Source organism: Canis lupus, chromosome 28 (genome assembly GCF_011100685.1).
Source record: "Canis lupus familiaris isolate Mischka breed German Shepherd chromosome 28, alternate assembly UU_Cfam_GSD_1.0, whole genome shotgun sequence".
In the NCBI taxonomy this organism is placed as follows: Eukaryota; Metazoa; Chordata; class Mammalia; order Carnivora; family Canidae; genus Canis; species Canis lupus.
Window position 1 is genome coordinate 19,495,350 of NC_049249.1, and position 144,179 is coordinate 19,639,528.

A 144,179-nucleotide genomic window follows, 5' to 3' on the forward strand; every position below is an offset into this window, starting at 1 on the left:
AGGCCCAACAGCCATGTAGTATCGTTTGTCTGAAACTGAGAAAGAGGTTGGAACAAAATCTATACTATAGGATGTATCATAACATAGACTATAATTCAAGCAAAGAGTATAGATAAAATTATTCAAGATGAGGACATGGGGAAAGAAGGAAAATAGCTGAATATTAAACCTTGAGTATACAGTATTTAAGGATATGGGGTGGAAGAGTATCCCTTGAAGGATTCTTAGAAGAAAAAAAAAAAAAACTATGAATCATGGGAGCCAGCCGTACAAAGAGGTTAACAAGGGAAGAGAAAAGAAAAACAAAACATTTTTCAAAGAAATCGATGGAGAATATTCAAAAGGTTATATATCACATAAAGAGGTAAAAGATACAAAATAGCAAATTTTAAAAAGAGAAGAAAAATTTGAAGAACTGAGACTACCTGATGTTAAAACTTACATGAGGCTATAATGTCATGTTGATGACACACAAATGAAACATTTCAACAGACTTGAGAGTCCAGAATAGACACAAATACAGTAAACTGATCTTTGATAAAGGAGCAAAGGCAAAATCATAGAGCAAATGAAGTCTTCAACAAAATGGTTCTGGAAAGAGGTGGATATACGACATGCAAAAGGATAAGAATCTGGACACAGACCTTATACTCCTCACAAAAATTAAAATGAATCAAAAAATATAAAATGCAATATTATTAAACTCCTAGGATATAATACAAACAAGAAAATCTAGATGATCTTGGGTACAGTGAGAACTTTTACATACAGCACTGAGAGCATGATTCAGGAAAAAAATAATTGATAAGCCGGACTTCATTAAAATTAAAAACTTCTGCTCCATAAAAGAGATTAAAGAGAATGAGAAGACAAGCCATGGCATAGGAAAAAATATTTTCAAAAAGACATATGACAAAGACTGATATCCTATGCAAAGAACCTTTAAAACTGAACAATAAGAAAACAAACAACTGGATTATGAAATAGCCAAAGATCTGAACTGACACTTAATCAAAGAAGATATAAGAAAAAAGCCAAAAAAGTCTATGAAAAGATGGTCCTCTGGACATATGTCATCGGGGAAATAAAACTAAAGCAAGGATATCTCTCATGGCATACCTATTAGAATGTTCAAAATCCAGAACAGTGACAACATCAAATGTTGGACAAGGGTGTACATCAATAGGAACTCTCATTCCATGGTTGGTGGGAATTCAAACTGGTCCAGCCATTTTGGAAGACAGTTTGGCAATTTCTTACAAAACTAAACATACTTTTATATGATTCAGCAATTATACTCATTGGTATTTTACTCAAAGGAGTGGAAAACTTGTGTCAGCACAAAAGCCTGCACTTGGATATTTATAGCAGCTTTATTCATAATTGCCCAAGTTTGGAAGCAACTGAGATGTCCTTCAGTAGGTGAATGGATACTGTGACACATTCAACAATAAAATATTTTTCAGCACCTCAAAGAAATGAGCTATCAAGCCACAAAAAGACATGGAGCAAACTTAAATGCATGTCAATAAGTAAAAGAAGCCAATCTAAAATGACTAAATACCTTATGATTCCAATCAAGTGGCATTCTGGAAAAGGTAAAACTATGGAGACAGTAAAAAGATCAGTGGATGCCAGGGGTTGGGGGTGAGGGAAGAGATGAATAAGCAGAGCACAGAGGATTTTTAGGGCAATGAAAATACTCTGTATGATATTGTAATGATGGTTATAGGCATTATACATTCATCTAAACCCACAGAATATGTAACACTAAGAGTGAGCTATAAACTATGGACTTTGGGTTATCATGTGTCAATGTAGGTTCATCAATCTCTGGGAAATTTCTATACTTTTTGCTGTGAACCTAAAACTGCCGTAAAAAAACAGTCTTCAAGAAAAGTTATCTAGGTAGGTAGATGGTGAAAATTCAGTAATACTCTGACAGCTGGAAATGGGATAAGATAGGGAGGAGGATAAAGATAATTTAAACTGGTTGAGCAAAAGTGAAGGGGAAGTAGACAGTCTTTCTTCACAGCTTCTCAAGCAACTAACGGCTAGTCCCATTAAATGAATGATCCATTGGCAAATTAACTGATTGTAAACTAAACTGGAATCTTCCCACTGTAAATACTATGTTCAGTCCACCACCATGTGCAAGAATATCTCAAACTACAAATTTGGCCCAATTATCTACCATTAAAAAGTTCCAAAATCATATGCTACTGAAAAATGATAACCCACAATCAACATTTTCCAAAACTTTTCAGAGGTCCCCTAGTGAACAGCAGTTGCTTTGTACAAAGAACTGCTAATGTCATTCACGGGTCTGGAACTTGCTATTACTATTTTGAGGTTTCTATTTTGGATAGAAATGTCAATTATATCCAAGTGATTTTAAAAGGTAATTTAGAGGATTTTCTTTCCAAGCTAGCCTCTATTCCTCAAAACCTTTCAACATCACCTTTTTTCCTAAGTTGTTTCAGTAATATAGAGCACTTACCTCTTAATAGGACTTTTAAAAATCATGATTATGTGATCAAAGTCTTCCATTAATAACTGGGCTTTTCTTCTTGGCTGCAGGGTGTATGTTCTCTTTCTGCTGCAAAGTAATGTTCCAAAAGTATGAGTATATGCATGGAAATTTGGCTTATAGAACCAGTGTTGGTTGCTGTAAAGCAACTTTGACAACTACTGGACCAGCTCTGACCCACTGATGGCTATTGTTTGTGCCACACAATGTTAGCCAGCACAATATTTCATGTTCTTTTTCAGAAGTTATGAGCATTTACATTCAGGACCCACAACTCTGGATTTCTCTCATCTCACAAAATTGGGGATCTAGTGATACTGAGTTCACACCCTTCCCTTGTAACAATCAGCAGGAGTCATAGATTCTCACCTTCACTATGTCCTCTCCACTTTGTCACTCTCCTCATCTCTCCCTATTTCCCCTCAATAATGAGTTTCAGCGCAAGTTGTCTTTTTGTTGCAATTGTACTCAATTTTCCAACAATGTTAATGGAAAAGTGAAATATTCATTGGTCACACACGTTTAGCAGACTCGGGTAAATTAAACGAGTGCAAGAGAATTACATGCTTCAATAAAAAAAGGAAGAAAGAGAGCAAAGAGAAAGAAAAAGCACATTAATCTGTGGAAGTGGAGACTATTATATATTTACTATGCAAATTGAGAGTAAATGTGTAAAGGAAAACAATTATGCCCAGCCTGCTTCATTTCTGTTTCTGTTTTAATCAGAAGCCAGTGAGGCGATGGAACCCACACAACTGCAGGAAGCCATTGTTGCCACCTCTGGGGTCCAGTGAAAAACAGGTAAGTGGTTGTACCTGTTAAAATGCGGAGGGCTTGGGAGGGCCTGGGAGGGCCACTCAAGAGCTGCAATTAGCCTTTGAGAAGGAACACTCTGAGGGGCACACTGGGCTTTTGCAGAAAAGAACACTGTTTGGGGTGCCTGTCTTTGAAAAGGCATAATGAGGCTTAACCTGCAAAGGCTGGACAATTGGCACACCGGGATGAACTGCTAGTGCTGGAATGTACCGCTTTTACGGGGGTGGTGAAATGTGATGCAGTGATAGAAAAAGAAAGGCAAAGTAGGAACAGAAGGAAAACAGGAACTGAAGTCAAAGAGGAAAAAGCAGCAAGACAGCAAGGAGCAGCTTCTCAGTCCCTGCTCCAGCCCCCGGTCTCCCTCCAGCGCTCTCTGGAGGCGGTTTCCAGTAGTTAGCTAAGCCAAAATGGGGTTTTCAGACACTAACATACAAAATAATATAAAGGAAGGTGTGTTAGACATTGAGAGTCAATAGCTTCATAGCTGATAGAACTACCGAACTGGTCGTTTAAAGACTAGAGCTTGTGACCTCTGCCTTAAGGAGAGTATGGAAGTTTTAGAAACCTTTAGATTTTATGTATTGTATTATGTTTTACAATGTTCTCTCACTTTTTTTTTTTTTTTTAAATCAGTTGAGTATAGTTCAGCTACACAGTTACAGAAGGCAGGAATGGCAGACATGATCACCTCAATTTCCCATATGAGGAAATGGGACTAGAAGGCCATTCATATGCCAACGTCATATATGTCACAAAGGCAGAATTGGAGCCAGGACATCCTGTCTACCAGCTCATTGGCTAATCACTGTTGCAGTGACTCCTACAAATCCACAGGTAACTGAATCCCTGTAACTAATGAAGTCCACAAAATCTACTGCCTTGGGACAAAGAACTCTGTTGTTTCACATGGCTCATTGTCTCAGGTCAGAGATGAAATCCATTTGTTTGCTGACTGATTTTATTAAGTTCTGAACAAGGAAAAAAAATTGCATCTCCAGTTGAAGGTATTGGATATTTGAGGGAAATTGAACTAAATGTTTCTTGAAACACCAATTTTATGTTTTTAAAACATAAAAACTCTGTTTGTTTGTTTTTTTTAACCCTGAAGGAACACAACTCAGCTTACCACCTTAAAGGAACCATGTCTTGGATCACACAATTTCTTCCAGTGCCAGTGAAAAGCATAGCTCTGAGATGCATGGGGATATTCTCCTAGCTTCAGTAAAGGGTGAATTCAGGTGAATTAGAAAAAAGAAAGAAAGAAAAAAAAAGACATTCTTTCCCTAAGAAACTTTATTGCCATCTGCCGGGAAATTGAAATAATAGCTACACAATCCAAGAGAACAACAAGGTGAAAGTCATCGTCTGGACTTGTGCAGTGTACAACTTGAACAACAGTAAGTGGTGACCTCTGTTTTCTCAGACACTAGTTTTATAGACCAATAAAAATGTTATACGGGGAAATGAGTGACTGATAGTTATATCTAACTAGTGTTTGCTTTGTTTTGATTGTTGTACTCGCCATATCCTTCAATAGACTAAAAGGTTTTATAGATTTCCAAACTGGAGGATGACTGCATTCCCCAGAGTCCTAGGCACAACAGAGGAGGAGGAGAATAAATCCTTTTCTTAAGAGACAAACTACAGGGAAAATGTTCTGTGAAACAGATCTGGAACAAAATTTATCTAAAGAAATAACATTCCTCATTTTTCCTATATTCACCATCATTTACTTCAGCTTTGCTAAAAAAGAGGAATCCAATTACATCCCACAGGATGATGTGTTAGTATCTGTTGGGGTGGGCAGGGTCCTTGCCTCTCACTTATTTCTCCACGATTCCCTGAGATTTTTCAGATTCCTTGATCCACACACACATGTGCATATACACATGTTCACAGACAAACATGCATATGGCAAATTTAGCATTTCTGAGTGAGTCTTTTTGTTTTATTTGCCAATTCCCTCCCTCTCTGTCTCTTCTGAAACAGCAATTTCCTAATCAGAGAAGAGATACTGAGGGGAATGTGACATCATTTGGATTATCTCCCTTAGGAAGGCATGGCTACTGAACTGAAATACTGGGAGTGGGGGCTCATCTGACTATTTCTTTTTCTCTTGAATGTTGAGTATTTGCCCCATATTACAGAGCTTACAGGACCAGATCCTTTTGCTCTTCTTTCCTCCTCCCAATGAAGTAAATCTCCCATTCCCAGTCTCCTCATTTCTGATCTGGCAGGTCAATTTAAATCAAGGTCTGAAGTAGGAAGCCATAAACAATTCTCCAATCCAGCTTTGCCAGTAATAAAATGAGGGCACTGTCAACCTAATCTTCGTGAGGTTCTTGTGTTTGATTGCTATCAATTTACTGGCAATGAGATGGTTGATTATAATATTAGCACACTAAAAATTCAAGATAATCTGTTGAGTTCTAACTTCATTATGATTATGAAATCCATTTTGTATCCTAGAAATGTTATGGACTTTCCAATAAAGCCATTAGCTGCCTTATTACCAGAGGGATTACAAAAACAACCAGGTGAGTGCTTGCTAAGTATATTGGAGGGAAGTTTCAAACTTTGGGTGTTGACCTAGGTGACATTTAAAATTGTGTATAACCCTAGGGTCTATTTTTGTAGATAAATTCCACTAAATTTTTATCTCAAAAAAAGCTAAACAAATATTGATGAAAGCCAGGATGGTGTATTGCTCAAGATAATGAACTTGGAATCAGATAGTCTTGTGTTTGAGTTCCATTTCTACCATATTTTTTGATAGCTTGAAATTGCTTAATTTTTGAGTGTCGGGATCCTAGCCTATGAAATGGGAATAAAAATATTACTATATAAAAATATTTTGAGAATTAAATGTAATAATTAAAGATGTATAGCATAGTGCCTGCCACATTCTAAGCACTCAACAAATATTAGCTGTTATTATCATTAGTCATATTATTGAATGTAATTGAAAACAGAAGGAACAATAAACAATTTCCCCAGCAGAAAACTAACAAGCTAGCCAAACAGAAGAGATTTTTGAAAGAGCAACAACAAAAATACAAATATTTTCTTGGCTTGGAACATGGAGATGAGGAGAACGATTGGCACCTCAGCATAATCTGTAGTATTCACCCATGTTTGTAACCTACATCCCTGCTCTGGGTCTTTCCTTCTGCCAATCTATAGCCACTATGCTCTAGGGCCATTCTCAACACATCAAATGGGAGTTATATAACATGGACCTAAAAAAACTATCAACCATTAGTCATTCATTCCCTTAATACAATATTTATTGATATCTATGTTACAGTAGGCTTGGTTCTAGAGACCAGTTGGAAAGTAGTAGGCTTGTTCCCTGTCATGATGTAATTCAACTTGTAGTTGCAGTGGTGTTAGATGGGGAGATGATATCTGGGCAAATTTCTCTCTCACTCTCTTTCTCTTCTTTCTGAATTTAGCAATGGCAGGGACATCCTTTTGAAATGACCATGACTTTGCTGCTCCTCTCAACAATAAGAGTAGTCTCTTGCTCTATTCTTAGTCTAATTTGCCCATGTTACCTAATTTGACCAATGAGATATTTAAAAAGGTTTCTCACACTGAGACATATAAACTGCTTGTCAGCGGGTCTTGCTATCTCTTGCTGCTACTGGGAGGCCCATCATGTATGTGTATAGAAGTCAGAATTTCACTGAATTCTTTGAACAGGAGTGTGTTGACTGAGAGGTGAAATGACGGAAACTTCTGAAAATATTTTATGTCCTTATTGGGATGGTAGTTACACATATATGTGCATATGTGAAAATTCATATACCTTAAGTATTATATCCACTTGTGCATATTGTCCCTACTCCATATACACAAGTATGTTCATAAACACACACGTGTGTGTGTGTGTGTGTAACTAGAGGATTTGCCACAAGTTATAAGAAAAATTGGGTGAGTCCAGCATCAACAGAAGTTCGAGATAGGAGTGGTCAACTCTGTCAATGTGGTCAAAAGACTGAGAGAAATTAAAACTGTTCAGGACCGACCAACTTGAAGGTTGTTGATATACTTGAGGGAAGCAGTATTCATGGAAACAGTTGGAGAGAAATCTCATTGTATAGTAGGTGTGTAGTAAATAGGAGGTTAAAAATTTGAGATGATATCATATTTATCATAATGGGGATATTAATATGTGCTTGTGTACAGATACTATTCAGGAGACAGGAAGAATTTGAGATAAAGAGAGTGGATAAATGAAGGAGGGGTGTTTTTCTTGAAACATGAGATTTAAGAGAACCTGCCTTTATTGTGTATTATTATTGATCTGCTCTATTAATTGGGGTTTAATACATGTCAGGTGTTAATCCTGTATTAGTCCCATCTATACCTTAATGTAGCACCTAGACCCACCCAACCCCTCTGTAACCCCTGAATGTAAACAAAGAGGCTTGTCATCAAGATCTCTTAGTTCTATGACACAGTTTCAAACTTGAGTTTTTCTTTTCATCTTTGTTACTGCGGGTAACATGCATTGCCAGTTTTCTCATAAACACCATGAAAGATTACAGACAGAAAATATGCTAAAAAGCACACCCTGCCCCTGGCCGGGAATCCAGATTTATCAGTAGAGTGGTTTTAGGGTAGATGTGTCTTTAAAATTCCCCAAAAAGGCCCTCATGGCTCTTCAGGTTTCAATTTCTCTCTTTCATTCCCACAAACCAAGTACATTTCCTCATTCCCCTACAAAATTGTTTTGTCACTTTTAACATTAATGTAGAGAAGAAATCTGTGAAAGGCTGTTTGCTTCTCTTGATCTTACGGCCTGCCTCAGCTCAGGCATCCTTCAAGAGATAGAGGGGAGACATGGGCTTTACTTTCTGGATTTGAAGGAAGATGAGGTGAGGGAATGGGGACGGGCATTGGGCAAGATGCTTGGATCTTCCCATTTCAACTGTTTTCTCTAACCTAGATCAAAGAATATTAGACCTGAAGGGGCTTTGGGGATCATTTAAATCCATTCCCATTCATTTACAGATAAAGAAACAGAGTGGTGAGGTGATTTGCCTAAAATATCAGTTAATTATTGACAGAGAGGGTCTCCAACCTCCTCTTCTATGCCTGACTGTGTGTTTACTGGGAAAGTAGCTTTATGTAGCTGAGCTTTGATGACCTATAAGTGATGGTTCTCAAACCTGGGTGATCATCGGACTTAGCTATAAATCTTTTAAAAACCTAAATCTCACACCATAGCTTGTGATATTTGATTGTATGTTAGTGTCCCTGTCCTGAAATCTGTAATTAGACAGGAAAGAATTAATATAGCATGCCTGATCTTTGGATAGATTTGCTGGCACGCAGGCCCTTGTCTGGTGTCTGGGTACTCGGACCTTGTCAAGTGCTCTAAGTGATAAGAATACTTTGCCTGGCTGGCATGCCAATCACAATCACGTGATTTCCTTCTAGGAGTCTGAAGCTTGATAGTTATGGCCAGATGTGCCTATGTAATCAATTCCTAATAAAATTCTGGATTCTGAGTTTCCAATGGATATTCCTGGGCATAAGAACAGTGCATGCATTTCTTTCTGCATTTCAAGGGTGGAGGGAGAATGTGCTCTGTGTGGGCTCTTGAGGGAGAGCAAAAGAAGTCCACACATGAATTTAGACCCTGGATACCGCTTGATATATCTTTTCCCCTTACTGACACAGTTGCATATTCTTGCTGTGATGTTGCAATGTATCTTGGCCATGAAAATTTTATGCTGAGTCTCTGGAATCCTTCTAGAGAAGTTCCATGCTTGTGGTGGTTATAGGGCTGCTGAAACAAATTTTTGTCTAAAGTGGTTCCATAAGTAATGACACATTGTTGACAAAGAAAGAGAAACATGTCTTCTTCTGTGTCTTATGAGCAGCCAGGTTTGGAAATTCCTAGAGAAGATGGGTTTGAAGGTCATGAGGAGATACCCTTTACTCCAGCTTTGTCTTTACATAACTTTCCTCAATAGTAAAAGCAACCAAGAACATATTCTCCGTTTGATACAGGCATTTCAGACTTAATAGCTTCAAAAGTAAAATCTGGATTTTTCATTCAAGGTCATCTATGATGTTCTTTCTCTTTCAGTATTTCTGATTACTAATTCTTAATTTTTTCAGACCCAAAACTCTAAAGTCACTCTTAATTCTCTTCTTTTTTTCATCCCACATTAAACTTTAATTCCTAGGGAGACTAATTTCACAATGTATCACAAAATGTGACCACTTCCTCATAACTCCAGCTCTGCCAGTCTGGATCCTGTTGTCCTCTCTCACCTGGACTATCATGGTGAGGTACTGTCATGTGGATTTTCCACCTACCATTGTCACTTCCTGAGGACCGAGATCACACACACTCCATGGTTAATCTATTTGCTCCATGGTGTCTCCTTAAATCAAAGGTCACAGAATATCACATCTCACCTCAACAGTCATCACTGGCTTCCTGTCTCAGAATAAAATCCCAAACTTGTATCACAGCCTGCAGGCCTCTATAATCTAGCCTCAACTATTGCTCTGATAAATCAATCGCATACCTCCCTTTACCATGCCCTCCCTTCCAACCGCATTCTCTTTCTTACAGTTTTCATGTCCTCTTACCCAAGTGTCTTTGTAATTGCTGTTCTCTTTGCCTAGAATGCTTTTTTTTTCCCCCAAATATTGGCCTGGATCAGCCTCACATCTTGCAGATCTCAGCTCTTGTGATCATAACAGATAAACCTTTCCTGAGCATCCGAAGCAACACAGCTCCCTCCTATCTTGCTCTTACTAATTGCCTCACCTTATTTCCTTTTTCTTCACAGCACTTCTGGACCCCGGAAGTTGTATGTATACAATTGCTTATTTGAATACTGATTTCTTTTTCCTCTTGTTTCTGCTCCCGGCTCTATGTATCTAGGATAGTAACTGACTCAGAGGAGGTGGTGAACAATAGGATAAAGAAGAGAATGAGCTAAGATATAGAAGGTGAGGGGTGACTATCCAGTGAAAGGAGGTGGTCTAGGGAAGGCTTACTGAAGCCAACTCCAGTGTGAATGGGACCCTGGGGAAAGACACAGGAAACTGATTGTTTCAGACACCAGGGGACAAAGCAGTTAAGGCAGTAACATACTACAGGGACTGGACCGAAGTCAATCTCCCTTTGGTCCTTCCCTCTATCTCACTGGGTCATTCTTTACAGTCAAAGATTTTCTCAGTCCTCAATTTCAAGACTAACTGACACAGGGGATTGACACTGAGGACATGGGAACAGCTCTTCCTAGTTTTTGTTCATGCTATGGAGCCTTTGTTAAGTCAGCAAACCTTTCCTTTCCAGGGCTGTATCCCCTGACAGAGCTGGGTTTCAAGGCTGTTCCTCTGGGGTCCTGCAGAGCTACATGAATTGATGAGAAGAATGGCCTTGGACCTTCCAGAGAAAAACAGGAGAAGAAAGCCCATTTCTCTTTCTTTTCCTTTATTTTTTTAAAAATAGGACTCTGAATTCCAAATAAGCCAAGACTATAGAGAAACTTGAAAGTGATTAAAAAAAAAAATCTTGGGCGCAGGACCCAAAAACTCCTCAAAGATTGAAACATTTGTTTGAAAGGGACAAAGTGCCATGCATTTTAAAAGCAGAATCACACAAAATAGATCTCTCACTCTCCTTCTCCCCCTCCTGCTGCTTAAGGGGATACTAGGACAAGTGACATTTCTATTACAGATAAAAATATATTTTTAACTATGTTTTGGAGATATTTGCCAGCTGGCCTATTATGGCTAGAAGGGAACTGCCATGAAGAATGAAACTCCACTCAGGTTATTTGGGCATTTGCAAGTTTTGCAAGAAAGACATATGTATAATTATGGAAAGGATATTTCGGACTAAGCTGGTGGGAGCAGGTACAAAAGTAGATGCGCTCAACATCACTTTTTTTTTTTTCCACTGTTGATTTGACAGAATTTAAACCAGATTGGAAATGTATTGAGATGCAGTTACATTCCAGGAATCTGAGGTGACAATAGCTTTCTTTTTTGGAGTTTTGTAAGTCAACACTCTGACCAATAACAAAACTCATTTACTACTTTATGTAAAGAAATCCCAGGCGGCTCAGTCAAGTCCTGAAAACCAATGTAACGTAGTTTAAAATGTGGGCTGAAATCAGACCACCTGAGATCGAAGTTCAACTGCACTGTCTTACCAGATGTGTACCTTTGAACCACTTACTTAGCCTCTCTTCTTTTGTTTTGTCGTATTTTGTGTTATTGCAATGATGAGATCAGACAATCCCTCTGGAGCTTGTAGAGTAGTTCTTGTCAAATAATGAAGCCCAATAAATGGGAACTATCATTATTATTTATCTAGGACACTAATTCAGTGCTAAGTTAATCACAATCCCAATAAATATTATTCTCCTTTTAAATTTATTACTCAACAAATATTTATCAAATTTTTAATATGTGCTGGGTACCAGCCTATATAACATAGCTGACACAAAATAAAAATGACCATTCCTTCTCTTAAAGGAACAGGCAACAGGGCAATACAGTAAGGTATGAATACATGTTAATGGCATCACAAGCCACTGTATTTATGAAAAGTGCCAAATAGGCTGTATAAACAATATATGCTTCAAATTGAATGGAGATAAAGATTGGTGTGAGCTATGGAGGTACCACTTATGGGAAACGATGTAACTTAGACCTTAAAGGAGAAATACATCTGGTCTGGATAAAAGGGAAAGAAAGTACATTGCACACCTAGGAGGGAACTGAGCAGGATATGGTGCTTGGAAAGGCAGGCTCTTGTCTCTGTACTAAGTTGTCATGGTCAGCGTCAATGCAAAACTGAGGAAAGTAGAATGAATTTGATATTTTAAACTCACAATCAGTACTGGGAACAAGGGTAGAAGACAGAGCTAGACTTCAACCTCTTGCATACTTCCTTTCCACACTAGCCTCTACATATCATCGCCTCCATTTGTAAATGAATCTTGACTTCATTCTCTCTCTTTGGTGGCACATGTTGTGTAAGTCAATGCCATGCACATTTATCTATTCCCTCCTCTGACTTCTCCATGAAGTAGGCATTGTTTCTTTATTCACCAGATGGATAAAGTGGTACTGAAATAGGCAAGTCAACAGCACAAGGTCATAATCTATAGCTAACAGAATCAGGGCTTGAATCTAGAACAGCTCTGTTAGATGCCACGTATGATAAGTTTTTGCTACAGGACTTTCTGGCTATACCACAGAGGCCTTGTTGCCAGGGGCCTGCTACCCACATGCTGTCCCCTTGAGCCTTGGACTTCAGGGTACCCAGGGCATCCCAGTTTGGCATCTTCCTTTGGCTTTATCCCTGGGCCCCTAAATATCCTTTTCCCTTTTTTCTTAGTCAACCATGTGTTCCTTTGAAAACATATACAACCCTGTCTGCTTGCCATTGGCAGAAAAGATGGTTATAGGATGGACCCTTCTAGAATGAATAGCCATATAACACTCACTGGGAAGGGCAATGATGGAACTTTACCGAGAAGAGCTTTAGGATCTGACTCAGTGCATCCCCTCACTTGCTGAGTTCCCTCAAATATCTTCTTAAACACTTTGGACCTCAGTATCTTCATCTATGAAAAAGAGAACACTGCCTGCTGCAATGAGGATGCAATCAGATCATTCATATGGAAGAAATTTTAAATTATAAGCCATTAAACAAATGAAGAGCATTATTATTTGGCAGGCAGACTTGCTGTACAGAAGCAATCAGATTAACAGGAGCTGAGTTCACAAGAAAGGGAAATAGAATAGGCATCCCAAAATATGCCACTTTGGGACCCACTCTGGCATATTGATTATCTTGAATTAAAGTTGCTTAAGAAATAGCAAGCATAAGAAGGACACGGACCTTCCTTTGCCTTCCTAAAAGCAGAAAATAAATCTCTCAAGTGAAGATACCCTTCTTGTATTAGAAGGCAGGGAAACATTCTTATCATCAGAGATAGGGAATTTGGGATCGAGAAGACTATATAAACAAACGTTGTATTTCTTCACTAATTAGCTCCCACAAGCCAAACCCCTTTGTTTTGTCAGTTCCTCTCGAATTTATTATTTATTTGTCTATGAAGAATAAAAACTGACTACTTCGCTCACTTCTTTGAGTCTCATACTTTTGGGGCTTCCATACATATGAAATTAATTTTGTTTTTCTCTTGCTAATCTGTCTTCTGTCGAAGAACCTAGAAGGGAATAGGAGGAAAGTTTTCTCCTCTGTAATACCCTAGTGATGCCACTTACTGTTGAGTGGCTTTGTGAATGCCACGTAATCCCTGAGCTTCAGTATCTGAATCAGAAAAATGGGGATTTCAGATTCCTAACAGGGTTCCTGTGAAGATTAATTAGGGTGTTTGCTTAGAATTTAGTTGTTTATTAATCATTCTAATCTTTACCATAATTGATTATTGGTAGGAAATAAGGTATTTATAAAATACAAGTAAATATACACAGAAATTAGAGATGAGAGTGATTTGTTGAAAGGACTTCTGGTCCCTAAAGGACCTTATGAAGGCTCTAGAATAAAGGATTATGCTGTACTGGATGGTTATGCTCCATAGTCTGAGTTGGCTGAAAAAGGGTCAACTGCCTAGGATTTAAATTTCTCTTTAGTGATGGGGTTTTAAGAGACTTGGTAGGTGAAAGTTTATTCACTACTACCATTACTAATATTACTCTTCCCCCTCCTCCTCATTCTATTCCTACTCTTGTCTTGATAAGAACAGGAGTTAGGCAAGTCCATGCTCTTCCTCTTTCAGGAGAAGAGAGTAAGGTGGGTCTGTCTTCATCAACCTCAGCCCGTTGGTCCTTGGGAGAGCAGAGGCAGGAGTGTCTTGTGTGTAGGATGAGCTGGTCAGAGCAGTCATGTGGAACAAGGCCAACAACTTCCCTAATAACTGTGGCACCCACTTCCATATCTGTTGGCTGTACCCCAGACTTACTCAGTGGTTGTGGCCTGGAAGCCTGCTGGCCTGCAAAGGGATAGTCTTGTTGAAACTGAGATTCTAGAAATGATGATGGCAAGAACTAAGTCTTTCTAAGAGAAAGTAGCAGCATAATCAAGGTAAACAGGATACATTTATGGTTACACCAAGGGCTTGGGAACCCGTATACAAGGGTACAAACCCCAGCTCTGCTATTCAGGATCCTTACAGTTCTCTGCACATTATACATGCTCTCCCAGTCTCAGCGTCCTCATCTATTTGATGGGAATAATAATTCCAGCCTTCTGAGCTGCTGTGATTTAATGTGATTAAATAAGATAATGAATGCAATCAGAGGAGTGTTGTGATGGACACACACTAAATGTTCAAATATGAAAGCTATTTATTCAATGTTTTCCTCTTTGGGGAACATAGGCACAAATGCAAACTATATGTTAAGTTTCTGCCTGCTTGTGTCAAAATGAAGGCCTGATTTAGGGCTAATCTTGGACAGGGAAATTTGCTAGAAGCTTTGAGGAATAAAAAGGTGTTTACTCAGTAGCCTTGTCTTTAAACAGCTTCTAAGCCAGTAAAATGTAAGTAGGAAAAGAATGAGTTGCAAAAGGTCATATACATATGGGACCTAAGGAATAGTCAAAATAGCAAGTATTATAGGAATGGGGATGAGTAAATGGAATGAGCTGGGAAAACATTTCCCACAAAAGAATCATTTTTTAAAAAAATTTATTCTTTTGTTTTACAGTTAGTCTGTTGATTACTAATATTAGTGACACCCATATTGTCTTAAGAACTGTGCTAGAGGTCATGTTTGGTTGGGACTTGAAGGGTAAATAGGAAATACATGAAGAGAAAGGGGCAACTGGGATTATTTCTCCCTGGATTTAGTTGACTAAGAGGAAAAAAAAGAATGCTATTCAATTTTTTTTTTTTTTTTTTGCTTTGGCTTTAACAACTTACTGATAAATACTTTAAGTGATTATTCTCTCACTAGTTCTTGGAAAGTAGTTCTCTATCCTAACAATATCTCAGATTCAGGACATTCTTACATGTATTGGGAGTATTATATTTACTTTAAAAATGAGCACTACATATAGTTCCTATCTTGACTGAAGTCATTACTATGCCTATTAGGAAAGGCTATCCGTCCCTGCCCATTATAACTGGGTGTGCCAAACCTCAAGAACTATCCCCTGGCACTGAGCCATTTCTGTTGTTAGTCATGTAAGCAATTAAGTAGGACAAGACATCTGCAGCATGACTACAGTACAACTACTCACCCCCTGAAGCCGGGGGACTCTTCTATTTACTGCTTGCTATAAAATATACTGGGCCATTGGCCATGGTTTCTTCAACTGCAGTCCATAGAGTGTGTAACTGCCATATGGGCTTATCACATCGCTCAGTGGGCCTTGGGGACACACATTGGTAATTCCATGCTCACATTTCCTTCTCTATTCTGTTCAGTGACTAATACCTTGTCTTATTCTGATCCACTGAGTCTCAAGGTTTACTTTTTGCACCTGTGGAGTTATTGCAAACCAACCTGCTTGGTGGCCTAGCCATGTTCTTAAGGGTCTTGTTACTCCTTGCTCTATGAGATTAGGTTCCTCTGATATGATCCCTTCTATAGTTCAAGTTTTAAATTTAACATTTTTCCAATTCTTTCCTCTCTCTGGATCTTATGACATTATTGTGTGATCAGAATATCAAAATCTTACCACTCCAGTTTTATCCTATACTTTGCTTCTTCACATTTCTCCTAAGGTTATTCTCCCTAGCTGAGACCTTCTTCAGGTGATTACATGAGGGATTTAAAAAAAAAAAAAAAAAAGAAAGTCTTGATTTAAATCCCAACAACTCTACTTGCAGTTTCTTAATATATTAGTGCCTTTTTTTTTTCCTCCCCAGTCAAATGGGTTTAGTAAGAGTACCTAACTTATAGGGTTTTATGAAGCTTATATGAATTAAAGCATGTAAAGCAGCAGTGTCCAGAAAATAGTAGGAGCTCTGTTAATGTTACCATTATTTTTTTTTAAAATTATTTTCATCATGGACTCCAACTTTGTGAGTCTAGCTACCACACAGTTTTTATAACCTTATCACTCACGTACTTTAAAGCATATCTATGGTCTTGTCAGTAAAAAGGAAGGCAAACTCTTATATCTTTGGCCCTCCCAGACCTAAAGCCATCCTAATTCTGTCCTTTGAATACCCTCTAACTTCATGGAATATTTAGGTCCTAATACACATGTCCTTCTTCAAACAATGCATCTTTTCCTTCATGAATTCTTCTGTTCTTTTTTTTAATAAAATTATTTTAGGTGTATTGCCACATAAAATAACACCGTGTTCATCCGTCAATGCCCATCAGTGCTGTCATTACCCTCACCCCACACCTTCCTCCACACCATGTTCGTACCCAGATTAGGAGTGTCTGTCTGTCTACCTTTCTGACTACCATTCTCTCTCTTCCCCTCTATTCCCTTTAAGTATTATTTATCTTCCCCAAATGAGTGAGCTTTCTTTTCTTTTTCTTTTTTTAAAATCTTCATCCATTTATTATTTTTTATTTTTTTTATTTTTTATAATAAATTTATTTTTTATTGGTGTTCAACTTGCTAACATACAGAATAACACCCAGTGCTCATCCCGTCAAGTGCCCCCCTCAGTGCCCGTCACCCAGTCACCCCCACCCCCCGCCCTCCTCCCCTTCCACCACCCCTAGTTCGTTTCCCAGAGTTAGCAGTCTTTACGTTCTGTCTCCCTGTCTGATATTTCCTACGCATTTCTTCTCCCTTCCCTTCCATTCTCTTTCACTATTATTTACATTCCCCAAATGAATGAGAACATATAATGTTTGTCCTTCTCCGATTGACTTACTTCACTCAGCATAATACCTTCCAGTTCCATCCACCTTGAAGCAAATGATGGGTATTGGTCATTTCTAATGGCTGAGTAATATTCCATTGTATACATAAACCACATCTTCTTTATCCATTCATCTTTCAATGGACACTGAGGCTCCTTCCACAGTTTGGCTATTGTGGACATTGCTGCTAGAAACATCCAGGTGCAGGTGTCCCGGCATTTCACTGCATCTATATCTTTGGGGTAAATCCCCAACAGTGCAATTGCTGGGTCGTAGGGCAGGTCTATTTTTAACTCTTTGAGGAACCTCCACACAGTTTTCCAGAGTGGCTGCACCAGTTCACATTCCCACCAACAGTGTAAGAGGGTTCCCTTTTCTCCGCATCCTCTCCAACATTTGCGGTTTCCTGCCTTGTTAATTTTCCCCATTCTCACTGGTGTGAGGTGGTATCTCATTGTGGTTTTGATTTGTATTTCCCTGATGGCCAGTGATGCAGAGCATTTTCTCATGTGCATGTTGGCCATGTCTATGTCTTCCTCTGTGAGATTTCTGTTCATGTCTTTTGCCCATTTCATGATTGGATTGTTTATTTCTTTGGTGTTGAGTTTAAGAAGTTCTTTATAGATCTTGGAAACTAGCCCTTTATCTGACACGTCATTTGCAAATATCTTCTCCCATTCTGTAGGTTGTCTTTTAGTTTTGTTGACTGTATCCTTTGCTGTGCAAAAGCTTCTTATCTTGATGAAGTCCCAATAGTTCATTTTTGCTTTTGATTCTTTTGCCTTTGTGGATGTATCTTGCAAGAAGTTACTGTGGCTGAGTTCAAAAAGGGTGTTGCCTGTGTTCTCCTCTAGGATTTTGATGGAATCTTGTCTCACATTTAGATCTTTCATCCATTTTGAGTTTATCTTTGTGTATGGTGTAAGAGGGTGGTCTATTTTATTCTTCTGCATGTGGATGTCCAATTTTCCCAGCACCATTTATTGAAGAGACTGTCTTTCTTCCAATGGATTGTCTTTCCTCCTTTATCGAATATTAGTTGACCATAAAGTTGAGGGTCCACTTCTGGGTTCTCTATTCTGTTCCATTGATCTATGTGTCTGTTTTTGTGCCAGTACCACACTGTCTTGATGACCACAGATTTGTAGTACAACCTGAAATCTGGCATTGTGATGCCCCCAGCTATGGTTTTCTTTTTAAATTTTTTTCTTAATTTTTATTTATTTATGATAGAGAGAGAGAGAGAGAGAGAGAGAGAGGCAGAGACACAGGCAGAGGGAGAAGCAGGCTCCATGCACTGGGAGCCCGATGTGGGATTCGATCCGGGGTCTCCAGGATCGCGCCCTGGGCCAAAGGCAGGCACCAAACCGCTGTGCCACCCAAGGATCCCCTGGTTTTCTTTTTTAAAATTCCCTGGCTATTCGGGGTCTTTTCTGATTCCACACAAATCATAAAATAATTTGTTCTAACTCCTTGAAGAAAGTCCATGGTATTTTGATAGGGACTGCATTAAACGTGTAAATTGCCCTGGGTAACATTGACATTTTCACAATATTAATTCTGCCAATCCATGAGCATGGAATATTTTTCCATCTCTTTGTGTCTTCTCAATTTCTTTCAGAAGTGTTCTGTAGTTTTTAGGGTATAGATCCTTTACCTCTTTGGTTAGGTTTATTCCTAAGTATCTTATGCTTTTGGGTGCAATTGTAAATGGGATTGACTCCTTAATTTCTCTTTCTTCAATCTCATGGTTAGTGTATAGAAAAGCCACTGATTTCTGGGCATTGATTTTGTATCCTGCCACACTACCGAAGTGCTGTATGAGTTCTAGTAATCTTGGGGTGGAGGCTTTTGGGTTTTCTATGTAGAGTATCATGTCATCGGCGAAGAGCAGTCATAAGAAACCTCCCAAGACACAAAAGTCCAGGGACAGATGGCTTCCCAGAGGAATTCTATCAAACGTTTAAAGAAGAAACCATACCTATTCTACTAAGGCTGTTTGGAAAGATAGAAAGAGATGGAGTACTTCCAAATTCATTCTATGAGGCCAGCATCACCTTAATTCCAAAACCAGACAAAGACCCCACCAAAAAGGAGAATTACAGACCAATATCCCTGATGAACATGGATGCAAAAATTCTCAACAGGATACTAGGCAATAGGAATCAACAGTACATTAAGAAAATTATTCACCATGACCAAGTAGGATTTATCCCCGGGACACAAGGCTGGTTCAACATTCATAAAACAATCAATGTGATTCATCGTATCAGCAAGAGAAAAACCAAGAACCATATGATCCTCTCATTAGATGCAGAGAAAGCATTTGACAAAATACAGCATCCATTCTTGATCAAAACTTTTCAGAGTGTAGGGATAGAGGGAACATTCCTCAACATCTTAAAAGTCATCTACGAAAAGTCCACAGCAAATATAATTCTCAATGGGAAAGTACTGAGAGCCTTTCCCCTAAGATCAGGAACAAGACAGGGATGTCCATTCTCACCACTGCTATTCAAATAGTACTGGAAGTCCTAGCCTCAGCAATCAGACAACAAAAAGACATTAAAGGCATTCGAATTGGCAAGGAAGAAGTCAAACTCTTTTTCTTTTTTTTTAAACCCCTTAAATGCCTAAGACTAATCTATGTCTTAGCACAGTGAATGGAACATTAAAGATTCAGTCAATATTTCCTTAATATATAGATGAATGAAAAAATAAAGAAAGAAAGAAGGGAAAGAAAGAAGTAATCAAGCATTAGATCTGCCAGGTAAGAATTCGTGCATTGAGCATGAATTAATTTTCTAGAAGAAGATCACAATGACTATAGAGTTTCTTATGGCCCTCATGAAAATTCAATGTTTTATGTATGTATATATATTCACAATTTTTTTTATCTTAGGAGAAACAAAAAAAATCTCACTGGATAATTCTTATTTATGATTTCTTGCTTTTTTTTAAAACAAACTCAGACTTCTCTTTATTCTTTATTTTCTAGAGAGAATAAATCAGAATTGGGTATCATTCCTGGGATTTGAATAAATACGTTTATATATGTGTTTATATCAAAAATCCCTATTTACATATAAGAAAAATATATGCCCAGCTTTGCCAGGGAAGTCCCAGTTTATGCATGTTATTTTGGTGTAATTATTAAGAGCTCCTTCTTTTACTCTCAGAAGTATCTCAGTTTTGAGGAAAAATCATATTTTCATACTAGTCATAAGGAAGTTTTATGATTAAGATTGCATAAGAAATCAAAGAGTCAAATATTATTAACATGGTACAGAATATTTAGCTGATCCATCAAAAATGTTTATTGAGTGTTCTCTGTGTACTAAGCTCAGTATTAGTTGTTTCTTTGAATGATGACCATACAGGAAGATATTGCATCTCACACATCTTCTCTTCCCATTTTTACCTTTTTTTGGAGCTGCTTTACCTAGCCTACAGGTGCAGGGTGTTAGGAGGTCAGATAAAAGGATTCAAAACAACTATTTTAGTCCTGATTCTCAGAAATATTACTTGGATTTTCTTAAAGGAAAAGTGAATTTATTGCCTACATAGATAAAAAGTTCAAAGCTATCTCATTTCAGGAATAGTTGGCTTTGGATGTTCAACCAATGTTTTTTTTTTTATTTATTTTTTTATTGGTGTTCAATTTACTAACATACAGAATAACCCCCAGTGCCCGTCACCCATTCACTCCCACCCCCCGCCCTCCTCCCCTTCCAACACCCCTAGTTCATTTCCCAGAGTTAGCAGTCTTTACGTTCTGTCTCCCTTTCTGATATTTCCCACACATTGTTATTGAGAAACTGTGTCTATCTCAGCTTTTTGCTTTGTACCATGCTGGCTTCATTCTTAAGAAAGCTTTCCCTCATGGACAACTCCAGGAGATCCAAACTGACTTTCTTGTAGCAACAAATCTATTAGAGAGTTTTCTTTCCAGTTGGCTCTAGCATGTCTCAAGATTCATTTTCATTGGACCATTTTTGTTTATTAATCCATATATATATATATATATGTATATATACACACACACACAAATATATATATATATATATATATATCATATATAACTGAGAGTCTAAAAGATTGAATATGCTGATTATCCAGACGTGAGTCTCATGCCACCTCTGAATATGGAGGACATTGGGGCCAACCAAACCACATGAACTGAGATTGGGACTTGTTTTCTAGGAATGAGGAGCTTTAAAAAAATTAGGACTGGCAAAGCTAGAAGATCATAACCAGCTTATGTTCATTCTGATCAATCTTGCTGCCAACTATTCGATGATCCTGTATTTGTCACAGTAGACTAATTTCTGTCCATTGTTTATTTTCTTCATAAAATGAAGACTGGAGATCCTGGGGGGTGCAGTCAGGTAAGTATCCAACTCTTGGTTTCGGCTCAGGTCCTGATCTCAGGGTCATGAGATAGAGTCCCACATCAGGGTCTGTGCTCATTTCAGAGTCTGCTTAAGTTTCTCTCTCCCTCAACCCTCTATCCCACCTACTGCACACTCTCTAAATAAATCTTTAAAAAATAAAATGAACACTTATTTCATATTCTATAGCCTGACCAAAACTTTTTTGGCATTTTTAATTGGGCGGGTGTCTGTGCATGTCTCCTCCTCCTCCTCCTCCTCCTCCTCCTCCTCCTCCTCCTCCTCCTCCTCCTCCTTCTTCTTCTTCTTCTTCTTCTTCTTCTTCTTCTTCTTCTTCTTCTTCTTTCTTCTTCTTTTTCTGAATGACTTCTTCAGGTATCACTCAGGCTTTCAGGCTTTTTCTACCTTGAGACTTACCATTTGAAAATTTTCTTCAACCAATCACAACTAGGGAAAGATATGGAGATTGGGAGGATGCATGGAATAGTTATATAGTTATATGTATAAGACTTACATCTACATTTTATTTGTCATAATTTAAGAACTTAGCTAAACCTAACTGTAGAGGTATTGATGATTCAGTCCATCTCTGAACACAGAAAGAACTTGCACCTTATTCACGGAATCAAATATATGACTTCTGGTTCTTAGGGAGAAAAAAAGAAATCCATACTCCAGTCCAAAAGAGGAACTTCTTTCTTTTTTCTCTATGCCTGAACCCCAGCCATTACTATAGTTCTAGTACTTTGAGACAGGAGACTGATATATTTAGAAAGAGCCACTACTTGTCCAAAGGCTAGATCTCAGATATTGCAAATTGTCAGCCTCAATTACGAAGTAATTTTTGTCTTATCCTGGAGGGGATGTCTCCAGGCCAGGTGAGAGTCTGTTCTGACAAGCCTAACCTTGCATCACAACTCTATCTTCAAACTGACCACATTAATTATCTTTGTGTTGGTTGTTATTTGCCTATTTATTTATTTATTTATTTATTTTTTATTTTAATGCAAGAGCCATTAAGTATGAACTCTCCCACATTCAACAATTCTTATGGCAATATTTCCAGGCTTGCTTAGTTAACAAGTCACCAATCCCTTGACAGCAATCCCTATTTATCACTCAGCTGTAAATATTGTCTCCAGGCAAAGCTTGGCCTACATGGTCTGAGCCCTCAAGCAATTTTATTTGGACTCCTTCTAAATAAAACTTGAATTACTCAGAGTGTGTGGGTGGGTGAACAGGAAAGAGGAGGCCCACATGAGAAGTAGAAAAAGGAGAAGGCAGAAGAGGAGGAGGGCGGAAGAGGAGGAGGGCAGAAGAGAAGCAGAGGTAAAGAGAGACACAGAGAAAGTGGCAGGCTGTCTGCACGGTGGTCTCAGGAATCTTTCAAAGAAGGAGTAGGAGAAAAAGTATATAACCACCTGTTAAAGAATCAGAGAAAGTGAGAAAGTAGAACAGGTAGGAAAATGAAACAGAGGCCAAGAAAGGATGAGGGGAACTCATAACAGAAAGTATACAGAGAAAAGATTATAGAAAAATAGAGGGGTCAGTAAGAAGCCTGTTTAAGTACAGCTCTCTGTTTTCTCATTTCCTCTTTCTCACCAGCAAGAGAATTGATCAGTGAACATCAAATGAGCATATAGTATCGTCTGGGTATATAAGTCTCCTCAAATGCATCTTTTGAGGTGCATCTATCATTGGTGTAATGGTGGGTAAGTGGCAAGTGGGTAGGACAGACTCTCAGAGGGACAGGCTTTCAGAAGTGGAAGAGGTCTGTGTCAGCTGGAGAACTGAGGAAAGGATTCATGGCAGAAATGAAGGTTCAGTGAATCATAGGAGCCAAAGAAATAGAATCAAGGACTGACTGAGGGTACTCTTGGCAGAGAGAGGCAGAGACACACAAAAAGGACTGAACTGGGAAATCTGCAGTACATGATCTTAAACTATAGAAGTATTTGATGGAGGCAGGGATAGAGAAAAAAGAGAAGCCAATGACAGATTTTAAGGAAAAATTGAAGTGAAGAAAAGAAAATAATAGAAATTGAAGGGAAAATAAATTTTAAAAAAGGCACGGGGAGAGAAAAGAACAAATGAGCTTTCAGATGCTTTCACATTTTCTGGGCCTGAATCCCCTTGTTGGGCTAACACAGCACTCCTAGAATAGTTAGCCCTGCCTTTGGCTGATCTAGATCTGTGCCCTTGGTAAGATGCAGAAAGAAAAACTTCAGGCCAAACCATGTCCTGAATTGCAGGCCTGTGGGCAATGGAACAATGTTATACACCTGATCGTGCCCAGCTGAAATGCTGGTGTTAAGACAGAAACAATGATAGGCAAGGAAGTCCACAGTCAGGTTGTATTTCTTTTGGATAATTTTTCTAGAGAAATTTTTTTTAATGTGGCACACTTGACATTTAAATCCTAAAATATAAAATACGTTTTCCTCAATCTAAATAGGATTAAAATACATTTGGGAGTGTGTTATGGCCTAATGGTTTCTAGTCCACTTCATAATTTAAAGTGATTCCTAGTTATAATAATTGTTTGTTGGTTATCAACTTTCATACGAGACAAATGTCATATCCATCAAATTCCTCATCAAAAGCCCACATACCCTAATACCATCTATAGTCTTGGTTTTTCATAACTGGACAAAACAAAAGCCTAACTATTCTTGCCTCATCCTTCACTACTCAATGATTCATACTCAGAAATTATGCTAGTTGAACCACTTTTGGTAACATGAATAATTTCCTGCATCTCCTTGGTTTGTATTCAGGCTGCTTGCTCCTCTAAGAGTATTTGGTCCCTACCCTTTATTCCCCTTCCTTCAAACTCTCTTGCTAGGCTATCTTTTTTCAACCATTCTTTTAAAATTTTTTTTATAATAATAAATTTATTTTTTATTGGTGTTCAATTTACCAACATACAGAATAACACCCAGTGCTCATCCCGTCAAGGGCCCCCCTCAGTGCCCGTCATCCATTCACCCCCACCCCCCGCCCTCCTCCCCTTCCACCACCCCTAGTTCTTTTTCCAGAGTTAGGAGTCTTTATGTTCTGTCTCTCTTTCTGATATTTCCTACCCATTTCTTCTCCCTTCTCTTCTATTCTCTTTCACTATTATTTATATTCCCCAAATGAATGAGAACATATAATGTTTGTCCTTCTCCGATTGACTCATTTCACTCAGCATAATACCCTCCAGTTCCATCCACGTTGAAGCAAATGGTGGGTATTTGTCATTTCTAATGGCTGAGGAATATTCCATTGTATACATAAACCACATCTTCTTTATCCATTCATCTTTCGATGGACACCGAGGCTCCTTTCACAGTTTGACTATTGTGGACATTGCTGCTATAAACATTGGGGTGCAGGTGTCCCATTCTACTAGCCAGTGATTAAGTTAAAATCAGGTTGTGAGGGTAGATCCTAATCCAGTCTAACTGCTGTCTTTATAAGAAGGGGAAATGTGGACAAAATGGTCTCATTCTCTCCAGTCCCTATAGCCATTGCCCTCTCCCCAAGAAAAGTAACTGATACATGGACTTCTACTTCTAACACTATAGATTATTGCTGTCTGTGTTCAAACCTGATAGAAATGCATATATATATATATATATATATATCATATACTTCTTGTGTCTGGCTTCTCTTCCTCAGAGTTAGACTGTGATATTCATCTACACTGCTGTATGCAGCTCATAGTTCACTCATTCTCACTGTTGCCTAGTGTTTTTAGATGAGAATATATCACAGTTTATTTAACTATTGTTGAAAATTCTTTTGTAGAGCTTTTGGAGATTTAGAATTTCTATTAAGTAGATACCTGGGAGTAGAATCATTGCACCATAAGAGATGCATGTATTCAGCTTTAGCTGATGCAAAGAGTTTTATTTTTAAAAAAGATTTTATTTATTTATTCATGAGAGACACAGAGACATAGGTGGAGGGAGAAGCAGGCTCCCTGCAGGAGAGCCTGATGCAGAACTCGATTCCAGAACCCCAGGATCACGACCTGAACCAAAAGTAGATGCTCAACCACTGAGTCACTCAGGTGCCCCAATGCAAAGAGTTTTAAATCGTGTTATAGCACATTTATACTCACAGCTGCAGTGAGTGTACCACTTCTTCATTACCTACACTTAATATCATCTGTCTTTATCATTTTAATAATTTGAGTTTGTAGGGGTTTCTCACAGTAGTTTTTTTTAAAAGATTTTTTAATGTATTTAAGAGAGAGAGAGAGAGAGAGCACAAGAGAGGGTCAGAGAGAGAGAGGGAGAAGCAAACTCTCCATGAGCAGGGTTTCTGACATGGGGCTTGATTCCAGGACCCTGGGATCATGACCTGAGCTGAAGGCAGACACTTAACCATCTGAGCCACCCAGGTGTTCCCACAATAGTTTTAATTTACATGTCATAATGACATGCCTTTGACCATATTTTCACATAGTTATTTGACATATCTCATTCTGTGGAGGTGGTTCAATTATATTATCCATTTTCTATTGGGTTTTAGCTTCTCAATCATTAATCTGAAGGGGTTATTTGTATATTCTGGTGATGAGTCATTTATTACATAAATGCATTGCAATTTTTCTCCATTTAGTGGTTTTCTTTTTCATTCTCTTAATGCTGTTGAATGGAAAGTTTTCAATTTTAATGTCTGTATTATTAGTATTTTATTTTGTGGCTTTTATTTTGTGGCTTGTCCCTCTTGTTTTACATTTAGGCAATTTTGCCTTCTCCAAAATCCTATTTCTCTAATTTTTAGAAGGATATCTTTTAAGACAATTTATGATTCATTTCAAATTAATATTTTAAATGCATGGTATAAAGAGGGCTTGTTTTTTGACCTACCTATATATCTATGTTTAATGATACAGGTAGATATAGAAGTATGGGAAATGGACTTTTCTTTGCTTTCTTGATACCTCTTTTGGTTTAAGAAAATATGAATTTAGTCCAGTTTAGCAATAGTCATTTTTTGAAAAAAATATTTGCCTGCCTTAAGATAACAAAGATATTTTCCTATGCTTTTTAAAGGCAGAGTTATTTTTCTAGTTAAATTTGTAATTTGCCTGAAATTAAAAAAAAAATATTCTGGGTGGTAGAATACTATATATATATTTTTCAATATGGGTAGCCAATATAGTAGCCTAAATTATTTAAATATCCATCCTTTTCCATTTATACCATATCATTTATGTATAGAAAGATGACAATATAATTTTGGGTCTGTTGATGATTTTTCTATTGTGTTCCTATGGTAATTTGTCAATCCTTCTGTCAATACCACACTAACTCTATTACTGTAGCTTGGTAACAAGTATTATTATTTGGTAGTATAGTTTCTCTGGCTTTTTTTCTTCCAAAAGATTATCTTGGCTTTTTTTTCCTCTTAGAATTCCCAAATATACTTTAGAATCAGTTTACAATTTCAGAGTATCCTAATGGGACTTACAGTCTGTGTTCACTTTATAAAACATTTCCAGGAAAATTAAATTTTTCACATTATTGATTTTTCTAGTTCATGCAGCAAATATGTACACTTCTATAACCTTAAACATTTTATATCAATAACATTTGTGGTCTTCTGTATAGAGTTTTGGACATTTTAAAAAATATTTATTCCCAAATATTTGATGATATTTGTTGCCATGTAAAAGCAGACTGACTTTAAAATTTGTTACATTTCTTTATTGGTGATATGTAGAAATAAAATTAACTTTTACATATGGACCTTACTGCTTTGTCAAATTTATTTATTAATTTAATCTTCTGTACTTTAATACTTTAATCTTAGTACTTAGATATACTAAGGGCATATTCGACATTCAAGAAAACTAGCAGATATTTAAACAAAATAAAACAAAACAAAGCTTTTCCAAACTGATGCCTTTTATTTGCCTGTCTTATTGAAATAGTTAAGATATCCAATAAAATGTTAAGTAAAGGATTATAAAGGGCACATATATATTCCTTTTTCCATCTTTCTGTGGGTAATTTATATTCCACCACTGATAATGATGTTTGTTCAGATTATTTTCTATTTTAATATCTATATAAATCTGAAATGATCTACCATTCTATAATGTTCACATTGATGACTTTTTTCTATTTTTCTTTGGTTCATTTTCATAAGTCTTAATGAGGAATGTTATGTTACTGTTGTTATCAAAGAACTGAGACTTCTACAAAGTCTTATTACATGAAAATATTTTTATGCCAAGAGGGTGTCAGGATTTCTTTGTTAACATTCTTCAAGTGTGGCTTGCTGTTCTTTTATTCTAACTCCTTAAAATAAAAGCTTTACTAAGGGCCGTGGCTCAGAAGTAGATTTCCACCATGACAAATGCCTGAGGCCCTTCACTTCTGAATAGTTCCAGCTTTGGATTCTTCTTTGTTGTCTGAATGTCCTAAGTACACATCTTGCCTGGACTTTCTCTACCCTTTAGAAATGTATATACTGACTTCCTGACCCCTTTAATCTGAGTTTGTACTCAGAGTATGGGTCTATGTTTAGAGTAGCTTAGTGCTTCTTGCAGGAAACTGAATTTCTCACCATGTCATCTGCACATATTTAGTATTATCATAGTAGGAAAGCAGAATATAAATGCTCTTTTCACTTAAATATAAGCATAACACCTACTTCTTCTACCCTCTCTAAACAATGAACTCTTCGATGAGTCTGCACACACACACACACACAGAGAGAGAATTGATGTTAAGTGAGGATGTGCTGAATGTTTGGGATATGCAGTGAATAATTTAATGTCTGGCACAGAAGAAGTACCCCAAATAACAAGAATGAAGGAGTAAATAAATAAAAAACCTGGAAGGATGGGATGATATCTTTTTATGCTAAGATTTATTCATTTATTCAACAAACACATGATGAGTGGGAGACATGAGTTCTTCAGCTTCAGACACAGAAATGGAAGAAGGTAATGCATATATAAATATGCACAATATGTAGGTTCTTTCTTCAATTGATTTCCTGTTCAATAAAAAGAAAATGGCTAACAAATAATACATGGCAACATGAGAATATTACCATGTGACAAGTGTAAAACATGCATGATGGCAACAAGTTTATTCATTAGTGTATAAAATCTTGCATTTAATCAATTTATATTGAATTTCTAATCTATTTGAAGAACTGTGCCAGTCACTGTTAGAGAAAAAGAGGCAAAGTACAGAGTCACCACTGACATAATCACTGGCCTAAAATGGCTTGGCATCAAGCAAAGAAGAAAGTGTATGTCCAAATAAACCTAATATATAAAAGAATATATTATAGAGATAGATAGATAGAAGAGAGACTCAGATAAATCTTATATAAATCTTATACTTTATATGTTAGACTCTATCCATTGATTCTTTAATGCAGCCAGCATTCATTACATCTGGTTTTTCATTAGACATATGTGAAAGGCACTCAGATATGCTACTTATCTGAAAACAAAGACTCTTGCCTGAATATTGGAGGCAAGGTAATTAAGTTTCTGGGAGGCATTATTTGATAGGGTAAGATTCTATATAAGCAGTATGGAAGGGATGAGCACCCCAAGTATGATAAGTGGCTTAAGTTAAATGTACAGGGACAGGGGAAATAATTCCTTAACAGACATACCATCTAATCTGTATGCAGGAGAATTATAAAATAGAAACTAAGACAGGGAACTTAGGAGTAAGGTAAAATTGGCAAGCCTCTTTTTAAGGTCTCAGCCTTTTCATCTGTATATAAAAATTCACTTTAAGGTTATTCTACTCGTTTATTTATGGCATTGAGCATTGTCAGATCATTTCAATTCAGTGAAATCCAATACAATTAATTCAGTACAAATTGATTGAATGCAATAGTACATATATTAAGGAATTAACTTACAGCCATGATGCATGTTTTCTACTAATAGTTTAGCATTAGGTAGGTTGGCTTCTCAGATCAGTCAACATAAGCTCTCAGTCATATTTTTATTCACAGTGACTCAGAGTAACAGAGTGAAACAAAGAACCCTGAGACCTCAGTGTCCATTTGAACAAGATCTTCTCTTGGAGATAAGATGCTCAAAGTCATATTTCCTCATGTGACCAGATCATATTTAATAGAAGAGCATACTTAAAGGAGAATACTTTTGAAGTCAGAACATCACAGAAGGAACCCCAAGTGTTTTCTCTGTATCAGGAAAGAGGCAGGAGTAGGTGCAGAATGATTCATAATGAGAATGAATGCAACATCCCTAGATCCCTAGTGTAGGTATTGTCCAAGAAAACATATTGCCTGCTTTCCTCTCCAAGTTTGGTCATTCTATCAATGGACACTATGACCCCAGCAGAGAAGCATGAAAAACCAATCTATGGTTTATTCAGGTGATCGCATTTTAATTCTAAAAGCTAAATATATTATCTTGACTAGTTGGCACTCAGCTGAAAAAAAAAAGAATTTCAAAATCCTAGGTTTCATACTTATTAGCCAATTGGAAGTAATAATTCCAGCAAACTTGAACTAAGAAAAATATTTTTAAATGCTCAAAATCTTCACTAATATTTTTCTCAATTATTTCATTGTACAAAATTATATATATACAAGAGCAAATAAAATTTCAAGATAAGCATGAATAAAAACTATTCATCAACCACCATCTAAAAATAACCCTCTCACTCTAAATTTTTTCCTTTTGAAAATGAATCTATGCTATACCTTGTACCTTTTTAAGGCAACAAAATGTGAACCTATTTCTACCTCAATATACTTACATCATTTTAATAGCTTTATCATATTCTATTGTATAGAAGTTATAATTTAACCAATTACCATTGTTGAACATGCATATTATTGCAGATTCTCCAATACTATCAACATGGCTGCGATAAACTCTCTTTACTAACTTTTCCATTTTAATTCCAGTATAGTTAATGTGTGATACTGTATTAGTTACAGGTATACAATATGGTTCAACAATTCTATGCATTTCTCAGTGCTCAGCGAACATTCTTATATTTATATCTTTACACACTTCTCTAATTACATCTCTAGAGTAAATTCTGAGGGTGGAATTATTGGATCTAAAGGTATAAAGTATACATTTAAATTAAAATTTTAACCTAAATGATATTTTTAATGTTCTTTCTTTACCATATGCTAAATCTGTAGCTTCAACTTATTTCATGAGTTGATATAAAAATGTGTAAAGATACCTAAAGTTATACATATGTTCATGTTCATTGCAGCATTATTTACAATAGCCAAGATGTGGAAACAACCTAATTGCCTAATCGACGGATAAATGAAAAAAGGAAGTATTAATATGTATGTATTATTAAGTCATACCAAAGAATGAAATCTTGCTGTTTGCAGCAACATGCATAGTCTTTAATTATATTTTTATGTTTAAAAAATGTGTCTCAGATTTTTAAATAAGTATTTTATATAATGACAAGTGGTATATCTAACAAAAATAGAGGGAAGATAAGCAAAATAAATATTAAGCAACAATCTGGTATATCAATATTGCTATTGCAGAAATTGATTTGAATACCAAGTTTTATAATATATAAGATATCTGTTATGAAGTTGTATGTTTTATACTAATACTTTTTCATCTCAGAGATTCTGATATTAAAATAAGTATAGATATGAACTCACTTGTATTTATGAATAGTCACATAATAGTAATACCCATATTTACTCTCTCAGGGAAAATATATTGTGCCCTCCAATGACACTACATATACGGAAATAAAAGTGAAAAAAAAAAAAGAATTCTTGCATCAAGAATGCTAAAGACAGATCTATTTTGATGACATCTGAGCATTCCACCTAATCTAAGAATTCCTACATCAGAAAACATCTCAGCCCAGGGACATGAGAGATACTCATTTTGAGCCTCACATGTCACTGCATCGCCACAGCACTTAAAATAGTGCTGGAGACATAGGCCTTTGATCAATCATGCATTGACCCACTTAATCCTTCATTTATGCATCCTGGGCTTCAGTTATGAAGGACTCTTTAGGTTTTGTTTTCCCTAGTGGCAGTAGGGATTTAGGAAGCAGCGTCTCTGAATAAGTTTCTAGCAATATAAAGAGTAAATATAGTTAATTCTGAATAGGATCAGATGATTTTGTCTAATTCAATCTCCTTATTTCACATGTGGGGCAGCTCATATGTAAACTTCTCACTTACTTAACTTCTAGCTTACTGAGTCATAGCTGATTTGCAATTATAAGTAGAAGAACCCTTATTACCTGTTCAGTGATGGACAGGATAGTTCAGAGTTTGAAAAATGAACCAAAATGTAAAATCTATCTCCATGATTGAACTTGCTTTTGACTTCAGTCATTTTTATTCCATTTTTTTTTTAGATTGTTAAATAGAGTTTCAAAAAGTTAAGACCTTTGAAGAATTTATAAGGTAGGAATGAAATGGTAGTGTTTGTAAAACCCGTGGTACAGGGCATGACAACATAGTTTGTGGCACTTGATCAATGAGGGCTATTATCAATATACTGATTATTTTATTAACATTACTCCTATGACATCAGCTGCCCGTCTTAGTTGGTTTCACATCTTCTAGTTGTCGGATCTGTATTTCCCTTTGTTCGTTCTCATGTACACAGTGGAGATTGCTTTCTCAGCCTCATTTCCATTTCTGAGTCACATCCACTGCCTTGGAAAGTCAACTCCATTTGCGCCCCCAGCATCAGTTCCTGAGCTACTGCACTTCTCCAGGGCTTATGAGTTTTGCTTGTTAGATGCTAAATTACTGCCACCGGAAAGTGACAAGTCTCACTTTGCAACCTTTTTGCCACAATAAAATTCACTCAATAAAAACGAAAGGAGCCATAGAAATGCAAGGTTTGGGGGATCATAAAGCATATATATCTGTTGCAAGCAGTTTGTGTTTATCCAAGTGGCAGCATTCAGTGAATTAATGCTTAAAAAGTAGACAGCTCCTGTTAATGAGACAGATTATTTAGGAAAACAGAACTGTCACTACTGCTTGCCATGTAAAGCAGTGGATTTGTTACTTTTGAATGTTGGCTGCATTAGTAAAAACATCATTTATTCATATTGAGATGTTCCCCAGAGCTGCACTTTGGTTAATAAAGATAAAACCCTTATGTTGGTTGTCAGATGTTATCTTCCTATCCCGGGAACCCTTCCAACAGCAACCTGGGAACTTCTTCTCTGAGATGATTTGCTTAGTGGAGGATCTCCGTGTGTGTTTTCCAGAACTCCAGGTGGGTTTTTTTTTTTTTTCTAAATTGATATCTTGGGAAACCTCCTATGAGAACCTAAGAGCCACACCTGCATGGCTTGATAAAGCATGGAACTAAAGGGAATAATAATAATAAAAACATAGAATCTCAGGCCCAGAGCAAATTTACACATTTTCAATGAAAATCTTTTGCAGCTTCCAATCTCCTTTTTTTTTAACTCTTTACAGCCAAACTTCCTCCTTCTCCTTCATGACTTCATCTCTCCATCACATGTCAATTTTCACAGAAATCAAGAAGGGGCTCCTTGTCATTAAACCAAATAAATAGTTTTAGTTTTTTTTCTACTCTATTAGAAGAATTTGACATTATCAATATGTCCCCGCTTCTTCAAAAACCAGAGTCAATTAGGTTCCATGATTCTGTACCATTCTGGTTTCCCTCCTACTGCTCTTGCTAAATTTATTTCCCTCCACCCGCAGGCATTCAGTGCTGGTGTTCCTCAAGCCTCAGTCCAAGCCCTGCTCTTCCCTCCTCCTATTCACTCTCACCCTCACTCTCACTCTCACCCTCACTCTCACCCTCACTCTCACTCTCACCCTCACTTTCACTCTCAAGGTGTTGGTGTAGGACTTCACCTACACCAACACCTTGAACATTGTCTATTTGCAAGCAACTCACAAACTACCCTGCATCTCTGACTCAGATATCTCTTTGAGCTCTGAACTTCCCTGCCCAGCTGAACCTCTGACAGCTTCCAAAAGATGTCTCAAAGTCTTCACAAATTCTCAAAATGTCTGGTCCAAAGGTTTGAATTTCCTCCCCAAATATAAGTCGCCTTCGAAATCACTGAACATTTTGTTTTCCACAAGCCAGAAAGTTGAGTTATCCTTAAATTATGTCTCTTGTACTTCACACCCCAAACTACCAACATGGATTGTCTACTTTAACTCTTAAATATTGATCATATCTATTTACCTCTTTCTACTTCCAGACCCTAACTCAGGGCCTGAATATAAGGGAAACTCAGAAGTCAAATTTTGAATTAAAGAATCTCTTATTATCAACACTTCCATAAAAGCCTGGCCTGGGGCAGCCTGGGTGGCACAGCAGTTTAGCGCCGCCTTCAGCTCAGGGTGTGATCCTGGAGACCTGGGATCGAGTCCCACATCAGGCTCCCTGCATGGAGCCTGCTTCTCCCTTGGCCAGTGTCTCTGCCATTCTCTCTCTCTCTCTCTCTCTCTCTCTCTCTGTGTCTCTCATGAATAAATAAATAAAATCTTTAAAAAAATAATCTGAATGGATAAAGTATGGTTAAAAAAAAAAAAAAAGCCTGGCCTCTTGCAGAGCTTCAGAATTTATCTCCTCAATCCAAATTTGCTCCACTGTATGAATTCTCCATTTTGCCACTAAGTTGAATACTTTCCAAAAGATCATGTCATCTCCCTTTCCTCAGCTTGAATAATTTTAAATTTTTGATCTTCAAGAATCACATCAATTCATCAATCTCTCTTTACAGACCCCTCATATCCCACACACTGTCCTTTCTCTCCTTGTGACAGCCAGTGGTCTGCTTTCTGCTCTTGACACCTGTTGTACTCTCTGGACACACACCCGATCTTCTATCTGGTCCTCAGTGCTCTCCGTGACCTAATTAATGTGCACTCATCCTTTATGCAAACTCAGTTCTTACTCCTTGAGGAGTATTCAGGGTAACCTCACTGACAAGGTCAATCATTTCTATTATACACTCTAACAATAGAGAAATTAAATTACAACTAGCTATAATATAATTTTTCTGTATTTTATTAATATGTGTAACCTCTCCTTAAAGTATATCCCCTAGAGTACAAGTTCATTACAGGTAGGATGCCTGATTATCCTCCCCACTGTATCTCCAGAAACAACTAGCTGGCTATCATTGATAGGATATTGAGATACATATGGTTTAATTTACCTAATCCAATATGAGTGAGTGTGTGTGTATATACATATCTTGACTTGGACAATTAAGTTTCTCTGGAACTCAACTTCCTTATCTATTTATTGGGGCTAAAGTCCTAATATCTAAAGTCTTCTCCTGTCTAGATATTTAATCTCTCTCATAATAAAAATACAGAAAACAAAATTATGCCAGATTTCCATTCCTTATATACAAGACTGGTGAAAGATTTTAAAAAAAATATATAACAATAGGGTCTGTAGGTAAGGAGGTGGAAAAACAGTTACTCTGATACTCATGAGATGCTCTTTGGAATAATAGTTGGTAATAAATTTATGGAGATTTTGTCAATATTCAACAAAATTACATGTATCTTCACATTAGTCCAAGAAATCCAATTTCTAGGAATTTATCTGAAGATGTATCTCCAAAAATAGAAAAATTCCTATGTAGGAATATCCATTGCCACTTTGATGATAAATGAGAAATGTTGCAGACCTATATGCTCATACAGAAAAGAGGGGTTCAGTAAATTATCATATATCTACATAATGGAGTACAATGCAGCCAGAATAAAAGATTGGGGATAAGAAAAATTGCTATGATGTGGAATAATTTTCAGTATATATAATTCAAAAAAAATCAAAACACAAAAACACACAAAGAATACCATTCCTTCTGTAAGGTGGGTAAATGAGAAGATATGCTATCTTTTAACTGAACATGTAGAAACACAGAAAAGATAAACTAGAGTTTAATGAAACCTGGGTACTTACAGAACATGGGTGAGAAAAATGGGAAGTAGAGAAGTATAGGGTGTGGAATAATGTTTCTCTGATGAGCCATTTTTGAATAGTCTCACTTTTACAACTATGTTCATGTTTCAAATTCTCATAAAAGAAAAATATAAAAATGTACAAGGGGAATACTAAAACATAATACAAATAGAAGCACATTTTGTAAACCATATTTGAGGAAATAATGTAACCACAGTGGAGGAAAAGAAAAAAAAGAACCAAATAAAGTAACTTTTCAGTAGATTATGTGCTTTAGTCTAAAGACAAAATTCTAAAATATGTTGGTCTCTGGTTCATAGGTTTCTTTATCACAAAGTAATTGGTTAACAAATCTGAAAACTACTTTCTGCGTATTCATGGTCAAAGCAAATAATTAATCATATTGTAGAAAATGGGAGCCAGGTTTCTTATTGTCATAAAATAAAGTTACAAATATTGAGAGGGAGAAGGACATTATGAATTCTCTAGTATTCAGTTGAAATTGGAGGTGTTGGTGTGAACTGATGACTTTAATATAAATAGGTAAAGAAATAATTATAGATATTTTTGGTTGTATATGTATGTTCACACAAGATACATGTATATGGTTGTGTATATATGCATGCATCAATATAGATACATTGAGAAATATATATAAATATACAGGTATATATATATATATATATATATATACACACATACATATACATACACACACACACATCAGGGTATACATATTTGTTTGTACATACATATAGCTCCTAGTTCTCTGCACTGGGAGAGACAGAACCTAAGTAGCAATGAGCATACCTAGTGGTCAGATCTTGATTTCTCATACCATCTTCCACTTAAAGAATCTAGGATACTTGACAGAAATGGCTGATTTCAGGCACAGGATGGTAGAGAACTAGATATGCTTAGAATATTATTTTGTGCCATAAGGTAATGAAGTACCTTAAGAATGCCAGCGTCATGGGGCACCACATGCTAAATCTGGTACCATTTGAGCACATCTAAATAATAGTGGTAGAGTTTTTAATCCATACAATAAAATCATAATCCATGAGTCCATTTGGATATAAATAAAATTCTTCCTTACAATAAAAATTTTAATAGTAAATGGAGAATGAATGATGGAATTAGAAAATCACCATTTGGCAATCATCATTATAACTCATTGTTTCAGGCAAAAATCATTAATGGATGCTGAAAATGGTGGGTGAAAAATTGATGAATAAGGGCATATTTGCATTGCTTCTGTCTTAGTCTGCTGGGGCTACTGCAGCAAAATCACAATGATTGAGTTGCCAAACAATGTATATTTACTTCTCACGTTCTACATGCCAGCAAATCCAAGATCAAGGTTCCAACAAATTTGGTTCCTGCTGAGAGTCATTTTTCTGGCCTGCTCATGTCTGTCTTCTTGCTGTTTTCACATGACCAGGGAGCCGAGGGATGGATGAAAGAGAGAGGTTGAGAAGGGGAGGGTGGTTAGTATTTGTCTCTATTCTTATAAGGACACCAGTCTCATCATGTAGGACTGCACCCTCATTTAAACCTAAATCCCTTGGGCAGCCTGGGTGTCTTAGCGGTTTAGCGCTACCTTCAGCCCAGGGCATGGTCCTGGAGACCTCTTTCTCTGTGTATCTCATGAATAAATAAATAAAATCTTAATTAAAAAATAATTAAATTAAATTAAATTTGAAAAAAAACTGGGCAGCCCAGGTGGCTCAGCAGTTTAGTGCCGTCTTCAGCCCAGGGCATGGTCCTGGAGACCTGGGATCGAGTCCCACATCGGGCTTCTTGTATGGAGCCTGGTTCTCCCTCTGCCTGTGTCTCTGCCCCTCTCTCTATGTCTCTCGCGAATAAATAAAATATTTAAATAATAATAATAATAATAATAATAATAATAATAATAAATAAACCTGATCCCTCCAATAGGCCCTACCTCCACATTGGGGTTTAGTTCTTCAACTTGTAAATTTTGGGGAGGACTTTGTCAGTCCATAAGTTTCCAAATATATCTTACCAAGATATTTTAAAAGGTGTAGCATATTAACTATACTTTGGAGACACCAAGCGATCGTAATTAATATCACCAGAAATATAATAGATCAACATCATATGCCTTGGGACAAGATACACTGAGAAGGACAGATTACCACTGATGTGGAATTTCAGCCACTAATGATCTGAATTTAGTCATTTGGAAACATCAAGCAAGCCCAAATTTAGGGGAAATTCTATGAAACAGTTTTACAAATTCTTGTTTTGGATTATTCAAAAATATCAGTGTCATGAAACAAAAATTTAAGACTTCCAGATTAAAGGCCAGTAAGGAAATAGAACAACTGACTGGAACAAGTGATCTAAATATTTCCTTTGGACATGATTGGAACAGTGGTGAAATTAAATAATATTGTATCAATATTAAATTTCTGATTTTGATAACTTCACTGTGGTTATATAAAAGAACGTTCTTGTTCTTAGTAATTATGCTCTGAGTGATAAAGGCACATCACATCTGCAACTTATATTTTTTCAGTTTTATTGAGGTACAATTGGCAAATAAAAATTGTGCATGTATAATGTATACAACATGATGGTTTGATATACACATGTCATGAAATTACCACTATTAAGCCAACTAAAACATCCATCACTTCGCATAGTTCATATTTTTTTTGTTTGTGATGAGAACATTTAAGATCTATTTTCTGCAAATTTCAAGTATACAATACAGTATTATTAACTACAGTCACTGTGCTATACATTAGATTTCCCAAATTTATTTATTTTTAAAGATTTAATTTATTTATTCATGAGAGACACACAGAGGGAAGGTGAGACATAGGCAAAGGGAGAACAGGCTCTCTGCAGAGAGCCTGATATGAGACTCAATCCTGGGACACTGGGATCATGACCTGAGCCGAAGGCAGATATATAACCAACTGAGCCACCCAAGTGCCCCTCAAATTTATTAATCTTGTAAGTGAAAATTTGCACCCTTTGACCAACCTCTCCCCATTTTCCCCACTCCTCAGCAACTGACAACCACCATTTACGGTTACTCCAAATTAGACTTTTCTTTTAAATTTTTATTATTTTTTCCCCAAGTTGGACTTTAAATTCCACAAATAAATGAGATCCTGCTTTATTAATCTTTCTATTTCTGGTTTATTTCACTCAGTATAATGCCCTTCAGTTTCATCCATGAGTCCCAAATGGTTGAATCCCCTTTCTTTTAAAGTCTGTAGAATATTCCATATGAGTACAAAATTCATCCATGTTGTAACACCATCAGTATTTTGTATCTTTTTATTACAAAATAGCATCCCATTGGGTGTTTATACCTGGTTTTATTTATCCATTCACAAGTTGATGAACATCTGGATTGTTTACAGATTTTGACTATTCTAAAAAATGACACTATGAACATTTACATTTAAGTTTGTTTAAGATGTGGACATCTAATCTTAATTCTCTTTGGTACATACTGAGTGGAGGACTTTCTGGTTCATGTGACAACTCTGTGTTAAACTATTTGAGGAACTTGCAAATTATTTTCCAAAGCAGCTATGCCACTTACATTCCTACCAGCAGTGTATGAGGGTTCCAGTTTCTCGACATCCTTACCAGCACTTATCTTTTTTAGACTTCTGTATTCTGAACAAAGACCTTAAAAATATTTGGATTTATTTGTGCAAGTTTAGATTTTCACATTAGAGTAAGAGTATCTAGATCAGATGTGCTCACTTATGGCGTGGGGGTGAAATGGGGAGTGTTTATTTCAACTTGTGGTCACATGTTTGCATGCAGAAAGGTAGCCCTTTGATTAGCACCTGTGGGAGGTTTCTGCTTCCCTTTTGGACACAAGTGAAAATTAATCCCTTTTTTTTTTTTTTTTTTTTTTTTTTGCGGGTCGGGGAGAAGCATCAAACTCCATGAGCGCAGGTACCATGCATATTTTTTTGTTAATCTGTGAATTTGTCAGTCATAATTGGGACTATTATGATAGATGTAGAAAATAGCAAAAGAAATCAAATCAGGAAAACCTGATTTGACAGGAAAACCTAGGAACCAGAGATATCAGAGCAAAGCAGAGTTCCATGTCCTCAGTAAGGAAGGCTAACTAGCCCCAGAGGCTGGGGCCTGTCAGACTCAGCCTCAGGCAGGAGACCCATCTGTAGTTGCAGGAAACAGTCATCTCCTTCCCAAACATCAAGCTGCCTAGTGCTAAGAACAGTGCAGGTTTTGCAAGATGGCAAGGCTAAGTCAGGTCTAGTCCAGTTCAAATATCAAGTAGAAGGCTAGGCTAAGAGTAAAAGGACTGGTAGACTGATTTGGGCCTGGAAATCTTTTCAGTAAAAGTATCTTCTTACCAGTCAACCAGGTGTGTCCAAATGGAAGTTAAACATAGCAAGTGGAAGCTGTAATAGGTAGTTCTGCTCTCAGGGGCTGCAGGTCAGAGAAGCCCATGTGTGATCAACATAATATCTTTTATCAGACTTCTTTGTTAATTAAAAAATTTAAAGGATGTTGAAGGGACGGGAGATGTAGGATACCTAGTAAAATCCCTTTATGACTATTTTGATGAAAAATCACCTGAATGTATTTTTCTTTAAGGAGTAGTTTTCCCACTATTATAAAATGAGATCCTCACATAAGGTTAAAAGAAGAAAAAATCATAAAGAATAGAGAAAAAAGGGGCTCAGGCTCTGGGCCATGATGGTAATGAGTGTGTAGAGTAGCTTTTCATCATAATCTGCCTCTTTCAAGGCTCTGCCTGGTTATCACTCTAAATGACAAGGGATTCAGATTCCAGAAAAAAAAAAAAATTCCATTAGAATGGTGGTATTCATGTTCTTCCTAGTACAAACCACAAAAATATGAATATGTTATACATGAATATCTTTGCACATAAAACATAAAAGTGAAATAATCATGTAACTGAATATCAATTTAATATCACTGAAATATTCTAAAATATTTTTCCTCTGAATTCCTGTAGAAAACTCCAAAGATAATTTAAACATTAAAAGAGATTTTATTGGTCAGCAATATGTTTCAAAACTTAGTGAACTGAAGCAACAAGAATTTGCTATTACCGATGAGTCTATAGGTCAGTGGCAAGTTCCACAGGCTTCAGTTGTGCTGGAGCTGGTGTATCAGCTGGAGGCTTGTTGCTCTGGATTGGCCTTGGCTGGAACAGCTGAGACCTTCTTCCATGCTGTCTTTCATGTCCCAGCAGATTAGCTAGGACTTCTTATTGTGATGGCGGTGAGGTTCCAAGAGAAAGACAGTGTAGCATGCAAAAGCTCTTGAAACCCTGTGTCACATTTCTCATGCATTCCATTGCCCAAAGCAAGTCAAAGGCTAGCTAGCCCAGATTTAAGGATTGGGAAAATATGCACCAACTATTTATGATGATGGGAGGCATTTACACACATCAAAGGATGTGAATGCAAGGAGGAGTAGAGAATTGGAGTAATTTTGTTAAAATCTTGCATGTATTATCATCAGTATTAGGCACAAATGGAAGCAGGTATATTACTAAATATTCTTGTACTACAACCTACCCTTTAGAACATAATCAGCTAATATTCATGGCATATAACCCAAACATCCATCAGATGATTAAGTTCAATCTCTACATCTCTACCAAGGCAATCTCTCCAAAGATAATTCATCCTGAGTCATCTCTCAACTGAATTGTAGGCCCACATATTGCTGCAAATAACTCTATGTGGATGACCTAGAAATCCTTCTTTGCCAGGGCAGAAAGTAAACACATTATTTCCTCTGTAAAATATCAACATTGAAAAAACCCAAAATTTTGGGAAGTCTTCACAAACGTCTGATGAAAGAGTGATGGTCACATTTTGTTGAATCTGACTCCCCAACACAAGGTCAACAAAAATGGGAATTAGGCCAATTACACAACTTAGTCATGTAAGATTTCAAGTGAGTCTTTTATTAGTTTGACCATATTGATCTTTCTAAAAAAAAATCACTATTTTTGATGTTAAGAATACACTATTTAACCTTGATACAGTACAATTTGCAGAGGAAGTTGTCTTCTCCTATCTTTTATTTATATTCAAATCCTCTGAACTCGCTCATCAATCAGAGAATGCACTAGAGGGACAGAATTTTAACAATACATTTTGAATCTCCAACCTTCAGGAATTTTTAGCACAAGTCTCATTTCATAATTTTTTGCTTTTGATTCCAAATTATTTCTGTAGGTCTTCCTCCTGACTGCTCTGGGTTATCTGGCAATTAATGGTGGAATTATTTGTAGACACAGAAGCTTGAGAGGAATCCAGAACTGCCTGCCAATTTGTAGTTTATTAAAATCTAGCTCTTTGCTTTCCCTCTTATTTGTCTCTTAAAACATTTCCAGTATAACCAACTTTCCCTATTTGTCTTTCTGTGAGAGATCATGATTTATAAATAATCTTTATTCCAAAAGCACTTCTGATTCCTTTTATTTCCTGTAAAGGGACTTTTTTTTTCTTTTTGGTAGAGGGAATCACCATCTCTAGTATATTTTCATGGCTTATCCAGGAAGAATATGGAGGCATAGAATGGAGAATTTTAAATGGCCCTCCTTTTTTACTTTTATATTCCTGGGCACATAACATTGCGTTTGAGATCTCATATATTATTAGGAAAGATAAACCATTTAGAAAAAAGGAGACCTCTTGGCACAGTAATTTCAATAAGCTGTCATTTACCCTAATATTTTTTTGGTTTTATGTTTGATACTTTTTTAATGTAATGATTTATTGTATTGCTTTGACTTATACTTAATAATTTATTACAAAATGAATCAGAATTGATTTGGAGTAAATGTGCATACAAAATAAACTTGCTATTTAAGCTCAAATATGAAGAAAAGGATAGGAGTAGAGAAACATACACATGTATTCCTGGACTCTTCTACACACATATGCACCAGATTTTTCTTAACTAGGATGACAAAGTAGTAAAACCATACTGAAACATATTGTACCTCCATACAATATATAAATATAACAATGACTATATTTATTCTTTTTCTTACAACTACATCCAATTCTTTTTCCTTCAATTCATATATTACAATATTTTATACAAAATATGGGCAAGTGTGCTATTAAGCCTTTTTAAAGCCCACATATTTTGGGAATTGTTATGCTATTATCTCAGCAATGATCATTGGTTAAATTGGTGGAGACTGGTCATGCCTATTGAGAAACCATGAAATCTCTTGAAACCCACAGAAATTGAGGAATCCTATATCCTTTAGAAAGATATCTCTTTTTTAATCCATGAGCCTTATTAGATTTTCACAGAAAAGTTAGGAAAAAAATTTAAGAAGTCTTTTATGATGCAGAGCTGGGGAGGGTACCAGGAATTCAAGCAGAAAAGATAATTCTTTTCTATCTCCTCCAGGGAACAAAAGCCTTCATCTGTGTGGGAAAGGGTAAAACAAAACAAAACAAAACAAAACAAAACACTGTTGTGGGGTGCCTGGGTGGCTCAGTTGCTTAAGTGTCTACCTTCAGCTCAGATCATGATCCCAGGGTCTGGGATCAGGCCCCCTGATCTGCAGGAAGTCTGCTTCTCCCTCTCTCTCTGCCCCTCCCCCTTGCTTATGCTGTCTGTCAAATAATAAATAAAATTTTAAAAAGATAAATAAGAACACTGTTGTACTTAGGGCATTGGTGAAGACCTATTCTAACTAAGGGAAGATAAGTGGGCAAAAAATCCCCGCCCTATCCTAGGGAGAGTCAGGAATGAATGGTGGGCTCAACACTATAGCCAAGGTAGGAGCAGGAGCTAGTGCTGTAGGCTATATAGTGTAGGCTAGATTCCCCAAGATCCAAGATACAGTGCTGATGAGGCTGAAGGAAAAGCAGCACTGAAAACACAACAAAATATCTGGAAACCATATACCTCTTTAAATAAAGGATAGTGCTATCTGAAGAATGTGATGCATGGACAATAACCATAGTAACAAAAATGTCAATATCAGTGAAATTTCTAACTACATTAAGTCAAAGCCCATCAATAAAGGACCAAGCAGAAAGAAAACTGTGCCCATTTCTAGGCATAAACTGTTTATCTCTGTATTTACTACCCTGCAGAAAATATCTGGCTTTCAAGAACGAAGCATATAAAGAATGTGAAAGAACACCAAGAAAATAAGCACTACCAAGAACATGGAGGTTAGGATTAACTGATGGGATTTAAAATAATTATAGTTAGTAGGATCCAGATTTTAGTGGAAATGCTGGACAACACAAAAGATCAGATAGGTGATTTCAATCCAGATGGGAACTCTAAGAAACTATCAAATTGAAGTACTGATGATGAAAACCACAATAATGGAAGTGTATAGTGCCTTCCACTGCTCACCAGTAGACAGGACACAGAAGAATAAAGGAAGGTGAAGGTTTGTCAATAGAATTACCAAATGTAATAAAAGCAGAGATACAATAGGACATCAAGACACGTGCAGAATATGAAATGATCTAACACACGTGTAATTAGAATCACAGAAAGAAATGGGAAAAATGGGGCTGAGAAGATAATTCAAGAAAGGACTGAATACTTACTAAAAATGACAGACATCGAAAACCAGACCTTAGAACCTCAAAGCACGCCAAACAGAATAAATGCCAAGAACACTACATCTAAGCATATAATGTTCAAACTGCTAGAAATAAAAACTAAACACAAGACATGGGGGTGGGGTGTAGCAGGGACGCTTAACACTTAAGAGTAACAAAGAATTTCAGAAGTCTTGTATGAAAGTATGCAAAATAGAAGGAAATGAAATGATACCTTTAAAGTAATGACTTGAAAAACATACACCAAAAAACCAGCACATAAAACCAGAATTCTACACTTAGAGAAAGTAGATTTCAAAAATGGAGAAATAAGGACTTCCTCATACATACAACAACTGAAATAATTCATTTTCATCCAACTTTATACAACATGGGAAATTGTATAAAAATACTTGAAAATCTGATAAATTAAACTTGTTTGATCCATTAAACAACAGGGCAACCCCTAAAAACATTTTTCTGAAACTTCATTACTTAAAAAAATACCATTTACAATAGTAAGCAAGAAATGGATTGATTATAATCCTGCGAAATATTTGCAATCTTCTTGCTGAGAACAACAGAACTGATAAAATAAATCAAGAAGATTTAAATAGGGACACCCGCGACCGAGTCTTGAGTCTGGCTCCCCATAAGGAGCCTGCTTCTCCCTTTGCCTATGTCTCTGCCTCTCTGTCTCTCATGAATAAAATAAATCTAAAAAAAAAATTAAATAAGTAGAAGGCTATACAGTATTTAAGTTGTGGGCAGAATTCAAATCTTTGTGGTCCTAGGACTAAGATCTCTGCTTTTTTGTTGTGTTAGCAAAGTGTCTCTGTCTCCTGAAGACCATCTGAAGTCCTCATCACCTTACACACTTTTATCTGAAAACAAAGGTTGGGGTGTCAGGCTGTTCCATGTTTCAGCTGTCTAACTTCACCTTTGCCACAATGTCCTCTGCCTCCAGCCAGGGAAAATTCTCTTTTTAAGGGGCTGTGTGATTAAATTAGGCCCGCTCAAGTAATCTAGGACACTCTCTCTACATAAGGCCCTAACTTCAATAACATCTTCAAGGGTCGCTTTCACCATGGAATAGAAATATTTTACCAGTTATGAGGATTGGGTTATGTACATATTTGGGTGGCTATTCTTCTTACCACAAAAGAAATTAAAAAAATGATTAAAAAAACCGCTAGAAATAACACGCAATTTACATAAACCACAGATACATATATGGTGTTTCCATAGAACTTTTTCAATAATCTAATACATTTTCAATAATCTGATCACAACAGAGGAACAATTATCCAATTTGAAAATAGGCCAACCAAAATTGTCTGAAGTAAAACAAAAAGAGGGAAAAAATGTGAAGAAACTACTCTAAGAACATCTAAGAATCATGGGACAGTATCTTACGTTATCTTAATATATCTGTAATTAAAGTCACAAAGAGAAGAATAAAGGTTTGTTCAAGAAATACTTGAAGTGTTAATGGCCAAGAATTTTCAGAATTAATTAACTGTAACTAAACAAGATCCAAGAAGCTCAGAAACCTTTATTCAGAATTTGAAAAGGAAAAAAAAAAAACCCAAACAAGATCAAACCAACCAAACAGATAAACACACAGACATATCATAGTCAAATTCTTGAAAAATAAAGAGAAAGGAATAACTTTGAGTATAGCTAGAGGAGAAAGAAACATAAAATACAGAAGAAAAAAAAATATGGATTCCTACAGATCCCCTTTCAGAACTTGGGAAACTAGAAAACAAAGCAACATCTTTAATATTTTCAAGGAGTAAAAGCAGGGGGAGCTAAGCAAATAATAATAAAGCTATCTGGTCAGAGTTCTATGATCATAAAAAAATATCTTTCAAAAATAAATCAAGTAAAGGCTTTTTCAAACAAATAGACCTTAGAATTAATTGCCAGAATAATAAGAAATACTGCAGAAATTTATTCAACCATACGATTGTTTCCCTATTTGGAGAAGTAAATTTGAAAAGCTTAACTTTTATCCATCATAAAAACTCTCAAATTGAAATTAGAAGAGCATTTCCTTAATGTAATCAAAAGCGTGTATGAAAAACCTACAGGTAACATCCTATGCTGAATGGTGAAATACTGAATGCTTTTTTCTTAAGATTGGAAAAAATATATATATATCACTGTCTCCTCTTATATTCATTATTACACTGGAGGTCCCAATCATTGAAATAAAAAAATTGATTTCATGAACAGATTTACCAAACCTGCAAAACAACTTCTAGAAGAAGAAAATGCATTTAGCAAGATTGTAGAATGATGGTACTATCTAAAAATCAATAGTATTTTATAGTATACTTATAAACTAATGAAATACTGACACAGGTTTGAGTTAAAATTCAGTAAATGTTAACATTTATATATTTAAATATATAAGTCTTATCTAAGGGGAGCAAAAACTAAATGAACATTGAACTTAGTAAATATTTGGGATTAAGTGCAATGATATATGTAAGTTATTTAAATACATCAACAATAAGATGGAGAAAGTTATGGATTTATGGATGGATACATAGTAAAGTAAAATGTTTGTGGCACAATGTAGGTGAATATAGAGAGGCTTACTGTAAGCTTGAATGTAATGATGCACCTACTGAGCAGAAAGTTCAGAGGACACAGAGACATATATTTCACTACTGTATTTGTAATAGTAGCTCTATAAAAACTATGAAAGCAGTGTGACTATTTGTGACTATACTGGAGAGCTCACAAAACGAGAATTACAAGCTCTAAATTTTAAACCCAGTTTAAATCATTATCAAGGAATTAGAGTGCATCTTTGATATCCCCCCAGCATTCTCTAACTTCTTTTATCTGCAGGGATCACTTTACTGATAATTACATGGAAAATCTATTGGTTTATGTTGCAGAATTTTTTTTAATAATAAATTTATTTTTTATTGGTGTTCAATTTGCCAACATACAGAATAACACCTAGTGCTCATCCCGTCATGTGCCCCCCTCAGTGTCCGTCACACATTCACCCCCACCCCCCGTCCTCCTCCCCTTCCACCACCCCTAGTTCCTTTCCCAGAGTTAGGATTCTTTATGTTTTGTCTCCCTTTCTGATATTTCCTACCCATTTCTTCTCCCTTCCCTTCTATTCCCTTTCGCTATTATTTATATTCCCCAAATGAATGAGAACATATAATATTTGTCCTTCTCCGATTGACTTATTTCACTCAGCATAATACCCTCCAATTCCATCCACGTCGAAGCAAATGGTGGGTATTTGTCATTTCTAATGGCTGAGGAATATTCCATTGTATACATAAACCACATCTTCTTTATCCATTCGTCTTTGGATGGACACCTAGGTTCCTTCCACAGTTTGGCTATTGTGGACATTGCTGCTAGAAACATCGGGGTGCAGGTGTCCCAGCGTTTCATTGCATCTGTATCTTTGGGGTAAATCCCCAGCAGTGCAATTGCTGGGTCGTAGGGCAGGTCTATTTTTAACTCTTTGAGGAAGCTCCACACAGTTTTCCAGAGTGGCTGCACCAGTTCACATTCCCACCAATGGTGCAAGAGGGTTCCCCTTTCCCCACATCCTCTCCAACATCTGTTGTTTCCTGTCTTGTTAATTTCCCCCATTCTCACTGGTGTGAGGTGGTATCTCATTGTGGTTTTGATTTGTATTTCCCTGATGGCAAGTAATGCAGAGCATTTTCTCATGTGCATGTTGGCAATGTCTATGTCTTCCTCTGTGAGATTTCTCTTCATGTCTTTTGCCCATTTCATGATTGGATTGTTTGTTTCTTTGCTGTTGAGTTTAATAAGTTCTTTATAGATCTTGGAAACTAGCCCTTTATCTGATACGTCTTTTGCAAATATCTTCTCCCATTTTGTAGGTTGTCTTTTAGTTTTGTTGACTGTATCCTTTGCTGTGCAAAAGCTTCTTATCAGGATGAAGTCCCAATAGTTCATTTTTGCTTTTGTTTCTTTTGCCTTCGTGGATGTATCTTGCAAGAAGTTACTGTGGCCGAGTGCAAAAAGGGTGTTGCTTGTGTTCTCCTCTAGGATTCTGATGGAATCTTTTCTCCCATTTAGATCTTTCATCCATTTTGAGTTTATCTAAACACAACATCTCCAAAGAAACGAGAGCTTTAAATGATACACTGGACCAGATGGATTTCACAGATATCTACAGAACTTTACATCCAAACTCAACTGAATACACATTCTTCTCAAGTGCACATGGAACTTTCTCCAGAATAGACCACACACTGGGACATAAATCAGGTCTGAACCGATACCAAAAGATTGGGATTGTCCCCAGCGTATTCTCAGACCATAATGCCTTGAAATTAGAACTAAATCACAACAAGAAGTTTGGAAGGACCTCAAATACATGGAGGTTAAGGACCATACTGCTAAAAGATGAAAGGGGCAACCAGGAAATTAAGGAAGAATTAAAAAGATTCATGAAAACTAATGAGAATGAAGATACAACCGTTCAAAATCTTTGGGATGCAGCAAAAGCAGTCCTGAGGGGGAGATACATCGCAATACAAGCATCCATTCAAAAACTGGAAAGGACTCAAATGCAAAAGCTAACCTTACACATAAAGGAGCTAGAGAAAAAAACAGCAAATAGATCTTACACCCAGCAGAAGAAAAGAGTTAATAAAGATTCGAGCAGAAATCAACAAAATCGAGACCAGAAGAACTGTGGAACAGATCAACAGAACCAGGAGTTGGTTCTTTGAAAGAATTAATAAGACAGATAAACCATTACCCAGCCTTATTAAAAAGAAGAGAGAGAAGACTCAAATTAATAAAATCATGAATGAGAAAGGAGAGATCACTACCAACACCGAGAACATACAAACGATTTAAAACACATATTATGAACAGCTATACGCCAATAAATTAGGCAATCTAGAAGAAATGGACGCATCCTGGAAAGCCACAAACTACCAAAACTGGAACAGGAAGAAATAGAAAACCTGAACAGGCCAATAAACAGGGAGGAAATTGAAGCAGTCATCAAAAACCTCCCAAGACACAAAAGTCCAGGGCCAGATGGCTTCCCAGGGGAATTCTATCAGACGTTTAAAGAAGAACCCATACCTATTCTATTAAAGCTGTTTGGAAAGATAGAAAGATGGAGTACTTCCAAATTCGTTCTATGAGGCCAGCATCACCTTAATTCCAAAACCAGACAAAGACCCCACCAAAAAGGAGAATTACAGACCAATATCCCTGATGAACATGGATGCAAAAATTCTCAACAAGATACTAGCCAATAGGATCCAACAGTACATTAAGAAAGTTATTCACCATGACCAAGTAGGATTTATTCCCGGGACACAAGGCTGGTTCAACACTCGTAAAACAATCAATGTGATTCATCATATCAGCAAGAGAAAAACCAAGAACCATATGATCCTCTCATTAGATGCAGAGAAAGCATTTGACAAAATACAGCATCCATTCCTGATCAAAACTCTTCAGAGTGTAGGGATAGAGGGAACATTCCTCAACATCTTAAAAGCCATCTACGAAAAGCCCACAGCAAATGTAATTCTCAATGGGGAAGCACTGGGAGCCTTTCCCCTAAGATCAGGAACAAGACAGGGATGTCCACTCTCACCACCGCTATTCAACATAGTACCGGAAGTCCTAGCCTCAGCAATCAGACAACAAAGAGACATTAAAGGCATTCAAATTGGCAAAGAAGAAGTCAAACTCTCCCTCTTCGCCGATGACATGATACTCTGCATAGAGAACCCAAAAGCCTCCACCCCAAGATTACTAGAACTCATACAGCAATTTGGCAGTGTGGCAGGATACAAAATCAATGCCCAGAAGTCAGTGGCATTTCTATACACTAACAATGAGACTGAAGAAAGAGAAATTAAGGAGTCAATCCCATTTATAATTGCACCCAAAAGCATAAGATACCTAGGAATAAACCTAACCAAAGAGGTAAAGGATCTATACCCTCAAAACTATAGAACACTTCTGAAAGAAATTGAGGAAGACACAAAGAGATGGAAAAATATTCCATGCTCATGGATTGGCAGAATTAATATTGTGAAAATGTCAATGTTACCCAGGGCAATTTACACGTTTAATGCAATCCCTATCAAAATACCATGGACTTTCTTCAGAGAGTTAGAGCAAATTATTTTAAGATTTGTGTGGAATCAGAAAAGACCCTGAATAGCCAGGGGAATTTTAAAGAAGAAAACCATAGCTGGGGGCATCACAATGCCAGATTTCAGGTTGTACTACAAAGCTGTGGTCATCAAGACAGTGTGGTACTGGCACAAAACAGACACATACATCAATGAAACAGAATAGAGAACCCAGAAGTGGACCCTCAACTTTATGGTCGACTAAATTTCGACAAAGCAGGAAAGACTATGCACTGGAAAAAGGACAGTCTCTTCAATAAATAGTGCTGGGAAAATTGGACATCCACATGCAGGGTAATGAAACTAGACCACTCTCTTTCACCATACACAAAGATAAACTCAAAATGGATGAAAGATCTAAATATGAGACAAGATTCCATCAAAATCCTATGTTGCAGAATTATAACATAAGTTGAGTTCACAGATTTTCTTTTTTTTAAGATTTTATTTATTCATTTCAGACACACACACACACACACACACACACACACACAGACACAGAGCACAAGCAATGAAAGGCAGAGGGAGGTGAAGCAGATGCCCTGCTTGTGCTGGGAAGCTGAAGTGGGGCTGGATCCCAGGTCCTGGAGATCACAACCTGGGCCCAAAGCAGATGCCAACCATCTGAGCCACCCCAGTGCCCCTTGCTGCATTTGTTTGCCATAAAGAAGGCATGGATAGAGACAGAGAGGGGTTCTGAAAAGTTGGTGGGAATAGCTGGATGGACTTGGAGGTTAAAGACTCTTGCAACTTTGAATGTTTCTATTTAGAAACATCATTTTACAATATTCAAGAAACGTAGCCTGTCCTTTCTCTACCTAAAAATCCTATAATAAATTCACTGCTGGAATAGGTAGTGGGGTTTTAATTTCCTGACAGCACTCGAATACACAATTCTGGTCTTTTTATTCTTCATAAAATAGTTTCAAGATGTGGTAGAAAAAATGATAATAATTACCCATTTTCCTTCACAAAGTCTTTCTGTTATTTATTCCTTATTTCCTGACCATATTGCAGGGTCACACTTTGCTTAGGAGTCCAGTATGTTAAAAAATTCAAAACTTCCAATTCTTAAATATAGAGATTTTTTAAAAAGTTTATTTATTCGTTCATGAGAGATATACAGAGAGAGGCAGAGACATTGGCAGAGGAAGAAGCAGGCTCCCTATGGGGAGCCTTATGCGGGACTCGATCTCAGGACCTCGGGATCATGACTTGAGCCAAAGACAGACGCTCAACCATTGAGCCACCCACCCACCCAGCCATCTTGACAATCTTCTGATATAATACCAACAACACATGACCAATACTTTTATGCCCTTTTGGGGGTATTTTTCTTACAGTGATAGCAGCTATTTGTAAAGCCAATTGCTTAAATTCAACTCATGACCTTTTTTCAGACCTCCTCTTTTGTTTCCTACCATCACTATTACAGATATGTAGAACAGGTGCTGGCAAACATTACGTCCCAGAGGTTAAATATTTTAGACGTATAGGCTTAAAAGCTATGTGGTTTCTGGTAGAACTAATCAAACCCTACCACTGTTACCACTATAGCACAAAAGCAGCTATGAACAATATGTAAACTAAGGGGCATGGTGCTCCAATATAACTTTATTTATAAAAACAGGTAGCTGGCCCTTAGGAAGAAGTATGCTTACTTCTGATGTAGGCACCATACCTAATAATTTTTAGCTTCTATGCCTAATCAAATTCCTAATTCGAACAGTTCAAGAACTTTTACTGAATACGTGCTATTTATCTGATGTGGTACAAATCTTATTTCCACAGCAAATTTCATCGATGTCTACCACTGTATACTGTTTTTTTTTTTTTTACCACTGTATACTGTTAAACTAATTAAAGAAAGCCATTAGGCTGAGGTATTTTTTTTATTTTTTATTTTTATTTTTTTTTGGTATTTTTGATGCTGTTAAAGTCAACCCAAACCTAAGCCTGAGATAACTTAAAGTATAAGATGGAAACCTAAAGACAACCAATCACAAAGAGCCAAGCAGGCTTTCCCAAAGAATACAGCCACTTATGCAAGAGGCCATCAAATAATTTCCTTGATTCGCTTCTCTATTCACCTAGTTCCGCTCAGTGGAGCACTGCTAACCACTTCTGGTTTGGCTGTGCCCAATTCAAACGGATTTTTGCTTAAATAAACTCTCAAAATTTATAATATGCTTAAGCTTTTCTTTCAACAATAGTCTTACAGTCTAATTGTTTCTTCTTTTTCAAGCTTTTAAAATTCCATTTAGTTAACAAACTTATATTAGTTTCAGGTTTATGGTCTCATTTTACTTTACTTTAAATTTTTTTGTATATTTTTTATTGGATTTCGATTTGCCAACATAGAGTAAAACACCCAGTGCTCATCCCGTCAAGTGCCCCCCTCAGTGCCCGTCACTCAGTCACCCCAAACCCCCGCCCACCTCCCCTTCCACCACTCCTTGTTCGTTTCCCAGAGTTAGGAGTCTCTCATGTTCTGTCACCCTCACTGATATTTCCCCCTCATTTTCTCTCCTTTCCCCTATCATCCCTTTCACTATTTTTATACTCCCAGAATGAATGAAACTATATAATGTTTATCCTTCTCTGATTGACTTACTTCCCTCAGCATAATACCCTCCAGTTCCATCCACGTTGAAGCAAATGGTGGGTATACCTCGTTTCTAATGGCTGAGGAATATTCCATTGTATACATAGACCACGTCTTCTTTATTTCAAAGAGTTAAAAACAGAACTATCCTACAGTCTCATTTTAAAGAGCTACCTACTTAGTTGTCTCATTTCTTTCTACACCATCCAGATTGTATTTGTTGACAAGATTTGAAGATATTCTCGCTTGGTATCTCATATTTTGTGCACCACAGACTATGTCAACACAGCCCAATTCATGGTTAAGGGGTGTTAAAAAGAAAACCACAGGCTCCTAAATGAAGTCATTTAATGTTAAAAATGCTTTGGTCAGTTAACCAAAGCATAATATATAATGTAACTGCACTTTTAACTGCCCCAGGAATATAACCTTTAAGCAGCCAAACTGGAAGTTCTGGGTCAACATTGAAGGTACTCCATTGATAAATCCTTCCATTCCAGAGAATGGTGACTGCCTAAAACAATTCAGTCTTTACTAATATCTTCCTTTTCCCTACTCCCTGCATTTAAAAACCTTTCCATCCATTATCTGCAGCTGGATAGAGCTCCTTTCATTTGCTGGGTAGGCTGCTGCCCAATTCATAAATCTTTTAATGAAGCCAATTATATCTTTAAATTTACTCTGTTGAATTTTGTTTTTTAACAAGAGAGAACTGTCATACCACATCTCAGAGGCCATCTGGCTTCCATTGTTATAGTGTTATTACAGAAGAACACAAAACACCTGAGTAAGCATAATTGTACAATACAATTACCTCACTGTTATTTTCAGAAAGGTCATTATCTCTAATGCAAATGGTATTATTTAAAATAGTGAAATGTAATTTTAATGCTCTTACATGAATAGATATGTCATGCATACATGCAATAATTGGCCCTTGTCTCAGCTGTTTATGATTCTGGTAATGTGACACGTTTTTCCCTGGGTCCTGCTGATGGCATCTGCCAGTATCTTCATTTGATTAAAAAATGCTAGATGCAACACTGGATGCTGATTTTTTGTTAATGAAGAAAGAGCCCTAAGATCTGACTTATCCAGAATCATTTTAATTTAGCAAAATTTGGTCTGCCATGGGTTGAAAAAATAATCTGGCTTTCTTACTTCTCTTGTTCTATCCTGAAGGAAAAAAAATAAAAAGGTGAATAGAGTCATCTGATCATCACAAAATGCCCATGCTGCCTTTCTTCAGGCTGAGGAGGCATCAGAAATGACGATTTATAATGGTCCTGCCAATAGTGCCTTTCTTCTTCTGAAACTGGTTAACCTGATCATGTTTGTGCTTTATTTATTCACCACATGCCCTCTCAGTCAGCAACTTTGAGAAAATTCTATAGGTCTCTAAGTGTTGATATACTTTAAATTTGGGCAGGAAGTCAAATTATTAATCAGACAAATACATTGCACTTGGAAAAACTTTTTTTCCCCCAGATTCTTCAACAATTCCCTTCCCCATTATCCCTGTCCCTTGAATTAATTTCATTCATGTGCTACAGAAGGCACTTAGTACTCAGGCGTGGCTTGGAAGACTAGGAACCACAACTGTTCTGTGTGAGGTAGAAGACTTTATAAGAGCCATTGCTCATAACAAGACTTACACTAAAAAAAAAAAAAAAAAAAAAAAAAAAAAAAAAAAAAAAAAAAGACTTGTACCGGTGTTACTATCTTCCTGGAGGCACCTTCTTTCTGTCATTCTGGATCCTCTGATTCCAGGGAGAACTCTTTTTAGTCACAAAGAAACATGCAGCAGGCATTATGTGCAGTGGTTTTCTACTTAATCACTGCATAACCTCAAAAAATATCAATTTCCTCATTTATAAAAGAGCCAGCCCCAATGGAATAGCACACCACTCAAAAATACTATGAATGGAACGCCAATATCATAGTCCACCATTTGTATGTGCTCAATACAAGGTAAATATTTTAAAAGCTATTTTAGAGAATCCTAAATCTGAAAGAGGACTTTTGGAGAACTTAGTCCATTGGTTTCAGTGGCAGGTGGCTACAGCAGAGCCACTGGGCATTGCTTGACCCAAACACAAGTATGCAGGCTTTTCCTACCCCTATTGAATCATATTCTACTATGTTTGCATATTTAAAATCTTCCTAGAGGATTGTGATGAGCAGTTGGATTTGTGCAGCAGTGCCACATTCACCCCACCTTTTAAAGCTCAAATCTCTCTCAGCATCCCTATTTGCTCTTCTAGCTTCTCTTTAGAGATTTTCAATAATAAGGAACTTGCTGGCTCTTGAATAGGTTTGACTGGTGTGAAAAGTACTCCTCTTTTGAAAAACAAAATCTGCCTTCAGATGCTACTTCTAACATGGAGCTATGAAGAAAATTTTAACCCTTTTTCTCATTAAAAAACCCTGAGGTTATTTGAAAAGACTTATCTTCCTAAGTTTCTCTGTCATATATGGCTCTGTTTGCATCCTGACAATCCCATGCCCCAGAATCCCAGCTTCCAGTTTATTCAATTTTGCCAAATATATTCCACTGCTGGAGTTTCAGTTGCCCTTATCCTTACTATTCTCTGATAACTGCCCCCCTTACAAGTTTTTTTTTCTTTTTTGATGCTTTATTCTTTCTCAAAAGCATAGGGCATATGTTCTTTGTTAAACTTTTACAGAGTCTCAGATCTTTTTTACTTATGCAATCTACATATCCTCAATCATAATGTAAGTTGCTCATGATCAAGAGTATGATTTATTCATGTAGAACCCAAAGATCTAGAATGGGAGAGAGATGAAGGCATTAAGAAAACATAGGATGCAAATTTCTGCCCTTGGACCCATTTTAGAGATAAAACATCAGAGATCCTAGTAAGCTAAGGTATTTCCTCCTGTCTTTTAGTTCAGAGGTCATTACTCTAAATGATTTGTGTAATCCATAGAACTCAGGCTAGCATTATGCAGACATATTTTTCTGTTCATCATGGCCTTTTAAAAGATGTTTGAGAGAGGGAGAAACAGAGATAGAATGCAGGATTAGGGGGAAGGCAAAGAGAGAGGCAGAAGCCGACTTCCTGCTGAGAAGGGAGCCCTACCCTGGGCTCCATCATAGGACCCTGAGATCATTACCTGAGCCAAAGGCAGCTACTTAACTGACTGAGCCACCCAGATGTCCCATCATAGCCTTTTCTTAGCTAATTTTCTTAAAGTCAAATATTTCACTTACTGTTCCTGAAGAAAGGTTAAGAGAATTTACAATTTTAACTCAGCATTCCTGCATAGTGAGTGACAAAAGACTGGAGTTTGTAAAAGATTTCAAAACAGAGAGAGTGAGAGAACAAGCATGTCTAAGAGAGTCTTTTTAAAATAGAGTTGAGGCCAAAAGGGAGGAGCAATTTATGCCTTTCCTCATTTGGAGGAACCCATGAGACTTTTGCCAGTTGCATGCCCTCAGCCTGAGGGCCCCTGAATCATTTGCATTATTTGAAAGGTGCCAACTCCATTTGCCAACCCTCAATTACTCGTTTGCATATTAACTCAACCAATCCCAGCTATCCTCTTCTTAATCCCTGTTTTGCTAGGGAACCTAAATGACCTTTGGCCTTAAATTCTGCCCTCTTTGTCTTCCTGGGAATACAGTTCAGGTCTCTAACCTGAATTTGTGTCTCCTGAACAGCAATTCTAATTGCTTAAATAAATGCCTCTTCGTTTAAATTTTCAGTGAATTCTTTCTTGGTTGACAGGGTGAATGTTGCTTGCTCATTTGAGCAGGAATTACATGCTCCACACTACCTGTCTGTACAATGTAAGCATTTAATTTTACCTTACATTCTCTTGTATCCACTTTTATTTTATCACCTTGAACTGTAGGTTATTCCTATGCAATACACAGAAGTGGCATGTGCATACACATATGCTACAGATGTTTATGCATAGCTGAGGTCCCTAACAAGAAAGGTAGTGACATAGCTTTAGTAGTTTAGAGTGGTTTCCAGAATCAGGCTGCTGGCTTTAAATCCCCATTTTAGCACTGACAAGCTCTGCAATATTAGGCAAATCATTTAATCTTCCTTAACATTGTTACTTCAACTGCAAAATGAACAATGTAACAACATTAATTGAGAAGTTCAAGTGAGAAAATGAATGAAAATTTTTAGCTAAGGGTTTAATAAACCCTAGTATCCTTATTTTGTACAGACTGGGCACCAGGACCCATGCCTCCTGAAACCAAAAATGGGGCTCTTTCTATTGTGCCTTCTTTGTATACCTCTTGTATCATGTGTCTCCCTAGTCCATAGATTCTGGAGATTTACAGAAGAAAACCTCATTGAAGCTGTTAATGGGCACCAATGAGCCCCTGAAACTACTCACCATCCGCCCCACCCTGGAGCTTCTTATATAATAAATATGCAGAAGGCTCTATTTGTGAGGCCACCCCATGATCTTACAAAAAGACTATAAGAAGGACTGAATTCTTTTATGAGCATTTTGCAGCAACTGGTAGGAATCAAAAATGAAAGATTCAACTTACATGATTTATTAGGTGAACGATGGCCTGGGATTCCAGCTGATGATTTTCACAAATCCCAAAGAGGGGTACACAATGTAATGGCCACCCGTATATGGCTTTTTCCTGTCACATCATCAGTTTGGAAAATTCACTTATGAAAGACCTGTGCTACTCAACATCTCCAGGCTCAGGGGTGTCTTCAAACGTTCAAACGTCATTCTCAACAATGATCCCTGCTACTTCCAGTCTTCACCTAAAAAGAAAAAAGAAAAAAAAAAAAAAAGAAAAAAAAGGACTTTGAGGGCTATGTGGCTGCGTGGTGAGCAGAGATGTCTTTTCTTAAAGAGCATTTACTAATGATTCAGGAACACTCTTAAAAGAATCAGCTGAAGGTTCCTCATAAACCTTTTGTCAGTTTAGTCTTTCCAGACCCACCTCAGAATAATTTGGGTTAATATGAAAATAAAAGCAAAATTTTCTGAGTCTATCCAAGATCTTCTAAATTGAAACCTTGGCTGGGGCTCCTGGGTGGGCTCAATGATTGAGCATCTGCCTTTGGCTTAGGTCTCGTTCCCTGGGATCTAGTACCCCATCAGGCTCCCTGCAGGAAGCCTGCTTCTCCCTCTGCTGATGTCTCTGCCTCTCTCTCTGCTTCTCTCATGCATAAATAAATAAAATCCTTAAAAATAAATAAATAAATTGAAACCTTGGGAGCAAATCCCAGGAATATGGGTTTAAATATATATTTCCAACCCCCCTAGATAATATTGAAATACAACAAATTTGAGAATAAAGACATCAGGAGTTAGAGAAATATGCTAACGTATGAAGGAAGAATTGGGCTCACCAGAGCAACAAGGGTTATTAGAAACTTAGGTGTAAGGAATGCAGAGTTGTGAGCCCAGCTCTTCGGGTGTGTGGAGGCTGCTTTGGCTCTAAGAATGTAAATAAAACAAAACCAAAACCGTGAGAAATATGTAAGAAGCAAAAACTCCCGTGAATAATACTAAAGTGAATTATGCTCATTTAAATGATAAATGATATATGGTTTCAGTGATTGACCAATGAACATAAATGGTGATGATTTGGGAAGGAGGTGGAAGATAAGTCTTAAAATGTGGTCAGGATTTAGATTGGGTGGTTGAAAGAGAAAAGAGATTTTGTGGTGGAGAAGAAACAATATGAATAAATGTGCAGTTGAGAGGAATACAGGATTTAGGTTAACGAAGAGCTGAGAGAATGTATTGAGGATAAAACAATTCTGTACATGTCCAAAAGGAGTGATGGGAAGGTCTGAGATCCAACAATTTCAAAGCACATTGTTATGTTTTATAGAAAAGGTCATATCTTGATCCAGCGTGGAGAGCCTACATGTTTTTCTGTAACAGTTGAACGTGCCTGGGCACTTGATCAACAGAATCCCTTATCCCCACAAAGACATGGTTTAGAAATAAATATATGGACCAGTTTCACTTTGGGCAAAGGGGATGGTAAATATATCCATGGCAGAATGAACCATTTGTGACACCAATATAACCCTATTCAAAGAACAAGGGGAGGTGAACAGGGGAAAATAAGTTGAAAGTCAGAGATTTATATGTCTCTGCTTGTCTCTTTAGTTGTGTCTCAAAGGTCCATTCCTCTGCACTGGAAACCTGAGCAGTACCTCTCTGGTAATCCATGTGGGCAGCAGCATCAACCTACAAAGCACAGTTTTATAAAATATTGTTGCTGAAATGGGAACTGGCAGCCTCATTCATTTTAAATAAGACTAAAACATAGAATCACATTCTTTCTCAAGGTTTTAGATTGCATTTAATATTTCTTATGGTAAATCCCAGATCGGTAGGAAAAAAACACAGAAGATTAAACTTATGTTCTTGTATATATATATACACACACACACAACACACACAACACTAGAAAAAAAAAAGTTTTGCCATTTCTTCTCCCACCCCCAGCCTTGGACCAAGTCAATGGTTCACCGTGCTAGGTGGCTGGACAGCATCTAAAATACACATGGACGAGATTTGGCTGCTAAGGAGTTTGGTTGTGATCCCACTTAAATAGTTAGTGGCAAGGAAGGTGTTGCCTGAGAGAGACCTCCAATTGGCATAAAAGACCTGCATATTATAGCAAATCTAAAAGCCTTCATAATTTTGGAAAGGTATCAATGGCCTTATTTCATGAGTTATTTCCCAACATAGTTTAAAAGAGAATATCCATGTATATACAATGAGTAGATTGTATGTCTGTTATTATTTTAGCCATACAACTTGGCATCCTCCTTCTTTGTTTTTTTTTTTTTAAAGCCCTCATTTCCCTTTTCGCAACTGCCACACCTTTAATATCATGTTGTGTGTTTTGCTGGAGCTGACCCCACTTCCAGCTCCAGAGAGAGGGATGCAATTTAAGCTTGAATATCTCCCTTGGCCACAAAGTTGAATACACAGGTAGTTAGGGAACCACCTGGGACCAATGAAACTAATCTTAGGATGTGGTTAGGATGCCTAAGAGAAGGACGTGCTTTTGTTTTTCCTTTTCCTCCTGGAATTTCTGTAGCATTCTTTTCATCACAAAATGAGAACCTTGTCTGAGAACGGGGCCAATGCAGAGAAGAAAGTGGTGCCCACATATATAGAGAAAAAATGATGTTGTACTCCTGGATTCATGCTATACCTGAAGATAAACTTTATATTTGATTTTTAACGTATGTTCATGAAAAAAATAGGTTTTATATTAAGCCATTAGGGTGGATGCAGTTACACTGGTAAGCATCAGTTGTATGCTGGCAAATGTTTGCCACTGGCTGTCCAGGCAAGGAGAGGAAGTGGAATGAGGGTGGAAATCAAGTTCTAGTTTGTAGCATTTGGCAATCTCTCTCATGTAAATGCTCTATTATGCTGATTTCAAGCTATTAGTGTGATGCCACTGAACATGGACCTGGAAAGAGATGTGTATAATAGGCTCTTGCAAGTTCATAGGAACTGTCCCTAAAACCTCACACTTTTCTTTTCTCCATCTATAAAATGTTGTTGTGACATGATAATGCTTGGAATATTTCCTCCTTAGTTCGTCAATAGAGGATGAAGAATAACATTGCTATTGAAACTTTAGTAGGAATATATTTAGAATACTTGAAATATTTTATAAATGAAAGGTAAGATGAGCTAAGAACACAAGCATAGAGGCCAGAGAGATTAAAGATGTTTCCACAGGAACAGAAAAACCTAAACACTGGCAGATGTGTATGCCAGTGTTTAGGTTTTTCTGTTCCTGTGGAAACTTGGGAAATCCAGGTAAGTTCTCTGAGTCTCATTTTATACATCTGTGAAGAGGGAGTGTGCCAATACCTAACACATGAGGTTGATGAGATAATTGTGATACTCTTTATGAAAGGGCTTACCATAATGCCTAAAACATGGTAAATGCTTAGTAAATATGACTTATAATTATTATAATGGTTAACAAACCACCCATTACTTTTTCTCTCTTCCTTTAGACGTTCAAATACATGTATGGTCTCGAACATTTAGATCTTTCATCCATTTTGAGTTTATCTTTGTGTATGGTGTAAGAGAATGGTCTAGTTTCATTCTTCTGCATGTGGATGTCCAATTTTCCCAGCACCATTTATTGAAGAGACTGTTTTTTTTTTCCAGTGGATAGTCTTTCCTGCTTTGTTGAATATTAGTTGACCATAAAGTTGAGGGTCCACTTCTGGATTTTCTATTCTGTTCCATTGGTCTATGTGTCTGTTTTTGTTCCAGTACCACACTGTCTTGATGACCACAGCTTTGTAGTCCATCAAAAGATGAATGGATAAAGAAGATGTTGTCTATGTATACAATGGAATATTACTCAGCCATTAGAAATGACAAATACCCACCATTTGCTTCCACGTGGATGGAACTGGAAGGTATTATGCTGAGTGAAATAAGTCAATCAGAGAAGGACAAACTTTATATGGTCTCATTCATTTGGGGAATATAAAAAAACAGTGACAGGGAATAAAGGGGAAAGGAGAAAAAATGAGTGGGAAATATCAGAAAGGGAGACAGAACATGAGAGACTCCTAACTCTGGGAAATGAACAAGGGGTGGTGGAAGGGGAGGTGGGCGGGGGGTGGGGTTGACTAGGTGATGGGCACTGAAGGGGGCACTTGATGGGATGAGCACTGGGTGTTATGCTATATGTTGGCAAATTGAACTCTAATAAAAAAATAAATAAATAAAATACATGTATGGTAAGTCACTGGATATTGTCTCATGGGTTACTGATATTTTGCTGATCTATCTTCTACTTTTCTTTAAACAATATTTTTTATCAATTTGTTTTCATTATCACTAACCTTATCTTTTGCTTCTCAGTTGGCTTTTAATACCATCAATATGTTTTTCAACTCCTATATTGTATTTCAATATCCTATAATTTCCATCTCCTTCTCTTACAGGCAATTAATTTATCTGTTGATTTTACCTTACGATCTCTCCATTTCTGCTAACTTAACACTAATGTAACTGATAATTTTTTAAATTGACTGTTATTTCTCTTAATCTTCACTAACATTGCTCTGTTTCTTCACATTCCTAGAAAATTTGGTCGGCTGGAGAAAATTGTATACTGGATATGTTAAATTGTAGATTCTGGCTTCAGCTATTTTCTTCTGAGGAGTGTTCACTTTTATTCTAACAAACAATTATTAGTTAATCACACTAAAATTGTGGATTCTTAGGTTTATACTCTGTAAGGGTTTTTTGTTTTCCTGTAAATTTTCCCTTAGTTTTATGAAAACTAAGAATTCTTAGTTCAGGAATCTTGTCTTTATTCCTAAGGCTTAGTTCCTCGGGAGTTTTCATGGGAATCACAATGTTTTTACCACATATACACTTTAGTAGGATTCAGACCTCAGACTCTCCCTCCACATGCTGTGGTATGAGCTCAGCTCTTTCAGTTTTGTACATAACTACTTTCTGCTGGGTTCTTTGAGAATTTTCCCTGTGCAAATGAAATGCAGGAGTCAGCTATGGGTTTGAGAGGAGTTAATATGTAAATTTTGGGGCTGCCCCAACTGTGGTTCTTTTCTTTTTTAGGATTGTTTTCTCCATTTCCAGCCACTATTTCAGCTGTAACCTTTGTCTTCTATCACATCAAACTAGTAACCCTGCCGTTTACAACATGAGTTGTATTTTATAGTAATGCAGAGTGCCCCAAGGATAAAATCCATAAAACACAGATTTCACATGATTTTATTTCCTCCCTTCAAAGCTCAAATGGCCTCATGTTTTTGCCTCTTTTTTTTATCATTCTCTCAGACTGCAAGCAGTATTTTTTATAATTTTTCCAGAATTTTAAATTTTTATTTAAGAGGAGTTAATATAAAGTACTTTAGCATTGTTGGAACTGGAATGCACACATTCCCTTTTGATTTCTACCATTTTTAGGATGTCTCTATGTTTCTCATCTGTTACAGTTCCTCCTTCTTATATTCAGGAAACAGCGTATTTTAAAAATATTTTCTCTGGAGATGCCTGTGTGGCTTAGTTGGTTAAGCATCTGCCTTTGGCTCAGGTCATGATCTCAGAATCTTGGGATTGAGTTCTGTACTGGGCTCCCTGCTCAGTGGGGAGCTTGCTTCTCCCTCTGCCCACCTCCCACTCATGCTTTCTCACTCTCTCTCTCTCAAATAAATAAATATTTTAGAAATATTAAAAAAAAAGTGAGGAACTCTTGGTTTTGGCTCAGGTCATGATCTTAGGGTCGTGAGATTTGGCCCTACATAGGGCTCTGCACTCAGCATGTAGTCAGCTCAAAATTCTTTGTCCCTCTTCCTCCCCTTCTTTTCATCCCCTCTCTCAAATAAAATAATAAATAAATAAATAAATAAATAAATAAATAAATAAATAAATAAATAAATTTTAAAATAAAAAAAAAAATATTATCTCTGGTGGTACCTGGCCAGCTCAGTCAGTAGAGCATGCAACTCTTGATTGCAGGGTCCGAGTTCAAGACCCACAATGGGCAGACATCTTACTTAAAAACAAATAAGCGCGCAAACAGAAATACTATCTCTGGCATTTCTAAGTGATTTAGGGTAGATGAGAATATAGCTTATGCTTAGTTCTTTAGATGAGTAAAAGTTTCTAAATGTAGTCATTGAATTGATAGACATTTGCCTCTAATTGTAATTAAGTATTTTTTGGTAATGAGTTTAATTTATAGAAATGTCAGTTTTTCTTACCACTAGAAAAAAAGAATTCCATCTTTTTATTATGATCTAGTGTCTTTTTTAACTAGTGCCTAAAGAATGGGTCCCTAAGGGTTTTGGGTAGACCAATAACTTCACTTGTGTTATATCTGATAAGCAAGACAGAAGCACGTTTAGGCTTTCCAACAACAGGTGGCATTTTGGGTAGTGTCAAGCCTGGCTTCCTTTTGTGCAAATTCTAGTTGGCTTGTGCTTTTCCAGTAGTAGATGCTTCCCCAGTTATCCTCCGGAAACCTGGGCTTTTCCCCAGCTGTCTCCAACCTGCGAAATGTAAATCACCTTAGGCTGCTAAAGAAAAAAAAAAAAAAAAAAAAAGCAACAATTAAGAAAAAGAGCAGAAGAAACACTTCAAAACTCTACCCTACTGATTTTATGAGAGGCTATAGTTTCTTTCACATCCCTTGTTATGTAAAAGAATGCATCAAACCTACACCAAATGAAACCTACACTGAATAAAAATTCAATTATTCAGACCAGAAGGGAAGCTCTTATCTCAGCTGTGATCTTAATTAAGATTGATTTGAAATCTAGCTAAGAGTTCTCCTTGACATGAGGTAGAGAGTGAGAAAGGTGTGAAGGTGCAAAGAGGACTTGACGGGGTTCAGAATCCCTTTCCACTTGGGATTAGCAGGGGAAAATGATCGTAATTTTATCACCTTCTGATTTGTTTAGGATACATATGCACTCTGGTACCAAAATCTAGACTATACTATGCTATCTGGTTCCTTTCAAATGGAAGTATAAATTAATATTCTTCGGAATTCTGAGTGTTAATTCTGTGTGTTAAGTGATTTGAGCACTTATTCTATGTTTTCAGAGAACCCTTAAAATTTGGTGTTACTATAGATATTTTGTGTTTTCCAAGTAAAGGAAATTAAAGCTATTTTGGAGACAATAGGAAAGAATTTATGATCATAAACACACAGACTGTAGGATCATTGGGCATCCTGGTTATATCTTTTGTTTTACTTTTTCTTTGTGATGTAGCTGATTCAGCTATAGGTGCCCCAACATATGTGAATGTGGTCATATGACTTTTAAATCCATCAGATACATGTGTACATACTGCACATCAGGCTTTCTTTTCATTAATTCATTAATATCTAGTTAGCACTTAATAAATGCAGAGCACAAAAGGTAACTTCTTTGGACAAAGCTAGATTTGGTTAGAAGGGATAGCTGTTTATGATTGTGGGAAATGCAAATGGTTCTGGATAGTTTTCCAAATCAAATATTTTCCTCTTGATGATTTTACACTGGAGCCAGATTTTGTCATTAGAGATTATTTCCTGGGGCAGGTGAATGGCTCAGTTGGTTATATGTCTGCCTTTGTCTCAGGTCATGATTCCAACCAAGGTCTTGGGATGGTGCCTAGTGTCAGGCTCCCTGCTTAGTGGGGGGCCTGCTTCTTCCTCCTTCCCCACTTCCTGCTCATGCTTTCTCTTGCTATCTCTCTTGTTCTCACATAAATAAATAAAATTTTTAAAAAAAGATTATTTCTCTTGGTTAAGTCATGACTCCTTTGAACAAGCATTCTTTAAACTGTGGTGGCAGTGGGGAACTGGAAATAGGGAAATTACAGTTTCATTTTTGACATGTTTATCTGTAGGTACTTAGATGAATATGTCAGGTGGAACTATTTTCTCGACTAGGGGGACAGAATAGGGTTTTATTCAGAGTCTGCCTATACAAGGCAGCAGAAACCACAAATACTGATATAATTGGTTAAGGAGAGATTTAAAAGGAATATGAATTGATTGCAGTGAACATATGAGGCAGATAATATCATTATATTTTCAAGAGAAAAAAATTAATCCCATGGTATTTACATAATTTTTATATAAGTAAGTTATGAGGCAAAATTAGAACTAAGTTCTTCCCTTAACCCAAAAATATTAAGAGTATATATCCTTATTTTTAGACACAGAGAGAGTGTGCATGAGTGGGGGGGCAGAGGGAGAGAGAATTTCAAGCCGACTTCACATTGAGTGCAGAACCTGATGGGGCTTGATCTTACGACCCTGAGATCATGACCTGAGCCGAAATCAAGACTCGGACAATCAACAGACTGTGCTCCGCATGTGGTAAGCCCTATAGAGGCAAGAAAACAAGAGTAAGAGGAGAGCATTTGATCTTCCAGAAGTCAAACCGAGACTATTTTTTTTTTCATAAATTTGGAATAGGTCTCATGATGTCCATTTCCACCCCTCCCTTCTCTTAGAAACTTCATTGTGTTATCTACGAATCATTAGAGCTTTCAATAATCTTCTTACCCAAACTTAGTTCACCTCTTTCCAAGTCATGGTCTGCACAACAATGCCAGGATGGTCTCCTGAAGATGCCAAATGTTTTACTTTTGTCAAGGAGAAAACATTGAATTTTTCAGTCCAATATTCAAGTTTCTCCTTGGACTAGCCTAACCATGGTCTCCAGTTTTATCTCATTCTTATCCCCAGGATGGGATATATATTTTTCCAGCCAGACTGATCATATCTATTCTCCTATTTTCATGATCTATTGCTATTTAATCAACACCCCAAATTTAGATGCTCGAGCAACAACAATCATTTATTGTTATTGTCTCTCATAGCTCTTGGGACTATCTGAACTAAGCTAGGAATACTTAGATAAATCTTCTCATGTAGCTGAACAAAGATGGCAGTTTGAGGTCTTCTTTATTCATATATATGGTACACGAACCGGGAAGATTTGAAGACCTGGGGGATGAATCAGCAGATCTCCTTAGGCATCTGTATTTTCCTCCATGCATTTTCTCCATGTGTTCTCCCCAGGCAGGGTTCTAGATGACAGTTTAGAGTTCTTAAGTCACAAGTGCCACAAAAGAGAGAGCCCGACAGAAACTGGAACACCTTTGATGATTTAATCTTGGAGGTCATGCAGCATTATTTTGCCATATTTTACTTGTTTTAAGCAAAGCACTCAGGCCAGGATATACTCAAGAGTATACTTATCACAGAAGCCACTGGTGATGTCAGACTAGTTTCTTCAGCACTCTTATTTGTTTGTTTTCTTCAACATTTTACAGCATGCCATACTATATATCATTTTGCACATGCATGTCCTACCTCCCTCATGAGAAAGATTTAGTGAAGTCTTAAAAGAGAAGAACATCTCTGAATGGATAATTCATTAATTCAGTTAATGAGGGTCATTTATTATATCAATAATGAAAATAGAAATTATTCCATAATTGATAAAAATATAGAGCATTCTAAATTACCTGCAGAGTGGGGCTCTAGTTAAAGGTTCAGGTTTGGGGGTCAAAAAGCCTTAGCTCTAACTTAGAAACTTTTGACAGAGCAAATCCCATGTTCTCCGAGTCTCAACTTTGCACAATCATAAAACTCAAATAAAACTTCTTCTTTGCCAATTTGAATGTCTTTTATTTCATTTTGTTGCCGGATTGTTGAGGCTAGGACTTCCAGTACTACGTGGAATAGCAGTGGTGAGAGTGGACATCCCTGTCTTGTTCCTGATCTTAGGGGAAAGGCTCCCAGTGCTTCCCCATTGAGAATGATATTTGCTGTGGGCTTTTCATAGATGGCTTTTAAGATGCTGAGGAATGTTCCCTCTATCCCTACACTCTGAAGAGTTTTGATCAAGAATGGATGCTGCATTTTGTCAAATGCTTTCTCTGTATATATTGAGAGGATCATATGGTTCTTGTTTTTTCTTTTGTTGATATGATCTATCATGTTGATTGCTTTACTAGTGTTGAACCAGCCTTGCATCACGGGGATAAATCCCACTTGGTCATGGTGAATAATCTTCTTAATGTATTGTTGGATCCTATTGGCTAGTATCTTTTTGAGAATTTTTGCATCTGTGTTCATCAGGGATATTGGTAAATAATTCTTTTTGGTGGGGAGATTTGGATTTTGTCTGATTTTGGAATTAAGGTGATGCTGGCCTCATAGAATGAGTTTGGAAGTATTCCATCTCTTTCTATCTTTTGGAACAGCTTTAGTAGAATAGGTATTTTCTTCTTTAAACGTTTGATAGAATTCCCCGGGAAGCCATCTGTCCCTGGACTTTTGAGTCTTGGGAGGTTTTTGATGACTGCTTCAATTTCTTCCCTGGTTATCAGCCTGTTCAGGTTTTCTATTTCATCCTGTTCCAGTTTTGGTAGTTTGTGACTTTCCAGAAATGCATCCATTTCTTCTAGATTGCCTAATTTATTGGCGTATAGCTGCTCATAATATATTTTTGAAATCATTTATATTTCCTTGGTATTGGTGATCTCTCTTCTTTCATTCGTGATTTTATTACTTAGAGTCTTTTCTCTTGTTTTTAATAAGGCTGGCTAATGGTTTATCTATCTTATTAAATCTTTCAAAGAACCAAATCCTGGTTTTGTTGATCTGTTCTACAGTTCTTCTGGTCTCTATTTTATTGAGTTCATCTTGAATCTTTATTAACTCTCTTCTTCCGCTTAGTGCAGGTTTTATTTGCTGTTCTTTCTCCAGGTCCTTTAGGTGCAAGGTTAGCTGGTGTATTTGAGTATTTTCTAGTTTTTTAAGGGATGCTTGTATTGCGATATATTTCCCTCTCAGGACTGCTTTTGCTGTGTCCCAAAGATTTTGAATGGTTGTATCTTCATTCTCATTAGTTGCCTTGGTTTTTTAAAATTCTTCTCTAATTTCCCGGTTGACCTTTTCATTTTTAGCAGGATGGTCTTTAACCTCCACGTGTTTGAATTTCTTCCAAATTTCTTCTTGTGATTGAGCTCAAGTTTCAAAGCATTATGGTCTGAAAATATGCAGGGGACAATCCCAATCTTTTGGTTTGGGTTAAGACCAGGTATGTGACCCAGTATGTGGTCTATTCTGGAAAGCTTCCATGTGCACTTGAGAAGAATGTGTATTCAGTTACAATTGGATGTAAAGTTCTGTAAATATCTGTGAAATCCATCTGGTCCAGTTTATCATTTAAAGCTCTTGTTTTTGGATCCCTGGGGGGCTCAGCAGTTTAGCACCTGCCTTTGGCCCAGAGCATGATCCTGGAGACCCAGGATCGAGTCCCACGTCGGGCTCCCTGCATGGAGCCTGCCTCTCCCTCTGTCTGTGCCTGTGTCTCTGCCTCTTTCTGTGTGTCTCTCATGAATAAATAAATCTTTAAAAAAATAAAGCTCTTGTTTCTTTGGAGATGTTGTGCTTAGAATATCTGTTATTTGCAGAAAGCACTGTGTTGAAATCTCCCAGTATAAGTATATTATTATCTAAGTATGTCTTGACTTTGGTTATTAATTGATTGATATACTTGGCAGCTCCCACATTAGGGGCATAAATATTCATGATTGTTAGGTCCTCTGTTGGATAGATCCTTTAAGCATGATATAGTGTCCCTCTACATCTCTTACTACAGTCTTTGGGATAATCTTTAATTTATCTGATATGAGGATTGCTACCCCTGTTTCTTTTGGGGACCATTTGAATGGTAAATGGTTCTCCAACCTTTCAGTTTCAGGCTGTAGGTGTTCTTAGATCTAAAATGAGTCTCTTGTAGACAGCAAATAGATGGGTCTTGCTTTTCTATCCAGTCTGAAACCCTGCGTCTTTTGATGAGGTCATTAAGCCCATTCATGTTCAGAGTTACTATCAAAAGATAGGAATTTAGTGTCATCATAATACCTATTCAGCCCCTGTTTTTGTGGCTTATTTCTTTGGGCATCCTCTTTTACAGAGTCCCCCTTAATATTTCTTGCAGAGCTGGTTTGGTGGTCACATATTCTTTCAGTTTCTGCCTATCTTGGAAGCTCTTTGTCTTTCCTTCTATTTTGTATGAGAGCCTTCCTGGATAGAGTATTCTTGGCTGCATGTTCTTCTCATTTAGGACCCTGAAAATACTCTGCCAGCCCTTTCTGGCCTGTCAGGTCTCTGTGGAGAGGTGTGCTGTTAATCTTTCTCCCCATGTAAGTTAGGGATCTCTCGTCTCTTGCTGCTTTAAAGATTTTCTCTTTATCTTTGGAATTTGCAAGTTTCACTATTAAATGTTGGGGTGTTGAACGGTTTTTATTGATTTTAGGGGGGGAATCTATCTATCTCCTGGATCTGAATGCCAGTTTCCCTCCCCAAATTAGGGAAGTTCTCACCTATGATTTGTTGAAATATGCTTTCGGGTCCTTTGTCCCTCTCTGCGCTCTCTGGAACTCTAATTAAACGTAGATTTTTTTCCTTCTGAGCTGTCATTTGTTTCACTTAAACTTTCCTCATGGTCTTTTTTCTCTTTTGTCCTGAGCTTCCTTCCTTGCCATCAAGTTGTCTTCTATGTCACTCATTCTTTCTTCTATCTCATTAACCCTCGTTATTGGGACCTCCGGTTTCAATTGCATCTCATTTAATTGATTTTTAATTTCGGCCTGATTAGATCTAAATCCAGCAGTCATGAAATCTCTTGAATCCTTTATGCTTTTTTTCCAGAGCCACCAGTAGCTTTATAATTGTGCTTCTGAATTGGTTTTCTGACATCAAATTGTAATCCAAATTCTGTAACTCTGTGGCAGAGAGGACTGTTTCTGATTCTTTCTTTTGTGGTGAGTTCTTTCTAGTCATTTTGCTCAGTGCAGAGTGGCTACAAAATGAGTTGTACTGGAAAAAGGAAGAAAAAAAAAGAAAAAAATAAAGAACAAAACAAAACAAAACAAAAAACAAGGAGGGGTATTCTTTGGTTCTATATACTATAAATCCCTCGACCTCCCCTGGAGCTTTCCAGTGCTGCTCAGTCAAGCACTGGCTCTTCCCCTGTCCTGCCAGCTGGACTTCTGGGGGAGGGGCTGCTGTGCTGAGTCTCAGGTGTGTGCACCTGGGGGAGCTGCCCGCCCCCTGCCAGGTGCACGGCTCACTTGGAGCTGTTTACCCTGTGAAGCCGCTGTTCCCTGGCAGCCCCGCCCCTCCCGGGCACAGGGTGACACCAGGAGGAACAACCACACTGGCAGCGGCCAGCCCTCCAGCCTTGGAGTCAGCTCCCACAGTAACTACTGCAGCTCCCGGTCCGCAGGGGCCTGGATGCTCCCCGGGGGCGGGGGACATTGATCTATCTGCACAGTGGGGGTGCCTGGCGCTCAGGGCAGGAGCGTCCTCGCTGACCTGGGCCCTCCCCGCCTCCGCCTGTCCCGAGGAGCACAGAGTCCTGGGCTGTGTCCCCCGCGCCCTGGGCTCCAGGGCCTGCGCTGCTGGCATCGCACTCCCGGGCCGTGGCTCCCACAGGCAGCAGGTGCAGTCCCCTCCCCCGAAGCCCCCGCCTGCCCCCCGGCTTCTCCCCGAGGCCCCCCGGCTTCTCCCTGAGGCCCCGCTGGGCACTCCAGCCCGTTACCGAGATGGGCCCAGGTGTGTGGGGTGCTCTCCCCGGGTGCCCCTCCTGTTAGTGACCCCGGGACCCTGGAGGCCCCGCTGCCCCTCCTGCTCCTACCTGGGTTCCCTGCTGAGCGCCTTTCCCTCCGGGAAGAATCCTGTGCGGAGTTTTAAAGCTCCCGCTTCTCCAGGTGGGGCCTTCCTGTCCCAGAGCATCCCCCTCCCTGCCCACCCCCCCACCTTAGCCTGGCTCCTTGCGGGGCCCCTCCCACACTGGATTCTTTTTATTTTATTTTATTTTATTTTATTTTCATTTCCTACCTTGTTAGGAGCGCAAACTCTTCTATCTGTAGTGTTTCATGTGTTCTCTCTTTAAATATCAGGTCGAATTCGTAGGTTTTTCAGGATGATTTGAAAGTTATCTAGTAAGTTGGTGGGGCCAGGTGACTTGGGGACCCTACTCCTCCGACGTCTTGCCCCCCTCCCCCCCCCCCCCCGTTTGCTTATTCTTTAAAGAGAGCCCTCCCGCATGCACAAGTCAGGCATGGGATGGGGGAGAAGATGCAGAGGGAGAGGGAGAAAGAGAAAGAGAGAATCCTACACAGGCTCTATGCTCAGCATGGAACCTGACACGGGGCTCAATCCCAGGACCTCAAGATCATGACCTGAGCCAAAATCAAGAGTCAGATGCTTTAACTGACTGAGCCACCCTGATGCCCCTGATACCTGATCTTTAAATAGTTATTGTTCCAATATGTGTTTGTTGAATGAGCAAATGAATCAATATTATTTTTGCCTTATCTCACTTCCCTCACAAGGAACATTACCTGAGCACCTACTCTGTGCTGTCACTATAGTAAGTTCCTGTCCTGTCCTCCATGATTGTACAAACTAATAAGAAAAGACAATGTGAGGATGGCGGAAGAGTAGGGTCCCCAAGTCCCCTGTCCCCACCAAATTACCTAGAAAACCTTCAAATTATCCAGAAAATCTATGAATTCGGCCTGAGAATTACAGAGAGACCAGCTGGAATGCTACGGTGAAAAGAGTTTGCGCTTCTATCAAGGTAGGAAGACGGGGAAAAAGAGATAAAGAAACAAAAGGCCTCCAAGGGGGAGGGGCCCCGCGAGGAGCCGGGCTGAGGCCGGGGCGAGTGTCCCCAGGACAGGAGAGCCCCGTCCCGGAGGAGCAGGAGCTGCACCGACCTTCCCGGGCGGAAAGGGGCTCGCAGGGAGGTGGAGCAGGACCCAGGAGGGCGGGGATGCCCTCGGGCTCCCGGGGACACTAACAGACACCTGCGCCCCGGGAGAGTGCGCCGAGCTCCCTAAGGGCTGCAGCGCGGGCGGCGGGACCCGGAGCAGTTCGGGGGGGCTCGGGGGCGGCTCCGCGGAGGGGGCTGCGGGGCGGGAGCAGCTCGGGGAGGCTCCGCGGAGGGGACTGTGGGGCGGGAGCAGCTCGGGGGGCTCGGGGGAGGCTCCGCGGAGGGGGCTGTGGGGCGGGAGCGCGAATCCAACAGCACAGACCCCGGACCACTGGGCGCCGGGACACAGCCCGGGATCCGGCCTCCCCCGGGACAGGCAGAGGCCGGGAGGGCCCAGGACAGCGAGGACGCTCCTGCCCCGAGCTGAGCAGATCAGCGGCCCCGCCCGGAGCCTCCAGGCCCTGCAGACCGAGAGCTCCGGAGCTACTGTGGGGGCTGACTCCAGGGCTCCAGAGCTGGCCCCGCCACCGGGGCTGTTCCTCCTGGGGCCTCACGGGGTAAACAACCCCCACTGAGCCCTGCACCAGGCAGGGGGCTGAGCAGCTCCCCCAAGTGCTAACACCTGAAAATCAGCACAACAGGCCCCTCCCCCAGAAGACCAGCTAGACGGACAAGTTCCAGGGGAAGCCAAAGGACTTAAAGTATACAGAATCAGAAGATACTCCCCCGTGGTTCTTTTTTGTTTTGTTTTGTTTTGTTTTGCTTTTTGATTTGTTTCCTTCCCCCACCCCCCTTTTTTCTCCTTTCTTTCTTTTTCTTTCTCTTTTTCTTCTTTTTTTTTCTTCCTTTTTTTCTCTTTCTCTTTTCTTTCCTTCTTTCTCTCCTCTCTTTTTCTCCTTTTCCCAATACAACTTGCTTTTGGCCACTCTGCACTGAGCAAAATGACTAGAAGGAAAACCTCACCTCAAAAGAAAGAATCAGAAACAGTCCTCTCTCCCACAGAGGTACAAAATCTGGATTACAATTCAATGTCAGAAAGCCAATTCAGAAGCACTATTATACAGCTACTGGTGGCTCTAGAAAAAAGCATAAAGGACTCAAGAGACTTCATGACTGCAGAATTTAGAGCTAATCAGGCAGAAATTAAAAATCAATTGAATGAGATGCAATCCAAACTAGAAGTCCTAATGACGAGGGTTAACGAGGTGGAAGAACGAGTGAGTGACATAGAAGACAAGTTGATAGCAAAGAGGGAAACTGAGGAAAAAAGAGACAAACAATTAAAAGACCATGAAGATAGATTAAGGGAAATAAACGACAGCCTGAGGAAGAAAAACTTACGTTTAATTGGTGTTCCCGAGGGCGCCGAAAGGGACAGAGGGCCAGAATATGTATTTGAACAAATTCTAGCTGAAAACTTTCCTAATCTGGGAAGGGAAACAGGCATTCAGATCCAGGAAATAGAGAGATCTCCCCCTAAAATCAATCAAAACCGTTCAACACCTCGACATTTAATAGTGAAGCTTGCAAATTCCAAAGATAAAGAGAAGATCCTTAAAGCAGCAAGAGACAAGAAATCCCTGACTTTTATGGGGAGGAGTATTAGGGTAACAGAAGACCTCTCCACAGAGACCTGGCAGGCCAGAAAGGGCTGGCAGGATATATTCAGGGTCCTAAATGAGAAGAACATGCAACCAAGAATCCTTTATCCAGCAAGGCTCTCATTCAAAATGGAAGGAGAGATAAAGAGCTTCCAAGACAGGCAGCAACTAAAAGAATATGTGACCTCCAAACCAGCTCTGCAAGAAATTTTAAGGGGGACTCTTAAAATTCCCCTTTAAGAAGAAGTTCAGTGGAACATTCCACAAAAACAAGGACTGAATAGATATCATAATGACACTAAACTCATATCTCTCAATAGTAACTCTGAATGTGAACGGGCTTAATAACCCCATCAAAAGGCGCAGGGTTTCAGACTGGATAAAAAAGCAGGACCCATCTATTTGCTGTCTACAAGAGACTCATTTTAGACAGAAGGACACCTACAGCCTGAAAATAAAAGGTTGGAGAACCATTTACCATTCGAATGGTCCTCAAAAGAAAGCAGGGGTAGCCATTCTTATATCAGATAAACTAAAATTTACCCCGAAGACTGTAGTGAGAGATGAAGAGGGACACTATCTCATACTTAAAGGACCTATCCAACAAGAGGACTTAACAATCCTCAATATATATGCCCCGAATGTGGGAGCTGCCAAATATATAAATCAATTATTAACCAAAGTGAAGAAATACTTAGATAATAATACACTTATACTTGGTGACTTCAATCTAGCTCTTTCTATACTCAATAGGTCTTCTAAACACAACATCTCCAAAGAAACGAGAGCTTTAAATGATACACTGGACCAGATGGATTTCACAGATATCTACAGAACTTTACATCCAAACTCAACTGAATACACATTCTTCTCAAGCGCACATGGAACTTTCTCCAGAATAGAGCACATATTGGGTCACAAATCGGGTCTGAACCGATACCAAAAGATTGGGATATCCCCTGCATATTCTCAGACCATAATGCCTTGAAATTAGAACTAAATCACAACAAGAAGTTTGGAAGGACCTCAAACACGTGGAGGTTAAGGACCATCCTGCTAAAAGATGAAAGGGTCAACCAGGAAATTAAGGAAGAATTAAAAAGATTCATGGAAACTAATGAGAATGAAGATACAACCGTTCAAAATATTTGGGATGCAGCAAAAGCAGTCCTAAGGGGGAAATACATCGCAATACAAGCATCCATTCAAAAAGTGGAAAGAACTCAAATACAAAAGCTAACCTTACACCTAAAGGAGCTAGAGAAAAAACAGCGAATAGATCCTACACCCAAGAAAAGAAGGGAGTTAATAAAGATTCGAGCAGAACTCAACGAAATCGAGACCAGAAGAACTGTGGAACAGATCAACAGAACCAGGAGTTGGTTCTTTGAAAGAATTAATAAGATAGATAAACCATTAGCCAGCCTTATTAAAAAGAAGAGAGAGAAGACTCAAATTAATAAAATCATGAATGAGAAAGGAGAGATCACTAGCAACACCAAGGAAATACAAACAATTTTAAAAACATATTATGAACAGCTATACGCCAATAAATTAGGCAATCTAGAAGAAATGGATGCATTCCTGGAAAGCCACAAACTACCAAAACTGGAACAGGAAGAAATAGAAAACCTGAACAGGCCAATAACCAGGGAGGAAATTGAAGCAGTCATCAAAAACCTCCCAATCACAAGAGTCCAGGGCCAGATGGCCTCCAGGGGAATTTTATCAAACGTTTAAAGAAGAACCCATACCTATTCTACTAAAGCTGTTTGGAAAGATAGAAAGAGATGGAGTACTTCCAAATTCGTTCTATGAGGCCAGCATTACCTTAATTCCAAAACCAGACAAAGACCCCATCAAAAAGGAGAATTACAGACCAATATCCCTGATGAACATGGATGCAAAAATTCTCAACAAGATACTGCCCAATAGGATCCAACAATACATTAAGAAAATTATTCACCATGACGAAGTAGGATTTATCCCTGGGACACAAGGCTGGTTCAACACCTGTAAAACAATCAATGTGATTCATCATAAGAGCAAGAGAAAAACCAAGAACCATATGATCCTCTCATTAGATGCAGAGAAAGCATTTGACAAAATACAGCATCCATTCCTGATCAAAACTCTTCAGAGTGTAGAGATAGAGGGAACATTCCTCGACATCTTAAAAGCCATCTACGAAAAGCCCACAGCAAATATCATTCTCAATGGGGAAGCACTGGGAGCCTTTCCCTTAAGATCAGGAACAAGTCAGGGATGTCCACTCTCACCACTGATATTCAACATAGTTCTGGGAGTCCTAGCCTCAGCAATCAGACAACAAAAGGGCATTAAAGGCATTCAAATTGGCAAAGAAGAAGTCAAACTCTCCCTCTTCGCCGATGACATGATACTCTACATAGAAAACCCAAAAGTCTCCACCCCAAGATTGCTAGAACTCATACAGCAATTCGGTAGCGTGGCAGGATACAAAATCAATGCCCAGAAGTCAGTGGCATTTCTATACACTAACAATAAGACTGAAGAAAGGGAAATTAAGGAGTCAATCCCATTTACAATTGCACCCAAAAGCATAAGATACCTAGGAATAAACTTAACCAAAGATGTAAAGGGTCTATACCCTCAAAACTATAGAACACTTCTGAAAGAAATTGAGGAAGACACAAAGAGATGGAAAAATATTCCATGCTCATGGATTGGCAGAATTAATATTGTGAAAATGTCAATGTTACCCAGGGCAATATACACGTTTAATGCAATCCCTATCAAAATACCAGGGACTTTCTTCAGAGAGTTAGAACAAATTATTTTAAGATTTATGTGGAATCAGAAAAGACCCTGAATAGCCAGGGGAATTTTAAAAAAGAAAACCATATCTGGGGGCATCACAATGCCACATTTCAGGTTGTACTACAAAGCTGTGGTCATCAAGACAGTGTGGTACTGGCACAAAAACAGACACATAGATCAATGGAACAGAATAGAGAACCCAGAAGTGGACCCTAAACTTTATGTTCAACTAATATTCGATAAAGGAGGAAAGACTATCCATTGGAAGAAAGACAGTCTCTTCAATAAATGGTGCTGGGAAAATTGGACATCCACATGCAGAAGAATGAAACTAGACCACTCTCTTGCACCATACACAAAGATAAACTCAAAATGGATGAAAGATCTAAATGTGAGACAAGATTCCATCAAAATCCTAGAGAAGAACACAGGCAACACCCTTTTTGAACTCGGCCATAGTAACTTCTTGCAAGATACATCCACGAAGGCAAAAGAAACAAAAGCAAAAATGAACTATTGGGACTTCATCAAGATAAGAAGCTTCTGCACAGCAAAGGATACAGTCAACAAAACTCAAAGACAACCTACAGAATGGGAGAAGATATTTGCAAATGACCTATCAGATAAAGGGCTAGTTTCCAAGATCTATAAAGAACTTCTTAAACTCAACACCAAAGAAACAAACAATCCAATCATGAAATGGGCAAAAGGCATGAACAGAAATCTCACAGAGGAAGACATAGACATGGCCAACATGCACATGAGAACATGCTCTGCATCACTTGCCATCAGGGAAATACAAATCAAAACCACAATGAGATACCACCTCACACCAGTGAGAATGGGGAAAATTAACAAGGCAGGAAACAACAAATGTTGGAGAGGATGCGGAGAAAAGGGAACTCTCTTACACTGTTGGTGGGAATGTGAACTGGTGCAACCACTCTGGAAAACTGTGTGGAGGTTCCTCAAAGAGTTAAAAATATACCTGTCCTACGACCCAGCAATTGCACTGTTGGGGATTTACCCCAAAGATACAGATGCAATGAAACACCGGGACACCTGCACCCTATGTTTATAGCAGCAATGGCCACGATCGCCAAACTGTGGAAGAAGCCTCGGTGTCCAACGAAAGATGAATGGATAAAGAAGACGTGGTTTATGTATACAATGGAATATTACTCAGCTCTTAGAAATGACAAATAACCACCATTTGCTTCAACGTGGATGGAACTGGAGGGTTTTATGCTGAGTGAAGAAAGTCAGTCGGAGAAGGACAAACATTGAATGATCTCATTCATTTGGGGAATATAAATAATAGTGAAAGGAAATATAAGGGAAGGGAGAAGAAATGTGTGGGAAATATCAGAAAGGGAGACAGAACGTAAAGACTGCTAACTCTGGGAAACGAACTAGGGGTGGTAGAAGGGGAGGAGGGCGGGGGGTGGGAGTGAATGGGTGATGGGCACTTGGGGTTATTCTGTATGTTAGTAAATTGAACACCAATAAAAAATAAATTAAAAAAAAGAAAACAGACCAACAGAGCCCTAGAAAATAACTAGAGTCTAGGTAATAAAGAGAGGAACTTAGGACTTAATCTTGAGTTATAAATGACTATCAAGATTTTAAACCTAATGTTGAAGACCAGCCACATTATATGATACATGTTGAGATTGTTACGTTCAGTTTTGGCAAACTAATAAAAAATGAGGGCACATGGCCTATAAAGGGAGAAATAGAATAAATACTAATTTTGGGAACTGATTTCTCAGACATATGTAGTAAGATGAGGCTTATATTACTGATTAGGTATAATACTAAAGATCATGAAAGAATATGGCTGTATCCTTAAATGTTAATTAAAAAATGTATTCTCTAAAATAAAAATAAAGTTAATATAGTGTCTTAGTAAAAAAAAAAAAAAAGAAAAGAAAAGACAATGTGAAGGATTGTGTCTCATATTCAATTTCTAGGAAAAAGAATGATTCAGAGGGATGTTAAGAACTGGGAATGATCCTGACAGTATGTTCACATATTCTAAATAAATGCTCAGCTCAATATTTCAGGATAATTATCCCCATTTTCTACGTGAGGTGATAGAGGCACAGAATCTAAGAAACTAAGTATCTTTTCCCAAAGTCCTCTTAGTTGATAAAGAAGGACTTCTATGACATTACTACATATTCTTTCTCAAAGACTAGAAAATATAAAAACAAAAGAAATGAGAAAATTCTCTGCATCACTTGCCATCAGGGAAATACAAATCAAAACCACAATGAGATCCCACCTCACACCAGTGAGAATGGGGAAAATTAACAAGGCAGGAAACCACAAATGTTGGAGAGGATGTGGAGAAAGGGGAATCCTCTTGCACTGTTGGTGGGAATGTGAACTCGTGCAGCCACTCTGGAAAACTGTGTGGAGGTTCCTCAAAGAGTTCAAAATAGACCTGCCCTATGACCCAGCAATTGCACTGCTGGGGATTCACCCCAAAGATATGCTGGGACACCTGCACCCCGATGTTTCTAGCAGCAATATCCACAATAGCCAAACTGTGGAAGGAGCCTTGGTGTCCATCGAAAGATGAATGGATAAAGAAGATGTGGTCTATGTATACAATGGAATATTACTCAACCATTAGAAATGACAAATACCCACCATTTGCTTCAATGTGGATGGAACTGGGGGTATTATGCTGAGTGAAATGAGTCAATTGGAGAAGGACAAACATTATATGGTCTCATTCATTTGGGGAATATGAATAATAGTGAAATGGAATAGAAGAGAAGGGAGAAGAAATGGGCAGGAAATATCAGAAAGGGAGACAGAACATAAAGACTCCTAACTCTGGGAAACGAACTAGAGGTGGTGGAAGGGGAGGAGGGCGGGGGTGAATGGGTGGCGGGCACTGAGAGGGGCACTTGACGGGATGAGCACTGGGTGTTATTCTGTATGTTGGCAAATTGAACACCAATAAAAAATAAATTTATTATTAAAAAATAAAAATCATAAATAAAAAGAAATTTACTATAAACAAATATATTCTGTTAAAATATCTTATGCAACAATGAATACATAATACTGGCTCATATTTTAAAATACTCAAAGATGGTCAGGTTTGAAATATGAATTATAACTCAAATCTATTAATGCTGGGGTAATTTAGAACTTTAGCATTAAAGATTTTTTTTCACTGAAAGCAAAACTCTTTCCCTCTTTCAAGATTCTACATCTTCTCCTACTGTAGCCAGAAGAGACAATTGATCATCTTATGAAGATATCAATATTTGCTCACAATATGGTGATAAGACCCAATTTTTGGTGCCCCTCTGCTCCTGGCAGTAATCTCTATCTCAGGACTTCAATTTTGATAATTTCTTAGCTTTGTAGTGGAGAAAGACGGAGTGCTCAGTTTTGAAAAAACAGGGGTTCTTGGAATCCTATACATCTATAAGTCTTTCAATTCATTTTCATAGCAGATATCATGAGGAATCAGTATATACAAAGCTTCACCCCACTCCTGGACAACTCCTCCTCTCTTACAATAAAAATTACTTGTTCCCATTTCCATAAGGGAAAAATACTTGTTCTCCTGTCCATAAATGAAATGGGCAGAGTATGTTAATAAATATTTATTCATATTCTAGATATTTAATCTTATATCTCTAGACACACACAGAAAGGAAGAGAAAAGGAGAAATATCCTGCTCTTAGGAAACTACTCTGGCAAGCAACCATGTGTGAACTCCTTGAGGATGAGGAATGAATCTTTCTTTTCCATATCTCTAATGCCTAATGTCTAGGTTCAACAATTGCTTATTGAATAAATAAACAAATTATTCAATACCCATTCATTTGACATTATTTGTCATTATATCATTATCATTTATTTGACAAATATTTATTGAACTCTGTTTGGTAAAGATAAAGGCAAAATCATAATGGTGGAAGAGTAAGCTCTGGGCTAGACTTATATGGGAAGAATTTATCAGCGTTTTCTTGAAGAGGTAGAAAAGCCCACATTAAAGGAAGGAATGTATGTGGCATGGAAGGAGGGAATATTTTACATGATACACAAGAAGCCAGTTTATACAGTTTTATATGAAGGAAAATGTTTCTCTCTACTTCTAGTAAGCATTTTGAATCATCCTTCTGGTAGTAAATACTACTCTTATCTATTTTCCTACTAATATTTTGTTCTATATTATTTCTTTAAATTGCTTTATTATCCAGATTATTCAGCTTTTCTTCCTCAGAAAATTATAGTCTTTACTACTTGCAGTGACTGTTGGATGTTTTTCTGTCATTCTTTTTTTGTAGATAAAGAGTCATGAGTTACAAAGAAAAGTATGAGGGGCACCTTGGTGGCTCTGTCAGTTAAGTGACTCTACACCTCCTTCCCCCACCTCTGAAACACAACAACAGCAACAACAAAATGAAAGTACCAGTATCAAATGCTCCACCACATATCTGTCCCATCAAACTGTATCTCCAATCTTTAATTTCTTCCCATTGCCAAAACCTGTTTTCTTTCATATTAACATAGCGGTGCATTTGTGCTTCCTTTTCAAGGCTCACATTAGCTACATTCTCTCCTGACTGACCATGATCAAACACTTCTCTCTGAGAAAATATCTCTGGCTCTAAACCTAGTCTGAATTAGGTATTCCTTATCCTTTAGCACTGATGCTAATATCAAAAGTTCACGCTTCAGACATAGGTGGACTGAAGGTCTCAAATCATGCCAACAAAAAATCGTGTTTTTTCCCCCAAACTTCTTTGTCCCAATGTTAAACTCACTGTGGAGAAAAAGACTTCATATGCTGGGTTCTGGTCCACCATCTCTGAAAGCAAAATTAGCCTTCTTTGAACTTGCATTTTTTTTTTAAGATTTTATTTATTTATTCATGAGAGACACAGGGACACAGGCAGAGGGAAAGGCAGAAGCAGGCTCCATGCAGGGAGCCTGATGTGGGACTCGAACCCAGGACTCCAGGATCATGCCCTGGGCCAAAGGCAGGCGCTAAACTGCTGAGCCACTCAGGGATCCCTGAACTTGCTTTAACAAAAGCGACAGTGAAAGCTTACATTGGCCAGAGCCTGAGTTATGTGCTTACCTTTGGAGAACCAGGGTGTAAAGTTTACCCAACTTGAATTTAATAGACAGAGAATGGAAAAAGTGATGAATTCTCAAGAGGATATTGAAGGTGGGTGCAGGGTACAATCACTCAGAAGAAATAATATGTTAAACAATCAGAGCATGCTAGATGGATGAAGGGAGAATAATCTTGAAAGTGGTGGACAAGGCTACTCGAAGCACAACACACACACATACACACACATACACAGAAATACCATCTCTGATAATCTTAGTATTCAACAAAAGAGGGGCTTTCTCCTGTAGAGCTGTTCATTTGGCAACCAACAGGAGGTCTTTTTGCTGAAATGATAGGTTTAAGATTAAATTAAATCTTAGTTTCTGTTGAGAGATGCTAGACAGTACTAGTCATGGAACTGATTTCTGCTGAACAACTACCTCGATGTAGACATTTAGCCAGAGTGTTGTGGACATTGTATTATCTCACTTAATTGGCCCAACCATCTGGACTGTCATCATCTCTGTTTCACAGAAGAAGCAGCAGTCTGGGATATTAAGTGACCTGCTCAGGAATCTCACAGATGGTAAATGTTCAAAAGAGGATTGGATCCTGAGTCTGTATTTGTGAGAGCCCTTGCTTATTACACTGTATCACGGAGGCTGCTTTCCCTGTTCTCTGTTTGGTTTGTGTGTACAGTTCCAACTTTCCATCTGGCATATACACATACCCTCCTTTCTGTCAGTTCTTATATTGTAAACCTTTCTGACTCTAAAACCTGCTGCAGAAAATGAACCCCTTTTCTGCCAATTGAGGCTTCTTTCTCTGATGTTCACACTATCTGGTGAAGCAGCCATGCTAATAATAGGCTGAAATCACATAGCATTGGAAAGCCTGGTTGTTGCCTTTCCCAAGGGGACTGATGTGGAGGTGTACACATACAATCAGCTCTTAGGCAGAATTTTGACTTTATTATGGAGATGTGCTGGTAATAATTTGAAGGCTTGTTTACATGGTCTGTTGCCTACTTGTGTGAACTATTGACCATCTGTGCGTGTTGCCTAGGCAATGGATTGGGAATGAGGAATCCAAGATTTATTTATACTGGTCATAAGCAGAAAAGGGACTTTTCAAAGCAAAGGTTTGATAAAAAATAAATCAGCCTGAAACTGATTCTCTAGATACAAATTACTTAGGGGAGAGAAAAGTGGCCGATGGAAGGTTTTACTAATACTGTAATTTTTATGAATTTGTTGTCCTTTGAAATAAAGCATAAATAACTGACAGACATGAAATGAGACAAACAATGAGTTATAAACACAAATAAGTTCATAAAATATTTACCTGCCGTGAAGTGGATTTGATACTATTTTACAATAAGTATATACAAATACAGCACTCCACTGCAACCAGCTTTCTTTCTTAATTTGTCCCCTAAAAAAAATCTGTTTTGAAATAAACCATTGTTGAGCCTTCCTAGGGACTTGCAAATGTGTTTGCCTTTGTGTTTCTACCCAGTCTTCTCCAGATGCCAGTATCTTAACTAGAGGGTGAGATATACTTGAATCTGTCCTTGTTATTTAGGGTTATAATGGTCACAATTTTTACTATTTTCAAGCCATTCTAAAGGTGCCTATTTAAGAGTAATTACAGCTATCCCATAGGGTTGCTGTGGAGGTAAAAGAAGAGACAATGAGGGATCTGAATCAACTTAGCAGTAAGGCTGGCGTGAAGGAGCACATTATGGACCTAATGAATGTTTCTGACTGTCCAGCATTCAGGGTTCAGTTAGTGTTAATTCCCTACACTCTGGAGCCTGTAAGCATAGGGTTTAACAGCACTAGACTCAGATCTTCTGGCCTAGATTCTCAGTTCTTCTACTCCCTAGCTATATGATAATGGGAACATTACTTCTCATTGAAGAATAACACAGTATGATATTAGTACCTACTTTGTAGGGTAAATAGTAGAGAGAAAAAAGTACGGAGAGAGAGCAGGGAGAGGGTGATTGTATTGAGCATAGTTACATAAGTTGAGCGTTGATCATATTCCAAATGTCTTCCTGTCAATATAGGAGCAACTGTACTCCCCAGACTCTAGGCTCCTTTGACAGAAGCATAGAAAGGTACACATGTTGGTAATCTCTTCTACTGTAGGAAGAGTCAATAATGTCAATCCTTGCCTTCTTTCCAAAGTCTAGAAAAAACCCTCAGAATTCTTCTCAACACATATTCTAGACAGAACTACTAATCTATTCCAGTGCCTGAGATGTAACCAATTTGCCAACCCCACACTGACAGAATGCTGAATTGCAGCTCAGACACAAGAGTTAAGCTGGAGGAAGAACAGGAAGTTGACTAAGGTGGTCAGAAAGGGGAACAAAACTGGCTTCTATTGCCTGCAACTTGGGCTGAACTCATTTCCTGTCATTCTTTGTTAACCCAGTGTTGTGATTTACAAGGCCTTGAAATTAGCTACTTTTGGAAATTTATCAATTCAAAAGCTAACATAATAAAAGTTTTAGATGCATATAGATGCTTCCATAAAAATGACAGTAGAATTTATCTGTGCAACTTGGGGTATGGAGGAGGGAAAATGCAGAGAATGTCATCTGGCAGTTATTTTTCATGAGTGGGGAAGGATTATGAAATTTATTGTTTCACTTACAGAATGGTTGATTAATCCTCAATGCAGTTAATTATTGGATTAATGCTGGGTTTATTTTTAAGTGAATGGGATTTGGTACATTCTCTCTAGCTCTGGTCCTTTATTTTAAAGGATGTGATGGGAAAAGTCTGTCACACTGACTCCCCAAGAAAATTCTTAGCCTGATGTAAAACAAAACAAAACAAAACAAAAATGTTTTCTGATGGGAAATTGAAATATGGAAAGTGATGGAAAAATCTCTAATACTCTCTTTTGACTGAGGAAAACAATAATCCACCATATTACTTCCTTTGAACTCTTTACAGTTGAGCATTTCTCCTCTAGCATGTTCATTTCCCATTGCTGCTCTTGAAGCAAATCAGTAAGTGAGAGAAACTGCCACTTAGGTACCCCTGTGTAAAATGGGGAACTGTGGGAAAACCTCTTTGGGCAACTCTTGCCTATTTGCATTTTATAGTATCTACTAGTTCATACTATTTTTTTTTTTTTGACCACAGTATAACCCTGACCCTCTGGCTTTAGTTGATTGAACCATCCTTTGGCACTTGGTACAAGTTAGATAAATATTGCCTTCTCTCTAGTAGGTGTCTTGAATGCAAACTGGGAGCTGATTTGTCCAGAGCAAGTCTGTGCTTATGTGTGGAATCAAAATATATGCATTTTTGAGTTGAGGGAATCTAACTTCTACCACTATGTGACTTCTGTAGCTGAGAAAAGAGTTCTGTTAAGAGGGGAGAGAGAAAGAGAGGGGGGGAGAAAAAGAGAGGGGGGAGATGAGGGAAGGGAGAGAGAAAGAGAGAGAGAGAGACAGAGAGAGAAACCATGAGAAGTAGAAATGAAGAATATAAAGAAGCTAAGTAGCGATGTCCTGGACTTCTAAAAGTTTTAATATTCTGGGATCTGGAAACTTCTGAAGATGGAGCTGCATGGTTTAGTCACGAAGACAGGTCACAGTAAATCTAAGAGAAGCAAACATTGCTTGTTAAGGTGATTATTTGATTCGTTTATTTTTTTCTGCTTGCCCTGCTTTTTTTACAGGACACTCATGTTAGTAGCTGTCAGCTCTGAACATGCAACAGTTTGCTCTGCTGTTTTTATCCCCATTATCTCCAACCTTTAGACATTAGTTCTGCTGCCAATGAAAGATGTTCCTCAAGCCTCAATTAACATGTCAAAGCAATTTCTGCACCTTCTGATCAGGGATTGATAGTTTTTACCTGGACGATTCATTATCATCCCAATCTTTTTAGTCTAAGTCAAGAGGTAGCATGAGAAGGACACATAGTCTTTCCATATTCTCTTCCCATAAATCATTCCTCTTCACGATTAAGCTGCTCTTTCTAACCATTATGAATAATCCTTACAAGAGCCACAGGGTAGATTTATTATTTCCATTTGCAGATGGGCAAGCTGAAGCTAAGAAAATTAGAATGGCATATCCACTGCAAAGAATTGGTACACTGAATGGCTGGAATTTTAATTGAGGGCTGCCAGTGTCCTAAGCCAAAGCTCTTTTTTAGGACCTGATACTGCTTCTTGTTCTTCCTCAGTATTAAGAACTTCATCTTGGAATCTTTGTTTACCTTATTCCTATGGGATTTTATAAAAATCAATGCCAAGAATGATGTTAAGCAGTTTTGCATTTCATTCTTCATTGCAATCCTAGAATGAATGCATTTATTCACATTTGAAAGATAAGGAAACTGACTAATAAAGAGAGATTAATAAACTTGGTAAGGCCAGAACCATGCATTGTAATGTAGAACATCACACCCAGATATGCCTGATTGCCGTTCTAATCTACATCTCTTGTGCTAGATATTTACTTTTTTCAGGCATAATCAGCATATATTAAACTGGAACATGGCCTAGCCTCATGTCGCTCTCAAGATCAGATGCTTTGATGCACTAATTTATTGAAACAGAAAGGAAAATGGGAAGAGAGAGAGAGAGAGAGAGAGAGAGAGAGAGAAAGGTGCTGCTACCAACATATTAAGAGAGGAAGCAGAACAAGACAGAACACAAATTACAAAAGGAACAAAGGACTCATACAATGAACGAGAAACCTCTCAGGTCTAGGCTATCCTCTGACACTGAGAAAAAACTAGCTTGTCTGATTTTGTATCACATCCCTCTCCTCGCTGCCACGTACTCCAGCTCCATGCTGAAAGTAGCTACCTTATAGCACAGTCTCTGATTTTTATTCCTTCCATACTGTTGATGTTCACTTCACATAGATGCCACTTATCCTGCAGGTCACTGAATGATGGATGCAGGCACTGGGATCTATCTTCCTATCTTCTCTGTCCTTTCAATTACTACTGTTTGTTCTCCATTCTAAAGCCCATCCAGCTACCTGGTTCAGGTACATGGTTCACCCAACTTCTTACAGGTCCAGGTCCAGCTCATTCCCATTTTCTGAAACCAATATTTATTAAGGTTAGTGACTGAACACACTTTATCCTGCTGAAGAGCTACTCATATTGAATCTGAACCTTTCCCCAGAGATCCACTTGCCCTTTAATAGCTGCAATCGCTCTCACCAGACCTCCCTACATTCTGAGGATACTTCGGAACGGAGCTGCTGATCAGCTGGGCCCTCAACATACTTCACTCCATCCCCTCCCTACCTGATTCCTGAAACAGCTCCTTGACAAGAAAGGCTACATAGTTATTCTAAGCTCAGTCCTAGCCTGGCTTCAATAAAGATCTGTTACTAGGAAACTTCTCTGTTTTTATGAGTCCCAAAATGCTTATTTAATCCCTGCCTACACAGAACACAAATCTGTTGGGAATAATAAAGGATCAGTCTCATTATAAACTCAAATTTACCTCTATCCAACCCATGGCATCAACTTTTAGGAGTGCAAGTTCTGATCATGAGAAGCCGAAGGTAGTGAACAAAGGTTACTTCCATTTACGATGTGAAGGCAGGCATATCACTGCTTTTTATTTCGGTGTGGGATGGGAGATAGAAAATGTCAGTCAATGGACATATAAAAATAATTCAATCCCGAGGCACCTGGGTGGCTCAGTGGTTGAGCGTCTGCCTTTAGCTCAGGTCATGATCTCAGGGTCCTGGGATCCAGTCCCACATCAGGCTCAGCGCAGAGAGCCTGCTTCTCCCTCCACCAGTCTCTGCCTCTGTCTCTGTGTCTCTCATGAATAAATAAATAAAATCTTTAAGAAAAATGATTCGGTCCCCTTAAGAATATAGTTTTCTTGGTTGCCTGTCACTTGCCCAGTTCAGTGTTAGAAGGTTCTCTTTCTGAGATGGAAAATGCTGAGGAAGTGAAGGGAAAAAAGAGCAACCCTCGCACAGGCTGGCTGAATATGAAAGAAGTGGAGACACGGGAGGGGTAGAGGAAGAGGAGCAGCAGTTCTCTCAGAAGCAGTAGTTTGTGAAATTACTCCCATAAAAGAAATAATAAACCAACAGTGCAAGTTAAATAGATGACATTTGGTTATTGAAAAATGTACCTCTTCCCAGCTCCTAACGTACTTTAATATTTCTAAATAGGACACAGTGGAACAGCTCTCATTGTGGTTGTTTTGTAATAAATATCTGTGTTCTCCTGATTTACCTTTTGTTTAGAGATCCCAAAGTCTTTTGCTCAATTGTAGTTAAAGTTATCAAATTCTCCTTCATGCAAGAAAAACAACAATGACAACAATGATGGGATTTGAAGTGACACTTGTGGGAAGGGCTGTATCCAGCAGTTCCAGGACACCATCAGGATTCTGTCTCTCATTCTTGGCTGTGTGGGCTCTGCTTAGATTCTCTGAGGGATATTCTCTCTTGTGGTGGTAATACTTGACTTCCAGAAGCCTCATTCCTTAGTGTTCCTCAACACTCAGAAGCTTGGAGATGGTCCATCCATCCACCTCAGTCTTCAAAGGAGCTGTTAATGGGGGCCCAGGGCAAACCTTTCCCAGGAAGAAACATGGAACACCCACCCCTTGATTAAGTCATAGCAGAATCCAGAGAGGGGAAGAAAAGATGTCAAAGAGTAACAGTACAGGACACACATCATTTTCTGGAGAATTCTTCCCCAATAAACCGTCATTCCCATAAGTCTAGTCCCTTCTTCCTAATACTGATCCATGCCACATAACGTACATTGTTGAACTTATGAGGTGGTTACTGCGTTTCTCCACCTGAGAGTCTTTGCTTACACTATTGCCCATACAGGAAAAGCTCTTCTCTTGTCCTATTTCCACGAGACCTTCCCTAAGAGAATGCTTAGGTTTAACAGCCTGGAGCACCCACTTTTGTGCTTAAAATAGGATATTTTGTGTTTATTGACATTTTACGTTATAATTAGTTTTTCAATACCACTACACATTTTGTCTTCATCATCCCCCGCATCCAACACATTGCATGTTATATACACTGATTAGAAAAACACCATATATTTTTAATCCATTGTTTAGTGATCCATCATAAGAGGATAAAATACTAACCTGGTATGCCTAGTGTGAAATAATGTCTCTGAAGAACTTACCATTTAGTACTAAAAATCTTATGCACACATATCCAATTTTGTATGACAAATTACTCAAGAGCAAGGGTTTCAAGCCCAGAGGTGGCATACATCAGGCACTCAATATATGCATTTACAGCTTGATCCTAATACCTAGGTTGTGCTACTTTTACCATCTTTCTCATGGTGATAACATATAGAATGACTGCCACCATAAATATATCTTTTCCAAATTTCATTCCTCAAAAATGAGTGGAAGTCTCTTTTTAAATTAAAAAAATAATTTTAATTAATTAACATATAGTGTATTATTTGTTTCAGAGGCAGAGTTCAGTGATTTATCAGTGTTATATCAGTGCTGATTGTATCACATGCCTTCCTTAATGCCCAACATTTAGTTACCCCATCCCCTCTTCTCCCCTCAGTTTGTTTCCAATGGTTAGGAGTCTTATGGTTTGTCTCCCTCTCTGATTTTGTTTTGTATTATTTTTCCCTCCCTTACTCTATGCTCCTCTGTTTTATTTCTTAAATTGCCACATTTTATTTGATTTTTGAATATATGTGTTAAGGTTATAGGAAATATTTGAAAGTGTATTAAATAAACATAGGCAAGCAATATATGCAAATTCTTCCTAGAGTCCTCGTTCTGGTTCCAGTCTTTGGAGACTAGTTGAAGATTCCTATGCAGTTGTCTGTGGAACTATTTGCTCTCCTCATCCTTCTGTGGTGCCCATAAGGAAATGATCAGCTGCAACATTTTGTAAATAAATGCAACTTAAAAGTTAGTATGACTAATTTCTATTTCCAAAGGCTTGTTTCAAGGGAAAAAATTTCATGGCCATGCCTTGTCCCATTGTTTGTTGGAAAGTTTAGAACATCAGGATGCTGGCCACTCTGAGTTTTGGCTTTTAAAGGGATTTTTTTTTAAAGATTTTATTTATTTACTCATGAGAGGCAGAGACACAGGCAGAAGGAGAAGCAGGCTCCATGCAGGGAGCCTGAGGCGGGACTCGATCCCGGGTCTCCAGGATCACGCCCTGGGCTGAAGGTAGGCGCTAAACCGCTGAGCCACTGGGGCTGCCAGAGTTTTGGCTTTTAATTTATGGATCACTCTATTTGCAAATTATATTTATGGATTGCTAAGTTTATTCTTATTTGAAAATTTGAGAATCCTGTAAAATTCATAGGGGTTTAACATAGCAAAAATTGTACATATTATAAATACATGAATACATTATACATAGATATTTATATATGTATATTTAAATGTGTATATATGTATAATATAAGATATATAAAGTTTCTAGTGCAGAAATCAATATCATAGCCAATAGCTTCTTTTTTTTGTAAAATGCAGATTTTACTAGTTTTTAGTATACACACAGAATTGTGCAACCATCACCGTTATTTAATTTTTTTATAATAAATTTATTTTTTATTGGTGTTCAATTTGCCAACATACAGAATAACACCCAGTGCTCATCCCGTCAAGCGCCCCCCTCAGTGCCCGTCACCCATTCACCCTCACCCCTGCCCTCCTCCCCTTCCACCACCCCTAGTTTGTTTCCCAGAGTTAGGAGTCTTTATGTTCTGTCTCCCTTTCTGATATTTCCCACACATTTCTTCTTAATAAGAAATGTTCAAAGCTAAAAATTATATAAGGGGAATATTTTGAAACTATAAATATTGAAATCCTAATGTCATTAAGTCTCTGAGATTATTTTTATTGGATGGAGTAAGATAACGAGACTTGGTTTCAAAGAACATAGTGGGTATTAGTTGGAGCGGGAGTCATCAAGAATGGGGACACCTGATTCTGCCTTATTTCTGGATCTTGTAAAGAATCCTGAAAGGGTTCAGTCATGGATTTCTCTTACTTTGAATTCATGGGGAGAATGGAACTGAGTGGACAAAGTCATGACTTTTGAATCACCTGGACCCAAACTTAACCAAGATTCTATATTTACCAAGTCATGAGACCCAGAGCAAGCTTTCTGCAAATTTCAGAGTTGTTTATGTTTGTTTGGTTTATTTGAGTGTCAGTTATAAAATTAAGATAATTGTAAAATCTCTTACTGAATTTTCTAAGGGGAGAGTAAATAAGGGAATGTATGTCTGATACATCAAAAGCACTCAGTATAAGATTGAAATAATGGCATGATGGTTCCAGATATTGCACCTACAATATGATAAACCAAAGAATTTTTAGGAACATGATAAAGCTCTCTGACATCCATCAAAAGAATTCCACATCAAATTGCATAAAGGTGGGCAGCCCAGGTGGCTTAGTGGTTTAGCACCACTTTCAGCCCAGGGTATGATCCTGGAGACCCAGGATCGAGTCCCATGTCAGGCTCCCTGCATGGAGCCTGCTTCTCCCTCTGCCTGTGTCTTTACCTCTCTCTCTCTCATTCTGTGTCTCTCATGAATTAATAAATAAATAAAATTTTAAAAAAAATTTCATAAAGGTACTAAATCCTAGAAACAACCAATGTTAAAACTAGAAAAAGCACAGTCTATAACATCTTTATTTATGGGAGTTGAATTCAAGTATCAGTAATATAGTAACTGACATGCACGGCTCTAGAGTCTCAGTCCTGTGAATTATATCACATGAAAAATTTCCATGAGTTTCTACCTTTCCCCCAAACACTCCAAGAGGCCTTTTCAATAAGGTAGAACCTGTGACAACACAGATGGAGCAGTACAGACAAAACCACAGGGAGAAAGCAGAAGTGTAGAGGCAATAAGCCAGTTAGCATGCTCTCTGCACTGTGCAGAATATTGAATACTTGACTGTACATACTGGCTATGAGCATAGGGAATATATTCATTTTTTTGAAATTTAAGCCAAGTCAATATGTGACTGAAGACATTTATTTCATGGATTACTAAGTGTTTTCTATACCAGTGGTTATGGGAAAATTTCAGAATATGCCTTTTAAAAAAATCCATCTTCCCAATTATAGAAAAGTAAATCTTGGTTTTTAGAGTAGTTTGAACAATAATAGACACATAGAGATGTCATATACAATTCCAGACATGCAAGGAGGGTCACTGTGATTGACGGACTAGTACCAAAATGCTCCAGCGTTCCAACACACAACATTTTTCAGTGTGACTTGCATAGTCCCATACCTTCCTATTCCCACCATTAGAGGTGGAATTTATTGCCACACTTTTCGGCCCCATTAAAAATCATTTGGTAACTTGATCAGTAGAAGGCAATAGAAGTGATAGTGTGGCAGTTTTGAACTTAGGTCTCAAGAGGCTTTTTCTTATTCTATTCTGATTTTATAATCAAATCTGACATGAGAATAAATCTGAGTTGGTTTACTACAGGGACCACGTGGAGCAGAACGAAATTGTCTTATCTAAGATTATCCTAGCTTATTATTATTATTATTATTATTATTATTATTATTAATTGAAAAGTGATTCCTTTTCTTGAGAGGCACAGAGGAGGGAAAAGCCAACATCTGTTCAAGGATTTGGGAAGATTTCTCAGAAAGATAACCTTTTGATTGGATATAAGATATCATCAGTCACAGAAGGCCTTTTAGAGAAAATTAAAAACGTGTAATAACACCAATGAACATAGTGTATTTGGGAAATGGCCAGAATATTATTATATGGTTGGGACAAAATTCTTTTTTTCTTTTAAAGATTTTATTTATTTATTCATGAGACACACAGAAAAAGAGGAAGAGAAAGAGAGAGAGAGAGAGAGAGAGAGAGAGAGAGAGAGAGAGAGAGAGGCAGACACACAGGCGGAGGGAGAAGCAGGCTCCATGCACGGAGCCCGACACGGGACTCGATCCTGCGTCGCCAGGATCAGATCCTGGGCCGAAGGCGGCGCTAAACCGCTGAGCCACCCGGGCTGCCCTGGGACAAAAATCTTAAATTTTTAACATGACATACAAGAATTTGGATGTAACCTATAAGCAATGAAAAAAACAAGAGAAATGTTTAATCATGATGGGGATACAGTTTGTGGTATTTAAATCTGACATCAGTGGGTGCAAAATCTAGTTTGAAAAGAGTAGATGTCCCCAGGTATATAGAAATTGGGACTCTAAAAAATGGTGGCATAATCTTTCTGGTAAAGCCATTTAATGAAGATCCTACTTTGAGCTAGAGAGGAAACCAAGACAAATGCATTTAAGACTTCAGAAATCCATCTTTTTTTTTTTTCTGTAGCTATGAAAAGGGATGAGGGTTCTGACAACTCACTAGAATACCTTGTCCACTTGCCCATGCATAAATCCTGCTCTAATTGCTAGACAACCTTTACCTTGAAAATAACATTCATGAACTTATCATGAATAAATAAATCATACATGTTGATTTCCCTTAAAACTAATGTAGGTCCTTATGCACTGACCTAAATGTGCTTTCTCCCTTCTTCCACGTTGTGACAAAGCAATGCCTCCTTATGAAATGCCTAAATAAGAATTTAGTCACAGCCAGGGACAGAGACTGAATGTAAGTAGGACACCTAGGAACTGAATTCTTCACTATCAACTGCACTGGGCACTGACCATGAACAACTTTAAGAGTATCATTGAGGCAATATCATCCAGTCCTTTAGATATGAGTTACTAGATAAGTACCTGATCCAATTAGAGATAGTTGAGTTTTCCCCACTGCACAGCTGACAAGCAGCAGAGAACAGAGACTGCACCTTTCCTTGAAATTCAAGATAGAATTGTTGCATGAGCTCCTGAAAAATGGATCCATTTTCAAGCACTAACCTTGTGCAGTAAACATAAAAAAAAATAAGAGGCTCTGCTGGACGTTTTAAGCAGTGCCTCTTCCCTATCCCCTTGGCATTTCTTCCATCATCCCACCTCACATATCCTGTTACTTCCATGATGAATTGAGCAGTCAAGATGCCTCAGCCTATTTCTCTGTTTATTATGGAGACTCCTCGGTACTTGACAAAATGTACTGGTGAAGCTCTGATGACCTCAATAGGCCTCCCTTGCTACTTACATGCTCTTTCATACACAGACAAATGGTGTTAAAGGGTAGTGATGAAGTAAGTGACTTTCTCTGAATGATGGTGCCATGAAGAAATGGAGAATTTCACAGAGAGCACTGGAGATATGTCAGCAGACCTTACAGAAGTTGTTCAGCATACCTGAGCACAGAGGAAAATATAAAAAGTAACGGAGGGTTTGTAAAAGGATGCACACTTACCAAGAAGAACAGTGGAAAAGAAGTGGGTATTCTATTTTTTAAAGCTTTTATTTATTTATTCATGAGAGACAGAGAGGAGCAGAGACACAGGTAGAGGGAGAAGCAGGCTCCCTACAGGGAGCCCAATGTGGGATTTGATCCAGGGACTCCAGGATCATGCCCTAGGTTGAAGGCAGGCACTAAACCACTGAGCCACCCAGGGATCCCAGATGGAAGGCTATGTGTTTTATTTAGGAGTAGAGGCTAGGGCAGAGAAGGACACAAGCTCCCAAGTTGTTTGTTTTATTTTGTTTTGAAAAGGGCCTAGAGGTCTGGGAGTAGTATTAAGAGGGTTGTAGTGTGTAGGGATCTTTGTATATTTGCCTACCTACCTTCTCTTCTCCATTCAGCCTTCATTGCTTCCTCGTTTTCCTTGGTGAAGCAGCCCTTTCCTATTCTGAAAGCATTTGTTGAGTTAGGGATGTGGTGTCTCCCCTGCTTCAGTCAGGGGCTAAAATGTAGCTCAAGAATGTCAGTCAGAGCATCACATCATCTCAGGCAACAATGTTTTTGGGGGGGTTGCGGATACAACCCATTGATCTAAGGCAATGATATGAGGTCCAACTCCAAGGCTTTTGTTGTAATTGACAGGAAAGAAAACATCTCCTTCTGTTGAACTTGAAACTATTTGCTCTCTGTCTGTAGCTGTCTGAGGTCATTGTGCCTGGGAACCTGTTTCAGAATGAAGCTCTGACAAGAAGTAAGCAGAGTGGAAAGATGCAGATGCACTTGAGTGGGATGAGCACTGGGTGTTATACTATATGTTGGCAAAGCACACTTTAATAAAAAAAATATATATTTAAAAAAATTGAGACTGTGGATCCAGATTTGCCTAGATTTAACGTTAATTTGGCCAGTGAATCAAATTGTGTGTTTAAACCAGCTTGTCACCTATAAGCAAGAGTTCTAACTCACACCAAGTATTAAGACATTGGTTTTAGGCTAGGTGATCCCCTCACTTCACTCCTATAATCCATACATCATAGCTGAAACAAGGCTCATGTGCAGGTAATTTATTCTGTTAAATATCAGGCAATAGGGGTGAAACGGGAAAAGAGGGAAGGTGAATCCAACAGTGTGTTTTCAATCTTATACCATTAAAAAGTATGGAGAAAATGGGGCTGGATCCCATAAGGGATTTTGTGGAAACCCATGTGGAATGAGCCTTGATATTTTATGGACAAGAGATGGGAAAAGAAAATTGGTTTTTGTCTCTGTAGGTCACAGACCATCCCTTGGAGTTCTAACTTCTACTTCCAGACACAGGTATTAGAAATGGCTAAGTAGTTTCCTGTAGGTGTTCTTTTAAGCAGGGCACAGGAAGTACCTGATAATAGTCCATCCCTTAGGTGGCTCAGATCCACTAATGTTAACATTAAGTCCAACCCACAAAAATATTATTAATCTATGACAAACCATTCATCTCTTCCAGAGACCAGGCTTAGTGTAATAAACTATAGCCAGAGTTGCCTCTTGAAAATGCAGCTGAGACACGAGGTTGAGTTGACAATAAGTGAGTGTTGGGCAACATTTTAAAGCTTAAACCAACAGTCATTATATGGTATTATGGTTCCAATAGGTAGAATAGATGAATCTGAGATTTTAAGGGTAAATATAGGAGTGGACCTTCTTCCCAACCTTCATGGTAACCATTGGCAATATTTGTCTATCATGTGCCCATAGATATAGAGGTGTCACCACCTCTCTCTTGGCATAATTTGGATTATTGCTATGAGCAGCGAATTGTTTGCTTTTTCCTAATTAGGGAACCCTTTGACCAAGGGTAAAGTGACCAACTTGTCCTAGTTTGCCTGGGACCATCCATATTTTAAAACTGCCTCCTAGAATCCACCTTCATCCCAGACAAATTGGATGGTTTTACAACCCTATCTAGGTAATATGAGTTCCACTAACTGAGGAGTCTGTAGCTGGGTTTGGTCACTTTTACTTCCCCAGTTAGCAAAGGGTGCTGCTTCATTATGAAGACATAGACGACTGTGACATCCAAATAATGTATTTGAATATCTATTGCTATTTCCATGTCCATATTTAACTGCAAATTAATTGAAGTTTGAGTAACCGTGGTCTGATAAGTGCATGTCATGGTGGGCTCAGACCTCTGAGGAATAAGAGAAGTATAACTCAAATTTGCTTAAGAATACAAAGCAACATATTGGCCAAATTCACTATTAAATCTAAGCAAGTCTGAATCCATAGTCAGAAGTGCTGTCAGCTTACGCCGGCACACAACTGGTTGCTCAGCAATTATTAGAATAAAATATGACCTGAGAAGTGGTGAGTTTGGGTAAAAAATGGTACACCATAGAGCATACCTACCCATCCATGTATTGAGTACTGGGACAAATGCTTTTCTCTCCATGGTCTTCATAAATGAAATTCCTAGGGCTGGTTTCAGGAGTTTATAATTGCCTACATGTTGGAACATCAAGGAACCACTTTCTTCTCTGTTGCCTGAAAGTCTTCATTTCACTTTGTCAGGATATTCACATATTTTCATGATTAGTGGCTTTTCTCCACCAGTATTGAAATCAATCAATACATTAACAATTTCAACAATTATTTATGATAGATGAAATAAAATTAATTGGAGTCAAGAAATGAAGACATGGCTTAGCATCTCTGAGATTTAATTTGGTAAAAAAAGAAACTGAAACATGGATATTCAGTTACTAAGTTGGAGAAAAAGGATTGGGTATTGAAGTTGGGAACTCAAAAATACAGGTTCTTTGGGAGAACATAAGTGCAAAGGTGAACCTTATTCTAGGCCTGGGAACAAATGTTCTGGAGCAGTATTTTCAAATTATAAAAACATGTTGTTTTCAGAGTTGACTTTTGAAGTTTCAACCATTATAAATGGTTCTGAAAATCCAATAGTGATTGATATTTTGTGAGATAGCAAGTTGAATCCTACATGCAAGACATGCAAGAAAGAGAACTGCCCTTAGCTTAGCCTGCTGCCCTGCATGCACATCCAAATACCCGAAAAGATGAAAGGAATACATGGTGAGTGATGGAGGCCTTAGTGTTTCATGAATTTACAGAAAGTGGCTGGTTCCAGAAAGAGAGGTGGAAGCCCATGTTGACTCTGGATTCCTTCTGGAACAGAGGCAGGGGACCTAAGGCAAGGAAGGGTGATATGTACCAAATTAAAACAAGTGATAAATCTAACTGGACATTACACTTGGAAAGTCTCTGAGGCAATTCCTTGGCTGAGTGCAGAAGAGTTCCAGGGTTCATAATGGTGAGTAATGGAGAAGAGAACATCAGCACAAATGACTTATAATCAACATCTTTGGAGAAGAGTAAAAGACATGTTGTCTTAGTATGATTCCCCCCAAAGCTTCGTATGAGAAAAGGTTTCTGAGAAGGTATTTTTTAGTGTAATCCCGTAGAGCACATATGAAGGACAGAGGAAGTAAAGTGAAGCCAACACAAAAACAAGTTATTGATTTTGCCACAGTTAGGGGTGATTGATCCCAGGCCACTTCTGTGAAGCTTTTGAAATGACTTTCTAAATTTCTTACCCAGGGAATGGAAGGGAAAAGTGTGTGTTCCTAAACCTTTGATGCATGGGTCAAGGGATAGCTCCATGATCACTGATTGATGAACTTTCACATTGTACATGCCTGAATGCCAGATAATCTCCCATCAGTTTCCCAGGCCATAGTGTCATTAAGAAAAAGGTAGGTGGCCTGGACCCTGAGGTTGAAATTGAACAAAAATGATCAAAGTCTGTGTTGAACTCAGAACACAGCTGTTTCTGAAATCAGATGGACCTCTGAGAGGAAGAAGTGTTGCACAGGAGATTATTGATGCATATATCTTGAGATCACCCTTCATTGTCTTATTTTCCACAAGCTTATGCTGATTCTATAAACAAAACAAAACTTGACCAAATCTCACTGATTTGAGGGGGGATGCACACAGGCTGTGACCTTCTCAGGAATGATAGTGCCTGGATTTTTTCCAAGTCCAGGTTTAATCTTTGAGTAGTAAATCATGCCGTTCAAGCTTAGGACCCAGCTGCTACAAAGGCAACAGTGTCAATGAAATAAAATTAACAATGCAGCATGCTAATAAAATGGGGGAAATCCCAGTGTTCCCTATTAAAAAAAAGGATATTAGCCTGACCCATATTTATTATCCTTTTCTGCAAAAAATTAGTTTTCCCAGAAGCTTTTGAGAAGCACACCAACAGTAATGAAGCAGAAAAATGATGGATGTTAAGAAATTAAGGTGCTCCAGAATGGGTTATAAACTTGTACCTCTTTGTTGCCCACGCACTTTTGATGAGCTTGCAAAGTTTTAGACCTCTTTAATTTAAGATGGAGCAGTTTTATTTCTTTCAGCTACAGTGGAAATAATTTCCTTATCTATCATTAGAATGGTTTAATACTTTCATTAATCCACACATCATAAAGCAGAAAGTGATTTTTATACCTACTCCAATCAGTCATTGTGCCTGCTTCAGAATGGAAAACGGTTGTTTTCTGCTGATTCCAAAGATAGACTTAAGGCCAGTATCTTCATGAGCCATCACAATTATAGGGGCAAGACGAGGACATAGAAATGCTGTTGTCACCACCTCTCTCTTGGCATAATTTGGATTATTGCTATGAGCAGCGAATTGTTTGCAAATATATCAGAGACCCTTGGCTCTGTGGAAGTACATAGATGTGGGACACCAGGAGACACCAGGGCTGCCTCGGGGATGCAGGCAATTTGTTTAATCGTATCTATAGGAAGCCTGTAGGGTTGTGGATCTTATCCTTCTGTTCCAGCCCTCAATGGCCAAGAAGGAGGGCCAGGTTTTAAAACAGATAAACAAGTCTTAACATAGGAGGTTTTATGTTCCCTGGGTTATATATTCCCACTGTGCCCAGATAAGCCCCACCTATGTTCTTATTTCAGTAGTCCACTGAACATCTTCAGGATACTCTCTCTCCTCCTACACAGAGCCCTAGCTTTTATATTCAAAATGTGACAGAAAGAGAGAAGAGACATTGACAATGTTGTATTAGTAAATTTATCAGTCCCTGGTGATATGGATCCCAATGGGATTTTTTTTTTTTTTGTTCCAATGGGATTTTTAACATTTAAGGTGATTATTTAGTCCTGGGTAATTTAAAGAGAATATGGTGTGCAGAAAAGACACGGAGGAGACTGCAAGATTCACATTCAGGCTGGTCAGAATTCACAGCAGCAAGGCTCTGGCTTCTGGGAACAGACTACGAACGAAATCCTGAGTGATTCCCAGCCTCACTAGGCAATGGTGAATAACGTGCCCTATGTGTCCTGAGAGGCAATTATGGGTCCTGATGAAGAAGCATGGAGAACTTGGGAAAGAAAAGAAGGAAGAAGAAAATCCAGGAGAAGGGTGGTAAGTGCTCAGTACCCCCCTCTCCATTACATGGGAAAAAGCACGTTCTCTTATCCTTTGACATGTTAACTCTTACTCTCTGAGCAATGCAGAATGTCCAGCAAAGGGTCATTCAATAAACTACTAATAATATTTCATTTTCCCCATTTTTAGAAAACTCCTGGTTTATAACACAATTTATTGCTTTAAAAACATGCCAACTTTGTGCTTTTATTTTCATATCCTAAGAATATCTTAGATACATATAATACTTTCAAAGTATATTCACATACATTACCTGTCTGATTTTTATAAAACTCTGTGAAGCAAAACAGATATTAATTTCCCCATTCAAATATTTATTTTTATTTTTATTTTTATAAATTTATTTTTTATTAGTGTTCAATGTGCCAACATATAGAATAACACCCAGTGCTCATCCCATCAAGTGCCCACCTCAGTGCCCGTGACCCAGTGACCCCCACCTCCCACCCACCTCCCCTTCCACCACCCCTTGTTCGTTTCCCAGAGTTAGGAGTCTTTCATGTTCTGTCTCCCTTTCTGATATTTCCCACTCATTTTTTTCTCCTTTCCCCTTTATTCCCTTTCGCTATTTTTTATATTCCCCAAATGAATGAGAACATATAATGTTTGTCCTTCTCCGATTGACTTATTTCACTCAGCATAATACCCTCCAGTTCCATCCACATCGAAGCAAATGGTGGGTATTTGTCATTTCTAATAGCTGAGTAAAATTCCATTGTATACATAAACCACATCTTCTTTATCCATTCATCTTTCGATGGACACCGAAGCTCCTTCCACAGTTTGGCTATTGTGGACATTGCTGCTAGAAACATCGGGGGGCAGGTGTCCCGGCATTTCATTGCATCTGTATCTTTGGGGTAAATCCCCAACAGTGCAATTGCTGGGCCACAGGGCAGGTCTATTTTTAACTCTTTGAGGAACCTCCACACAGTTTTCCAGAGTGGCTGCACCAGTTCCCATTCCCACCAACAGTGCAGGAGGGTTCCCCTTTCTCCACATCCTCTCCAACATTTGTGGTTTCCTGTCTTGTTAATTTTCCCCCTTCTCACTGGTGTGAGGTGGTATCTCATTGTGGTTTTGATTTGTATTTCCTGATGGCAAGTGATGCAGAGCATTTTCTCATGTGCTTGTTGTCCATGTCTATGTCTTCCTCTGTGAGATTTCTGTTCATGTCTTTTGCCCATTTCATGATTGGATTGTTTATTTCTTTGGTGTTGAGTTTAATAAGTTCTTTATAGATCTTGGAAACTAGCCCTTTATCTGATAGGTCATTTGCAAATATCTTCTCCCATTCTGTAGGTTGTCTTTTAGTTTTGTTGATGGTATTTTTTGCTGTGCAGAAGCTTCTTATCTTCATGAAGTGCCAATAGTTCATTTTTGCTTTTGTGTCTCTTGCTTTCATGGATGAATCTTGCAAGAAGTTACTGTGGCCAAGTTCAAAAAGGGTGTTCCCTGTGTTCTCCTCTAGGATTTTGATGGAATCTTGTCTCACATTTAGATCTTTCATCCATTTTGAGTTTATCTTTGTGTATGGTGAAAGAGAGTGGTCTAGTTAATTCTTCTGCATGTGGATGTCCAATTTTCCCAGCACCATTTATTGAAGAGACTGTCTTTCTTCCAGTGGATAGTCTTTCCTCCTTTGTCAAATATTAGTTGACCATAAAGTTGAGGGTCCACTTCTGGGTTCTCTATTCTGTTCCATTGATCTACGTGTCTGTTTTTGTGCCAGTACCACACTGTTTTGATGACCACAGATTTGTAGTACAACCTGAAATCTGGCATTGTGATGCCCCCGGCTCTGGTTTTCTTTTTTAAAATTCCCCTGACTATTCTGGGTGTTTTCTGATTCCACACAAATCTTAAAATAATTTGTTCCAGCTCTCTGAAGAAAGGCCATGGTATTTTGATAGGGTTTGTATTAAATGTGTAAATTTCCCTGGGTAGCATTGACATTTTCACAATACTAATTCTGCCAATCCATGAGCATGGAATACTTTTCCATCTCTTTGTGTCTTCCTCAATTTCTTTCAGAAGTGTTCTATAGTTTTTAGGGTATAGATCCTTTACCTCTTTGATTAGGTTTATTCCTAGGTATCTTATGCTTTTGGGTGCAGTTGTAGGATACAACAATACATTAAGAAGATTATTCACCATGACCAAGTAGGATTTACCCCTGGGGTGCAAGGCTGGTTCAACACTCGTAAAACAATCAATGTGATTCATGATATCAGCAAGAGAAAAACCAAGAACCATATGATCCTCTCAATAGATGCAGAGAAAGCATTTGACAAAATACAGCATTCATTCCTGATCAAAACTCTTCAGAGTGTAGGGATAGAAGGAACATTCCTCAACATCTTAAAAGCCATCTATGAAAAGCCCACAGCAAATATCATTCTCAATGGGGAAGCACTGGGAGCCTTTCCCCTAAGATCAGGAACAAGACAGGGATGTCCACTCTCACCACTGCTGTTCAACATAGTACTGGAAGTCCTAGCCTCAGCAATCAGACAACAAAAAGAAATAAAAGGCATTCAAATTGGTAAAGAAGTCAAACTCTCCCTCTTCGCCGATGACATGATACTCTATATAGAAAACCCAAAAGACTCCACCCCAAGATTGCTAGAACTCATACAGCAGTTTGGCAGTGTGGCAGGATACAAAATCAATGCCCAGAAGTCAGTGGCATTTCTATACACTGACAATGAGACTGAAGAAAGAGAAATTAAGGAGTCCCCATTGAAATATTAAAAGTAAGGGAGGCACAGAGAAACTAAGTGCCTTTTCAATTTCACATTTTAAGGAATATTTTTAGCTACGATGAAAATTTGGATCTCTTATTGGAGCACTTGGCTTCAATGTATTATTTGTGTTGAATTAATTGTCCAGGTTTGATTTAGAGAGAACAAAAAATGTCAGCAGCTAAAAGAAGGTTAAAAATCATGAAAACAAATGATGATTGAAGTCCCTTTCCAGAGAGGAACTAGAAAGACTGTAGAGTTATTTTCCAGGTATCCTGAAGTCTTCTTTGGTATAAACTATTTGGATTTGAAAGAAGCCCCGTGAAATGTTATCAATCCTGTCACCAGACTGAACAATATCTCAGAAAATTAGATAATAATGCACTGTGGAAAAGGAGAACACTTTCTGATCCTCCAAGGCAATAGTTTTATTCACTGAAACTTTATTATTCTTTTAGCTGACTTAAATGGAATGGCCACAAATGGTATCGGGCACCAGGATAATACCTGGCGTTATTAAAATTATGGAACAGTTCCACATAACCATGGCCTGCTCTTATGTACTTTGTAGCATTCAAGTGCATCATTCCATGAGTGTGCATCCCATTGGGGTCCAGTCTCAGGAAGTATTTGAAGTTAAAACTCATGACTTACTTTCTGTCCTCAGATTCATCAACGATGAATTCCTGAAATTGTGTGCTCAAATTTTTTGGTAGAATGAAATGACACTCCATATTTTTCCTACAGAAGGGAAAAAAATCAGACATCCCCACCCCAAATCATTAAATCTAATGTGGGTGCATTTTTCAACGAAGTCTTCTGATGATGAACTGAAATCCCTTTGGTTTGTCACAATGAGAACATAGTTCTACTAATGGGTTAGGTTTTGTAAGTCTTCTGAGAATCATTAAGCATCTATGTACTAAGCATGTGCTGAATGTGTACCACAGTAGGTTCTGTATCTACTTTATCTTCTGAGATTGTCCACAAGTTTTGATAGTGTCTTTAGGTTGCTCAGGTGATTCCTCTCATAGGAGAAGCATTTTGAGGTATTACAATAGTTTGGCTTATTTATTGATTTAATGAGGGAAAGATTACTTTGTCTCCATATTACAAAATAAAGGTGTAATCTATATAGTTTTATAAAAATAACTGTGGGGTTAAAATAGGGACATTGGGGTGATGAGGTTGGACTAGGGAGGGAGAAGTAAGATGTACCTAAAATTAAGAATGAAGCTGAAAGAAAGTGAAAACCAATGAACTTATGCCATAAAGTTTTGAAATAGATTGGTAGGGCATTTCCAGTCTATATATATTTCTAAAGTTATAGAGTAATGAAGACCAGTCACACCACTCTCCTGGAATTTAAGAACTAATGCCAGATTGAAGGGAGTTCAGTCAGCTTTGTGTTCATACACACACACGCACCTTTTTTCTCTCTCTTAGTGGGTTGCAGAATTTAGTCCAAATGTTATAACTTGGCTTTATCTTCTCCACTTCTTCCATTTTTCTCCCTAGGTTTCAGCCTTGGTGGCAAGGCTGCTGGGAAAGTAGTTGCCCAGGACATTAATCAATAAAAAACAAAAATAATGCTCAAATTTTACAAGAAGGAAATATTCACTAACCACAACTCATTTGAGGGTAATTTTACAATGGTTTAAAGTAATATTTTTCTGGGCTGCTTTGGGTCTATAGTGAGACTTCCAAAATGCAAGGTTGAATTTCATCATGTGGCCGCTACACTAGACACTATACTAAGACAAATGTAACTATGAAAGTAACTTTGGCTACAGGTGAACTTGGGATAGACACAAAATTTCCACTGTGATAGAAATGAGGCAGACTCCCAGTAGTCCTTTCTCTTGACCTTTATCTCAATCGACAGTAAGCCACACATTTTTAAATAAGTAATTAGTTATGTGCATGTGTGTGTTTTTATATTAATATGGATTTATTTATAATCATCTAAAGAGACACCCAGATATCCTACTTGCATTTTTTGGCCCTAATTCAGTTACACCAAATGCTCTCCTGTTCCCTCAACACTCTGGGCACTTTGTGTCCTTGCCCATTCTCTTCTCTGAGACAGGAACACATTTAAATGCCTCTCTGCTCCTTGCAACTCATCATTTTTATCCTCAATGACTTAATTTAAAACATGCCAGCATTTCCTTTTGGCTCAAAGTTACTTGCTTCTTCTCTGTAATCTCCTTGTACTTGGTTCAGACCTTACTATGCTGAGTGCAAAGCCCCTTTCCTATAGCAAGCTTTTGGATCTTATGAACAAGGAGTGCCTAATCAAGACTCGGCATTATAGTGGTGCTTCACAAATTATTTGTTGAATTATTCATGGTAAATTGTATGGTGTGGGTTCTAGTCCTGAGTGAGTTACTAATCACCTACTTAACTTTGGAAAAGCAGCTCTCTTTCTGAGGTGTAGTGCCTTCAGAAACATAAGAAAATTGCCACTGTCACACGTACCTTGAAGAATTCCTTCCAAGTTCAAAGGGAAAATACTTTTAAAAAGTAGAAAAGCACTCTATAATTCACTGACAGAGAGTGAAATGGAATACAGTGGATTAGTGGCAGATCAATGTCCAGGCTTGTGCAAAACATATTATTATAAAGGTTCAATGTTTGATTACAGTCCCTATCTCCACAGTGAAGACACTATGAAATCCATAAACACAACAATTTGGAATCTTCGTTCTTCCAAGAACACCTTCAAGATACGGCATTTATTGTCAGTAAGTATGATGCTCAAAGAGCCTAGCAATCGTTTTGTACCTGAGCATCCTTTGAGACACTGTGGAAAGTGAAGCGAAATCTTAGGAACTGGATTTTAAAATTGAGGCTCAAGATGGCAAAATCTGCTCAGGGGATTATAGAGAGAAAGGGTGTCAAGGGAAGTCTTTGCAAATCCTCTTTTGAAATTGTATATACAGTGAACCTCAATGGATTGAAAGGACATATTGGTTCAAACCAACATTTCTAGATTTATTTATCGCTTGGATTCTCTACTTCCAACCCACCTCATCAAAAAAATTTAGGAAACAAGAAACCCACACCTGCTTCACTCAAATTACTGGATTCCGTATGTGCTGGTAGTGGATATATGTTGTTTTATTTGTCCCAAGTTGCAAATAACAAATTTCTTTTCTATTTTAAATTGCTGTATGACAAATCATTCCCAAACTCATTTACTTAAAATAGCTACTTTATTATTCTTGTGGATTGTGCAAATTGGGAATTTGGTTATTGTTCAGTGGGGTACCCTATCTCTTTTTATGTCTCAAGCCTCAGGTGGATAGTCTCAGAGATTAGAGGTGACTCTCTAGCTGAAAACTAGATTCATCAAAGGGATAATTTACATGAATTCATATGACTGAAATGACTCAACAATTAGCACTTCCAACCTTAGAGTTTACATGTGACCATTTTATTTGGCTTGGCTTCCTCAAAGCATGGATGCTTCAGGGAACTTAAATTTCTTACGTGGTAGCTCAAGACTCCAAAGACAGGTGTTGCAGTGAATCAGGTGGAAGCTGCAATTAATCTGAGTCATACAGTGTCCCTTTTGCTGCACTTTATTGATTACACACAAGTCATATGCCCACTTAATGCAAGGGGGAGTAGGCATCTCAGGGGAAATGGGGCAGCTCACTCTTGAGGGAATCCATCAGTTTGCCCTTAGGAGGATATATGTGCACAATTGGACACTTCATTTTTATCACTCTTATACCAAGCCTAACCCTCTTCCTCATCCCTGGCAGATGAAATGAAGGCATTGAAAGTGAAGATTTGGGATTAATGTAGAAGTGAGGAAATTGGCATTTTGTCTCAGCACATCATATATCACCTAATGTACTGTATGTAAATCAGTTTCCTCTATTCCCCATTTCACAAGCCTGCTTTCTTGTATTTGATTACATTTGTCTTTGACAGCTTTAACATTCAGAAGTTTGCACATCCCATATCCTCATCAGGTGGCTCCGTGACAGTTTCTGTTTTTGGAAAACTCTGTTATGTCATGGGTTCTTCTGATAACATGCCTGGAAATGGGAGCTGGAAAGTTTACATCATATCATGTGTTCCACTATTAAAAAAGCTCTATATAATTGTGATGCAGTGGAATACCTTTTTTTTTTTTTTTGCAATGGAATACCTTTTAAAAATAATACCAATAAAATATTTAAAGATCTAGAGTAGGATATTTTGGATGATTTTTAAAAAATAATACAATTACTTTAGAAATTAATGTACTTGGTTAGTTTGTGAGGAGAGGAGTTTTATTTTGGTATGCTTAAGAATGCATTTAAATTAGAATGCACTTATAAAGTAGAATACAAAAGCCTAAAAAGTCTCATCCAACTGAAAATATCACATGGAAGTAATTTCTTCTGTCTCCTTAGATGTGGTTTATGGAATCTATATTGTACTAGAGGGACAATAACAAAGTTTGCAGCTCCATGAGGACATTGAAATTGATTTACATTTCTTTTCATTGACGTATGCATTTATTTCAGTTGCCATGAGAAAGTAAGGGGTTGATTTTCTAGCTAATTTTTTAAAGCAATCGAGAAACTTATTTTCTTCTCCTGTAAGAAAGCTTCCTAGTAATTTTCGATGGCATAACATTCTTCCCTGGGAAGGTTGAAAGGAGCTTGTATGGCTTACCTGGGAAATTAAATGGTAGAAGATTTCAAGTGAAAGCTGTTGGAAAAACATTAAATTTTCTATGAAACTTAAGTCCTTTATTTTTTTTAGATAGAGAAAGAGAGAAATTTAAGCAGCTCTACATACCCAGCATAGAGCCCGACATGGGGTTTGATCTCATAATTTTGAGATCATGACCTTACCAAAATCAAAAGTCCAATGCTTAACCAACTGAGCCACTCAGGTGCCCCTATGAAACTAAAGTTCTAATCTACTATGATAACTATCATCAGTAGTTATTTTATTAAAATCACCTGGTATTCTTTTGACATTAAAGTGAAGAGAGAGGGAAAGAAGCATAGGTACTTATATAGAAGAGATGAGGAAGAGCTAATATGTTTACAGTTCCTCATGCCTATGGCTGTGTATATAATATAGTACTAAAGTGTGTGGCTTTGAAAATGGAATTCAGTAAATAATAGAGTAATGAACATTAGAATTATCAGAGGTCTTACTAGAGCACATGGGAGTTGGACCAAGCCCTGGTGACCAATGGAATTTGAATGAGTAGGTGAGAGGGCACAAAGTTTGGACTGACCCTGGTATAGGGTGGATGGGAATGAGGCATAAGCCTAGAAATCATCACTACTATGCCAAAGAATGTCTCTAGACCTCCAAGAAGCAAGAATGGTGTGACAAGATATGAATTTGTTTCTAATGAACATGATGGGCATCAATACTTTTAGCACATTTTTCAAACTTTTGAAGACTGGATGACACTGACTAAAACAGTTTACTGTCAGCTTAGCACAATGAATGAAAATATACCCAAAGCTAGGAAGATATTTGAGAACTTCAGACTGCCAGGGATAAAGAGAAGATCCCATAAGATACATTAAATATTCTATGATTAGTGAAAGCTTCCAAAAAAGTAAGAATGATCCTCCATCTGAGAGATGGATCAAATAATCCCACAAAACTTGAAAATATTGCAAGACAAAGCAGCACGAGGGTTTGGGTTTTCACAAAATGACCTGATTTGTTGCCTTATCCAAAGAAAGGTGTTAATGGGAGGAATGTCTTAGGAGATTAGAGTGGTCTGGTTGGTGCCAAGCTGGTCCAAGAGGGGAGATATTTTGGCAAAATTGGTACAAAATACATCCTCACTAAAACTAATATTTTGAATTTGGGGACCTCTCTTTGGACTGCTTGCCCAGGTCCCTCCCATGCTTGTGTTGTCTGCTGGAGGTTTGGAATCTTCCCATGACTGCTTAGTGATTCTTATTCCCCAGACTTTCCTGAGACAAAATGGGTCTTTCTGAGTTTACTTTCTTGGGGGTTCTATCATTGTTGTTCCTTTGTCCACAGGGGATGAACCTTTGGTGAATACAGGATCTGAGATCCTATGTATTCTAAACAGGTAATATTCAGTCCATTTAAATCATTCTTTATTGAGCATACCTTTTATTAGTAGCTAACATTTTTCAGCCTATTGAGTTAAAATTGACAAAATTGTATAAATGTATATTTATACATTGTAACATGATGCCTTGATGTGCATACATTTTGTGAAATGATGACCATGATCAAGTTAATTAAAAATATATCACCTCACATAGTTAGAATTATTAATTTTTTGTGTGTAAAATGCTTATGACCTATTTTCATAGCAAATTTCAAGTTCACAACACAGTATTATTAGCTATAGTTAATTTTTAATTTACATAAAAGCTAGTGACAGGGTTCTTTTAGCTTGTAAGCAATTAGGATATAATTATATTTAAGTTGAATTGAACATAACAAAAAATATAGCTGTAATAGATTTTGACTGTGATCCTGCCCAATTTCCACATTGTACAGTTGAGAAAACTAAAGTCCAACAATGGTGAGATGATGGACCAACAAGCTCACCTAGAACGTGGGTGGAAATAAAATAAAATAGAAATATAGAAATCTTCTTGAAGAGTCCTATGCTCTTTTTTTTTTTTTTTTTTTACATACTGATCCTCTAACAGGATCTAGAAAATACAAACACCCTAACCCAATAAAGCCTTAATAGTAGAATGACAAGCATGCAGTTGATGTTAGGTGGCAAAAGGCCAGTCCTGAGGTAGATCACAGCACAACACTATGTTTTTGAAACTCTCACTCAAGTTTGATATTTTTGGGTAGAAATATAATGAATTTGAGCTGGTAGAGGAGAATACAGTAACTGTCTGTGATTGAGAGAGGACTGGGTTTGAGGACAAAGGCTCCGTAAGATGTGTATAGGTGTTGTAGATACCCTAGTGGCTCAGTTAGTTAGGCGTTCAATCTTAATTTCATCTTGGGTCATGATCTCAGGGTTGTGAGATTGAGCCCCGCATTGGGCTCTCTGCTGGGTATGGAGCTGCTTAAGATTCCCTCTCTCCCATTCCCTCTGCCCCTTCCCCTTCCTCTCTAAAATAAATAAATCAATAAAAAGCAAATGATTCCACCCTCGGCACAGAGGATTCTTTATGAAAAACAGCTAACACAAACACCTGTCCTGAGCCCAGTATCATGGAGTAGTGCAGGATTCTGTGCTGCCTTCGTTTAGCTACCGATTTCTGTTACTCATAAATGCTTCTCCTTCACAGCTTCCAGATTCTGTCTACAAGATCTTCAAACATGTCCTTACACAAATGGCCTTTTGTAACTGGAACTTTGGAAATGAGGAAAATATAGTAGTAAGGTAGAGTAAGAGGTAGGAAACCTGGATGCCCAGCCGACTTTGCTTGTACCTTATCTCTGTTCATCTCTTCTGCTATCCATAGGTATAAATCACAGAAATGTACATGGTTACCTACTCTGGGGTGATGGCCCCAGCCCTTAACTTCTGGCAATGCCCTTTAACAAAAAACAGCTTCTCCAGAGTTACATTTGCTCAAACTTTAGGCTATTTAAATGCACATAAAGTTCATTCCTTGGCCTTTCAGAAATCTTTTCCATATAATTAACATTGCTTTTAAAGAGTAAAAAGTGCTTCTTCTTTGTGTGTTTGACGTGAAAGAAGTCTAAAACATGAGGCTGACATGGGACATGGAGTGTTATCAGGTGTGTGCTAACAGGGAGCATCTGCTAACATGAACGTGCGCTAATATGGAGCATGCCTTCAACTACCTTAAGTACTCCTGAGAGAAAAAAATCCAGGGAAAAATATCTAAACTCCTGATTACAGAGAGATCATGACACCAAAATGACCTTTCGACAACAGTTTGAAAAATATTCAGGCGCAAGAGGCATAACAATTTTCCTAATATAGAACTTGGATGAGGGACTTCTAAGGGGGTTGGGGTGGGGACATCTAGGGAGAGTGAAAATTCTGTCACAATGGCCAAGCCTCAGTTTCCTGAAGCAGAGGTCAGAGAGCAATTGTTTGCCAGACCTGGTGAAGAACTGCATCATTTGAATCACTCTTATTAGGCAGGTCAGCATTCCCTGGAGCACCAAGCTGCCACAGAGTGCCAATCCCTAGCACACTTGGTGACTTGCACATAAGTTGTACTCCAGCAAACATCTGTTGGTAACATAGATGCAAATGGAATAGACTAGATTTTTTTTAGCTTGTTACGACTCATCCAGGACACAATCTGAAGATTTGAGAAGTCCAAAATGAAGCAAAAAGTTAAGTAAATGGTTATTACATATTTCCCTCCAAACTTTATTTTAAACAATGAGAAATACATCTTTTATTTGGGCTACATTAAGCCCAATGCACATAGAATATACTTAAATGACAGTAAGTTCATTCTTTGACTAGACTGTTGGCTGCAGAAGTTAGAAATTGACACCTCCTTCCCTTTTCTGCCACAAACATTAATGGTCTTGTAAAAGGGAACCAGATTAATCCTTTAACAAAGATGAGCTAAATATTTCCTTCTGTTATTTTGCCAGATAGGCAACCAAGCTGTCTTACTTTGCAATCGATCTTAACTGTATTTTCTATTATGTACTTCTGGTTGTTCCAAACAAGACTAATTTATTTTATGCAAGTCACTGAACAGTCACCACTAAAATGAGATTGATTTTGAATCTCTCTCAAGCAACCCCTCCATGTTTCTATATTTTTAAGGTCAGTATTAAAAAAAGCAGAGTCTTGCAAAATTCAGTTTATGTTTATTTTTTACCTGGAGAGCTGTAGACTTCTAAAAAAGTCATTCATTTGTGGATCAAAAAAGAAACAGGAGATTTTTTTCCCAAAATAATTTTATAAAATGAAAAAAAGGGGAGGGGGCGGGGGGTGGGGGTGACTGGGTGGCGGGCACTTAGGGGGGCACTTGACGGGATGAGCACTGGGTGTTATTCTGTATGTTGGCAAATTGAACACCAATAAAAAATAAATTTATTATTAAAAGATAAAAAAATAAAATGAACCTGAATGTTCATTAAAAAAAAAAATCTGAAAAGCATTTTGAAAAAAAAAAAAAAGAAGGCATTTCTTTCTTCACATCCATTCCTTGAGGAATAGGAAATACTCGTTATCACTCAAGGATTTCCTAGTAATTATTTGTTCAGTCTTAATCTAAAATGAAACAGGCCACTGGAAATATTTTTATGTTGTATATAAAAAGTGGTATTTTAGTATATGATTCAAATGCAAGGTTTTTTTCCCTCTGTTTTTCCCAGAATGAAACATCATTTCAGTTATTTTTTAAATAAAATCTCAAGATGACATTTAGCCAATGCTAGATTAATTTTTTTAGAGGTGGAGAGGGGCAGAGCAATTGGAAGAGAGAGAATCCCAAGCAGGCTCCATGCCCAGTGTGGAGCCTGACGCAGGGCTGGATCTCATGACCTCACCTGAAATCAAGAGTTAGATGTTTAACTGACTGAGCCATCCAGGTTCCCCTAGATGAAATTTTGTAGTGTAACAAATGTTCATATGCTACAAAACAATAGTCTAATACATTATCATTTTTCTTTATCTAACTATCTACCAAATATTTAGTTAGCACATATTATGTGCTGGGTACTCTTATAGATGCTATTTATTTTTAATGCTACATTTACTTTTACAACTGTACTTTTCAAACCTAATATAGTTTACCCCACTCCCAATAAAATATCTTTAAATAGTACATTAAAAAATAAAAATAAGATTACATTGTCCTGGGTATTTGGATTTTAAAGATCCAAGTTGAGCATGATATATTTCCTGCTAACCATATTCATTCTAAAAATCAAATGGGAGGTAAGACCAGTGTATACTATAAAGTGTGTATTTAAAGTCATTTCATATATTTATGAAGTAAAGCTCAAGTAAGACCAGTATTTTAAAGCAAATATGCATAGGATTGTGTGCTGGTCCTGTCTGTACTGGAGTTCTTTGGTTAGATTCTATTATAGCTCTCTGGCACAGAGAGTGCATCATAACTTTGTTTTCATACTTTCTATTTGGAGCCTACAGTCATGTCTCATAACTGTTCTTTGTGACAATTGCCAAAACTCAGAATTTGGTGGGATAATATTAATGAAACCACTAGCTTTCGCCTTCATGAATTTTTCCTATTAGAATGCACTTTCTCCATTTCCCCCCTGCAATTAGCACCAGCACTATAGTAATTGTCCTCACACTCTGAATATGTATGAGTGTGTATGCGTGTGTGTGCCCGTGCACGGTTTGTTGCACTTGAGAGTTAAGAAACTTCTCTCTGAATCCTGGTTCAATAACTTCCAGAGCATGATTTGTAAACTCCTTGGTCCTCATTTACCATGGCTGTCAAATGGGCTTGTTATATAGCTCTTTACAGGATTGTTTTGAGTATTACAAACTTTGTGCATTGGAGCTAGGTGCCCCCGTAGACAGCAGGTGTTTTTATTCTTTTTTTTAAAGATTTTATTTATTTATTTATGAGCGACACACACACACACATACACACACGGGGGCGGGGGGTGGAGAGAGAACGAGAGGCAGAGACATAGGCAGAGGGAGAAGCAGGCTCCATGCAAGGAGCCCGACGCGGGACTCGATCTGGGTCTCCAGGATCACGCCCTGGGTTGAAGGTGGCCCTAAACCACTGAGCCACCTGGGCTGCCCAGGTGTTTTTATTCTTGAATAGGAAACTATTTGTAATTTCAGTTTTATATCTGATTGAGTGTGTGTGAGAACAAGAGGATGGTTCTCATAAATATAGTAAAGGCCTAATAAATATTTTTAAATTGAATGCCTTTACTCAATATTCTATGTAAAAAAATTCTCAGTACTCCCAATATCAGAAATAACTCTTCTGATTACCCAATTACTGATGAATGTATAAAATATGTTCCCATCCAACACTGACACTTCACCTTTCATAATTCTTCCTAGGAGCAGATACTCCAACTATTTGAATAATTGCCAAATGATTTCAACATTTAGACCTCATTTTCCATAGTTCATTAGTGATAGTATAAGAATTATGTCAGTTTAAAAAGTTAATATTTATAACAGCTAGTTCAGTAAAATTGCAAAAGTCATTTGGACATCTCATTTAAAAAAAGTTGTGCAAGGAGACATACTTTTATTCCATGCTTTTATAAACTTGTTCTTCTCAAGATTTCAAGAAAAATATTGTCAAGTTCTGACATGGTTTAAGATTGAAGCAAATTATGCTGTCATAATTAATTAAAAGAGAAGACATTCTGAAACACATTGTTTGTTTTTCAACCTCAGTCTGACATGCTGATGAAAGCAATTAAGCAGTGAGGCCTGCCACCGAGAACAGCAGCCCAGCCCAAGGGACACAGAGCATTTGTGGAGAACAATTTAATAACTATATTCCCCTCATTTCCATTTAACCAGACTTGTTCTCAGAAATAAAATTCACTTTTTAATTTTATTTCAATAGTAAAACCTTCTTTTTTTAAGGTATCACTACTCTACAGCAGTATATTCAACATGGGCTGAATATAGGATGGATCACAGGAAGTTTCCTGGAAGTCAGCAGATGTGAGGCAAACACTACTTTCAAAGAAAAAAAGAAAAGAAAAGAAAGAAACTTAAAAAATAAAAAATGCTCCCCAGTTAACAAGATATTAATACGTGATAACTAATTTGCTGTTTTCTAAGTCCCACAAGTCCTCAAATAGAAGGAGAGCTGTGCATGAATTTATTCTGAGGAAGATCCTGAAGAAAGCAAGTGGTTACCATATTTCAGCTAATTTCCATACTACTAGCAAGGGATGACTTGGTGGCAAATAGGTAACTAAACCAAGACAAAAGCCACAATTTGGAAACGTGGTTATTATGGATTTAATGGGGTTTCCAGTTCCCTAGACCTTTGAGTGCTGCTGACAAGAGCCAGGAAACAATGAATAATGCTTTCCTATTTAGCCACATTTCTATTGCCCTCAGCCTCTTCCAGAGGACCAGCTATAGAATTTATAGTCTACCTGCCTCAAACATCAGGGTCCTGTGAGCTTGGGTGTCACTAGCTTAATTCTGAACTATTATTTTGTAATAAGATATGTTTATATATGATATAATATGTAATAAGATATGTTTATATCCCTTAGTTCTGGGGCATGGGGAGTCCTGTTCAAAATTTCTTAGTGTTCACATTTTCCTTGATATTTTTTCTACCTTAATCAAAGTTGCATATTTTTATACAATTGCAGAATAAATAATTCTGATGTATGGTTTAAAATTTAGTCATTCTATGTACTTTTCACAGTCCAATTTTATTACATCAGAAATTTCCTCCAACTGCTAGAAAGTAAGGGGAATGTATCATCTCCCTTCTAATATGGTTGTGAATTAAAATATGGTACAAAAGACAAGTGGAGTGAAAAACCCCAAAGAGTCTATGTTGGACTTAAATCAGAAAAATTTTAGCTAATTCAAAATAGCTCAGAATAAGTGTGTTTCTTTTGTCACTAAGATATGAAAGAACCCAGGATGTATTCATTAAACATCACAGCGGTGTCAGTAACTGATGAACTTCCAACTTGCTTCTTAACCATTTTCATTTTATTGGCCGCGATGCTTACCTGTGCTTTCCAGATCACAACAGGTCACACACTGGCTGCTCATGCCACAGGCCTTCTACGCATCTGTACTCCATGGCAGGAAGAAATCTATGTCCTCCTGCATCTCTTCTGCAAGTATTCCATCTACCTCTCCCATCTCCCCCTCGGCCACACTTGTTTTCTCCTGGTGGATCCTGTCTTCCTTCTTCCAGGCTTCATTGACCTACTCTAAATCCAAATTAACCTCAAAGTAGGCTAGGAAATCAAATAATATCATCTGAATTTTTAGCCTTTATAAGCATTAAAGGGAGCGCAGAGAGAGTTAAAAGACAAGACACCACTTTAATTCAAATAGGGGCATCTGTGGAGTCCCAGCCATTCAAATGTCAGCAGCCTGTATTGAAGATCCTGTGCATGTGCTGTAGTGGGAAGAGTGGAAAGAAGAGATAGAAATGCAGAATGGGAAAGACACTGAGGGATCTTTAGTATGGGCTTTTCCTATAAGCCAGTTTTACCAGTAGGTATCAAGAACTAGTTAGAGGCCAAATGCCAAAGTACTCCATTTGCTTAGGAAATCATCTGGGAAACTGCACTGAAGGATGCTAAGAAATGCAGTTCAGAAGCTTTGTGGTTGCTTGGCAGGGAAGATTTTAAAATCAGCATGTTTGTGGGGCACCTGGGGGGCTCATTTGATTGGGTTTCAGACTCTTGTTTTCAGCTCAGATCATGATCTTGGGGTCTTGGGATCAAGCCCTGCATCAGGCTTTGTGCTCAGCATGAAGTCTTTTTGAGGTTCTCTCTCTCTCTCTCTCTCTCTCTCTCTCTCTCTCTCTCTCTCTCTCCTCCTGGATCTCCTCTCCACTAATTATATAAATAAAATTAAAAAAGAAAATAAGAAATACAAATCAAAACCACAATGAGATACCACCTCATACCGGTGAGAATGGGGCAAATTAACAAGGCAGGAAACAACAAATGTTGGAGAGGATGCGGAGGAAAGGGAACCCTCCTGCACTGTTGGTGGGAATGTGAACTGGTGCAGCCACTCTGGAAAACTGTGTGGAGGTTCCTCAAAGAGTTAAAAATAGACCTGCCCTACGACCCAGCAATTGCACTGTTGGGGATTTACCCCAAAGATACAGATGCAGTGAAACGCCGGGACACCTGCACCCCGATGTTTATAGCAGCAATGGCCACGATAGCCAAAGTGTGGAAGGAGCCTCGGTGTCCAACGAAAGATGAATGGATAAAGAAGATGTGGTTTATGTACACAATGGAATATTACTCATCTATTAGAAATGACAAATACCCACCATTTGCTTCAACGTGGATGGAACTGGAGGGTATTATGCTGAGTGAAGTAAGTCAGTCGGAGAAGGACAAACATTATATGTTCTCATTCATTTGGGGAATATAAATAATAGTGAAAGGGAATATAAGGGAAGGGAGAAGAAATGTGTGGGAAATATCAGAAAGGGAGATAGAACGTAAAGACTGCTAACTCTGGGAAACGAACTAGGGGTGGTAGAAGGGGAGGAGGGCGGGGGGTGGGAGTGAATGGGTGACGGGCACTGGGGGTTATTCTGTATGTTGGCAAATTGAACACCAATAAAAAATAAATTAAAAAAATAAAAAAGAAAAAAGAAAATAAGAAAACCTGTGTATTTGTATTGTGAATGTCACCTATGGGACATCCAAAAAAAGCTATTGGGCTTTGATACTTAAATGCCCAGAGTTTGGAATAAGAAAATGTAGCCTTTAGAAACAGATATTATTTTAATGAAATATTATCACTAGTTTATTTCTTTCAAAGCCAAAAGTTCTGTTTCCAAAATTTCATAGTTCATCATTACAATTTGAGAGGCATCTCAGATTCTGAGAGCCATTTTTTTCTGCAGATTATCCGTAGGTGTTTTTATATGAGAATTCACAGAATCATAGAATATAAGTTAGGAAGGAAAAATAATATTCAAATCAAACACTTCTGACCCAGGAAATCTAACCCAGGACAGAGTGGGGAGCTGGGCCCTTCAGTCTTGGTTCTGCGGGTATTTGTACACTGTAAGGAAATAAACATGAAATTGGAAGATACAGACCCAGTCCTCAGAGTGTAGATATTGTACCTAGAGATATTAGAATCACACATGAAACAGTGTAATAATGAACCTTCCAAGAATTTTATGCAGTAGTCCAGAGAAGGATCATGGGCATAAGGGGAAATGTATCTTCTTTGGAGAGTTTTCCCTAAGAGAGGAGAACACAAGTGATACAAAGATAATCAAGTCCTACCTTGAAATCATGGAGCCCTTGAGAGGGTTCGTTTGTCAGTAGTCAATTTTGGATGTGTTAATTTTTTCCCATAGTCAAAGCATAACAAGTAAGTTACTGGGTATCTGTACATCTACCTCATAGCCAAAGATATAAATCATTACCTATTGAATGTGAGCCATCCATAAACTCTCTCAATATTTCATGTGATTATTTCCAAAACACAGTCATGTCCATCCAAAATACTGGAAACTTATGGTGCCAGGGTTATCAAAGACAGGATTTCCTAATTACTTGGAGGATACAAATGGCTAGTCACTCATGAAAATATGTTGTATTACAGCCAAACAAACCCATGTGGTAAAACATTATGGCCTTTTATCTGAATTTTGGTACAACTTTAAACTTCAGGTTAATGATTTCTTTCCTTAATACCAAGTAATATACCGTGTATTTTTCATAAATCTTTTGTCTTCTCTTCCAAGATAAGGAAACTATACCTCCAAGTAGCTGAAATCATTGAATAAGAGGCAGACATGAAAATTAGGGTAATTTGGATTTAAACTCAGTCCTCCTGGCTCTAAATCCAGGTCTTTTTCTCTATTATTAACAACTTTTTCTTTTTAAAAAATATTTTATTTATTCATGAGACACACAGAGAGAGTGGCAGAGCCACAGGCAGAGGCAGAAATAGGCTCCCTGTGAGAAGCCTAATGCAGAACGTGATCTCAGGACCCCGGAATCATGACCTGAGCCAAAGGCAGACGCTCAGCTACTGAACCACCCAGGTGCCCCACCAACTTTTTCATAGACATTTCAAAGCTTATGTTCTGTCATCATTCTGTTTTCTAATATTAATTTATTGTGCATCTGTGTTTGATGGCAAGCTAAGTAATCTATATAAACCTCAATTTACTTACATGAAAAATAGAAATATCATAATACATATTTGTTATAGAGTTACTCCAAATAGTAAGTGAAATTATTGTAAAGTGCTCAGCCCCGTGTCTGACACTGTTAAATAAATGACAGCTATTAATACCTTTACTCTTGGAGAAGATGAATTGAAAATTCAAAAGCGAACATTTGAAAGTCTTTTAAAAGGAAGAGTCTGCCCATGGGGTGAATGATGTGGATGTCACTATGGGTGTGATCATTTGTGAGTGCTAGGGAGCTAGGCTGACATACCTATAACTATGTTTGGGCTATGGTCTTGCTTATTATATATTATATAATTATATGTGTAATATAAATGACATATGCATGTATTTATATATATATACACACATGTATATGTGTGCATGTTTTGTTATTAAAGGATAAATTGCTTATTATTGCTTAAGCTCAGAATTAATCCAGGCCAATTCAGGGGCACAGTGGATGACATGTTTGTCTCCTCAAGGCAAAAGTGTTTCCAATGGCAAACTTGCAAACTATTTGAATATGAAATCTTAAAGTTCATTCTAATGTTTCAAATGCAAAAAACCCTTCATTCCCAGGAAGTTCTGAGGAGATTTTGATGCCTGAAAATAAAGAGTTGCTTTCAAAGAACTCTAGGAAGAACAATCTCGTGATATGGATAGCAATATTTGTAGTCTCTCTACAGGAAAGACAAAAAAAAAAAAAAAAACTCTAAAAAAATCAGCACATGTAAAGCATTTCTTATTCATCAGTCCAGATGACCAGTGAAAATAAGTTTGCATCAACTTAGTGGCATTCTTACATAGAGCTTTAAAAATTGAATGTTGCAAATGTCAACTTCAACAAACCCCATGGGCCTTTCTTTCAACCAAACACAAATACTGAAGTGGACAAGAGCATCTGAAGGTACATAGTTTGGAATATTGTTTTATGTAGGAAGCAAAGGAAGATTTATAAGCAAACACCTGACCTTCTCCAAGATACTTTTTGATATAATCTGTTTCACATTTTGCTTTTCCAAGAGAGACTTTTTTGAAGATTTCTCTAGAATGGATGACAATGATGAAATTTGTTAGGACCACAGACTATTGCCAGCCCTAATGTTACCTCAAAAGAAAGCATGGGTAAGAGAAGATCAAGCTTGTTCCCTATCACAGGAAGAATACTTTCCATAGAAGCATCAAGACCCAAGTTTTATCTCTCTCATAAAACCTCTGCCTATCTCCCCTCTCTTAACTTCGGCCACATTTAATTGCTTTTGGAGCTTACTCCAGTCACATTTCTCTTCTGTTTCTTAAATGTACCAAGAGTATGTCTGTCTCCCTTGGGTCCAAGCTTTATCTTCTTTCCAAGTTCCCCCTCTCCTTCCCCTCTCTGTTTCATTTATTTCCATTATTCAGAATAATGCTCACATCTGCAGAATAGATTAATTAATATTCAAAATACAGAATATCTTCAAAGTCCAATATAAATTAAGTCTCCTTGTTTTTCATAGTGGTCTGGACTATTCCTCCATAAGAATTTGATCCTGCATTATGTGTTTGATTATTTAATATTTGGTCCCTCATTTTACTGGGAGTTAAAGGAAGGCAAGAGTCTTCTGTGTTTTATTTGTTAATGTAGTGGTAGGACCTAGCACAGTGGCCAGGACGGAGTAATAATTAGTGTCATTTGAATCAATAAATGGATAGGTACTGTTAGTTCTTACTTCCTAATTCCCCATTTTGTGGAACCTCCACACAGTTTTCCAGGGTGGCTGCACCAGTTCACATTCCCACCAACAGTGCAGGAGAGTTCCCCTTTCTCCACATCCTCTCCAACATTTGTGGTTTCCTTCCTTGTTAATTTTCCCCATTCTCACTGGTGTGAGGTGGTATCTCATTGTGTTTTTTTTTTTAATAATAAATTTATTTTTTATTGGTGTTCACTTTTTTTTTCAAAAAATTCCCCATTTTGTAGAATCAGTTTGTTATGATTGTCTTGTTGCCCCCTGTATTCTGTAAGCTCCATGATAGCAGAGATGCATTCTTAAGCCTTTTGAAGACTAACACTATGTCTTTTTTCACAAGGAGGCCGATGGTATTTTTTGCTTGACATTTGAAGTGTTCTGACAATAAACTTTATTTTTTTATTTTTAAAAAATAAACCTTTTTAAAAAGATTTTATTTATTTACTCATGAGAGACACACAGAGAGAGGCAGAGACACAGGCAGAGGGAGAAGCAGGCTCCATGCAGGGAACCCGATGTGGGACTCGATTCCAGGACTCCAGAATCACGCCCTGGGCTGAAGGCAGATGCTAAATTGCTGAGCCACCTGGGCTGCCCGACAATAAACTTTAAATATCTCATGGAGTAAGTTTACAAACATTATGGAGGGTTTTGTTTCTACTTAGGATGTTAAAAGCTGGTGGAAATGCAATATAAGATAGCCACATAGAAAAAGAGTGAATGGAGTCTCTCTGAACTTATGTGTGGGACTCCAAGACACTGCAGTATAATACGAATTTATGCTAACTACTAGAGCTGTCTTCCTGTCTGATGTGCATGTCTAGTGGCAAGAAAAACCAATGCTACAGGTATGAAACAACAAGAATCTATTCTTCAGGAAACTATAATCCATTATTATTATGAAATTGAAATAGAGTTTGAGAAACACTTGGGTAAGATGTTGAGATCACAAGAGGTTGAGGGTCAGATCTGGAGAAGCAGAGACGAAAAATAGCACCAAGGTTTGCCACAGGGCCCTAACCTCCACATCAATGGCAATGAATACCCCCCACCCCCAACTCATACGTACACCTGACCTTTCATTTAAAGACAGTTTCTACCTCTGGATTATGTGGATTTAATAAGGGGGAGGTCAGTAATTTTGCTCTCTCTACCTCTCTCAGGAGTGCTCTGTGCTGAATAGTGATGAATCTGCTAAACCATTTAGCCAGGCATTTGCATGCCAATTGTAAGTCAAAAATGCTCTGATGAAACTGTTGAAGTGAGATTTTTCTCCTCATAAATATATGAAAAGTAAAATAGGAGAAATGCTATGTCTATTCATATGAAGCTGAGATTTTTGTTCAGTGATTTTAATGAATGTGTGGACTTACTTTAACTCCCCCTTCCAGGAATTGATTGCCAGATAAGATCATTGCCAAGTCTCTGCAGTATCCAGTTCTCCCATTACTCACACAAAAAGGGATTTCATTTCCATTCCTTTTTTTATTGGTATGACATTCCAGTGCTCCATTAAGAAAATATAGAAGCTGTATACTTACAAACACATAACAACATTCTTGGGCTTTTCTTCCTAGAAAATAGTCTCCCTTGAAGAGACATTGTGATTGGCTGTCACCCACTTAGAGTTCTGAATAAAATGAGTAGATACGAATTTTAAAATGATAGTAATGTCCAGAATGGTAAAATTAAGTACTATTTGAAAACAATTCTGGCCTGATCATATACCAGAGTTTTCTGTAATTTCTCTTCTTGCTTCATTTCAATGGAACTAGCAAAAAACAAGTTTTGTTTCTCAAATACCCAGGAACATTGGGAAAAGATGTTTGGAAGCAATATTTTGTCAATTAAAGGCAAGACTGAAGGATCCCGCCCCTTTATGTAATTGGTTTATTCTCTATGATAACTGCCTGGAGAGTCTTAATTAGTGCTAGAACCTTCTTGATGTCAAAGAATTAGTACAATTACAGATCCCCACTTGTCTAGAGCAACAAAATGCACATGCTCCTAGAAAGGCTCCTATGGCCATTCCGAATTTTGGTATCAAACCACATTGGTCTTGAACATACTTATGGACTTGTTACCTATTTTAAAACTATTCTTCAAGAAGAATGGCAAGTAGGTCACCCGCATTTTAAAATATCTGTAACCCTACCAATCTTCTACTTGGGTACCTTAAGTGCCTCTTCCATAAAGAGCAAAATGACAAACTCCTGTGATTTCAAAATTAATAAAACAATGAAAATCTGGCTTCAGTTCCTTTTATTATGCAATTAGAACTCTGTCCTATGTCCCATTTCATTTTTGCTTTGGTTCTCTGAAAGATCATTAATGAGTTTTATATTTCATGATCTTATATCTTTTAAATGTTTTTATCTCAGTCCTATCATTATTACTCAGTATTGCTTAATTCTTACTTTTCCTCTGGTCATTATATTTAGCTTTGTTTGAGCTTTGTTTTCATTGTTTTGGGATTTTTAGTCAGTGAGTTTTGTCCTGTTTTGGTATTTGTACATTTTATTAAACACTATTTTAAGTGGCTTTTTGAAAGCTCTTAAGGAAAGAGGAATAACTGATACCTATAAATAGACTGGGCATTTATAGAAAGCAAAATACTTTCACATAAAAGTCAAAGTTCCAGTAAAGAGAGCATCATGTATAAGGCACTCCTTGTGTCTCATAACACTTTCAACACAAGAAGTACTACATTATTTCAATCAGACCCTTTGTATGTGAAGTGAAGGTAGAGAAAGGCAAATTACCTAATTTAATGACTTTAGGGAACCAACACATTTTCTTCACAGGCATTGTGTAAACTTAAAATGTGTAATGTAATCTATAGTTTTGATGTTTTCTAAATCCTGTAGTGGAAGTGGGGAAGGCATGAATTTGGGTAGGTTTTAGAGTCAGATGTCTTGGGTTAGGTACCTCAGTTCTTTCACTGCTATGAGACTATTAATAAGGTGCTTGACCTTTATCAACCTTATTGTCTTTAGCTGTGAAATGAAGAGAGCGCTAGATTCTGCATTTAGTTATGTGTTCAATCAACAATGATTTAGTGCTTATTAGTGTAAATTGATTTCATTTCTTACTAGCTCATTTGATCTTTTTTCTAAAGAATTTTTCTTACTTTAGTGACAGCATGAATTATGGGGGGCAGAGGGAAAGAATCTCAAGCAGACTCCCCACTGAATTGCAGAGCCCAAGGCATGGCTCCATCTTATGACTCTAAGACCATGACTCCAGCCAAAACCAAGAGTTGGACACTTAACCTATTAAACCACCCAGGTGCCCCAAATCATTTCATCTTTATTGTTGCCCTATGATTTTGGTTTAAAATAGTGGAAAGAATCCAATGCTCAGGAAGACTGGACCAAGATCATGCAGTTAATAAGAAGCACACAGGCTCTGAGATTTTCTACCTTTTAATTGAGCTGATACTGAAATCCGTCCTTTGGCATTGTAAAGTGTAAGTGTCCCTTTAGCATGCATCTCATCTGGGAAGTCTTTGCTTACCTCCTTCCTGAGGGTTCACCTGCCGTTTCTTTGTGCTTCTTTAGCTGCACCCTGGTTCTCTCTCACAGGGGGTAGTACCCTATTGCATGGCAATCATCCATGTGTCTGTTTCCTCTCACTGGACCATAATATGTTTGAAGGAAGGGATTGTATCTAGCCTTTGTACTATCAGGACCATTATTATAACTCAATCAACATTTGCTTAATGAGTAAATGAGTATGCGAATGAATTAATATAATTTGCTTCATATTTAGATTCCTCCAAAGCAGAAGCTCATCTGCACGAGACTATCAGAGGTATAGCAGACATGGCTGTTTTTCTTCCCAGTATCCCGTCAACTTTTATTTTCCTTTATATAACCTTTATTTTACTTTGGCCAGTGATGTGGCAAACTAAAATATTCAATTTCCCAGTTTTTCTTGAAGGTAAGAGAAGCCAAATGACAGTACTTTCCTAGGAAATATAAGCAAATATCTACTGGGAATTTCTGGAAATAGTTTGTTTTCTAATGCAAGCATTACCATTTATTGTTGCTTCTTTCTTTTCTTCTACATGGAATACTGACATGAGCCAAAAGGAGGAGAAGCCTACTTGCAAGTTGAGAGTGAAATCCCTAAGTTAAGGAAAATAGAAAGAGCCTGGTTCTTTGAGCAGCTGCACAAGCCCAAGATTACCTAGCTCTGGGTTTCATTATACGACGAACATCAATAATCTCCATTTGGCTAAGCCATTATAATAGGTTTTCTGTTACATACAGTCTAATAAAATCCATAACTGACAGCATCTAAAAGATTGCTTGAACTAATTGCTTCGGAGAGAACAAATGAATATGTGTATAACTATGGCAGGGAATAGGAAATTTTCTATTTTGTTTCCAAAACTTAATTAGTATAGGAGTCAGGATCCATTTCTAGGAAGAAATGATAAATTTTGCAGTGCACTTTTCTAGGGTTAAGTGATCACTTGTGTGAAGTTCTAGAATGCAGGCGTGTCCAGAGACTGCTATGTGAGATACCTCTAATATACTCTGTAAGATTTTGTCTTTTAAACATGCACAAATTCATGGCCAATCCCAGCTCCAACTTGAAAGAAAGATATGTACGAAAGAAAGCAACATTGGACTAAAAAGTAAAAGTCATCTGTTACAGACTTAGTTTTTGTCACTTGATGGCCAAGTTATGTAATTTTTAAATGAGTTTCAAATCACTGAGGAAAGCAGCCACCACCTGTCACCCATTTTCCACTGCAATTGAGACCTTATCCTGAAATTAAAACTCCTCTGTTTCCTCATTTACCCTTCCAACTGCTGCCTACTGAGACTCATGGAATTGGCATCTTAAAGGAACCCACACATCCCTTCACACTCTTGAAAACCACAGCCAACCACCCCTGCTTTCTCGCAATTGTTCCCAGGACTGCTTGTCTTGAGCTGTCATCATTATTCACGCAACACCCCCACTGAGCAGGGATCAAGAGAGTGAATTGTCTGAGCTTGCTCATGAGTAAGTTGAGCTGTAAACTCTGAAAAATTGAGTTTTGTAGAGAGAGGCCAGAGTTTTACAGATTGTATTTCTAAGAAGACTTGGAGACAGTTGCATTCTCTATCCTCATCATTTGGTGAAAGATCAAACACCCTCTAGGAAGATGCCTCCCTAGAGGCAGTAACTACTTTGGTGATCCTACCTTCCTATCACTGTCTGGAGAGCCCATTCTTTTAATGACACAACATATGTAGGGGACATGCTAACAATACTAAATATGACAATTATAATAATTGTAAATCAGATGGTTGTTGGAGCCTCTGGCCCTAAAGATCTAGGCAAAATTGCTTTAAATGTAGTACATACACAATTCCATGGCCTATGGGGGGTCCCCACATCCCCAAAAGATTTCTGTGAATTTCATGTGGGCTTCAGTTTCCTTGACCTCTCCTGCTTCTTGGGGCTGGTATCTTTGTTTGATTCCTGGACACTGATCCAGATTTTAAACTCAATCTTCCAATGCATTCCCCATCAATCCTACCAACACTTATTTTACATCTCTGAAAACTTAGAAGTCATGAAGAAATCATCAATCATGTGACAAGTTATATAGTAATCAATTTGATAGTTTTCATTAGACATTGTCTTCCTGAAGCCCTTTTTAGCACCTTACAACCTGGAATCCAGACCCTTCCCTACCAACTTCTCCTTTCTTTTGTGTAGCCAGCCTTTTACTTTGCCCTAGACTCGCCATCAGAGAGTATCCTGGGATAAGAACACAACAGTCATGCATCACCAGATCTTCAACAATGCAGAGACTCCGAAACCCTGGATGTGTGTATGTGTGTGTGTGTGTGTGTGTGTGTGTGTGTGCATGTGATAGTTCTATCAGTAAGGATCTCTCCATTCACCATAGTCTGTAAGTTTTAGAAATTATAATCAGTAAGGTACCAGATATTCTAATATGCTGGCATCCAAACCACTTTTTCTGGATTAACTTTTATCTCTTGGATGATATTAACTCTATCATCAGACCAAAGTCTTTTTTTTTTTTTATTGGTGTTCAATTTACTAATATACAGAATAACACCCAGTGCCCGTCACCCATTCACTCCCACCCCCCGCCCTCCTCCCCTTCCACCACCCCTAGTTCGTTTCCCAGAGTTAGCAGTCTTTACGTTCTGTCTCCCTTTCTGATATTTCCCACACATTTCTTCTCCCTTCCCTTATTTTCCCTTTCACTATTATTTATATTCCCCAAATGAATGAGAACATATAATCAGACCAAAGTCTTAACATTAGCCCAGCCACTAGAATCCTTCCGAACCTTGAGTGTTTGTAGAGCACTCTATGTCAGTGTGATATAGAGGTGCAACGAATTTGAAACTATATCTTATTGGGTTAGCATGCATTTTTGGAACATAAGTCATTTTTCTATATCCTAAACTGGTACAAAAATAGTCTACTTTAAGAAAATATCCAACCCTAATCTCTAAGCTTATACCCTGAGAAAGGTGATACATAAATATAATACATTTCTCTTCTTTATCAGGAATATTTATGTCTTATTATATGTTAAAGATTATAACAATATGTAATATGAATATGTGAATGTAGCCAAATATCTTATAATATAAAACAACAATTTTAGCACCTACTCCATGCCAGGCATTTTTCTAAGCATTCATGGAAATTATCTCAGATAATGTCACAATCCAATGAAATAGGTACTTTTGTCACCCATATGTGTTTTATTTTCTGGGATACAAAGCCTGAGTTTTAAACCTTATGCTGTGTCCCAGCATAAGGATTTTTTAAAAATTCTAATTCCAGTATAGTTAACATACAATATTATATTAGTTTCAAGTGTACATACTGATTCAGCAATTCTATGTATTACTCGATTCTCATCATGAAAAGTGTAATCTTAATACCCTTAATCTATTTTATCAATCTCCCCACCCAACTCCTCTCTTGTAACCATGAATTCCTTCTCTATAGCTAAGAGTCTGTTCCTTATTTTGTCTGTTTTTTTCTTTGTTCATTTGTTTTGTTCTTTTTCTTTCTTTTTTTAAGATTATTTATTAATGAGAGACACACAGAGAGAGGTAGAGATATAGGCAGAGAGAGAAGCAGGCTCCCTGTGGCAACCCTGATGTGGGACTTGATCCCTGGCCCCCAAGACCATGAACTGAGCCAAAGGCAGACACTCAACTACTGAGCCACCCAGTTGCCCTTGTTTTTTTTGTTAAATGCAACATATGAGTGAGATCAGATGCTATATGTCTTTCTTTGACTGACTTATTTCACTTAGAATTATACACTCTAGATCCATCCATGTTGTTGTAAATGACAAGATTTCATTGTTTTCATGGTTGAGTAATATTCTATTCTATAGATATACCATACCTTCTTTATCAATTTATCTATCAATGGACATTTGACTTGGGCTGCTTCCATAATTTGGCTTTTGTACACAATGCTGTAATAAACATATACAATAAGCATATCTTTTTGAAATAGTGTTTTCATACTTTTTGGATAAATACCCAGTAGTGGAATTGCTGGTTCATATGATAGTTTTATTTTTAACTTTTTGAGGACCATCTAGGCTGTTTTCCACACTGGCTGCACCAGTTTGCATTCCCACCAACAGTATACGAGGGTTCCTTTTGCTCCACATCCTCGTAAATACTTGCTGTTTTGTCACCCTAGTTTTCATATTAAGAAACTGAGGCTCAGGGATATTAGATCAATAAGATAATAAACATAATTGTGCAAAACTGAGATTTGAATACAGATTTGTGTGGATCTGTACAGTACATCTAACTTCTAACATTTGGTTTGCAAAGATTTTTAATGGACATAGCCATTGAATAAAAGTGGCTCACATGGTTAGATAAATTTAAAATAGTTAAGGGAACTAATAAATGGGGTCAATTTAGGGGTTATAGGTTCAAACAAAGCAAGGAAGTATGTTCCTGACAGCACGTCCATTTATATAAGCCTTGTCAACATTGAATACTCAAACTGGTGAATTCCTAATCCAAAGTGAAGAAAGAGTAGGTGTTCAATACTTACAAGCTTATTGTTTTTATTTATTTATTTATTTATTTATTTATTTATTTATTTATTTATTTATGTATTTATTTATTTTATTACTTATAAGCTTCTTGATTGCTATACCTAGTCATTAGCAACTGCCCCACCCACAACTCCATCACCAACTGCACTACTCTAGTGGGGAAGCTGTTGGAATGTAACAGTCCATCTGTTCACTTGAGAATAAAGGATCTATCTGCTCCCATTCCAATGTGTGCTGCTTTTACAACATTAAATACAGCACCAGAGGTAGGCTCTGGTATTTCCTTCACTTGTTCTGGCATTTCAAGTTAGAGATCCTAAAATGAACTCTAATGAAGTTTATTATCCATCCACATCTCAGATACAATACGCAATACCTAGGAACCGCACACAGATTCCCAAGTGTGGCTTCATTAGGTAATGTGCCTATCTAAGAATAAAAGTGTCCCATTGACTAATAAATGATATCTAAAAGGTAACAGGTTACACTCTGCTGTCATCATGTCTTCTTTTCTAAAGTTCATGAGCTCCACATGAGCTCTACTGCTCTGCTGCATTTGGTTGGGTAAATATTCTCCCCTTTTTGTTCTCTTTGGAACATAAGCATTGTATGTGAATGTGTTTTTTTTTGGTATAAAAATTATTCAGTGTTCCATTAATGAGATAATGTATTTATGTATTATGACAATAAACACAGCTGCAAAATGGACCATAAAGAAATAGATGACTTGCAGATTTCTGTGCCCAATGTGTCAACTGTAATTGAGAAATAAATTAAATGATCCATCTGCTTCCCATCATGTACTCCTTTATTTTTGTCAGTATCCATGGTTTTTAAAACCAGTCAGAATTATTTATACTAATTACTTACTAAAAAAAAAGAAAATCTATATAGAAATTAAATGACTTTGTAATGCAATTTTGCCAACCCTTAACATACCGTGCTTCTTTCCAACACTCAAATCTAATGACTATGATGAACTCTTTCTCCTTATTAATAGTTTTCACTTTATCATGCCAATACTATTGAATTTTCTCTTTATTACTGTCTTATAGGCACTGCTAAAATAATGTATCATATAATAGACTTAACACTAATCTAATCTATTACCCTGGTAGTGCTTGCCAAGGAAAAAGAAAACAAACAAACAAGGAATAAAAATAAAATAAGCAAATGAACAAAAAACCTATTTAATGTAGGTTACAATGGCAAGACTCAATCTGCTCACTAGTAATATTCATAGGTTAGGGTTAAAATAGCCAACAGCCACTGGAACTAATTAAATATAATTGTACAATTTTTTTCCTACTTCGATGTTATAATTATGCCATTAAGAAACTACACATCAGTGCTGGGAAAAGAAGAAGAAATTTCTTTGCTTTCGCAAATATTTTCATGTTCATACTTCTTTATTCTGGAACCTTTGCTTATTTCCTTGGGCCTCCAGGGATACTCTGAGATAATCCTATAAAATATTTGTAGCATTTGGGGTGAGATGGAGGGGAATAAAAATGGGAAACTCTTTTTCAAAGGTATTTATTGGCATCATTTTCTTTTTTTTTAAATTACAAATGAAATCTATGTTCACCATTAAAAAATGAAGGGATATAACACATAGAAAACCAAGAAGAAAAGAAATAGAAATCATCTACACCCTAAATAAGCAAATATTTACTTTGCTTACTTGTTACTACCTCTAACATCTTATTTATTCTGGCAGTGTTTATCTGTGCAATTTTTAAAAAAGTAAATTGAGATGCTGTGAGATTGTTTCATAGCTTATTTTTCTCAATTAACAAGATGGTACATTTTCCATATTTATAGATGTAGATTCATATAATCATTTTAATGTTGCATAGATACAAGTTATGCTGCCAATTCTCCATTGATATGTATACAGTTTACTCTTTAAACAACATGGAAGTTAGGGGTATCAACCCTCACTCAGTCAAATTTCTGCACATAACTTTTGACTCCCCCAAACTTAACTACTAATAATCTACTATCAACTGGAAGCTTTATTAATAAAATAAAGAGTCAATATATATTTTGCATTATTTGTATAATATACTGTATTCTTACAAAAAAAGCCAGCTAGAAAAAGTGTTATTAAGGAAATCACAAGACAAAATACATTTATAATACTGTACTGTATCAGAAAAAAATCTGAATAAAAGTGGACCCATGCAGATCAATCTTGTATTGTTCAAAGGTCAAATCCATTAGCTATGTGAGTGTAGCCAGTGTATTTGGTTCAGTTTCTTTCTGATTGCTCTCTCAGAGTCTAGTGGGAGGAGTGATATGGGATGTCCCTCTAAAATGAGGATGCTGTAGACCCATGCTAGAAGCTCTACGGATCAGTGACAGTAATTCTTCTACCCCAATCTTTTTTTCTAGTTTTATTGAAGTATAATTGACAAATAAAATGATATAACTTAGGGTATATAACTTGATGTGGTGTATCACATATACACAGACATCATGAAATAATCCCACCACAATCAAGCTAATCAAGATATCTGTCACCTTATATAGTTACTATTTTTTCTTTCTTTTTTTTTTTGTGATGAGGACACTGAAGAATTACACTCTTAGGACATTCAGGTATACAACACAGTATTGTTAACTAAAGCCACACTGCTATACAAAGTTATGCGAGATGGCTACCTTCTAAAAGTTACTCTTTTTAAAAACTAGATAAACCAAGGCAAAGCTATTTTTAAGATTTTGAGAGTAAATTATTTTTTCCATGTCTCTAGTCTCGGCATTTCCTGTTGTTGCACAAGCCAAATCCTCTGCCTAGTCAAAGTCTTGAGATTTCTGTCTGTGACAGGGACTATTGTGGTGGGCGTAGGGGAAGCAAGTAAAGTCAATTTCCGTTTACCACTATGTCTCTACCTTAACAGTTGCTCTTACCTCAGCCCAGGGTATCCTGCAGAAGAGCTTTTTCACTCAGGATATGTGTGCTTTGGGGCAAGCTGCTTCACTTGTCTCTATCTCTCCATTTAGCCATTTTTTGTAATGGAATAATAGTAGTTCCTACCTTATGAGACATATATAATAAAGGAATTCATAAAGCACTTATTAAAGTATCCTGCCTCTTACCAAGTACTTGAAAAATGTCCATTCTCATTGATTAAACTTTAAATATCTCCATCCTTCAAATTCCAGCTCAACTATCTCCTTTAGGAAAACTTTCCTGTACCCTCGGACAGATCCGAGCATTCTTTCTTTTGACCTCCCATTTCCCCAGGGTTTCTCTTTTTACAAAGCATTGTAATTAAATATATTCATTTCCCTTGCTAGACCATATATTCTTAAGAGGCAAGCTATCTCTTTCTTTCCGTTCATTTCTGGCTAAATAGTATCCTCACCAACACCATTACCTCCCCACCATACATACAGATTTATTTCTTAATTCCACAAATCTATGAATCTTACCATATGGAAAAATGGTTTTGCAGATGTAATTAAGTTAAAGATCTTGAGATGGGAAGATATACTGGATTATTCAGGTGGGTATGATATAATCACAAGGATCCTTAGAAATGGGAGGCAGAGGGAGATCAGAGTGAGACACAGGAGACAGATGACAGAACATAAGGCAGAGTAACACAGTAATGAGCCCAGAAATGCCAGCAGCCTCTGAAAATGGAAGAGGTAAGACAAAGATAGAAGCCTCCAGTGGGAACCAGCCCTACTGACACCTTGATTTTAGCTCCATAAGATTCATTTCCAATTCTGACCTCCAGAATGCAAAGAAAATACATTTGTGTTGTTTTAGGCCACTAAGTTTGTGGTGATTTGCTACAGTAGTGATAGGAAATGAATGCACCATCCAATATGATGATTAGCACATTATAAATGTTTAATAAATATTTAATGAATCAGTTCATTATAAACACAACACAAACTATAAGAAGAGTCCATTTAATCATATCAATTGAGGAGGTCTTAATAAGTTCATAGGAAAAAAAGAAAATAACAATTTCAGAGCTATGTTTTTTTCCCCTGGAAATAAAACACATTTTAAACTGTGGAAGTTAAATTATAATTCAGTTTCATGGGCCCATCACTTAGAGGTCAGAGTGGATTCTACAATGATAATTTAATACAACAGGAAAAATAAATCATGACAAATGAGAAAACACTGACTAGGATTTTTTTTTCATTTTATTTTATTGTGATGGTACCATAAATCCCTAGAAAATGTGATGATTGATTATACACTATGTTTATGAAACAAACCTCAGCTCTAAGGGGCCTAAACTTGCCTAAAGAAGCATTAGTAGTGTCCAACCACATGTTGCTGCCCAGTCCCTTCTCTGCTTTCTGATATAAGTATCTGTTCAGGACATGCCCACACAAAATAATCACTATATTAAGATGGCAATTTAGGAAGAATGACATAGAACAGATTCTGTCTTATGATTTATAATTTATAAGAGATACTCCTCGTTCACCCATATGGAAACATAGAACTCTGAGTATAATTTGCTGCCAATTTCTGAAACTAGCCCTGCCAGTATTTCAAAATAAAAATTAGGATGATGTTTCTACCACAAAAATGGAACTGGCCAAATTTTTCTTTCTATCTTGCACTTCTCCTTCTCCCTCTGTGATTCTTGGGATTTGTTTTCTCTGGAGTTACACAGGCAGCCAATCACATTGCGTATATCAAGTGCCTGAGAGCCTGTCATTTACCTCCTATGCAGCACTGTTGAGATTAGAAACAGAAAAATCTGTCATGACATACATTAAGAGTCTGGGCAGGTCAGTTCTCAGGCATATGGTAAGAATGAAAAATACTAAAGGATAGAATCTATGTTCCTGAATGTTGTTCTATTGTCCCAAGAATATCTAAAGACTCCAGTATATCCTTTCCTAAGCATTAAATCTATGAAGTAGCTATCCAAGTGATCAGTGTTCTCCATCAAGGCAGGCCAGGCTCACAAATCACATGGCTTCCATGCTCCAGGCAAAGTTCTTCTTTCTCACTAAGTGTAAAGATCTCTTGGACAAAGCCTTGAGCCGAGAATCAATAAACCTACATTCCATTCCTGAGTGTTGTCATTAATGAAGATGCTTTTGGCTACAAATAATGGAAAACTCAACACCACTAGCTTAAACAATGAACAGATTTATCATGTGAAGAGTTTGGCAGTGCAAGGATTATTAAGACAGAAGCTTAACAGCCTCCTCGCAACTGTGCTCTGTCTCTGCTCACCAGCCTCACTGTGTTCCCCTTATCCATCAGATGAGCTTCTTTAATGTTCACAAACTATCTGTTAGAGGTTCATATATCATACAGGTATGAAAAGATCTAACCAAAGAAATACCACAATCTCTTCTCTTGTGTTTCTTTTTAAGAGAAAGACATTTTACTCAGAGAGCCATCCAGAGGATTGTTCATCAGTCACATGGATCTCCTTAAACTAATCACAGGAGAAAAGGAAAAAAAGGAAAGTGAGTAAAGAAAAAAAAAAAAGGCTAATTTGGCTTAAACTAACCAACATTTCCCCTCTAAATCACATGTGAAGAAGTTAACATCTAGCACTGATCCTTGGGTAGGAAAATAGAATGGTTATTATACTACATCACTGACTAGTTGTACAAATACAAAAGGCTTATATAAAATTAAAATATATATAATGGAAGCATAACTTATATCTGATAATTCTGGAGTCACTGAACTCATCTAATTCAACAGATCTTTATCTAATGTATCTGTTAAGGATAGATTACTAACATAGATCTGCAAAGGCATCAGAGTTTGTACTCTTAGGAATTACATGTGCTTATGGGGCACCTGGGTTGGCTCAGTTGGTTAAGCCTCTGACTCTTGGTTTTGGCTAAGGCCATGATCTCAGTGTCATGGGATTAAGCCTCATGTGGGGTTCCGTGCTGAGTGTGGAGTCTGCTTGGGATTCCCTCTCCCTGTCCTGCCCCTCCCACCTGTGCTCTCTTTCTCTCTATAAATAAATGAATACATCTTTAAAAAGAAAAGAATTACATGTGTTTGTGGAGAATTTAAGAGAAGTGCAAGAACAGCTATAAGACAGGCTCATTATATAAAGCCACACAAGAAATATAAAACTCAATTAAACCTAAATTAGGAGGATATCTAGTTCAGGTTTAAAAGAGGTCAATGAGTCAAGATAGATTTCATAGAAGCACTAGCATTTTAGACATCACTTAAAGGCTGGTTAGGATTCAACAGGTTGAGATGGTAAGGGACAGTCCTTCATATGAAGAAACAGCATAGGTGTGATGGAAAGTTATATCTGCCTCTTAACATCAGGTCATTATTTTCTTAATAAAAATACCACAGTTGTTTTCTGTAGAAATACCTGTCCTACTTAAATGCTTTTTTAAATTCAGATAGCTTCATAAATCCTTGCTATATGGAGTGTATGTGATCACAAGTACATGTGGAGTGTATGTGATAAAGGGCATGTGATTACTCCAGGTGTGTATGTGATCACAAGCATGTGATCTAGGTTCATTATTCTATTTTCCTGTCCATACTGCTGGTTCAGATCCAATCAGAATTCAGATCCAATCAGAATTAATCCTGAGACTTCTTTAAGTACTGAAAAAATTGTTATCTTTGTCACTGAATTTGAACATGGGGTATATAGACAGACCTAAGTTTTTTACAGAAATTTTGCAATTGCAAAAAGATAGAAAAAACATAGAGTCAGAAAATGGACATACTGAGATCTGATCACACCTTTTGATCCCCTAGTTTAATCCTCACTCAAAATCAGGTGACTAGTTTCTTCCCTTATTTGGGTCACAAAATGTCTTCTTTTTATCATGATTCTTTTAAAATTTTTGTGCTGAAAATCTGATTTTAGTCAGACATTCAGTCACTTATAACATATGGATCCAACTGATTATTGAACACATGTATAACATTGGAGAATAAAAAAAATTCTCTGTTGGGCAGCCCCAATGGCCCAGCGGTTTAGCACTGCTTTCAACTGGGCATGATCCTGGAGACATGGGATCGAGTCCCACGTCAGGCCACCTGCATGGAGCCTGCTTCTCCCTCTGCCTGTGTCTCTGCCTCTCTCTCTCTCTCTCTCTCTCTCTGTGTCTCTCATGAATAAATAAATAAAATCTTTTAAAAATATTCTCTGTAATTGACATTTTTATCCAGTGTGAGTCTGCACTTCACATTTTCATGAAAAGCAATCTAGAAGAGAACTCTTTTTATGATTAAAGAGGCTGAAAAATCATTTGCTTCTTTTCCTATAGCGAAGTAGAATCTAATTCTATCTTGTTGGATCCAATGTGGTATTAGTGACTTGCTTTACCAAGCATATATGATGAAGAGATGTTCTAGGCATCTGATGCTAGGTTATTACAAGTCCTGTAGCTTCTGTTTGGGCTTCTTGAAAAACTCATTGAAAGTGCTAAGCTCACAAGTAAGAAAAACAAACCTGAAAATCCATGCTTGAAAAGCAAAATGTAAATGTTTAGCTTGAGACTATCACTTGAGCCCAGAATTCCAGCTATCCACATCCAGGTACAAGAAATAAGAATCCATGTTGGACCCTGCAGACCAACTCATTCTACATACGAATATAATTCATTGACCTACATTAGTGCTATGTGAACAAAAGGATGACACAGCCAATCCTTGCTCACAGTCCAGCCTCACAATATTTATAATTTAAGCCACTAGGTTTTAGAGTAGTTTGTTACTCAGCAATCACTTGTTGGAATAGAATTTGGTAAGTGGAAGTGGGGTGCTTCTATAACAAAACCTTACAAAGTCTAACATTGAAATAGGACTGGGCAGCAAGCACGCTGAAAGAGTCTCAGGCTGACTAGTAATGAAGACTTGATAAAAAGCAAAACTTGTAATGTGGTGGCAGAAAGTTTGACAACATCGTCCCCTGGGGTAAAATGGAAAATATAAACTAGGATGAACTTGTGATTTGGCTAAGATGATACCTACATATATCATTGAAAGTGCTATCTGTTCTCTTTCAGTGACAGATGATAAAATATGGATATCTATCTATCTATCTATCTATCATCTATCTATCTTTCATCTATCTATCTAGAGAGGTTTTAAACAAAGAACTATTCAGACTTTAGGCAAAATTATATGAAATATAAATAAGCTCAGTTCTTTCTGGATTCAAAAATAAAACTATTTTCATTACCAATCTATCTAGAAAGCAAATACCTCTCAAAGTAAGACATGGCATCAGGATAAATAACATTTAAAAAGTTTAAAACCTAGGCCCCTTTTTAAGACTTCAAGAGAACTTAAAGCTATGCTTCATAGACCCTCTTTACAAGATAAAGAAGCTTTTAAGAATCTTAGGAGACTTTTCTCTACCATTCAGGCTCTCAGCCCACCCAGAGAGGAACCTGCTTTGAAGAGATTTGCAGGTATGATTTCTTCTAATGAACTGAATTCCAAAACATTCAGAAGAATCTCATGAAGATTTTAAAATAATTTCAATTAAGAAAAAAGTTAAAGAATGATTCGCAGAAATGAACTAGGGGCAAGAAGGTAGATTCAATAGCTGCAGAGAAGCATTCTCAGATGGTAGAATTGAACCTTAATCAACGAATAGACCATGTTTCCAGCTAGATTTTGGAATCGATCTGGACCAATGACTGCTATTTTCCTCTTACTGTACTCCTTTTTTAAAAATCAGGATTGTCTATTTCAGCTCTTATTCTTTGGAAGACTCTAAAGTTCTTTATCCTCTCACCAAGAACAATCAGTTGTATTGGTCACAGCTGTGGCTGATGAAGAAAATAGAGGAGTTTGGATTCAGAAGCCCTGTGTTTCCATATTACTTTCTCTATGTACCAGCCATTTTGGTCAGGAAAACTTTCATTTGAGTGATAGATGCTTACTGAAAGGGGGACAAAAAGACCTATCTTTGTAGAAGTGTCAGGAGGACTAAAGATACCACCCATAAATGTGCCTAGTTGGCATGTTGCCTGACATATAGTAGGTATTCAGTAGATATTAACCTATATCAGGGATGGAAATAGTACTCTATAAGTCAGATTCTATTAAATCTTTGGCAACACAGACATTTGGCTTTCCATCACTTTTCCTCTTCTTTATGGGATTTAAGGACTGATGTAAATACTTTGTGATCGATAAACCATGACACTAAATCTTAGTGACTCACTGTTTCCCATACTTAGGTTATCATTACTGTAGAACTCTTGCCTATTACTGAGAAGTTTAGTGTTAACAACCTACTAACTCTTTAGGAGAGGAGGGAATATGAGAAAATAAACAGGACCTGCCATTAACATAAGCACACCTTTCCTTGGATGGGCAACTTTTCCTGACAGATGTATGTGGCCATCTGAGGAGGGTTGCTGGAATGTATGCACTGCCAATTGGTACTTTTTGATAAAGCAAGCTGAATGTTGCCAACAGAACTATGAATTCTGAATAAGACTGCCCCCCAAGAAACTTTTTTAAAATAGGTTTCCTGGATGAAATAACTTAGGAATTAGTGTACATATTACATTCCTTCTTGAAGAGCCACATTCAGCACAAACACTTTAAATGCAGCAAGGAGTTCTGCTATATGCACTTTTAGTTAATTTAGAGAGAACCTGGAAACTGTTAATGTGAAAAACCTTTTCACAAGTAATATCTATTAATATTCCAAGGAATTAACCTATAGGGAAAATATTCACAAAATGAAAATCTATGCTGATAGTAAACAGTAGACCTCAGACATAAGAGCAATTGATGCATCTGTACATGCTGTGAAAAGTGGTTTTCATTTCAACTGGGTTAAAAAATCACTGGGTTCCACTGAAAACCTGGAAAAACACGCTTTTGGAAAAAATAGGATATTGTTTCCCATACATTACCTTCACTTTTATAGAAGCAGTGCATTTTAGAGGTACAAAGGATCTAAGCATCTATTTAATCTGATGTGAGAAGACTAACACCAAGTAAGGATCAGTGATTTGTCTGGAGTTTACAACCTGAGCCTCTGAAAGAGCCGGAACTAGAAGGCAGATCTCCTGACTTCAACTAAGGGGAATACCATGTAGTGATTACTCTGCTCAAATTTAAATCCCAAGCTCTGTGTTCTTACACATTTAATTTATTCTTTATAAACCTCAGTGAACTCATTTGTGAATCAAGGATAATAATCTTAGTACATTGATCATAACGTCACTATGTGGACTAAATGACACAATAACTTGTGAGAATACTTTGCTTATTGCCTATCTTTTAACAGGTACTTTTATTAATGGTTACCATATTATTAACAAGTTTTATGATTTTCCATCACATTATGTTTTAGAAAATATTTTAGTAATTTATTTTCCTACTTTTATTTTATTTTATTTTTTTTAAAGATTTTATTTATTTATTCATGAGAGACACAGAGAGAAAGGCAGAGACACAGGCAGAGAGGAGAAGCAGGCTCCATGCAGGGAGCCCAATGCGGGACTCAATCCCAGGTCTCCAGGATCATGCCCTGAGCCAAGGGCAGACGTTCAACCACTGAGCCACCCAGGTGTCCCTATTTTCCTACTTTTAAACACATTATTTTCCATGTATTTCTCTGATGCCCTTTCTTCTATCTATCATTTAAAATAAGTTGAATTTGCTGATGGTGTGATTTGGCAGGCTGGAAAGGACTGGCTGAAATCAGAAGCTCATGGTTACCATTCCAAAATCCACTATTTGCAAGCTCTGTAACTTGAGCAAACATTTAATTTGCTGAAGGCTAAAAGTCTCATAAAACAGAATAAAAAGTTTACTTTCTTAAATATGATATTAGCATGGAGTGTGCCTAGCATAGAGGGCCAGATTTTGAGTATACAATCTATGCCATCACAAAGGGCTCCATTCTTAGAAGGTTCTGCACTTGGTTTTTAAGCTATACTGCTTCTTACTTTAAATTCTTGGTAGTTTTGAACAAATGAGCTCCATTTTTATTTTTAACTCCTTAAATTATTTAGCTGGCCCTAGTAGCACATTTTTTTCACATATTAAGTGTTCAATAAATATTAGTTAAATCAGAGGATAAATAACTAGCATGTTCTAATTACTTTTTGGCAACACAGAGAACTCTTTTGAATGCTCACTGTCTCCGTCTCTTTTATGAGATTGAAAATCCCTTTGAAAGCTTTTGAAACTCATTGAAATTAGCCCACTAAAATGATTTTTAGTGATTTAATTGTCCTTTCAATTAAAGCAATTAGAGAGAGCTGTCTTATTACCATGAGATTTGATTTTTAATAAACTACTAAACTTGTAAGGGTTGAATTGGGAAAGCATTTGGGCCCTCCTTTATTATAAACCCATTCTTTTGAAACTTTTACCTGGGTAGGAAAATTTTACCTGGCACACAGAAGATCTATGGTGTATTGAGAAGGTGAAATTCCTGTGTTGATATTTGGTGACTGCTTGCTAATTCAACTATAAGTACCTAGTGAGAACAAACAAGATCTGATTATGCCAGCATTCACCAGTCATTTAAAAGGTAGTTATCCCATAAACACACAAATAAGCAAACAAACCTTCCAAATGAAAGTCACTTTTAGTCAAGCAATTTTGGGAGTATTTCCTTGTGTTAATCCTTACTTGGAAAGCTCCATTGTACAGGAACAGATGAAAAATTGTGGTATGAGTCACAACTACTTAACTTTGAATACCTTTCATATATAGTTATTTAATTATAAATATTTTAAATTAAAATCTATTAATATGAGAAACATTCAGAATAATGGAGTAAGGATTGCCAAAAAATGATCTTCCATAATACCAATCAGAACCCTTGCAAACTTTGTCAAATCAAATTTTCAGAGCTCCAGAAATTAACCAGTATTACAACAATCTGAGGAGCCCTTATTTAAGAAAAATGGTGGAGCAACTGGGTGACTCAGTCAGTTAGGCATTTGCTTTTGGTTTAGGTCATGATCTCAGGGTCCTGAGATTGAGCTATGCTTCCTGCACAGGGAGGAGTATGCTTCTCCCTCTCCCTGCTCATGCTCTCTCTCAAATAAAATCTTTTAAAAAAATGGATAACTCTCAGAAAAAAACAATGCAATTTGTAGTATTGTAACTTGGTCAACTCCTATACTCCTCTCTACAGGTCCAATGTAAACTTGAAAACTAGTAGCTTCAGAAACCATGGAGGCTAAGAAAATCAGCAGTCTAACAATCACCTGAGGAGATAGAATAGGTTTGGCAGTGCAGTGCAAAATTGCCATCCCTAGGGAGTTGCCACAAATTGACTTCTTTGGGGACACACTGAAAAATTTCCATTCATAGGACTAGTCTTGTTCCCAGAACTTTCTCATGGAGGAAAGCTTATCCCTAATATGTTTGTTGAAAACAACCAGCAGCAACTGTTTAACATTGTGGCTACCTGAAATGGTGAATAAATTGGGCCGAACAAGAAGCTGGATAATAAACTTAAAATGAAAATCTGGAGAAATAAATGTCTACTGACTTTTTAAAAACTTTAATATATTCCTAGGGATCTAGAAGGCCAGAAACATATAAAGTTTAGCTTATCCACTGGAAAAAAAATCTAAGAAAGCTCCAATCTTTCACCTCTGGTTTGATATATAAGAAATAGATGAAGACTAATGCAGAGATTTAAACTTCTGGAATGTTGAGGGTGTGTCTCAACACCTGCAGGGAGGCCAGCAGCAAACGGTGGGAGATTTTCTGGTTCAAGGACTTTAATAAAATCTTTGTTCAGTTATTAGCTGTTAATATTACTGAGCAGAGATTTCAGTGGCCATACATAACAAGAATATAGAATATAGTAAAATATATGAAGTGTATGAAGGGTGTGGAATTGAGGATTTTTCCTTCCCACATCTTAGGCTTTGGTGAAATTGTGTCCCGTATAGGGAAGGTGGGAAGGAACAATCTGGGAATGTTTTTAAATGATTATTTTTATTGTACTTCTGATGGAAACACAGGAAATTTGTCTCTGATATTCACTGTGAGAACCTCATTAGGTTTCTGGAGGTAAACCACAAAAGTGTGGAAGTCCTCAAGACTGAGACTCCAGGAGTCTCTAACTCTCAATCTAGTCCATGCTTAACTTTCATAAATTTGTCAATTACCATTTAATTTTTCCTAGAAGTTTCTGCCCCCAGCAGCTGCAACTCCTAGTATGCTTCAATTCTCTGTATTTATCTGTCTCTCCAGTTTCTGGGTCATTTGATTGTTCTGAGACTTGAAGTCTCTGATGTATTTAGCAGTTGCTGATTTTGAGCTTGTTCACTTTTTTTTTCCTTATTGTAGGATGGATGTGGTGACTTCCAAGCTCTTTACACGTTGGAGCAAAAGCAGAAATTCAAGTAACTTTTAATAATACAAAGAACAACTAGGCAGAAGACCAAAAGGAAATAGAAAACCCGAATCACACTATAAATCAACTAGACACAACAGACATCGATAGAAAAATTCACCCTAAACAGTAAAATACACGGTATTCTCAAGTGCATATGAAACCATCCCCTTGTTAGAAGATACTTGAGAAATGCTCATGAATATGAGTAATATGGATATAAACATATGAAATAAAAATTGTGCCCATACTTGGTTATGGTATATAGTTTTTCATTTGAATGACATTTGAAACTGAAGAAAGCATATTTTAGAATAGTGCTGTCCAATAGAATTTTCTTAGTTTTGAAGATTTTCCATATATGCATTGTCTAAAATGGCAGGCAGTAGCCACACCTGGGTACCGTGCCCTTCAAATGTGGCTAGTGCAACTGAAGAACCCAAATTTTATGTTTATTTAGTGCCCATTAATATATTTAAGACTCTACTTAAATACCAGCTAGTGTTTCCAATATTGGACAACACAGAGAACAGAGGGAAGGGTGGTTAATTGGCTTCTTTATTCTACTTCCTTAGCTGCTTCACCTCTCTTCTTCCCTCCTCACTATAATTCAATGGCATCAGTTATTAAACAAGTGCTAAATGAAAGGACTAAAAAAAGCAATTATCTTTTCCTAACCCTGTCTATATATGTCTTTGCTGAAGTAGTAAAATAATTAGTAAAATAATTTTTAGATCTTTAATTTTTAAATCTTCCTTTCTAATGGCTTCTGATCTAAGGATTCAAATTCAGAGGTGTGCAGCATGGGTGTAGGGCTTATTAATTAGAATATTAGCAAATATCAGGAATATTTTAAAGTTCATTTATTTCTGTAGGAAAATGATAGAAGTTAACAAATCAGCCACTTCAAGTAATTTCCTCATGTCTTTATAAACTAAATAAGACATTAATGTTATTTATTTTCTTTTATATAAACATATTTACAATATGAATGAGTGAACTGTGGTCTGCAATTAATAATTTTCCATTTAGTGCAGCATTATATTCTGTATTTTACTCTTCCCTCTATTGATTTATACTATAGGTTGTTTTTGTTTTGTTTTGGTTTATTTTCCCTGAGTATACATTGACATTAGTTATCTGATCTTAGCTTGAGACTTGTCAGGGTTTTCTGTGTTTATAGAGTTTACAAGATTGCTGTTGCCTTCTGTGAATGTGTCAGGACAATATTTTGCTATCTACCATACCTAATCAAGGAAATCTAAAACCTAGCTCTTCTTTTCTCCCAAACCACAATCCACTCAAGAGGAGTTTAGCACCTAGAGTGGGTATGGCATTATTCTAATTTATAAACACAGTTATTTAAAACATAACTGAGAGCTATATCTCTTATATACTATCATATTTTCATTTTAGAGAAATCTCTTTTCCCCAAAGATAAGCATCTTTAAATATTATTGTTGAGAGTAACCTAGTTTTAAAACTCATTGTAACCAGTTGCTATGGTGGATTATCTATTGGACTATTGGAGAATGGCATAAAGTATGTTAAGTTCTACTTTATTTTTTTTTTTTTTGTATTTTGTTATTTGAGTTCGATTTTCCAACTACTTTATAGGCAAAAGGAGTGAGAGTGAAGGGAAAGAGCAAGAGAGACTGCCTGCCTGATACCATTCTTTGTACGGTTGTAGCTCAGAATGAGAAGAACATTCAAATTGCACCCAGGAGTGAAATCTTCTGGTTTGACTTGGATAGAGATTGCCCCTTGATAGCAGTTTTCTTAGAGTATACGGGAGGACAGAATCTTGTAAAATTAAGACAGTGTCATGCTCGAAGTATTTGCCAGTAAATTGAATTCATTAACTCTTTCTCCTGCACTGTCCTAGTTATTGGCCATACAGCTATGAATAAGAAAAATGAGGTTGCTGCTTTTATTAAGCTTATATTCTAGAAGAGGAGTAAAAAATAGGCATAAGATCTACATCTGTTACTGTATGTCCTCATTTCTATGAAGCAGTTTCTGTATCAGTTATCTTTTGCTATGTAACTAACCATACTCAAATTTGGTAGCTTACAACAGCATTTTTTTAAGCTCACAATAATGAGTCAGTTGGGCAGTTCCTCTGGTTGATCTCAGCTGGGTTCACTGTAAACCTGTAGTCACCTGGCTGTAGCTAACAGATTGGCTAGCAGGTGGGGGAACTGGGCGCCAGTCATTCCCATGTCTGGCATTTGGCAGGTTGTCAGCTGTGGCAACAGTGGAGGGCCTTCAAGCCTCAGTTTCTTCACATGGGGATGCAGAAATCCACGAGCAGCAACAGCTGAAGCTGCAAGACATCTTCAAGTCTAGGCTCAGGACTTAAGTTCACAAGGTCCCCCCTGCCAGAGCACAGAGGAAAGAGCTGGGAACTCAGGCCCCATCTTTATTTAATAGAGGTACTATAAAATACTGTCATCATTTTTATAATCAACTGCAGTTTCCTTTGCAGATTTTTAGCATTCTGTAACTGGTATTTATTACTAATGGTTATTTCTATTCACTCATTATTACTAATGGTTATTTTCTATTCACTCAAAGCTGATAATATTTCTAAATTAAGAAAAAAAATGAAAACAGGAAATTATGTTTCTATTGAGCAATATGTGCATGAGAAATGAAATAAACAGGCAAATGCCCAAATGGCACACAATCATTCCCAGGCAGAGTAAGAAAACCTCAGCAGGTGCTATTTTTAAAACTAACATGCTATTCTGTGGCAACAGACAATGCTGCTCTGGGAATGCATTTCAATAACAGAGTATTTCCACCAGAAAAAGAATTTCAACCAGTGTGGTTTTGTCCCCAGAAAAAGGTGCTCCAGGAGCTAGAAGGCCCTAAAGACACTGCTATTATTGTTCTCTGTTTACTCCGCTAATGCATCCACAAGGAAGAGAAAGCTCACA

At 37.6% G+C, this 144,179-nt stretch overlaps 2 long non-coding RNA genes across 6 annotated transcripts; both read left to right on the plus strand.

The window, feature by feature from the left end:
- The first annotated feature begins 4,046 nt into the window (after window positions 1-4,046).
- On the plus strand, window positions 4,047-89,637 carry LOC111093001. Of its 5 annotated transcripts, none has more exons than XR_005380578.1 (5): window positions 4,047-4,180; window positions 4,455-4,743; window positions 5,816-5,883; window positions 19,903-19,967; window positions 30,825-30,876. It is a non-coding gene; the product is annotated as an uncharacterized LOC111093001 (long non-coding RNA). The 5 variants fall into 5 exon arrangements; XR_005380577.1 differs by lacking the exons at window positions 4,047-4,180; window positions 30,825-30,876 and adding exons at window positions 4,191-4,350; window positions 89,505-89,637; XR_005380575.1 differs by lacking the exon at window positions 4,047-4,180 and adding an exon at window positions 4,191-4,350.
- Window positions 89,638-104,943: 15,306 nt separating this feature from the next.
- LOC111093002 lies at window positions 104,944-109,762 on the plus strand. Its single transcript, XR_005380580.1, has 3 exons — window positions 104,944-105,025; window positions 108,303-108,354; window positions 109,553-109,762. It is a non-coding gene; the product is annotated as an uncharacterized LOC111093002 (long non-coding RNA).
- Window positions 109,763-144,179: the final 34,417 nt, after the last annotated feature.